Source organism: Gavia stellata, chromosome 6, assembly GCF_030936135.1.
Source record: "Gavia stellata isolate bGavSte3 chromosome 6, bGavSte3.hap2, whole genome shotgun sequence".
In the NCBI taxonomy this organism is placed as follows: Eukaryota; Metazoa; Chordata; class Aves; order Gaviiformes; family Gaviidae; genus Gavia; species Gavia stellata.
In genome coordinates, this window is record NC_082599.1 from 17,002,551 (window position 1) to 17,115,431 (window position 112,881).

Here is a 112,881-nt window from a genome sequence, read left to right on the forward strand (position 1 = left end):
ATGAAGTATTTCTGACTTTCTCACATGAAACTTATAGATGTATGTAGTGATTGTCATACATATATATTTTTGATGTACAGGTTCAATGATTATGCAGCCTTAGATGGAAGGAGTGTTGTTCATCTGTGACTTGCGGTGTTTCGAGGATTTCTATGTGCAGAGGTAATATGCTATTTATGGTAGTGGTTTAAATGTTTTAAATGTCTTGGAAACTGGTGATGGTATTGTGTATTTACTTGCACCTAATGAGATGGATGTTGTCAGGTCAAATGGTGAAAGTACAACTTTGATCTGAAGTTGGCTGAAAATATTACTGCAGTTACAATTATGGAAACTTACAGAGTTTAAAAGTACGTGGTCAAATCAGGAATGTGTGAACTTTATCAGTTATTTTAGCAATATTTATTCAAATATTATTGCAATTTCTAATCTCAAGTACTGTTAATGTATGGTAAGCCTCAGAGGAGATGCCATTGTACTTGATCTGTTGAGAGCAAACATGTTTTAGTAGAATTCTTGTTTATTTACCACTTTTTAAAATGTATGCCTCTTGTTTTTTATTTAATATGATTTTCTGTCCTTTGCTAAATACATTTCCTGAGGTATTGGGACTTTCTGGTTTTTGTTTTCCTTGAAACAGGAATTAAGATGGATGAAGTATTTTATTGGCCATAGCAGCAGCAGAATGTATAAGGTGGGTATGTTGAAAGAATATGGTTAATATTCTTGCAGAATATTTTCATTTTTGATTCTATGTGTGTCTGAACACAAAGAAATGATATATGGTAAGAAAGGGTTCTTTCCAGTGGTAGATGTAGGTAGCTTACCTGCTTTCAGTTGTGGTAAGCTGCTACATGTTTAGCACAGGTTACATGAGTAGATGTAGACAGCCTTACCTAGCTGATGCATTTTAATTTTGCATCCTTTAATGGAAATTTTTCAATGTGTCCTTTCCCTGGGATTTGTATGCTTTTTCTTTTGTAAAACTGGACTGAGAAAATACCACGAAGTTTTTCGGAATCTTCTTTTCAGTGATTAAATGGTTAAATGTGATCAAAGAAGAAAAAGATTCAGTTACCATCTATGTACTTTCCTTTTTACTTAGACAGTTTTTGTTTGTGTGTTTGAGTTGCTGTTTGTTGGTTTTTTTTTTTAAAATTCTTTAATGTTGTTGAGGGTGTACTCCAGTGGGAGTGTACTCCAGTGAAGCAGATTGTTTTCAGAATTTCCGTAAAAGATATTAGTGGTTCAGCAGCAGTAAAAGATGTTTTGATGCTCATCCTCATCTGCAGTCAAGTTAAGATTTTGTCCTTATTTGCTTAGACTTAATGCTTCATGTTTGTCATTATAATTCACTTAGAGATCCAGAACATGTTTTTACTTAAAAAGATTTTTTTTTAAACAAAATTTAAAACATGAACATATATTTTTGCAAGACTAACATTGGCAAATAGGAGAACAGTGATGCTTGAATAATAGTTGAGCACTTTCTCATGAAATGTATTTGCATGTTGTTGTTATCAAAGTTGAATGAAATGCAAACTTCTTCACAATGTAACAATTAAGAAGAATATATATGATGTGAATCTTTAAAGATTTATATTTTTTTTAGTTTTGAAACTAAAAAGTTGTGATTATTTTTTGATTCCATGCTTTCTCTTGCTGGTGTAACAAACAGGTTCTTACTGTCAGCTTAAAAAGGCGTTTGGAGAATGCTGTCTTCTTTGTATTGTATTTGCTCTCTATTACTGTTGGTCACATCACCATTCATGAAAACACACAGAACAGCTGGGTAGAAACCATCCTGTTCTTCATCTGATATTTTTTAATTAAGTGTGTCTTTGACTTATTATAGTACTGTATTTGCAGGTATTGGTTTGTCCTTAATAAGCTGACTAAACCTAGTGTAAGTAGTATTCAAGCATTATTTTTTTAAAGGACTGATTCCATGGGTATTTATAGCATAATTAAATGTGGTAGGAAATGTAACCGTGGTTTGTGGAGCAATATATCTTAATCTGATAATTAAAACACCATAAACCTAACTGTGGTAGAACTGTACTGTGTATTAAACAAGGATATGAAAATGCATAAATTAGGGAGAGACTATCTTTTGTTTGTCACTTCAGTCTTTTACCATTTTAGGAAAGAACTATTTCCTCACCTCAACTGTGAACTATTCTTTGTATCATTGGTTCTTTCTTGCATCTTTTTGAAGGGCATACAGTACTGAAAGCCTTGTCTGAAGGGAGACTAGCCGAAGTCCTGATACCAGAACAACCTTAGTATTGAGCTGTCAGTATACTTTCAACTATTGCACAAATGGAAAGGAAATAATATATTATGAATATGAAGCTCAATGTGTTTTTCAGAGTTTTAATGCATTGTGGTCATTTCATCTGTGGTTAAGCTTGTTTTTTTTAAAAAAAAGCTTTGTTTTTTTTGCAGAATGATGAGGTTTTTTCTTTATGGGATGGTATAAAGAGTAAAATTATGCATTGCTGAGTAATGAATTGCTGAGTAATGAGTATTCTTTGAAGTGGGACTTTTACTTTTAGAGACTGCTATAGGATATTAATTTCTGTGTATGCGTCCTGTAGTTTCATTCTGTGGCTTAGCCCTTTATTTTTTTTTTTCAGAAAATCTAAGCGCAAGATTGTTGGTTTAGAAAAAGTGTCATGGTTAATGCCAAGAAGGGGTCATGTGCTGAGGTGAGCTTCAGAGCTGGACTGTACCAGCCCTGCTGAAATGCATCTGTCACAGCAAGTCACTGGGGAGGCAGGGAGGTAGGAGTATTCTTGTGGCTTGCTTGGTTTTGCTAGGAGAAGCATGTGCAAAAGAGATGGCAAAGCAGCTTGGAAAATTTATTTGATGGGTATAGGAGTTGTGGGGGAAAGAAACCACTCCTGGCAGATGTACTAGGACCTATCAGTGAAATTGGTTTGGGATTTTAGGTGGCTTCTAAGGTATAGTTTCATGGAAAATTTTTGCTGTTTGAGTTTGGCTGGCAGATCAGTCAGAGCAACGTTTCCATACTCAGTCTTCTGCATGAAGCCCTGGGTTATCAGCAACTGAAGGTTGAAGTGTTTGTAGGAAATATTTAATGGTTTTACCTGACACAAAAGCAGAAACCAAACCAAACAAAAACACTTAAAGGTGTGTCATCGTATTTTTTGGTGCATTATTCATCTGTTGTAAAAGGACAATCGCAAGGGATTCTTTCTTCTCTTCTAAGGACTGTACCCTAGGGACAAAGTTCTGAAAATGATGCATGGTGACAGATTACAGTTTAGACCGATGTAATTTCTGTTGTACCCATGCTGCTTTGCCACTTTGCTTTTCTTACGTATATGTTTGTGGTTCTTTTGGATGGACCATAGAAAACAGAGATGTTTCTGTTACTGAATTGTGTAGTTTTGAGCACACTTCAGTCTTCTGTGTGTCACTGATTTTAAATAGTAATGATACAAAACTTTTGTGGGTTTTTTGGCTGTCCTTGACTGGTTAGCCTCCCTAAATGAGGTTACAGTCTGTCAATTTTCTGTGAGTGCCTGTAATCTCAGATTTATATCAGGCTGCCGATATACTCAGTGGAGTAGTGCTACATACACCAAGACATGAGCTTCTAGCAGTTCTCGGTCTTGCTCAGCTCAGTCAAAACAGAACAGGTGGTGACGAAATAAGGTAGATCCGTGTTTTTAGGAAGCAAGACAGTAAAGTTCAAATGTTGGCATTCAGTCCAACATCAGTCAATGCTAATAATATGCACTGTCCTAAAGGTAAAAGTATACGAACCCCCAAAATACTGTTGGGGAATCAAAAAGGATCAGTCTATAAAAACCTGTGTAGTTCTGTTGTGTATACAAGAGTGCTCTGTGTATGATGAATCAAGCACTTTTAAGTTGTTAGTCTACTAGCAAAATGTTCTAAATTAATAATATGGATGTTCAGTGGGTTTTACTGCTTTTGTCATCAACACATTTTTAGGCTTTACTGAAGAGGGAAAACAAATTGGTATTGGATTTAGAAAGAAGGGAGTGTTCTGTATTACAGGACTGAAACTGTGACCACTCAAATACCTTCAGCTGTTTTTTGTTATTTTCACAAATAGTTTGTTCTTTTAGCAGAGCATTTAAGAACAGAGAGTTGGGTCAATCACTCTATTATGTTTTTCCCTAAATGGCAGTATTAAACAAACTTTACAATACTGTTCGTGATTGAGAAAAAAAAATCTTAGACTTTTGATTTTTGGGGTTTTTTTTTGATTCCAGAAGGCAGGTGTGATTTCAGATCTTCAAATGCACCTTTTTCTTGGAACCTTTTGTCTAATTTTGTCTGGATATGTACCCCTTAAGGGTCAATATAGTATCTTATCATATTTTATGATATTTTAGTAAGTTAATTCAGGGATGTTACATGTTTTCTGTAGTTCTTGTAGGGTAAGTGGGATGTACAACGTTCATGTTTTCCAAAAATACATGTGTTGTGTTTTTCTATTAAAGTCTTAATTTTTCAAAGGTCAGGTCTGCTGTATTACATTACAGACTTGTTCTTATGCTGAAGCATACGTGGCGCCTCCTTGAAGGCCTAAAGGTGAAAAGTCCACACGTCTGCATTTTAGGGCAGTTACCTTTGCTTAGGCTGTGTTTACGTTCTCTTGTAAACCCGTGATTTTCTTTCTAGGAAGATACCCTGATGGGCATATGACAAAGATTTATGAACTGTAATGGGTGAGATATTAGGAAGAAATTACGCTGAAGGACAAAAAAGCAAAGACTACCTGGCCCGAAATTATAAGTCTCCACATTTTCATAGTGTCGCATATTCAAAGTAGGGGGCTGTGTGTTAAGAATCTTGTTTCGGAGAGCTCTGTTAACTTCTGATACCTGTGTTTTTACTTGCAATCAGAGTAATCAAAGTATGATGGAGAGTAGCATGGGGAATAAAATGCTATGGTAAAAATCACTGTCTTACACTGTGATGGCACACTATATGACAGTATGTGGTGCTGGATACCTCCTCTAAAAGGAAGTTGTAGAGGAGAGGAGATTCAGAGAAAAGGCTAAACCAGTGATCTTTGGGGATGGAAATCTGCTTATATGAACAGGCACTGAAAAAAAAAATTGTTTAACCTTTGAAAGGCAACGAATATGATGAAGTATAACACAAGTACACAGAATGATGAATGGTTTCAGAAAAGTTATTCAAAAGTTTTTGTTCTATTGGTTCATGCTATAAGAGTAGGGGGACATCCTGTGAAATTAGGGTGGCAAATTGAGAAAGGAAACTTGAGAAAGGATGTATTTCATAATAAATTGATAAGACAGTGAGCTCTGCAGTCTAGGGATAATTTTAATTTAGGAAAATTCTAATAGAAATTGGATAGTTGAGAGTGCAAGAATATTTACACAGTCTCAGGTTACCTTTTTTCCTGAAAGAATATAACCCCTCAGCTTTTTGTCATTGATAAGATTATTTTTACCATTATGATTTTTTCTAAAGCTCATCTAAAAACTGTGTATTGATGGTGGAAGTAAAGGAATTAAGTTTGTCCCCAGTTTGTTTACAGGAGAAATAGGTTATCGTGTCTCACTAATTTGTTTGCTCTCTATCCCTGTGTTAGGATATATCTAGGTGAAATACCCACTGGGTACTACGTCTAGTTCTCTTGGGAGTATCCACTTATTTACCTTGTTTTTCTTGTAGGTGGGGACATCGAGGAAGTTTTGGGGAGTAACACTGGGGTCCTCATCAACTTGGAGACGTATTATGTAGGGCATTCTTTTTTGTGACTTGCCACTCGTGAGACACTTGTGTTCAGCTTTGATTTTTCTATTGCCTGGGCTCATGCATTAAGTAGGTGTTTCTGCAATAATTTAATCCAAGTCAGTACACAAGTTTGTTCTGTACCTAGAGGGATGGAATATTTAGAGAGGGTGAGATGAGCTAACGCTGGCCTTCTGTGTCATCCAGCCAACTTCCAGCAAGTATGTAAAAAATCATAAAAAATAGCAGTGGGGGTGGGTATCTTAATTAAATGAGCATGCTTGTCTCTCTGCCAGTCTTTTCTCTTGGCATGGTTCAAGTCCTAGAAACTATGTTTGCTTTCAGTCTCTATCAAACTCAAATACAAAACTCTGTGATAAAAGCATCAAAAGCAGTGTTCAGCAGGAAAAGACTACAGAATCAGCTTTTGCTCATTCCCACTGAAATGTCCTTTTCACTTCATTTAATGGAGGCTACAGTTTTTACTTTCCGTGTGTTTAGCAACAGATTGACTTAAATTTGTTGTATTTGGCTCTAGAGCAGCAAAGAGCAGATGTCAGGGAGGTACGTGACAGGAATAAAAAGATTCAGAAGGCTTGTGGGAATTTGAGGGGTGAGGGGGAAATCTTCCTCCTATTTTTTCCCTGCTAGAATCTGTATTATAACATTTAGAGTTGGCATTCAGTTCAAAACTTGCTGTGCTGCAAGGGTTGGTGCATTGATGCAGGCATTCTTTCCCACAGCTCAAATTGTGGAAACAGTTTATTTATAAAATATAATATGCCTGTGAAATTATAATTGATACCTTAATTATGGAGAACTCGCCTGAAAGATAGTAGCTTAGCGACCTGTGGGACGTTTTCATGGCTTAGAATAGCCACGATTTATACCAAAACATTTTCTCTGTATGAATCTTAAAAATGGAATTCCCCTGTCAAGGCAAAAAAACATCAGTAACTGAGATGTAATCTGTCAGGGATGATAAGCCTAAAATAATGGTCAACTTTAAAACGTTATTTAGGGTTGTAACATCTAAATAGTAAGCTTTGCTATTTGGGGATTGTCGCTATTTCAAAAATACACATTTAAAAGCCACCACTACATGTGGCCAGTCTTTGCATAAGCAGGTGGGTGCCAGATGTATGTGGGATCCTGGAATGTTTCTTGCTTTGGTTTCTTTCTTTTCACTTTTGTAATGAGCAGAATGCTTCAAAATTTAGTGGCTGCATCTTTTTTTTTAAGGCTGGAAGTATTTTATCTTTGCCTTGATTAAGGGTCCATTTCTGAAAACACCTTGTGTAATTTGTTAGAATGATTACTTGTTTATCTTTCTCACATCTTTTTTTTCACTCGTTATCTACCTGTACTTCAAGAGTATATATTGCCACAATATAGTTTATAGATTATAAAAACATACATTTTATGTAATTTGCAGTAATTTTGATTGCAGGTTGCTATAATTGAAAATTGTGCCAGTTCTCTGTTGTCTTATATGTATAATGATGTCTTATATGTATAATGATGTATTTAATACTTTGTGGAGCTTGAGGGACTTTTTTTTTCTGCAGTGAAAAAGTGTTACTTATACAATAATCTGGAGGGGAGTATAGTATAAATCTTCTGATTTTGCTTGAGATGATGCTCCCGAATCTTGTGTTAGCTTCTTAGAAAACCATGTTGCCTCTTGCTTTGGGTCTTCCTATTCTAGTGGTGATTGTAGTAGCTCTTACCATTTTCTGGAGAGATGGGATTTGAAATAGAAGGAATGTATTTTATTGTGCACTTAATCAGAATAGAATGAAAAAGTCTGACTTCTTAAAAAAAAGCAGTTAGTATAGCGGGGTAAGTTGTCAAAAGTATTATATGTGTAAGATATGTAATGTACATGCTCTGTTCTCCTCAGGGCTTACAAAGTCGTGATTGGAATATGGTGTTCAGATTTGGGAACAAATCTTCCCATTTTTTTTGCTGATGAACAATGTAAATGCACTGCTAAAAGAAAACAGGACAAACTACCTTGTGTGTTAGCAGTAGTATGTTGAGTTTCTTGGTTAGGTAGCTAATTTCAACATCTTGAAAGTGACAAGCCTGGAAGTAATTGTGGTCAGAGCTGCTCCAAGAGGATTGGGTGAAGCCTTTTTGATTTCCTAAATGTAAAGGAAGCCAGGTTTGATCAACAGCTGCTGTGAGGGTTATTCAGACAGTGGGCAAGTCCAGTGCTGGATTTTGTACTTCCGACCAATTTAGGGCATGTTCTTTTGCTTAAGGTGACATGCTGAAACTGTAACGGAGTTTGGTGTGTTTCATTAGCATCGTTTATGTATGTCCTGTACTTAATTTCTTCCATTTATTTTTCACCTGGCTTTCAAATTCCTTTGTTTACTGCAGTGTCTGAAAGACTTTGTGACCACATAAAAAATGTTAGAAAACCTGATAATTACAAATTCTGTATTTGAAGACTTGATTCTAGATCATTTAATCATAAGTATTTGTAAGGTTTCTTTTACATGGTAAGATTCCACTTTAAAAGAAGCACGAAACTGTAAATTCCATTTAGGCTAGATCAGGATCTGCAAGGATCATACTAGTTTTATTTTTTTCATGATTTCATGCAACTATTAAACCTACATTTATGTACTGGCATGCTGTGAAGATAGCTGTGTATTGCAAGGAGAGCTGGTAGCTATATCTTGTCTGTCAGCTGAAGCTGAACAGAGACTAGGTAAGTTTCTTGCTCTGGGTTGTTAGGATGCTGTCCCGAGACCAGAGGTAATGTTTGATGTCATACTTCTGAAAGTGGGGTTCTGCAGACCAAGTTGCCCTAATTCTCCCCTTACAAACAGTGTTATAACTCTCAGGTCTCTCCAGTAGTGCTCTGAAATTTCCACTCAGCTATGAGCAATCTGATATCTATCCTGGACAGGCTACCTGTCCGTTGGAAAACAGTTCAGTATCCTTGCACTGCAGAAGCATAGACATCGGAAAACGTAACTAATGCCTGCTGGACTTTGTAATTTGATGCAGATACATTCATTTCTCATGGAAGATGCAGGACATTAGCAAAATCATAAAACAATGTCTAATATTAATCGAAAGGTATGCAACCAGTCATTAAATAAACAAGGTAGCCTATTCCCTCTGTACACAGTAATGTAAAACATTCTTTTCCTATTTTGCCTTTTGGAGAATTTTGGAAAAGTAAGAAGGAATGTTCAGGTAAATCAGAGGCATAATTATTTAGTTTTTGTAAGTAGTTCATTTGCCTTTGAAAATCATTCTGATTAGTTTGGGTACAATTCTTTATGACTGAGAGACATTATTATTTATGGCACAAGTTTTAGACAGCTGAGCATTTTTTTTTAATAGCCAGAGATCTGATTAAGAAGCTGAAACTGTTACATTTTTTTAAGCCATAATTTTCATAGTCTTTTTAGACATATTTAGGTACAAGTGATAACACTACTTTTGGAGCTGTTTGTATACCATTAATTATTCAGAATAATTCTCATGTCCTTTACGTATCAATACCGTACCATAATAATCTATTACACTTGGTGCAAATTAATTTATAATTTCTGCTCTAACCTGACAGTATGCTGGGAGAGTAAAATGTGGCTTTTCTGACAATTTGTCAATTTGGGGGTCAAAATACCTTAAATTTACAGAAAAAGGAACACTACTTCTAATGTAAGGTCTGGGTGCTCATGCACATTTTTGAGGTCTAGCTTTGTTCCTTACAAGTACTGGGTAGGACTTATAGAAGCCCATTGGTAGGTGTGTGATCTTGCTTCAGTGAAGCAGAAAAGCACATTTCATTCAAAAAATGGAACACTACTGAAGAAATAGCATTTTTATATTTTTCACTCTTTAACATACTTGTATCTCTGGTACAGTGGTGATTTTTAGCATTTGAAATATACCAGTAATTTGTTTCTGATTTTAATAAGGTATAGAAAGGTGGATAGTTCAGATTTGTGTTTAGCAGTAGAAGTAAGAACGAATTGACCATATCTTTAAACAACGAGCTATGTGATTACCAGTAGCCTTTAATGTAAATGTAAGCGTGTTTTCAGGCACACTCTTTTTGTCATAAAACCTTTGGTTAGAGATATTATTAAGGGGTAATTGATCTTATTCACTGTAAAAGTTTTGAAACCTTTTTGAAGGTGTTTTTGCATCTAAAAATCTTCAAACTTGCTATCTAATATTGATGTTCATTGGAAAGTGAATTTTTTCAATTTTGAGACACAAAAGCTTGTTTTCATGTTCAAGATTAAAGTAGAGCAAACTCTTTTATTTTTCTCTTTTGCTTTTAAAATCAAACTGCACTTACAGAAATGCAGATATCTTCGAAAGATTTACCTGATCAACTTCTGAGAAGAAGAAAAATTCCTTAGACTAAGAATGCTGCTAACTAAGTTGATGGAAACTCCTGACTGTAGAATTGGTTTGTTCTGCATATGTCTCTTCCTGTTTGAGGAAGCTGTTCATTTTGGCAAAAGGCAAAAAAATCAAGAGCTATAAAATGTTGATTACAGAAGTTGTGGAATAATGGGCTTTAATTGGACCATCAAAAATGCAAGCCAAAGAAACAGATTAATGTCTTGATGGTGATATCTAATAATTTGCAAAGCATCTTCCTCCTAGAAAACAAAAAGTAAAAAAAAAAAAAATCATTATTTGGACAGTGGACTGTACCTATATACTATTGGAACTGCCTTGTCTTATCAGCGAAATAGGACAGGCTAAGTATCCCAGGTCTTACTTAACCCTGGGTGTTTCGGTGATGGGAGGAATAATCATCTTGAGCAGTATAAGCCTTTTTTGTCTAAGTGGAGTTATGTTTTAAGGTATGTGCTGTTCAATAATGAAAACAGTTTACTTAAATTGTCACTTTGTAACATTTCATACATGAAACACTAGAAAGACTATTTCCAAAATGTTTATTAATAATTAAAAGTTAATAGATAAACTTCAAAAATTTGTATAGGTTAGTACTGGTTGGCAGAGAATAACCATGCATGCTTTTTTGAGGATATTTACAAAGAAGAGTTTCAGGTTTTCTTTAGCAGCCTTTCTCTCCAATACTCATCTGTGAATGGTGTAGTTATCTGATAATTCAGTCTTTGGCAATGATATTTAGAAAGCCGCTTTATATTGGGAAGGAGAAAATGTTTAGCATATATACTTGCAGTTAGGAAGAGACTGGGTGTGAATATTAACGCACATGTTAAGTTGACTGACTGTAGATGCCCTCAAAAGAGGAAGTTTTAGATTTCTGTTGAAATCTAGTTGTATTACAAATAATTGTATTTAGAAGCTTAATAATTTTCAAAACTAGTATCTTTGGAATTCACTTTTTCATTATAAAGTGGGTTCACAGACCCAGAATAAGACATTCTGTTCTTTCAGGTTTTTAAAGTGAATTGTATTTCTTTCTGGAAATAAGATGAATGCTAGTAACCTCTCCATTAAAAAACATTACTAGTACTGGGACATTACTAGTTTTCAAATGTAAATTCTAAAGAGGGTCTGTAAAGAGCAGATGTGGTCAGGTGGAAAATGCTGTTGATTTGCAAAGGAATCTTATATTAGCAGTGCATACTGTTGTGAGCCACAGTGCTGCTTCAGGGGTTCAGCAGATGAATCAGTTACAAATCTATGTATTGAAAGGAATGCTCAGCTTCTGACATGTTGCCTACACTTGGGAGGTACAGGAAACACTTCCCAGTGCCGTTGACATCAATTCATTTGCATGATAAGAGTTCTTGTAGTTAGCTGGTGGCATCTAAGGGACTTCAGACCTGTCAGTTCACCTTGCTGAAAGAAAGGCTGTGGTTTTATGCACATTAGAACTGTTGTAGCTCACTGAAAAAGCTTTACATGTACAAGTGCTTTGAAGACAGGATATCTTGCAACAATATGGAAATATTTTTCTGACCGAGCAACAAACAGTGTTATGTGCTGTAGATAGATGTGCATCGAGAAGCTGGCGGCCTGTGGTTTAGACAGGTACACTCTTCGCTGGGTAAAAAACTGGCTGGATGGCCGAGCCCAGAGGGTTGTGGTGAATGGGGTGAAATCCAGCTGGCGGCCGGTCACAAGCGGAGTCCCCCAGGGCTCGGTTTTGGGACCGGTCTTGTTTAATATCTTCATTGATGATCTGGATGAGGGGATAGAGTGCTCCCTCAGCAAGTTTGCAGATGACACCAAGTTGGGAGGGAGTGTTGATCTGCTTGAGGGTAGGAAGGCTCTGCAGAGGGATCTGGACAGGCTGGATCGATGGGCTGAGGCCAACCGGATGAAGTTCAATAAGGCCAAGTGCCGGGTTCTACACTTCGGCCACAACAACCCCAGGCAACGCTACAGGCTTGGGGATGAGTGGCTGGAAAGTTCCCCTGCAGAAAAGGACCTGGGGGTGTTGATCGACACCCGGCTGAATATGAGCCAGCAGTGTGCCCAGGTGGCCAAGAAGGCCAACGGCATCCTGGCTTGCATCAGAAATGGTGTGGCCAGCAGGAGCAGGGAGGTGATCATGCCTCTGTACTCGGCTCTGGTGAGGCCGCACCTCGAATACTGTGTTCAGTTTTGGGCCCCTCACTACAAGAAGGACATTGAGGTGCTGGAGCGTGTCCAGAGAAGGGCGACGAAGCTGGTGAGGGGTCTGGAACACAAGTCTTATGAGGAGCGGCTGAGCGAGCTGGGGTTGTTTAGCCTGGAGAAGAGGAGGCTGAGGGGAGACCTTATCGCTCTCTACAACTACCTGAAAGGGGGTTGCAGAGAGGTGGGTGTTGGTCTCTTCTCCCAAGTGACTAGTGACAGGACTAGAGGAAATGGCCTCAAGTTGCGACAGGGGAGGTTCAGGCTAGACATTAGGAAAAAGTTCTTCACTGAGAGAGTGGTGAAACACTGGAATAGGCTGCCCAGGGAGGTGGTAGAGTCACCCTCCCTGGAGGTATTCAAGGAGCGTGTGGATGTGGCATTGTGGGATGTAGCTTGATGGACATGGTGCTGTGTGGTGTTGGGTGGGTTGTGGCTTGTTATTGTTGTTGTGTGGCGTGGGTTTTTTGTGGTTGTGTTGTGGTTTTTTTTTTTTTTTTTTTTTTGTGGGTGGTTCCCCCCCCCCCCCTCCCCCCCCCCTCCCCCCAGGTTGGACTCGATGATCTTACAGGTCTTTTCCAACCGTACTGATTCTGTAATATAGCCATTAAAAATTTCGTGGCTCATCTACTATTGCAGTTTTTTTGGCTAACATCTTGTATGGATATTGTACTGCCGAATATTTAATCTGCTGTGGAGACAGAGAAATTCAGGAGGAGTGACTTTAATCTCAGAAGAACGTGTATTGACTGGGAGAGTTAGTTCAGTTTGTTTTTGCAAATCACCAACCCTTAGAAGTGGGATTAAGTTTAGTGCAGGAGAAAATGGAACTTTCCCTTTGTCTCCAGAATGAGGTCACAGTGCTTGTCTCTTTTCAGCCTCCATCTCAGTAAAATAATAGAAAATATAATTGTTTCATATTTCAGTTTTATCTCCTGAAGAATGGGAGTTATAGTTACTTGTGCAGGCCATAATGTCAGTGATGACTTTTTGGCCTTCTTGATTGTTACTTCTTTACTGCACTGTATCTGCCCTGTTTGCATGCCCATGTTTGAAATTCTCCTGTGCTTCTTTTGTATTTTATTTTCTTTTTTTCCCCTCAATTTTATTTGTTTAGTGATTCCACTGAGCAGGTAGCTGAGTAGATTTCAGTCATGCAGGAGTTGGTTGTGCACGCAGCGTTAGTGATGGCAAAGGCCCGCATTAGACCTGAAGGCAAGGAGAAAGAAACAAAATAGAATCCAGCAGAACAGATGAGAAAAGGAGGACTTTGTTAGTAAAGGAGGGTAGAGAGGAACACCTGAGTGACAAGGTGGAAGAAAAGAAGCTAAGGTGCTGGTATGGAGATGCACTGCAAGTGCAACGTGTGATGATGCTGTTCTGATTTGTAATTTTAAGAACAGCTAAACAAGCGTGTTGCTTAAATAAGATAATGTATTGAATTTTTTAATCATAAAAGTACCTTTCTGTCTCATTTTTGGGTAGGTCAGATATACACTAATACTCATTTTAGGGGTGCTTATTATTTTTGTTTACTATAATGAGAATATATTAATCATTGTTTTAATCAACAAATTAATAAAACCACTAGTGTTTGGTTGCTTTATTGCTCATCTCTTGTCTGACAACCCCATGCAATGCTACAGGCTTAGGGAAGAGTGGCTGGAAAGCTCCCCCGCAGAAAAGGACCTGGGGGTGTTGATTGACAGCCGGCTGAAGATGAGCCGCAGTGTGCCCAGGTGGCCAAGAAGGCCAACGGCATCCTGGCCTGTGTCAGAAATGGTGTGGCCAGCAGGAGTAGGGAGGTGATCGTGCCCCTGTACTCGGCTCTGGTGAGGCCGCACCTCGACTGCTGTGTTCAGTTTTGGGCCCCTCACTGCAAGAAGGACATTGAGGTGCTGGAGTGTGTCCAGAGAAGGGCGATGAAGCTGGTGAGGGGTCTGGAGCAGAAGTCTTATGAGGAGCGGCTGAGAGAACTGGGGTTGTTCAGTCTGGAGGAGAGGAGGCTGAGGGGAGACCTTATCGCTCTCTACAACTACCTGAAAGGGGGTTGCAGAGAGGTGGGTGTTGGTCTCTTCTCCCAAGTGGCAAGTGATAGGACAAGAGGAAATGGCCTCAAGTTGCGCCAGGGGAGGTTTAAGCTGGATATTAGGAAAAATTTCTTTGCTGAGAGAGTGGTGAGACACTGGAACAGGCTGCCCAGGGAGGTGGTGGAGTCACCCTCACTGGAGGTGTTCAAGGAACGTGTGGATGTGGCATTGTGGGACATGGTTTAATGGGCATGGTGGTGTTAGTTGATGGTTGGACTTGATGATCTTACAGGTCTTTTCCAACCTTAGTGATTCTGTGATCAGGGTTATGTGCTAATACTTTGCAGCATTATCTGTTGATAGATATATAGGAATACCATTTTCCTTAGTGTGGAGCTTAAAAAAAGTCTCTTCCTTCACTAAAATGGTTCCCAAGTCTATGTGAAGAGCATGCGTGTATAATCACTGTTCACTTACCAAAATGGCACTTGAAGGCTTTGTAACTAGACTGAACTACAGTCAGGTTACTCAAATTCCCTCGTGTCCCTGGAGAACAGAAATTGCTTCACTAACAAATACATAGGGTAGCTTGAGCCCATTCTGTTGAGCTATAGGGTTTATTTGAGAATTTGGGAGATTCATTTTTATGGAACAGATAACTGAGAGAGTTAGCATTCTTGCTTGGATAATATGCTATTTATTTTGGAAGGAAGTTTCCCATGACTAAATAAGAACAAGATGTTTGACCACCTTCTAGGGAGGAGACTGTTTGGTCAGCATAAAATGAAAAGAAAAAATTCAGAAGAGACAACTGACCATTCTTGCATGGTGTTTGAAATGTTTTCATGTTTCTTCTGGGCTTTAATTACACTGCATATACATGGCAAAAAGAAAGACCAGAGGTTTTGTTCTTTTCTTGGAAGTATAGCTTTATCACATCATTGGGAATTTATAGCCTGGTGATACATAGTGTTTTTTCCATTCCTGCATTCTGCAGTTGGTTTGTACAGCCTCATAGTTTGGCAGCCGAGAGCTCACTTTTTCATGATTTTTTTGGCATGAAAGGGTTACTGTTCACATTTCCTGTGTAATTCCTTCTGATCTTGCTGGGCTGTAATTACTTTCTTGATGTTAAACATTCCCAGGCTCCTATAACCTTCTAGCCTGCTTGCACTGGCCAAGTTTGTCCCAGGTGATCATGTGGGCGAACCTCCTGTTTTTAAGGATAAAAATCTCTCCTTCCTGTGCAAGATAGGCTACATACTCATTCCTTTGCTGTGCAAACCCAAGAGAAATCTTTTTAAAAATAATAATAAGGTAACACATCACTCTTTCAGAGTCAGATTTAGCAGCCAAATAGATGACAAATCAATTGTGTGGGTTTAGAATTTGCTGAACCTTAGTTGAATGACTGCGAGTTCACATTAAAGATTATTTTTTCTTAATACATTTTGACAATAGGTTATGATATAAAAAAGACAGATTTTGACTGTAGCTTCTTACTTTTGACCATATAATTGGCAAATCATTTTAAGCTTGCTTGAATGTAGAACTACTTAGTTGAGCCTTCGGGATTTTTTTTTTTCTTTTGAATTCTTTGTAGTAGCTGCATATCTTACAAAAAACAAGAGGATATTACTCAATTCTGTCTTTCCCACATAGTTCAATTACCCTGTATTTCTTCTGATTTTCAGTTTGTGGTATATAAGCAGTAAACACAAGGTATTATTTTGTTTTTAAATAGAAGTGACTGCATACTGCTGAAAAATGTTGGCTTCAGAGGTGTGGGAACTGAAGTGTTTTGTTCTGCAAAGGCACTGAAAGCTCCTTCGTGCCACTCCTCAGTTGCTCTTCAGCTTTAATCTGGAGGAACCACCTGTAAGGATGCGAGTGAAGTTTGCTTTCCATTACCTTTATGCTATTTTGTCACAGTGCCAAGAAAGATGCAGGATGGTGATGGCAATGTTTTTTTAGGGTGTGAGGAGTTGTAATGTCCTGATATATTTACATCAATGGGTGGGTTTTTTTGTTACTGACAATGTCAGAGGAAGTAGCTGGAGGTTCTGTGCACCATTGGTTCAAGAAGCAGCCAAATTTTCATACTTAATTCAAGAGCAATCTCATTAGCTTATTATCCTGTTACAGATAATTTTTTGTCATAATCCTAGTCTTACTACCTCGTGCGTTTAATTGGCTGCTGTGTGAAATTCTCAGGCTGCAAATAATATATTTTGTTTAGCTGTGGTATTGTGCTTGCAACTCAGATGCTCAGAAGTCTTCCCAGTAACTGACTGACTGAAGTCTTGTGAATGCATAACAGTGTTTGAGCTCAGTGGGATTATGCTTGGAAGAAAATGTTATGTAGGTAACAAATTGTAGCAGTTCAAGCCCTTTTCTTAGTTTATTTCTCATGTATACCAATGCCTGTGCTTTACTATACAAATAGAAGCTAGAGCAGTTGGTGTGCATGTGGTTAACAGTGCTGCTATGCTAGTGAAGGATAAGAAGAATATATTTTAATGAGAATGTCTTTTTAATTTTTATCAGGAAGTCTTCTTGAATTTGATGGCTTAGTTATAATTGGAATGCAGTCAGTATGCTGCCCAGTTCTTAATTGCGTACTCTGTCATATAACTGGGAACATGTCTGTTAGATATGCCTTTTTTTGTTGTTGAACCCAGAGGTTCTTACCGGCATATTATTTGAGAGACAGAAAACCGGTCCTGGCATAAAGTATTTATGCAGTAGTCACGTGAAAGAAAAACATGAAGCACCAAGTGAGTATAACTGAACAGACAGAAGAAGATACTACTGATATCTTGAAATTAGACTGTTCCTTTGCCGTTTCATAATAGCCTTCATGTGATCTCCAGGTACCTGAGATTTTGTAGGAAACTTCATATAAAGAGGGCTTACCTAAATACGTCCACTTGGGTATGTGTTAAACACATTGTAAGCATTCTAGGCTTCCTGTGCAATGAAGTACAGCAGAGTAGTGCTTTGGTTAAAGCTTTTTTCCAAACAGCTTACTTCTGACTATATTATGAAAACACTGATGAATTTAGATAGTTGAAAGTGAGTGCAACTGTATTGAAGCCTGCTTTGTGTCTAATAGGATGTATAGATCATCTTCCCTTTCTCTTTTCCTGTTTAATTTTGCTCCTGCTCAGATGAAGACAGTGAAGAATTACACGTTATGTTGTAATTAAAAGTAACCTGTTTTGAATTTACTTTTGTAAAGTGCTTAGAATGTAACTGACCGGACTCTCCATTATAAATTTCACCTTTGCAGTGGAAAATACCCTGAGTGGTAATGAATTTTCTTCTATGAAAAATATGTGGTTTCAGAGTCCTATGCAAATAACCTCCCGCTTTTTGTGTAGAAAGCATGTTACAGGATGTAAGCTGGTGCCCTTGATCTTGTGTGTGTGTGTGTTGATCTTCTAGTGGTTTAACTTAAAACTTTAGGATTTAGATGTCTCTAATGTGCTGGAGGCAAGGTGATGCACGTAGCTGTGATACAGGGAAGAACTGGACATCATCTTAAGTGTATTTAGCGCAGAGAAAGAAGCTGTTTGGTTTTAACAAGCTACTGTAGAATTAAGGAATAATTTGAATTAGGTGAGCTTTTAAGCTTTCAGACAATGTAGTCAACTGTATTTTTATATTCAGAGTTCTACAAGTTCTCTCCTTGAGAAGACATGCAAATTACTGTTATGACAAAATGCATAAATATGTCTAGGATTTGATAGTAATTAATTCATTTTACTTATCTAAGGCAAGCTTAAGTGCCTCAGTTTGAAACTGGCTATAAAAAGTAACATGTAAACAAATTTAACACACATCAGGTGTAATAGCACATTCCGTAGAACTACAGACACTTTGTTTTTAAATGCGGTAGTTTCTCACTTTCAATGTTCACAAATTGAAGTTTAGTCACAGAGCAGCTCTTGACTAGATTTTTGAGGGCAATTTTTCTATCCCTGGCTTTCTTGAGTGACTTGAACTATATATAACAAAGTATTAAGTACTGCTAGAATGTTGATTAGCATTCTGATAGAATTATGTTATTTACCACTGGTGCGCAAAAAGGATGATTGACTCTCCGAGTTTTCTTGGATTTGTCCTTATTCAGAAAATGCCATGTATCCACTGGTGGGAGAATCTCGGAACACCTGCTCTTTGTGCAACTGTCTTTCAGAATATTTTTTCTAGATACTGGATTTGCTGAGTTACTTACATGAGAGTTCCACAACATTGACTTCGAAATAGATTTGCGTTGCACATCAGCTTTTTTGTGGTCTACATTTCATCTTTGCTTCTTGGTATTTATGCACACATTACATACATATATATTTATATGTAAATATAGTAACACTGATTTTTCTTTTATAGGAATTGCCTATAGTCTTCATTCTTATGTAAGTATTAAGCACGTATAAGATCTTTAAATTATGGCAGTCCTTTGTACACTGACTGTGTATGTACTGCGTTTTAATTCCATCTGTCTGCTTCGTGTGTGTTTAGTAATGCTTACTGACTTGATGCGCATATTTTTGCTATTATTTATTCTTTAATTTATTTACATATTTTCATTCCTAGAGTTCTATATCGATGCTTTAGGGAGAAAGGTGAAAAATGGAGCAGAGATCCCAGTGACGAAGGGGGAGAAGGTGTAAGGATACTGTGGTAGCACAGTAAGAGGTTTTAGAAATCAGTAATATCAAAGTTAATTTGAATCATTGTTTATTTTGAAAGTTTCATTATTTAACAGACATACATGTTGGAAAGCAAAATTAGTAAGTTGAAAAAGGGTGTGCCAAAAGTAATGTGCTCTTCTGGGTACACACTATGGAATCACAGAAAAATTTATTTTGGAAAGAACCAATGGAGGTCATCCGTTCAAATGCCCAGCTCAGAACAGAGCTGCCTTCATAGTTAGGTGAGGTTGTCTAAAGTCTTGTTTAGTTGAGTCTTGATCATCTCTGTGGATGGATACTACACAGCCTCTGGACAGCCTTTTCTAGTGTTTGACCACTTTCACTGTGAATTTTTTTTTTAATATCTCTATTTCCCACATGGCAACTTGTCTGTAGCCTCCTGTCCTTCTCTTGTGCAGCCTGAAGGACAGTCTGTCCTCATCTTCCATACACCCTTCTATTTTAGGTAGGTGAAGACAGTAGTAAGATTCCCACCTTAGTTTTCTCATCCTACAGCTGAACTCAGGTATGTTTGCAGGGAACCCAAACATGAGCACAGCCCTGTAAGTGCAGAATAGAGGGAGTATTCAGTTCCTTCAGCTTGCTCTTGTATATCTATGGAACGTCCGTTGCTAGTTGCAATTCCAAATTATCTTTGTTTTGCTAATTCAGGCAATGTTTCTCTATTCTTCCTGTTAGCTTCTTCCTCTTCTACCTTGCCTATGCTTCTTTTGTCTTGGAGCTCAGTTAGGAGTACTCTGTTCATCCATGTTGGCTTCTTCCACACATGCTGCATGTCAAAATGCTGGACCATTCTTGTACTTCGTACTTGAAGAGGTTGACCTTGAATATCAACCAGTTCTCCAGGGCTCCCTTATGTTTCAGGGTGGCCCTTTCAAAGGGGTCACACCAACTAGCTTTCTGAACAAACGGAAATGTTTCCTCAAGTCCAGGACTGCAATTTTGCAACTAGTCTTAATTGCTTTTCTCAGGATCTTAAGATTCAACCTCTCCTACAGCTAAGGCTGCCATTGACTTTCACATTCCTGACTAGTTCTTTCTTTAGCTTCTCCCTGTCACTTTGGAAATTTGTAAGTGTTAAATCATCACCATATTTTCCCTCTGAAAATGTTTAAGCCTTATTATAAAATACTGGCAACGTATAGTAGAATGTTGAAAAATTAGGCAATGCAGCTACAGTTTCCTGTTCTTGGTAGGAAATAAGGTTTTTAACCCAAATGTTAGAAGGATTACATACTCTCCTGCCTGTTGTTGCCTGAAAATGAAAATGTGTGGTATAAAAGCTTGAAAATGTTCTTGAAATGTTAATGGAAACAAATTTCTTAGTTTGTCAAAAATGTGTATGAGGAAGAAAAGAGGAATAGAGTAGTTTGTCAGACTGTATAGTTGCTACTTGAGACAAAAATCTCTCTTCTGTTACACTGCCTACTCAGAATTTCTTGGTTTGAGCACTGCTTGTAAGGGGAAAAAACAGGTATCCTGGGTAAAACTGCCATCTTTCATTTAAAAACTGAAATGGGCATGATTTCTGAGGCTTAAAATTAGGTAATGCTGAGCTGACCAAAGCAACTGTGCATTAAAAGATTTGGCACTGAAAATAGTACTTTCGATATGGTGAGAATCTCTACCACTGTAATAAGTTAGTTGGTGGACTGTTGTCTTGGACCTGGTGATCTGGACAAACTCTTTTGGTTTCTGAATCATACCCATTAAGAAAAAAATAATTCGTTGTTTATCTGAAATAATTGAAACCAGTGCATGTGTTCATATTCGTTAATGAATTTCAGGTGGCATTGTTTTGTTCTGGAATGGGAAACAAAACGATTGAGGTACTGGGGTAGTAATTTTCCCACTTACACCTAATATTTAACAGTTCCTTTTTTTGTTTCTGGATGATTCATGTATTTTTGGAAGTATCTCTTTTCAAAGTTCACAGATCATGCATCCAGCTTATACTTAATCACTGGATTTTTACTAAATAAAATAGGCAGTGATTTTTTGAGGGGAAAAAAGCCTGTAAACACCCTTGCTCTCTGCAATTTATTCATGTTTACAGTAGTGTAACAAGCAAGGTCCCACATGACTGTTATTTCTGGCCATTTACAGACAGCATGCAAGTTCAGGGATGGAAATAGCTTATTTGCAGCTCTTACTAACTAGTTAAAACATTTTCTGTCCTGCGTAGATAAATATAGGAACAAAAGATGCCTGATAGGCTTAGCTAATGTTGAGTTTTACTACCCAGTTTACCACATTTAGAGACTACTATTTAGCAAATGAAGAAAAGTGGGTTAAGTATAGTAATACACATGCTGGCATTTTTTCTGTGCCAAGAGAAAATGAAGCCTCATGACATTTTTAACATTTGAGATTAAGTACCCCCCAGAATTTTTTGAAGTTCTGCCTATATTTTTAAGGCTTTTTAATTGTATGATTTTAGATGAATGGCCATGAAAATAGAGAACTTAAACGATACTTTACAATTTGCAAGGAAACAGGAATACACTGCATCTTTATTATACATGTGTTTCTCCTGTGTAGAAAGAGTTCTGTTCTTGCCATCTGGTCTGGTTCCCAAAGTAGTTTTATGCTTTCTATGTGATCTGCTAAATGTATATATAATGTCTAAATTTGTTACTTATTGAAGGCTTCTTTTAAAAATCCTATCCGAAATTTTGCATTTCAGAAACTTAAAGCTTATTCTTGCATCTGTACAAAACGAATTTGGTTTCCAGTCTGTGGATTTTCATCACCTTTAAATACAGTAGGTGTTATAGCTATTGCAGTGGACAGTTTTGCAAATAGTTACAAATTATGTATTTATGTAGCCTGAAATATTGAAAAAATGAGTTACCCATTTATCTTTAAAGATAATGGTCATCAATGGAAGTACCTATTTTTTAGATTAATCAAAGGACTGTGGGTTTGAATGGAACTCTTTGTCATTGGATGTTTCTTTTTTAAGGTTAATTCAGTTCAAACTTGTAGCATGATCGTTGACATTTACATGCTATGGATCATGAGGCCTGCATGCAGTAAGTGAATTCACACAGATCAGAAATATCTGTAGAAGGAAAGTGGGAAGTGTCTTTGGCAGTTACCACCATTACTTTTTCTTTCCTCTCCTCCCTTCCCGTGCTCTAAAAAAAAAAGTAGTTGGTCTGGATGAACGAATTTTGATGCAGATGATGATGCAGGTAGTTGGCATGCGCTCAGTGCACGTGTAAAAATACAAAGTTTGCAACACAGATCTTACGTTATTTCACTATTAGTGAAAGGCAAATGGACTTTACAGAGAGAAAGTGAATGTGATAGAAATAATATGCAGGGTTTTCTGCTTTGCTGCAAGGGAAGCATTGATTTTTATTTTTACAGAAATGCATTCTCTAATGTTCTTTCCATATTAAAACTCTTACCTAAATCTTTATGGGATGTTGTGTTCTTTGTCCAGACTTGTATATTTCTGCTATTTAGTGCTAATTTTTTGAGATAAACAAAATGATAAATTAAAAAACCACCAAATCATAACTTTAAGGAAAATGAGAGTGGATCCAAATAACTTGTTTGTTAAAATATTTTTAATGAGCATTTACCGGAGAACCTCTGTGAAAACTAAAATGTCACAACAAAACCTTATAGACTCTTCTGTGGTTTTGTATATTAAACATTCTGTTGCCTACTTTAAGAGTTCTTACAATTCAGAAGACAAGTAGACTGGTACTGTGCCAGTGTTTTAACTGACAAAATATATTGAAGGCTTTTTATAAATGCAGTTCAGATCCTAGAAACATGAGTAGTTCCTTAAAACTAGTTCTGTATTGAATAAAGGAAAATTAGGAGAATTCAGCCTGTTGCATGTACAGAGAGTTTGTGCTGATAAATCAAGTGGCCACTGATCAATTTCTGGAGCTTCTAAAGTACTTGTTCATACATACATACAGATATGAGAGACAGTTTTCTAACAAATAAAAGCCACATTATTCTGTTAAATTCTGTACAGGTTTTCTTCCTGATGCATGTAGAATAAATAGTGCAGATGTGTTAGGAGTTGTGAGCTAATTTCGCATGTTAGGAGCCACGAACAAGTTCTGCATGCACATATCTCCTGCTTTAATCTTTAAAACAAGAGCAAACTTAAAAGCAAGGAATACTTGAGCGTAAGAGTCTGACTAACTTGACAATTGCTTGTTCATTTAGATACTCCCAGAGCAATTCTTCTCTTAGGAACCATGATTTGTTTGGTTAAAACAAGGTAAGAAGGGAAGTGAAGTTAGCAGTACAGTTTAAAGAATGGGGAGCAAGCACTACATGGCTTGGAGACAGTTGGTTAAAGATGTAAAGATATTAATAAAAATCTGTGGGCAGTAGAGTACAATAGAGTTCTTTAAATACAGAGGGTGTTCTTGAAGGATACAAAAGCTTGGTAATGATAGAAGTCCAATAACGGGCAGGGATGATAAATTTCTGTTATGCAGAAGAAGGCATAAATATTCAATAAATATTATGTTCTGTATTGAGAAAGAGGCTGGATTATGCTTTTACATCTCACCTCCTCCATCATTAGTGATGGAAAGAACGTATTATCACTGTACCAGCAACTATTAATGTTAAATGTTTTTAAGTCTGCTGAACTGACACCTACAGATACTAAAAAAAAAAAGCTTAGAACCTATATGAATTACTAATTTTGAGTTTTAACAAAACATGAAACAGTGGAAAAATTCTAGAAGGCTGGAGGGAAAGGAGAACTAACGTGCCCAAATTTAGAAAGTATAATATGAGCACCTTGAAAAGGCAGATGGTAGTATGCTGTCAGTGAAGATTTAAAGAAGAATTGCATGATTAATGCTCATCAGAATGGGCAAGTCGGCCCCCAGCTTGTACTGCTGCATGGGGTTACTCCATGGAAAGGCGCTTGCATTTGCCTTTGCCATTGTTGAATTTCACAGATTCCTGATAGCTCTTTTCTCCAGCCTGTCTAGGCTCTTCTGTGTAGAGGCCCTGCCCTCCCCATTTCATATCAGTTGCACACATGCTAGGAGTGCACTTTATTGTGAGTGACATTAAAGGTGCTTAACACTGTTGGCCCCAGGATTGATCCCAGAGGCATACCCCTGGTAACTGGTTGCCAGTTGAACTTTATACCACTGATCACCAGCACCCTTTAGCCTGACAGTCCAGCCAGTTTTCCATGCACCTTAACATCCACTTTCCAGTATATATCTCACCAATTTGGCTGTGAGGATACTGTGGGAGACCATGTCAAAGATCTTCATAAAGTCAAGATGAACAATACCCACTGCCCTCACTTTATCCACAGAACTAGTCATCTCATCACAGAAGGTAGTTGGGTTAGTCGGGTATGATTTACCCTTGATAAATCTGTGCCGTCTGTTCCCAGCCTCCTCCCTGTACCTTGCATGGCTGAAAATGGCTTCAAGGAAGCTTTGCTCCATAACCTTTCTGTGGACTGAGATTAGGCTGGCTGACCTGTAGTTCCCCAGATCGTCTTTCTTGCCTGTCTTGAAGATGTGTGTGCTGTGTGCCATTTTCCAGTCTTTGGCAATCTCCCTTGATGCCATGGCTTTTTAAAAGATGATAGAGTGCATCCTTGCAGTGACACTGACCGGCTCCCTCAGTGCTCTTGGATACTTCCTGATCCTGTGGATACGTACATGTCCGGTTGTCTTGAGCATTCTCTTACTGAATCGCATCTTCATCCACTGTTGGTAATGTTATGTTAGTACCTCAGTCTTTTCCATGCCTTCTGTCCCCTGGTCCCCTTCTCCATTAAGCATTAGGCCCACATTTTCCTTAGCCTTTCTTTTGTTGCTGGTGTACTTGCAGAAGCCCTTCTTGTCACCTTTCCCATCCCTTGCTACTTTCAACTCCAGGTGAGCTTTGCCTTTCCTAACTTCCTTGTGCATCCTTGAGCAGTATCTCAAATAGTTAAAACTCTACTGAACTTTAGAGACACTTAATGACTACCAAAGTTTGAATTTGGCCATGTAGGAATTAGTGCCACTAATCAAAAAAATAGGTGTTTGCTTATTTAAGTACCGTACGTGAGGAGAACTTCAGTATAGGTGTCCCACAGCATGGTTTTTATGGGAAATTAATGAAAAGGTACTGTGTGTCAAGCCACAAAAGCATAGTTGCTTTAAAAGCTTGCTCATGCTTAATTGCTTTTCTTTTGAAGTACTAATTCAGTTTGGTCTTGCTTAGTTTGAGATTTATCTGAATGAGGAATACAAATATCCTTAGGAACAGAAGGCAAATCTGGAGGCCCATAGAGAAAGAAGAATGTTCCCAGGGTTAGCATAGTCTGCACACCACAGCTGGATGCTGGACAGTGGCCAGGAATAATTTTGACATGTTTATTTCACATTTTTTCTCTGTGAACATGTTTTGAGGACACTTCATTAAGTATATCTGATAGTCTTTGAAGCTCTGTGCCTTTAATATTTTTTTAAACAGCAAACAGGGTGGTGGATACAAAAATGAAAATTACATTGGCAAGGAGTATTAGCACAATGAAAACAACACAAGATAAGTGAGTGAAGGCAGTGAACTAGGACAGGTTAGACTTTGATTTATTCTTTTTTGTATGTTTATCTGTGTGAAGGTTTTTGTAATAAGAAGGTATGTTTCATCAGTAACATTGTGCTGATAGACAGTAATAAATCCTGCAAAAAAGGTATAATTTAAGTAAATGTAAAGTAAAAGTACAGGTGTCATTTAAGTAAATCATGGAATATGGATATACACTTTGTCTTGCAAATGTTATCCTGTATACTGCATGGTGAATGCCTTACCAGTTTGAACAACAGCTGTTATTTTATGTTGCTTCTGGATGCTAATCAATCAAGCAATGTCACCAAATCTAGATAAGCTTGTGGAATATTTTTGTCTGTCTAACTTTTACGATTGCTATTAAGAAATGTGTTTATACCAGATTGACTAGAAAATATACTCTGTTACGTTCTGATTGTCACCTTGGCCCAGCAGTTGCTTTGTCAGTTGTGTCAGACCTCTGGGAGCTCTCAACCAGGGAATTGGGGCATTCCATGCAGGAGAATCCATCGAAGCAGTGACAGTCCTTTCCTAGAAAATGAGAGAGATGTGACTGAGCAAAGAATGCAGGTGAACAGCTGAACTTCTCTGCTGGGGTCTCTATGAAATATTTTGGGCAGCAGGGAGGGAGGATGCTACCTCTTCTGCATGTGCTCAGCACACAGCTGGGTGATTGCATCTCTTGCTGCAGTTTTCGCAAGAGTTCTGCAACTGTAGTCCACTTCTTCAGCTGTCAAAGTTGAACTGCCCTTAATTTTGCAAGGTAGCTTTGACACAGTGTCCAGTTCTGGACTCCCCAGTTCAAGAAGGACAGGGAGCTACTGGAAAGGGTACAGCAAAGGGCACCAAAGATGATTAGGGGACTGGAACATCTTTCTTATGAGGAAGGGCTGAGGGACTTGGGTCTTTTTAGTCTGGGGGAGAGAAGACTGAGAGGGCATCTTATTAATGCTTATAAATACTTGAGGGGTGGGTGCCAGGAGGATGGGGCCAGTCTTTTTTCAGCGGAGCCCAGTGACAGGACGAGAGGTAATGGGCACAAACTTGGTCATAGGAAGTTCCATCTAAACATGAGGAGGAACTTCTTTACTTTGAGGGTGGCAGAGCACTGGAACAGGCTGCCCAGAGAGGTTGTGGAGTCTCCTTCTCTGAAGATACTCAAAACTCACCTGGACACATTCCTGTGCAACCTGCTCTAGGTGAACCTGCTCTGGCTGGGGGGTTGGACTAGGTGATCTCCAGAGGTCCCTTCCAACACCTATCATTCTGTGATTCTGTAACATTGGTTGTGTGTTGGCAATTCTTTTTATCTACAAGTATAAAACTTATGCAATATTCTTTGGGTACTCACGGTCACAGAACTTATATAAAATGTGACCTTTTCATTTTTGCACTAAACTTGGAACTCTGAGTTTTATGAGGGAATTTCAGTGAGATTATGCTTTAATTTGTAAACTTAACATTTGATTATTCTTCCAAAGTAGGACAGTTTATTATATGCTTAGGAGGCAGTAAAGGTGGAAGTCATATAGAATTTAAGTTCCGTACACCAGTCATTAGATTTTTATGGGTTTTTAAGTGTGACTTGTTAAGTACGTATTGCTTTCTGGTGAGTAGGATCATGTTTGGGAAACATAGGATATAATTCAGAGTTGGGCAATGTTTTTAATGTTCAGCATTGTTAAGAAAATCCAACTATTATATTTACATCGCTGGTTGTAAAAGTATATGTGTTCTTAAAGCATACTGGGCACTCAGCTATCCAGAAAAAATGGTCCTTAGCCCTGAAACACGGTCTAGGTTAGCAATGTTAGAGCAAAAGTTTGGGGGTAGAATCAGTGTAGCACACAACCAGTCAAAACAGTTCTTAGCACACCATCTGATTAGTTATCTGGTACGTTTTTCAGTACAGGGCAATCTGCAAGGACCAGCTGTGCCTCACAACAGTTACACATTCTAAAGTGAATTCGTCGTCTTCTGTAGAATTTGGAGGTTATTTTTGAGTTCAGCTGAAGAAAATAGGCCTTTTCCTTCAACGTAAGAAACTAAGTATTTCAGGGTATAATTCTTACTAAGAGCTTTTTTTGTTTGAGAGAAATTAGGCCTTAGAATCTAGTATTCTTTGATTGGACTTAGGCATTGGTCAGTGTTACTTTTTTTTTTTGGCACTGATAGCCTTTTTTTCTTTGTTTCTTTAGCTTCCGCCTTAGAAATGTGTGTGTTACAGGTGATCCCTTTTGGGGGGGGATCTTTCTCTTAAAAGTCGTTAGTTGATAGGCAATTTAAATTCTAACATCCTGGAAATCCATACCGTCTTGGCCTAGCTCATTTATTGCTTGATCAGGCACAGTCATCGGTTTGCCTTCTCACTTTGTCCTCTATGCCATGTAATAGTAAGCTCCTTTTTATTTATTTTTTTCCCAGTTGTTGAATACTTGTTTTGCTTGAGTCTGCAAGTAAGACACATTGAAGTTACAAAAAATACACTGCATTTTAAAAAGTATGGGGGATATTGCTGCACAAACATAAATGTCAGAATGTAGCTTTCTCACTGAAAGCTGTCTAGCTGACTGAAAGCTGTCTAGCTTATGTTTTAAGTAATTCTGTAGTGGAAATTTTATAGGAGCAACTAGAGATGTGCTCACTTTACTTATTTAGTACCATGGCAAAAGTTAGTGCTACGCTCAAGTTTGCATCTGTAAAGTCGGAAATAATTCTATTATTCGAGTCAGAATTGCAAAGGCAATTCACCTCGCAAAGTTTGGAGTGTTTTTTTGCTTATTGTCAGCTGTTGGTTACCTTTCTTCGAAATAGAACATTAACAACATGCCCAGACTTTATTAAAATAATAAAAACACTGTACAAAATCCTTCCTGAATGACACAATAAGTTTTATCTTATTTTCATCCCCTGAGGGATTCAGGTTAGTGTCCAAATAACCCAAAATACCATAGTCAAAATAGAAGAAGTGATTAGGAATTGATTGTTTCTTGTTTAGTCTTTCCATAATTTAAGGGCCAGCTATGATTCTGCGAAGACTTTAGTGCCACATTTCAAACTTTAGTCAGTCAGATTGTGCAGGTGAACGTGTTGTACTCTTGTCTTAATCCTTAAATTATTAATGGAATTCTAAGGGCTGTGTTATCTGAGACATTAGAATACATTTTGACTATGTGTGAGTAAGTTCTGAGGTACCAAATATCAATAAAATATGTCAGGACTACCAAATTAAGAAAATGGAACACTTGCTCTCCTTTCAGCATTGTGGTCCTGGCTGGTTATTTCCGTAGTCTAAATTGATAATTAACAGAATCTTAAAACTTCATTTTCACCGGAAGATTGTCATTATGCTACCAGTAATAGCTTATTCCTCAAATGGCAAAGTTGAGGAAGATCAAAAAAAGCAAGTAATATACAAGTAATGTTGTTTTTGTCTTTCCTTTAGTCATCTCTAATTATTTTGGTTGGTACCTTTGTCATACATTAACCTCATTCTACTCTTTGAAATAACCCGTTCATCTGTAGTGTAAGGGCAAGTACATAAAAAGTATATATGGCAATTTATTATAAAATATCTTTGTTCTCTGTCACTCAGTCTCATTCTCTTTACTCTTTCAGCATAGCATGAAATACAGGAAGGTGTTTTTGAGCACCTTTTTAGCACCAATTCTGAAGCGTGGTAAGAACATTGCAGCAGGAATTGCTGGAACAATCTGTCCTACGTACATAGACCAAATGTTACTGTGATTTTTTCAGGCTATCCTTTGTTCTTAAGTGGTAAATAAAATTTCATTTCTGAAAGGCATTTCTTGATGTTGGAGGTTTTCAAGACCTGTCTGGACAAAGCCCTAAGCCCAGTGTTGGCCCGACTTTAAGCAGGGAAGTTGGACGGGATGGCATAGCATGGTCCCTGCCAACCTGAATGATTATGTGAGTAGCTGTGTACACAGTTGCAGATATTTGTCTAATTCTATGTAAGTTTTATTATAACTGCAATGAAATAGCTGTTCAGTATTTGTGATATTGTTTATCTGAAAAGAAAGCTAATGCACTGCAGCAGATACATAGTGTAAGATAAATTATGTATTCTGTCCTTATTAGACCAAAGCAGTCATTAATTATGAACAACAGCAAAGTCAAAAAGTCTCACAATTTAATCAGGCATTGCAAACTGAAAACCATAATGGTGTACTGCAATTCCACTATGAATGACATTACATATTCCTAACAGAATTGTAAGATATATAAATTATGTCTTATGAAACTGCATTATAGAGAATCCTGGCAAAACTTCTTAGTGGTTTGGACCCAAGCAATAAATTAATGCTTAGTTTAGGACTGGGATAACGTTGTGGGGGGGGGGGGAACAGGAGTAGAAGGAATTGCACAGTTTGAATTTTAAAGTAAATTCTAGAGTAGTCATTGCCAAGTAAGAGTGCTAGATGTTTCTGTTTCTTGATTTTTTTCTAAATACTAAATTAATTTGAATTTAAATTTTAAGAACTATTGACAGCATGGATTTCTTGTAGTACCTTACAAAAGGGAAATGAGTAGTTTGTGTTTTCCAGAACTATCGTTTCCAGCTGCCCTCAGAGTCAGTAAGAAAATGTGACAATTTGTACTGATTCATCATTTCAGTTACTTTCACAACAGTAAGATCCAAGACTATATTTTAAAATCAGAAGCTTTGACCTTTTAATACAGAATAATGGCAAAAATGTCTAATACAGATGTGGAACTCATACAGGACTCCAGTTTGCGGCATTCAGAGCAGTACTACTGAGAAGGTATTTACTAAAGGAAAACATAAAATGACATTCTATTGTTTTAAATTGGAAATTTGGAAAAAAAGATGTTATTTTTTGGCATTCTCTGAATTGTTTAATATTAGGCTTAATAGCAACTGTGCTGTTCCTTGCTCTTCGTTTTTAGTTTTTCAGAATGGAGTTGTTTTCTCATATGGAAAATAGTTGTGGTTATTTACAGTTGTAAAAACTGTTCAACTACAATTTATTTAATACATATGCATTTCATAAAATGAAGACGAGATAATTGCTCCTTTTTTGACCTTCTGTTCTCCCAGGTGTCCTTTTTGAGAAACTTAGCTTTTATAAATTTTTCCTCAGGTCCTTGAATTTGCTTTCTTGGACCTAGTTAGAGTTGTAAAATAAGAATTTACTGAGACTGTATGCTGGACTGTCTGCGATAGTAGAAAATCTGTGGAACATCCCCATTTCTTGCAATGTATGTGCTAGTCTTTATTCATACAATTGGAAAACCTTAGAAATTGGTTTCAAAAGTTTTATGTCCTCAAGAAAAGCAATCACTTTTCATTTGCTTTTTATTTTAAGCCAAATGTTGAATTTGCCCTATGTTGTTTCATAAATAAGGTTTTATTATCAGAAACATGTTATTGAAAGTAGCATAGAACCTGTCGTGTAGGCACAGTTCCACTCTGACAGATGGGCGTAGTGTAGGTATGCCAGCCAACCATTCCATACATCCCCTAACAGAGTATGAAGGGAAGAATTTTTGCCCAGAATTGCCACTGTGGCATTCAGTGCATGTAAGGCTTGAAGTTCAGGAAATGTGCTCAGATTGGTCTATCTCACAGGATGACCAAAAATTTAAAAATAGCCTGGCGTTTAGGTTCTGCTGGCTTTGTATTGGGAAAAGTGACCGGTTGCAATGAGGCTTCTGTTTCTTTTTGGCCGTCTGCTGAAGTCACCTAATGGGCTCAGCCAAAGGAATTCTGCCACGGACACACATTTCTCCCTGATTAATTACCTAAGTATGGAAGCATAAGCAGTGTGTAATTTCTCTTATAAGAAAGCTGTTGTTTGTGACTACATGTGTATCTCTTCAGATATAGAATAGGAGGATGAGGATCTGCTGATGTAGGATGAAAATCTAGTGCGAAAGTATGATTTAGAATAGAAAATTTTAAATAAGAATAAATCAGGCTTCTGCAACTGAAGATTTGGATAGTGAAATGCAGAATATTTTTGCAAGTTTTCAGAAATGCAAATAAGCTATTGCTTGGTTATTGGGGTTTGGGGTTTTGGAGGGTTTTTTGTTGTTTAAACAAATTGGCTTTATGCTTTGTGCTTGATTTTTTTATAAAGTAGCCAAGCACTGCAGGCTTTTGGCAAATATATTTGCTCGAACAAATGCTTGTGTGTATTACACTAGTCAGTCTTCATGTCTCGTTTTTACCTTCCTCAGTATTTTTGCATAGCTTCAATGTTTTAATCTTTTATTTCAAGTCTAACTCAGCCTTTAAATACAATGGATTTTGCTAGCTTTCCTGGAAGTTATGCTGATATGATTCATTCATATTTTTGGGGGAGCTTGGTTTCAGTTGAAAAGTTTCTAAATTTTGGGAAATAATGGTTGCATGGCACTGTCATTTACAAGATGGCACAGTGTGTGAAAGAACAGGTGTGAAAAATAAAGTTAATAAAATAGCTTTTGAAATATAAATGGACATTTCATGGGCTTCTGTTAGGAGAATGTCTTTTCTGAACTGTAAGTGTTTAATTCTTCTTTTTAGCTAAATGTTTTCCTTCTGAAATGAAATTACATCATAATATTTAACTAACACTTCTTTACATGCCTAGTTTTAAATTAAAATTCATAATTAAGCTTAATATGAAATGATAAGATTTGATTTAATGCTTTCTTCCAGTACCTGAACTAATGTTCACTGCATTATAAGGTGCAGCCGTCATTGAGAAGCTTTGTTCTTTTAACAAAAGGTACCAAAACCAAATTCAGTTAGGGTCATAGTGGTTTAGTTTAATACTGTTATGATAATAAGTACTGTAATTACTTTCAGATAGTTCTTCATTCCCTGAGGATGAGATTTTTAGTTTTAATGCCTGCTTAAAGCATGAGAATGACAGTAGAATTAATGTCATAACCTTTACAGCCTATTTATTGTTTTCTGTATAGTATCCTAAAGGATTTTGTGTAACATCTAAAATAAATGCCTTAGTATGGACAAGCATCAAATTAGGTTAATTGGGTTCACCTGATATTCAGATTAAGTCTGTCTATCAGGACACCAATTTCATATAAAAGACCTGTGGGTGTCTTTCTGTGAAAATTGCTTTTAAATTATTACATGTATATGCTCTGCTTCCTTTGGTTATTAAAGACCAATTTACAGAGTAGGTTTTTTCCATTTTATTTGATATTTTTGTTTCTTCTGGTTGAAAATTCATTTATCCTTTCATTCTGTGGTAACATAAAGAGTAGTGTAGGCATGACAGAGCTTATTTAGTGGCATTAAGATAAATTTTACTTCTTAATTCTGTCCAACTTCAACTCCACTTCACTTGAAATTCTTGTAATAGATTTCTTTTCATCTCTGAGCAGTCAGCAGCAGATTTCAAGAAAACTATTTTGAGTACTGGAGTACTGTGACTTGAATGATTTTATTTAGTGTCTTCCAGCAGAGTTACAAACTGAGCAAAACAGATTTTAAGATTATATAGAATTCTAAAAGTTCTTTTCATTGGGATAGGCTCTTAGGAGGAGAAAAATTGATGATAGTGCCAGATAGAAGTAATCAACATCATCTTCTTGTGTTTGAAAATAACCAGTATTGGACTCAAATATAACCAAGGAAGACTGTAAGAATGTTTGCCTCCTCAGTATTCAATAAAAACAATGGGACATCCTGAATTATTAGTGGGGTCCAACCTAAAATTTGTTCTGGATGTAAGACTGTAAAACAGGTACAAAATTTAGTTAATAATTTTATTTCTAAGATTGGCTCTTTTTTGAACATCAACATGTTTTTTATGGGAAGTAGTCATGCCAAGCCAGTTTTATAGTCAAATGAAAAAAAAAAGTCTGCTGAGGGCGGGTGTAGGTAGCTGTATAGATGTTATATCCCTCAACTTCTGTACTGTGCATTGATTCAAAATTTGAGAACTGTTTGAGAAGACTACAGTTTGTGTTTAGGACACATGTCAAATGCGTGTTGCTATTAAGTATCTGTTAACATGTTACAACCTAGCTGAAAGATATCAGAAATTGTCAATGAGAAAGGAATGTGAATCATTATATTTGTAGTAAAGTTGTGGTGGGACTGGTTCCAAGACTAGCCCTAGACAGTGATCAAAAACACAGTATAACTGTTGATAAATTTGAAAATAGTGTAAAATGCAGACAGGACAGTCACACAAATTTATGTGGTTTACTTTGTAAACTGTGTTTGTATTCAAAGAAAACATGCTTTAATACAGTCATACATACAACGATGGATAGAAAAATTTGAACGGTTGATAAGAAGAATCTTGCCTGGACTTCAAAATCTTGAGCTGTTCAGTTTTTCCAAAAAGGAAGGTTACTTGATAAAATATCTGCCCAAATAAAGCACAGTGAAAGGTTCTTTGGTATAACAACAATAAAAAAATTATTCCTGAATGGCTAGAAGAGGAAAAGTTAAGTTTAGAAATGATGCTTTTTTTTAATTTATTGACAGTAGCTGATCAATGTACTCATCTATCAAATAAGCACTGGATTTTCTAGATCAAAACCATTATCTTAATGCAGTTAGGGTTGAATTCAAATCAGAGATGCCTGTAGAAAATGTTTGGATTTGTATGGTCCAATTTTCTGTCCTAGTGTTAGGGTTTGTGAATGCTTGGAAGATGTGGAGCTTGTATTTCCACATGGTGTTCTAAGAATTATTGATCTGTATCCTGGTTTGCTTGCTATAATTCTAAGAAGACTTAGTAACCGTAAGTGGGGCACCCTCTTAAATGATTTAATGCTCCCTACAACTGTGAGGGACCATGAAAACCTATAAAAATGTGACTTCAGAGTAATAATTTTGAGAACCTTCATTTGAACATAATTTCTTACATTGTTTTTACAAGAACATGCGTTGCTGTAACTACTTCAGTATGTTTTTAAGTGTTGGAAATCCTAAAGTGGAATAAAAACTTCTGACTTCAATTCTGTAAAAAGATCTTGTTGAGCAATATGGCCTTAAAGAAAAGTGTCTTACACTGTGGGTAACAAGCTGAAAATCCATGCTGGTTCCTAGAAGTGTTTTGCCATTCCAAAATTACATCAATGTGGTCTGTTCCATTCTTAGGTTAAGAGGGAGTTGTCTATATGTTATCATGATGTGAAACTACATTTAGATGGGCCGACATATGTTTGTGTACTGGGTCTGACAGATCAGAGGTTGACTGCTTAAGTACCACGGACAGAGGCTCTTTGAGGCAGCCTGGGATCTGCTGATAGGCCTCGGCAAACCTGTGCCAGGAGGTGCTGGTTGACATAGAAGAGCTTCTTATTACATATGGCTCAGCACAGAAGATACAGGTACCAAAGAGCCTCACCTGTTTGCTGTGTGAGAGATCTCCTCACAGCAGCCCCACTCAATTTTCTTTTATGCTTTGGTATTGCACTTCCTGGAAATGGAATTGGTTTTGCCTCTTTTATACTTTACTGCTGCCCACAGAACCATGTCCTTCCTGGAACCTCTCCATTGCTTTTTGAGAGTCAATTGCATGATAGTAAAAACCCCGTATTAATTACCAAACACAAAAAGTGTCAGAATTTGTCTTAACTATTTTTGTATTTATCCAAAAACAATCTTTTGGTGCTTCATGTGCTCAGAAGGGGGCTCTTGAATGCATGTCTGGAGTGTTCTTTATGTAAGATTCTACTGGCTGTTAAATTGGCCAGGAAAGTAAGCAAACTCCACATCCACACAGCTGGCTCTGCTCATGGGAAGTGTTATAGATATGCAGTGGTATGAAAGCCTAGATCCACATAAACCCACAAGTAGTTGGAGTTCCATCTGTGTCAGTCCATGGACTTGTCTGTTACCTTCCCAAAGCCTCCAAATGCATCAGGAGGACAAGAGTTTTATACCCTGTGTGACTTCTAACATGTTAGTGGTGGTCAGCCGAACCAAACTATTATGCAGCCATTCCAAAAGGTAGACCATTTTATAATCAAGAAAATCTAAGTGGATAATAACACAATTTTATATTGTCATTATATTACACTCAACACTCAGGTAAGAATCACGCTTGACCAACACAGTCTGACTGCACTGAAAAGAAATAGCCAAGTCTTAAGTTACTGGGTGGCCACTTGATGTAATGCCATTTTATGTCAAACATTATGCATCAAATTTTGTGGTAAGTACCAACATTAAATTCAGGAGAGCTGGCAGTGTAATGTTTGCTTAACAAATGCCAGCTAATATCTTCATTGTAGTATGCATGGAAGATTCTGCTTCTGAGTCAGTTACATGGGGTCCATGCATTCAGATGTTTGAAGGAAAATGATTGCTTAACCCTTTGTTGTCTGATTCTTCAGAATGTCACATTGGAATTCATTACATGTCCTCTTTGCTGGCTTTAATGGGGGTTTTCAATTACAAGAAGCCTAAGTTAGGACCCAGTGTTGAAATACAGAGAGTGCATATAAGGGTATGTGTAATCCAGAGAAACGCTTGGTTTAAAACTCTGGTGGTGTTTTGCATGAGGTATGGGCATACTGGGATCCATTCTGAAATATAATTTTGGAAAACTATTGCCATTGTCCTATTTTGGTTTTTTTTTTTAGTTTCTGAAAAATTATCAGAACTTCTAAGTATCTGTATTTCTTCTTTCCAGGAACATTGTCGTAACTATTAAAGGGCATAATGCAGAATTCTTTAACTTTTTCTGCAGGTATAGTATACTTTCTATACTTTTTTTTTTTAAGAAATTAGATGCTTGTGATTCAAAATGTGGAAGAAATTTTATCAACTTTAATAAATCACTGTATAACTCGTGTCTGCTATTCTACCCTAATATGGTTAAAAAAAAAAAGTCATTGTACTGCAGCATTTATCACTTTAAACAATCACAATAGCTAAAACTGTTTTCTTCTTTAGGACATTGCTAATTACTGTTACTACCTATAGTTGAAACTTGAAATATATAAAACTGCTTCTTGTTTGATTCAGCAGAATGAAGTGTTCAGGGTTTAGTACAATTTATTAATCCTCCTATATTTGAAAATTATTGTCATATTTGACCCACATATAATTTGGAGTCAATCTATTTGCAAGTTATGCTACAAGACTAGCACAAACAAGAAAATAAATATTTTCCTAGTATAAACTTAGATTTTTAGATTTTAAGAGCTTTTTCTTCAGCATTCCTATCCTTACTAACATTTTTTGTGTTTGACTATGTTTCTCCTATGTTTTGTCTCTTCAAAAGTAATCTTTTCTTGATTTAGTTTTCAGTAGGATTAGCATCTTGAATTTCCCTCCATTATTAGTAAGGATATTTGTGCTGCAACTGTATTCCCAAGCTTCTAAATGTGTAGCCATAACTTCAATTTCCTTTCCCTTTTGATCTGTGTCACAATGCTAATGTTTAAATACTATTTTTAACTTGAATGACATTTTTAATGATACTTCTTAAATGTGAGTGAATGTTTGATGGATATGACGTAAGCTCTAATGGACCTTTCAGAACCATTGCAGGTTGTCAGTTAAGTTTCCATTGTTAGTACTTATGTTAATTAAGAAAAGCATTATATGTTACTTAACTTGAAGCCTTGAGCTTTTACTGTCATGTAAGTTTATACTTACCTGTGTTGTGAAGACTGAGTATTTTTATGATAGTGTAATAATTCTGAGGAAGCTATTCCAGGAGGATGTCATGCAAATTGAACTTAGTTGATGAGTTCTGTGTCTAGTGGGACTATTCTTTCAAGAGAGACAGTACTTGCTGTTGTGGAAAGCTTTCCACCCTGCAGTGTGCTCTAAATCCCTACGCTTATGACTCAAATAATTAATTCTATTACTTAAAAGCCTTAACTTAATTTTTCCTTTAAGTAACAGGAATTTGACCACTGTTATAGTCAAATGGAATGTGTTACCTTTATGTTAAAGCCATTTCTGAATAACAGGAGGACAATATAGGCTGTGAAGCTGTTTGCAAACTTGAAACTGGTGTATAATTCACTTTGTGACACAAGCCTGTTTTAAGACTTGGGGTTTTTTTCCTAAATAAAAATCCAAAAAGATCCAGACCAAGAGGACTATCAGTGTGAAATCATGATATTCTACAAAAATACTAGTCTCAGTATATTTTTTTTATTCTTCTGCTATCACTCTTCTTTGTCCTCGTATCAAGCATCACTTTTGTTTCCTAAATGCGTTATGGCATTTTGAAAATGTTGAGACTATTAGCAATTTACAATGATTTATGTACAACTATAACATTGGTACATTTCTTACAAATAAAAGGTTTGAAAATAAATGGTATTGGAAATAGAACCTATCCATCAGTTACATTCAGTATAGCATTTTTGTCAGTCTTTCTGTACTTTGAAAGTGCTTGTTATTTTTCAGTTGAGTATGGAAGTAATGGTTAGTGCAAGTTCTTTGACAACATAAACCCTTCACTGGTACTATTTGTCATGTAATAGCAGGAGTTCTGTAATTTGATACATAGTCCTTCAGGGCATCTATATTTTTCTCAATTTAAAATATTTTATAAGAAAGGTGATTATCATTTATGTAACAAGTAATTGTAAGTCCATGTTCAAACAGATGCAATTTTCTGAATAATGATAAATATTTAACTTCCCAGATTTTTATTTTTTCCTAGGAATTATGAAATTACCATTGAAGCATTATATTCTGTCATTCACACTCATGTTAATATTTGCTGTTGAGCAGCTGCTGGGTTTTTACGTAGTGCTCCAAAATGACATAAATTACCAGTGTGCCTTAGAGAACTGAAATACCTTTGGATGAGTGGCACTGTCAGATTTATAAAATGTTTTTGTTAAATGAGTCTAACATGAAAAAATTGTGTATCTTACACAATTATTGCGCAAAATATAAGGCTGTCCTGGTTTATCTAGGAATTCAATATCTTTTTGTCTTTTTTTAAATATACTTTGGAAAAGTATATCACGGGCTGAAATCACAGTTTTGCTCCTTGGGTATGTTTATTTTAATTAAAAAAAACCCATATAGTTTTTAAAAAAGTCGTTGTATAGTTCAGTACATTTTGTATGCATGTTAGTATGGTCATTTGGTGCAGGGAGATCCTAAACTTCAATTAGCCATGTAAATGTGTTTCTTAGCATCAACTCTCACTTTGCTGGAACCCCTGCTGCCTTTATATCATTAACATAAATGCAGGTGCAAATAGCATTTATGTACTTTGATAGAAAGCAGTTGGAGACATTTCACTGTGGGACACAACACTTTCAGATTGTGTACATCTGTTCAAATAATGTATCCAAGCCAGTGACATGAATGCAAGGATAAAAACATCTGCCCCTGAGACCATTTGCCATACAGCAGATGCTTACATCTTTATTTATGCAGATGGCTTGTGTGTTGAGCTGAGCAATGATGAAAGCAAGAAAGTTTGACAAAGATTTCAGGATATTGTTTGGGATGGGGAAATATGTTTGTAACAGTACTTCTACCAAAAGAAGAACGTCTGTTATAAATACTGATGGTTTTAGTAACATGGACGTGTTATTTGGGACATTAACTAGATTAACACAAAATCAGTAAGGGATTTTTTTTAAGAAAACTCTCATGCAAAAATTGTACTGCAGTTATAGATACTAAGTAGTTTAATAGAAGTAATTACTTTTAACAGGAAGGTTCAATTGCTTTGTTTGAACATGTTCTCAAGTTTTTACAAAACATTGATTTGACTGAAAAGTTTGCAAAGGTAGAATATTTTGAAATCATAACATAATTTTTCGTGAAGTTGTTCGGAGGTTGTGTGCGGTGCTGTAAAAGATTTAATGACTTTGGGGATTTTTCAATAGAAGTCGTATTTAGTGTTACAAAATTATTAAACAAGTAGTTTAGCCTTTCTGTTGTTTGAAAATTACTGTAGGGTAGTCGACGTGAGTCGCAGATCTAAACTGAGCTGGCACTTAAAAGAAGGAACAGAAGAACGTGCCCCGGTGTGGAGTCCCGGCCGCAGCAAGGCTTGCCCGGCTCCGGCGGTGGCCAGAGGCAGCGGTGACGGGCGCCCGACTCCCCCTGCTGGACTCCGCTCCAAGGGGCTCCTTTGTCTGCCGGCGCATGCCAGATACACGTGAATTTAATTAGAAATGTACTGATATTTCGGCACAGGGCAAGTTAAGGACATCGTCTTTGGCCTACATTCCTGTTGACTACATTCCTGTTTTCATTCCCTTGTATGCTGGCACCCATTACAAGTGTTTGCTGATACATTATCACTTATCAGCAGTGTATTCAATCAATTCCTTTACAGCACATCCAGTACCTTCTTTTGAGAACTGGTGCTGCCTTTAAGCAATAGAGTGGCTAGCATGGACAAGCTTAGCAGTGCCAATAAGCATTGCAAATAATTGTAATTATGCACAGGGGAAGGGAAAACATTCAGATACTGTAATTAAAATTGCTTTCTGCTACATCCTACTGCCAGAAAGGCCTAGCTATGTTCAGGTTCAGCAGCAAGTGATAATTTTATGTGTTCTGAAAAATAATTTCTTCCTAGCCAGGACCATAGTCTTTCTGAAGATGGTTTAGTTTTCCTATGCTGCACAGGGCTGTGTCTGTCTTTGAAAAAATACACATATCTATTTGAAGTCCTGTGGAGATCCTCTAATCTTTGTTTTTGTTTTAATCCTTAGTGGAATTGACTACAGGTAGCAATGTTTTGCGTATCTCAGCCAGACCTGTAGAGTCTTTTTCTGAAGAAATTTGGGTCATGAAGAAAGAAAAGAGGGGACAGCTAGAGCAAACAAAAACCCTGGCTAGAGATTCCCCATTCAAAAGTTAGATCACTTAGGTCATTTTTCAAAAGAAACAAGCTATTTACAAAATTACTCAGAAAACAGTCTCCAACTATCATCTAAGTTTAACAGTGTGTTCTGTGTTCGGGCCCTTTCTTTGGGGAATGATAAACCCTGTGCATAGTTCATACTGGAAGACTCAAAATAGGCCAGGCCAAGACTGACAGTCTTCTGATCCTCTGCTCATCTTTTATGAGGGAGCACTTTCTGAGGTTTGTACTACAGAAGTCACCATACAGATGCTTTTAATGCTTCCAGTAAAATATATTTGCTCTATTGAGCCAACGTGGTGAATTAATTGTTTTGTTTTCTCTTGCATACATGCTCTCATCAGAAAGAAGGGCTCTGATTTTTCACAAAAAAAAAAAAGTTATACTCTATAAAAGGAATAACAATTTTGCTCTTCTCTTGTGTTCTCTGTTTGCACATCAGTATTTGTGAAAAATAAATTTTGGGAGTAAGAGGCATAATTCCCTTACTGCAATCAAATGTATGTGTTTTCTGTCCCATGGAGGGAAGGGAGGAGGGTTGAACTCTCAGTAAGACGAAGATAGATTCTGTTCTCAACTTGTTTGAAAGGGGAGCAAGAGTCTAGTCAGAAAATATTTCATGATTTATTCATAAAATGGTTCTACTTGACCTTTTTGTGCTCCATAGTTTCTGAAGAATTCTGTCTTTGTTTTTGTAGCAGACCTGGTCATTATTGTTTCCTGCACTTAAGGAGAAAATAAGTCTATTAATTACCACTTACATTAGGCATATCAAGATTTTGTCCAGGTTGATGTGATCTTGATAGTCCTTTTTAAAAGGACTTTACATTGACATTGACTTTACAGTGAATGAATTACTGTTTAGGTCCATATCTTTCTTGAAGCTTGCTAAAAGAAATTTCAACTGGTAGTTCTCCCAGAAAATAATTTTTAAAAATCCAATTACAACCTTTCCTTTTGAATCTTCTGTTTATCCCCACCTTCTGAAGTACCTAATTTATATTTGCAGTGCCATTGAAGGTTTATGAATTACGAGTTTGTGACCAGTGCTTCCATCCCCTTCCTTCAGCTATTTTCTGAACAATTAGTTCTCCCAAGTGGCTGCATCACTGAAGTCTTGCTTCACAAATCTCCAGGGATGGTATCCTCTATGGAACACAATGACTAGGCAAAACTAACAAAGATAAAACCACTGGATTTGCAGTGATACCAAAATAATTTCCATTCTACCTAACTGAGTCCTGTCGGAGCAGCATGGTTCCTAGATAATGCCCACCTGAAGTTTGACATGGTTGGTTGCTGAAACTAGTAGAGGCATATAGAAACTGAAACACAGTCTTTGATGTATCTAACAGTATCTCTCAGACAGAAGTTCCATGCTTATAGAGAAAAGAACCAGTGTTTTCATCTTTAATAGTGATTTGTGTGGTTGAAAAGGCCAGGTACCATCTTGAGCCCATAGATTTATCTGCATAAACCTTATTCGTAAGTTCTCTTACTGCCATAGTGAGAAAAATCTGTGTGTGGTTTCTTCAAGCTGTAAAGGTGGAAAAAGTTATTAATAATTACAGGTGCTTTATGTCTAGCTCTCTTTATGTCAGTTTTCATTTCCTGATATGAAAATATTTTGATCTGCTTAAAACCTATTAATATGAAATGAGTAGCTTATAACTTGAAAGACTGTGCCTTCAAAAAAATGGAAAGCTTTTAAAGTTCACAAACACTGCATGAGAGGTGTTAAGAGAACATATGGATCTGCTAATAAATGCATTTTAAATGCATTGGAAAAGAGTGTTTAAAAATCTCTTATGTATTTATGTTCTGACTTTAGGAAAGACTTCCAAGACTTTCTTCCTTTATATAGTAGCACAGAAATAGCTTTTTTTATAGGAGGTTGTGTTAAGCCTTGCATTGCCCAGATTTTATATAAGATGTTGCATTTGAATATTGATGTGGCTAATACACTTGATATTACAACTCAAAAAGGTTACCTCAAAGCTGTTGGCCACTTGTTATTCCCTATAGAAGCAGGATTTCATACATATTTTAGAAGTTACTTGTGTGGGGACAGTACGGAGATATGTGAAATCTTAAATCTATGAGAAATCTGAAATGGTGTCTTAGATTATTATTGTTGCTAATGCTAATAATACAGTATCTAGATGCATTGATTTCTTGATGTGTTAACTTTTGTTTAACAGATCTGCTTTTGCGTGGGTATTGTTTTACGTTATACTTTTCTCTAAGGACAGAGATATTGGAGCCAAGATGCTGGCGAGATTGTGTTGGCAGAAAGAAGTCTTAATTGCAGAAAGAAACCTTAAATAGAATCATAGAGTGTTTTGGGTTGAAAGGGACCTTTAAAGGTCATCTAGTCCAATACGCCTGTAATGAGCATGGACATCTTCAACTCGATCAGGTTGCTCAGAGCTGACCTTGAATGTTTCCAGGGATGGGGCATCTACAACCTCTCTGGCTAACCTGTTCTGGTGTTTCACCACCCTCATTGTAAAAAATTTCTTCCTTATATCTAGTCTGAATCTACCCTTTTTTAGTTTAAAACCATTACACCTTGTCCTATCGCTACAGGCCCTGTTAAAAAGTCTGTCCCCATCTTTCTTATAAGCCCCCTTTAAGTATTGAAAGGCCACAGTAAGGTCTCCCTGGAAGCCTTTTCTTCTCCAGGCTGAACAACCCCAAGTCTCTCAGCCTGTCTTCATAGGAGAGGTGTTCCATCCTGATCATTTTTGCAGCCCTCCTCTGGACCTGTGCCAACAGGTCCATGTCTTTCCTGTACTGAGGACTCCAGGTCTGGACACAGTACTCCAGGTGGGGTCTCATGAGAGCAGACTAGAGGGGGAGAATCACCTCCCTTGACCTGCTGGCCATGCTTCTTTTGATGCAGCTCAGGATACGGTTAGCTTTCTTGGCTGAGAGTGCACATTGCTGGCTCATGTCCAGCTTTTCATCCACCAGTACCCCCAAGTCCTTCTCCACAGGGCTGCTCTCAATCCCTTCATCCCCCAGCCTGTATTGATACCGGGGGTGCGTTGCACTTGGCCTTGTTGAACCTCATGAGGTTCACATGGGCCCACTTCTTGAGCTTGTCCAGGTCCCTCTGAATGGCATTCCATCCCTCAGGCGTGTCCACCGCACCACTGAGCTTGGTGTCGTCTGCAAACTTGCTGAGGGTGTGCTCGATCCCACTGTCTATGTCGTTGATGAAGATACTAAACAGTACTGGTCCCAATACAGACCCCTGAGGGACACCACTCATCATTGACCTCCATCTGGACTTTGAGCCGTTCACCACTACTCTCTGGGTGTGACCATCCACCCACTTCCTTATCCACTGAATAGTCCATCTATCACATCTATCTCTCTCCAATTTAGAGAGAAGGATATTGTGTGGGACTCTGTCAAAGGCCTTACAGAAATCCAGATAGATGACAAAATGATAATGAAGCAACTCCAATGTATACTTTCAAACAGCAGAGGAATGCAATTCTGGAAATTGAGAAAGTGGAGTTACGTAACAGTAGGGATTATTAATATTTTTTCTCCATCCTTTTTTTTTTTTGCATATGTTAGTTACTAATTTTCTGGAAAGTAGATCTGTATAAGCTTTGGCATATATCAGTATATGGTTGATAGTGCAATAAGGCTGTTTTGGGGAAGAAAAAGACTGAGTTAGACAGGAAACTGAAGAATTTCCCTAAATATGAGCTGTGTACCCATGATCTTGGATTACTGTATGTCATCTCGCTAAAATGGCTGTTGATGCCAAAAATAGTTTTAGCTTTTTCCCACACTGAAAAATGTCACAGAAATTTTAAGGTTGAACATCTGCTTTAATGGAGTCCAGTTAATGTCAAAAACCCATTTTTATTGTGTAACGTTGTTGTTGCAATGCTCTCTTCTGCTAAGAGGAGTGTTTTGGAGACTATTTAAGGAATCCAGGAAGTATCCCACTGCTCACAGAATTTGTTGAAATTCACTATAATCCTAATCCCTTAAGATAATAAACTTGCACAGACTTTAAAGCAAAGACGACCTTTCTAAATGATAAAATGCTTAGTGCACAACTAGCAAATCACATTGATGCTCAAATCAGAATTAATTATAAATAGCTTTAAAGAGGTCTAATATTCTCTTTTAGAATTTTAACAAACTGTTTCATCTTGTTCTTCCTGTGGTATACCAGAACATGTTTCCTAAGCGTATTTGTACATTCTGTATCTTAGTGTTTATGTGAATGATGTACTGTGATTTTTCCAATCTTTTACTAGAATACTTTGTTGATTTTTCTAATCTATTTTAAATTGCACAAAAGGTCTCCTATGTAGACATAATTATATTACTCTTCAAAAAATCAGGTACTAAAAAGATAAATGCAAGATACGAGGTTATCCGTGTGGCTTAAATGCTTCTCCTTTCCAAATCACATGTAATAGTAATGTTCGTTACCCATCTTAAGTCTGCATTTAATTCCTATATCCCACCCGGACTCTTGGCCGAGACACTTTCGAAGTCTCAATTTCTAGTTCTCTTGTCCTTTTCCTGCTTGCCATGTGGATATCCTAGTTTCTCTTCCACGCTGTCAGCTCAGCAGTTAAGAGGTAAGGAGAGGCCATTTCCTTGTGCCGACTTAAGTGTTTGGACCTAAAGCTATAGTTTTAGGAAAAATCCAACCCAGCCTGAAGCAGGAGCACTTTCAATAGAATGTAATCATTGGAAAAATTAGCTGCTTAAAGTATCTATTGAACACATGCGAACAGCTTATAACTTTGCCAAATTTGGGCAGGTTTTCACAGACAAAAGAGTCATTGCTGTGTCAAATATCAAGGTCTTCGTCTAATGCACAGATGTGTTACTAGATTCTTTTCTTTTTTTTTTTTTAATGCAGTCATACCTGGGGATGGGCATTTTCTGTTGAAATTAATTCTAGAAAATTATCCGAGGCAAATACCCAGAACAACATTCCACCCAAATAATTATTAGTAGGCAAAGATAGAAACAACTGCAAATTAATTGTGGTAATGAATAGAGTTGGGCACTCCTGATTTGTAGGCTTTATTACCAACCTTACTTCATATAGGTGTGTAGCAAAACTAGTTTTGAACACAGAAGGCCAAATTCTGTTTTCTAGAATATCTGCAGTTCCATTGATTTATGTGGGATTACAGAAAGTGTAAATCAGCATAGAATTTAGCCCCCATGTTCAAAAGCCTCACTAAAGCTGCCGAACCTTCATTTTTCTGAGCTTTTTGTTTTGGTGCTGTTGACCGTCTGCCATGACACTGAAGCTAAAGCATCCCATCTGTTTACCACATTAACCAGCTTTACTCAATTATTAAGCTATCACCTTGCATTTGGCGTGTAATATATTCGATTTTAAAACATTTTTTGAGGAGAGAAAAATGGCAAAGAACACGACGCAGTAGCTTTCTAAATGCATTAACTGGACGTTAATGTTTTATATTGTCTTTTTCTGGTTTTTGTTGGTTTTGGGGGTTGTTTGGGGTTTTTTTGACCTGGGATCTATTTATAACTAACTGAAGCACTTTTGCAGGTGGTGTTTTTTTGCATGCTAATCCTGCAGAGAAACATTGTGTCCAACAAAGTATGCTGGGTCAGCAAAACCAAGAAAGTTGTGCTGGCAAGACAGTATCCACAGGTATTTAGTGTCTATCGAGATTTGGCAAAATGAATGATTAACTGGTGTTGACAGAAATAAATCTAGTATTGTCTGTTGGAAAGTTGTGCATTTTTTTTCTTTCCCATGGAATAGATATCCTTCCTTTCAAAGTCAGCAAAAGACTTAGCAACACAAACATGCATTTAATAAAATATTTCGTTAATCTTTTTCATCTGTATTCTGCCTTTCCCTTCAACACAAGATGATCCTTTTTTTGTGTTATTTTCTGTCACTTGTCCAGTCATGCACAAATTAAGTACATACCTACACAAGTGAGGTGGTCCTACAAGGGTTATTTAAAAAATTAACACTATCACACAGTGGTTTCTGGCATTTTGGTAGTTTATTTTAATGTTCAAAATAGACCACATTAGTGGAGAAAATTAAATTTCTTCTGATGCTTTCTACAGTGTCTGAGATCACCAATGTTACATGCTTTACATAAAAAACAAACTGAAGGATGTACAAAAAGAAGGCAGAACAGCATGGAGTAGATCAGACTTTAAGTTAGGAAGGGAGGGGAACCATGAATGAACAGCAGCCCCATGGAAGACGTTCTTTCTTCCAGAGGACTCTTCCCAGCATGGCTGTATCAGAGACTTCGATGCATCGTTGATTTTTTTATTGGTGTATCACTGCCCAGTCCTATACAATTTTAAGGTTATTTAGAAGGGGTGAAAGCTTATGACATCCTGCAAGTTTCTGAGTGATTTCATATTTGCAGGTACTAGCATGGTAACCATTAATCTTTTAACAGAGTCTTTTAAAGTAAATGGGTTGAACTGCATTTGATTTAACCTTGTGCTTAATTATTTATAAGTGTCTACCTGTTGCCCCAACTCCATGCCTATTTGAAAGACTGAGAACACAGCAATTAAAAATGAGGTTCATGTTGTTCAGATACTAAATCTAATGTTTTCATTAATTTCCTTTATTCTTAATGAAAATTTTAGAGAAAGTATAAAAATCGTTGCATTCCAGTGAAGGACCTGTAATCTGACTGGTAGATAGAATGTTGTCTAAAACCAAGGGCCATCCTCAAAAATGGCATTGCAGAGCCTCCCTTAACTGAAAATTCCCCTTCTTAGATGCAAGACTGCATGGGTTTGCATAGTCATGAAGGCTTTTCCTCAGGTCACAACTGACAAGTCAAAATGAGTCCTTTGAATCAGAGACAGAAGTAATTTGGAAGAAGGTGTGGAACAGAAGTGGAATGTCCTTGCAAGATGCATATTCCAAGTGGCCTTCTGGTAGCCAGCCAGACAGAGCATATTCAAGTCCTTCAGTGACAGGGGGACGAAGACATGAATTACAGTGATGATCTCTGTGTGCAAAGGGAATTGCTGAGACTTTTTGCCAAATACAAATGGAAAAAATAGTTTTGGTCACTAGTGATACTTGGACACTCTGCGTGGGGTCAGTAGTACCTCTGGTCTGTGAATTGACTGGTTGCTTTTTCCTGATTCAAAATGCTAAATAGTCTTCTACCAGTTCTTCCAATTGGCTTTCCTAGTCCACAAGCAAAATCTTAACGAAGTCTGCAGGATCATCAGACAGCTAGTCTGCATCTAGTCCATCTCTGTATTTAGACACTGGCTAAGCTGCTTAACTACAGCAGCTGTGTTGGATTAGAGGAAAATACAGAGTTGAGTATCCTTTGCTTACCAGAAGCACTGCAATGAATATTTGTCCACTAAACTGTCTAATGTAAACTTGGGGAAAAAAAAAAGAAAAAAAAAAGTTGTACTGAAGGCTGATACCAAACATAGCTTGCCTGGAAGATGTATTTGTGATAAAATTATGCTAGCTGGAAAAAGAGTATGTGAAAATCTCTTCTCAAAATCTCTTCTCAAACAGCTGTATCAATGCTTAGCATTGTGTTAACTGCATAAGAAGAATATTGATCTAAACAGACCTTGTTTCAAAGAGCATTTTCTGGTTGATAATCATGAAGGTCTTGGCTTCTAGAGGATACTTTCTTGTGGAATGCTGAGAAAATATGTGGAGAGACTTTCTTTAAAGAAAAGTGATTTTACTGCATAATTTTGCAATAGGCAAGTCACTTCAATTTGAGAAGCATATGCTTATTTTTAAAGCTAGTGTCATGCATTATTTCTACAAATATTTCCTCCTAACCTCAAATTAACCTTTCTTTTGTGGTGCTTTGGCTGCTCTTTCTGCACTTTTGTAGAGGTGGCATGTTCACAGCAAAAATTCCATCTTTTCCTGAGCTCACATCATTTGCTACCGTTGGTTGGAGAGTGCATGCCTTATAACTTGGAGTGTAAAGTAGCACAAGTGCAGTCTGCTGAAGTTCTGGCTTTCCTAAAAAGTTTAAGCAAATCAATGAATGAGATTTGTGAAATAAAAAGGAAGAGGCACAAGCCAAACATGTGAGAGAATGGAAACTACTTTGTGTTGAATATTGTGGCAAGCTGAATAACTGCTGATTTGGAAAAAGTCTTTAATGTCAGTATATGGCAAGCATAATCTGGAAAAATAAGAGTAGATTCTGTCCCCTAAAAGAAAAATATAATCATTCTGTCATCTACTGTATTTAAGCTGTACAATTTGACCTGTAACTAACGTTGAAGTTCAGGGCTAGTTTGGTTAATGGTTACAGTACTTTACATCATTTTATTGTACTTCTCAAAAGCTCTTAAAAGTGTTTCCTTAAAAGCAGCATCGAAAAGATACCCTGCAGGAAACTAAAAAAGATCTGAGTATTATTAGCCATCTTAGCAGTTGAAAAGATAAAGGTTTCTATGTATTTAGTGATTGTAGATTGGCAAAAATGGAGGTTCTTAGTGAGAAATAGTACATGCTCCTAGCTTTTGGAGAATAAAAAGGGCTGTAGGGAAACAGAATTTTAAAGTTACCATGTTTCTGCTTTTTCTAGGTTGCACAAACTTTGTAGGCCTGGATTTATCGCTCTATCTAGGGATCTGTCTTCATATTTGTGCAGGATTTCCATATATGCAGTAGTCCAGTCTGCACAGAATATCTAGACATTCTGGACATCTCTACAGACACTGAGTAGAAAGAATGCTATGGTGGTGCCCAGTAGTTTCACTTAATTGAGGGATCAAGAAGCTGCATAATAGACTTGGTTTAATGCTGTAGATGGTAATAAAAGGATCAAAGGTTTTTGCCCTGCATAGTTACTCTGTGAACCTGCTGTAGGTCAAGGACTTACGAGAAGCATCGGACGTACTGTTTATGAACGGTACAGTTTATATGTGATTGCTCAGTGAATCTAGCATGTCCTGAAGGCAGTGGATTTACTGCACATGTGCATACCATGAGCATATGCACATATATCTGTCCAGGAGTTCTGGTTATGAAATGTGATAGTTCTGTAACTTCCAGTGCATGTTGCAAAGTGTGTAACGTCTGGGAAGGACATCCAGGATTAAGATAAGCTTACTGGAGTTTCCAGGATTGGTAGTAATTCAGTTACCTCTTTAAGTCCATAACAATGTATAAATGCATTTGTAATACAAGGCTTTAAAATGGTAAGGAATGGAAACTTCCCTATGGAATTACCTTACTGCAATATTTCAAGGTCCCAGCATTTACTTCTACATACTCTATTCAAATGTGATTCCTCTCTCAAAATGAATTTTTCTTACATTGTTGCCTTCCCAATTGCCTTACTGCTTGGGATCTTTGTAGTTGAGTTTTCAGTGGTTGAGATTCTTGGGGATTTTTATTTTTTTTTTTCAGGAAACCTATCCCAGTTTTTGAGAACTAGAAGCATCAGTAATTGAATTTGGGAATGAGTAATGAGGCTGTTACATGGAATGGTAGTGGTACGATTAACTATGTATCAAATTCTTTTTTATGGAGCCTCTGAAAGGTCACCATATATCTCTGCTGCTCAATGCAGATTATATCTTACACATATTACCTTTTTATTTGTTTCCTTTAATTATCCTCACATTCTCCTTTACTAAAAATGTTTGCGACATTTACCAACGCAAGTAGAAACGGGAAAGAACTGTGGTATAACCTTGATAAATTGCAGCTTTCAAGAAAATATTTGAATAACTTACTACAGTGGTTCTGTTGTGCAGTGAAATCCCATAAGCAATGTGTGTGATTGGGTATTTAACAATGGTACATCTTCTCTCAAGTCCTCATTGATTTTATTACATATTATTTGCATGTTTTATAGCAATAATTTTTTAAAGACTTCATCAGGTAAGCTTTAGTCTGTATCTGATAAAATACACAAATTCTAAATGTTACAGAAACTCTGAAAGATAGCATGACTCTGGTTGAGAGACATGATCAGAGCAGGTGCTCAGGAAAGTTCTGCATCATGGAATTTAAATCCTGTCCCTGTTAGTTCTTCCAGCTGAATATTGCCATCATGCTAGTGCAGCTTTTCCAGCGCAGAAGAGGCTTATAAGTGTATTTGTTCTGAAATGCCATGTAGTTTCTAACATAGAATGAAACATCCATTTAAGATTAGATTAAGAGGGGTTTGGGTTTTTTGCATATCTATATTCAAGCACATTGCTTCAGGGAGTATTTTTGTTTTGTCTGTAAAACTTTTGCAATTTGAAACTTAATTTAGTGGTCATTTAAATACGTAAATGTTTTTAATAAGTTTGTGTGTAATAGTACCCTTTGTAAGCAGTTTTATTTTTGATACAGTATTTTTTTAAAAAGAAATACTATGTATTATATTACATTTTTTTTTATGTTGCTGTTACAGATAAACACAAATCCCCTTCGGATATAATACGAAGTTTTCAGAAGAAAAGTCAGTTTAGGACCATTGCCCCAAAAATGGTACCAAAAATTTTAACCTCTGGAGTGTTTTCTTGTCTTCAGTCATCTTTGCCTGAGCACAATACACCTATTTCAGCGGCAGGTTCTAAACCACTGGTGGTACCAACTCAAAACTATGCTGTCATGCAGGTGGCTGGTCATGAGGGGACTTTTTCTCTGTTGGCCTTGCCATATGTTGCCCCTGCCCTAATGCAGCAAGTCCAGCAGTCAAACGTGTCCCCTTCTGAAAACCTAAAGCTGCCTATCCCAAGGTACCAATCTGTAAGAAATAAATTGCTGAGTGACAAAAAAATGGCACAAATCTCTGTTTTGGGAGCAGATGACAAGATTCCTACCAAAGCATCGATCTCATCACAGACTTCTCCCATGACTACCTTAACTAAAGACTGTCCTGAAACTTATTCTAGTTCAGATTCAATTGAGCAAGTGATGCTAACAGACCATGACTCAGCTGAAGTTACAGTTGACACATTAGTAAATAAAAGCAGTTGTGTGGAATCTGGATCTCCTTTAGTGAACAAAACTGAAATTGCTAATGGTAATGTTTCTGGACCATCTGTAGTTAAAGACTCTTTATTCAAGCTGGCAAGTACAATTAATCCCATGAAACTAAGTCTACGCTCTGTGAAGACAGCATCTGAAACCACAAGAGAGTCATTCATAACGTCTGAGAAACTGAAGGAAAACCCCACAAATTCTGTAAATTCTGTTGCTGTCCTGTCACCGGCAGTTTTTAGCAGTACAATACAGATGACTCCATCAGCACCAAAAGGAAAACTTCCTATTTTGCCTTACTCAAGGATGAAAAATTCAGTGTTCTGTAAACCTAAGCAGAATACTAATGATATGGATGTATCTAGTCCTTCACTAAGATCTGAATGTGAAAAGATACCAGCTTTGGTGAAAACCTTTCATGTTCCTACTAAAGCATCTGATAAACGATTAGCTGTACCATTTACACAAGTCTCCAAACAAACCATTCGAGAAAATACCTTCTCTCCATCCAATAAAGTGGATGTCGACAGTCTTAAAAAATTGAATGGTGCAGCCTCTAAAAGAAGAGGCAGGAAAAGAAGAGCCCCAGATGATTTATTGGCTTTTCAGACCAAGCGAAGGAAATGCATCATTAATAAGTTTAGAGAAGGAAGAGAGAGGGCAAAAGTTGATCTTCAGCCACCTGAAGACAAAAAAGCAGAGGCAGTGAAAAAATACCGTAGCATTAGACCAAAACCAGTGGTAGTTGTGCAGGCTTTTGCACCACTGACTTCTGCAGCAATAGTAGAGACACCGTCTCCTGACCTTTTAAACCAAGATGCTTTTTTAAATAGTTCACTTCCCAATAAATATTTAAGTTACAAGCATAGTGACGCTACCTCAGCTAAATCAAGTGATTTAAGTAGAAATGCATGTTCAACCGTACTACCAAAGCCATTGCATAAATGTCATGTTTGTAACCATATCTTCCAGTTTAAACACCATCTTCAGGACCATATGAACACACATACAAATAAACGGCCTTACAGCTGTCGAATTTGCCGGAAAGCATATATTCATTCTGGAAGCCTCAGCACACATATGAAACTTCATCACAACGAAGGCAAACCCAAAAAGCTTGTGTGCTGTGAATTCTGTGCTAAAGTTTTTGGCCATGCAAAAGTGTATTTTGGCCACCTAAGAGAAGTGCACAGGGTTGTTATCAGCACAGAGCCCTCTACAAGCGAGCAACAGCTGCAAGATGCTTTAAAGAAGAGAGACACGAATATAAAAGAGGCAGAAGAAGCAACAGAGAGGTGAGTGTTTTCACTAATTAAACGCTAATGAAAACAGGACTTCAGGTTGTCAGTGGAAGTTCATAAACATCACCATTATGAAAATCGGTGCTTTTTCCTCATCTTTTTTTCCCCAGGTGTGATTCCTAATGGTTTCAATATTTTATTAAGGAATCTAGTCAATCCATTAGACCATCTGGTATGTTTTAGCTGATTTGTTGAATATAAATTATTACTGACACTTGAATATCCAAAGTAATTTTGCGTATATTCTAGTAATACCCAATATACTGCCAGTGGAGCTATTTTGATCAGTTGATTTCTCATGGCCAATGCTTTTTCTGTTAACCTGCACTGTCTTCCGTGTTCTACCCTTTTTGGGTTTTCACCAGTAGATAAGTGAACCAACTGCAATAAGTGCAAAGCAATTCATATTTGAGAATTAGCTTGTCGTTTGTTTACCCTAGTAAATATCATTATCCCATTTCCTTCTCTGTGGAGTGCTGTGAGCTAATCTGTCAACGTGTGTTGATTACTGCTGCTGTTGCGATCACTTAGCCAAGTAGAAAAGTTAACATTTACCATATTAAGATGGATGGAACATTCTTTTATCTCTGCATTATGATTTTGAGGTGAAATTTCTTAACACACTGTAAATGTTGGCTTTTTTGTTTGTTCCACTGTGCATTTACTTTCATTGAAGTATGCTTCAAGAAACTCAGGGCTTTAACCTGACACCTCACTATGACACTACAGTTCAGTTTTACACATTTTGCTTTGCATAGCTCCATTCTCTGGGGCATCAGTTATACAACTTTATGGTATTGAACCTAAGAAGCACCAGCACTTTTCTTTCAGCCTTACTAGCCTTCGTACAGTGAATCATTTGTCTTATCTGTTTCATTGGGTGATGTGTCTAATGTGTATAAATACACAGTATTACATGGTATTACAATAGACATTGTGAGAAGGTTTCTGTGGAGGTCATCTTTTGATTGGCTTAACTCAAACCACGTACTTGCCAGCTCTGTGTGTATCTGTTTCCTTTATACTGCAGAGCTGTCCTAAATCAATGAGAGGGGCTGTCCAATTGTAAATTAGGTATTTAAACTTTTTTAAACTGTTACAAACTTCTAGGGAAAAAAAAAAAAAGAACCTTTGAAGTTTCGTTGTTTCCATCTTGGAATGGCAGGTGGGACATGTGGTTTTGCCTTAAATTGACCTTAGATCACTCAGTGTAAACAAGTTAGTTTCTCTTAGTAGTGCGCTACACGTAATATTCATTTTCACTTTTCTAGCACAGAGCTAGAAGTATTTGGATTGACCTCACTAAATCAGGAACTTAAGAAAACGTTATTAACCTTTTATTAAAAGGTTAGTGTTGTTAAAAGATTATTTCAACTAAGGCTAATTTTGGAGGCAATTCTTAAACTCAGCAGTGTTGAATAACATTTGGTTTTAGTTGTTTCCTAATCAGCCTTATTTTATTTCTTTTTTTTTCTCTTTCAAATAAATTAGATACTGTAGCAGCAGTGCCTGGTTTTAATTAAATAAAAGAATGTTTCATGAATGTCATCTCTTCTTGAAACTTATAAGGACAGAAATTGCCATCTCTATTCTGTGCACGGCTAATACTGAAATAGTTCCTATTTCCTTTTTTTAACAGGGGAAATAAGTGCAATTTTGAGGACCTATTCCATAACCCAGGAGAAGTGAAATTACAGATCAAATGTGGTCGATGCCAGTTTATTGCACAGTCTTTTGGTGAAATGAAGTTTCACTTATTGTGCTCTCATGGAGAAGAGATTCAGGGAAGAGTAAAGGAAGGGGTTTTGCAAGGAATTAGAGGAGCTAAAGGGGAACTGATCAAACATGCAACCCACTTCTGGAAACAGCGCATTGAGAGAAGACATTTAGCAAAATGCAGTGCCCATGAGGAGGACTTTTATACTTTTCCAAAACTGAAAAGGCAGATATACTTTCACCATCAAAATAATGTTGATATGTTGTCTAAAAATGAACTGACTCAGTCAGGAAGCGGTGAAGCTGCCAAGGAGATGCAAAATGTAGGGTTTGGTACACCAAGCAAAAAAACAGAAATTTGGTCTAAAGCGGGCTATAACTGCATTTTATGCAAACAGTTATTTGGAAGAAAAGAGGATCTTTGTAATCATTGGCAGAGTCATCATAACTGTGAAGACCCTTCCACTTTATGGACAATTTTTAGTTTGTTATCAAAACAAGGAATTATTGAACTTTCTAATAATGGTGAATATTGAAGCTCAATTCTACAGTGCTATGAAAAACATCAACTACCTTACCAAATTGTTCATGGTTTTTTGCTGTGTTGCTAAACTAACTCGAGATGTATCACTTCAGAGGTTTGTTTGGTGGGTTTGTTGGGTTTTTTTTTTAAGTTATATTAACCTCTATTTTGTTAAATAGAAAATGTATTTATCCAGTATCATTCCAGATGGGTACATGCAAGCCAATTGTGAAACACTGTACTTAAAATTCATGCTTAGGGAACTTAGCAGCATACTCAATACTAATGGTTAACATGAAGAAAAAATATTTTCAAGTTAAATTACACTATACACACAGCAATAAATCAGTTTATATGAAGTAATCTCAATTTTGAGTGAAATAACAAACCAGACTGAAAGTGTAATTTCAGTCCCAACTGTGCTTCCAGATTTCATAGTAAATACAGATTTCCATGCAGTTCTCTGGATGATTTGACTGTGCATACATGCAGCCAGCATTCAGGAGCTTTATAGTTTAAGAGCTTTTAATTCTTTTTTCTTGATTTCAGTGTCTTCAACCATGTTCATTGCTTGCAGGTTTGTTACTGGCAGGTCTTTTACGTGTTATGTTCTGTCCTGGTAACAGCAAGGATCTTTGCATTTTTAAAGTGAAATATCTACATGTGGTTTTTTGCCTGTAGCTCTTTGGGTTGAAGACAAGTTAGTTGCCACCCATGAAGATGGAACCATCAAAGCTTGACGGCTTTATGGAAAAATAAAAGTTTGTTTTAAAAACAGTAAGCTGAGTTGGTTACTCCTGGGAAGTTTGACACTCTGCAATAGACTGCATGTTTCACAGTGAACTTTTAGCATATCCCTTGCACCTCCTGTGGCAGCAGCACTACTGTTGCCAACACCGTTAGCACTCTGCCTTTAGCACTCTTACATAGCTTTTGTACCTCTGCAGTTGACCCAGTCTGTGGCTTGAAAGGGAAATTGTTCCTTCAGTTCTTAGTCTATGGTACAGGTAATGAGGTTTTTTCACTTGTGTTGCCGGATTTACTGTACTAGAGGCATTGGATGCAGCACCTTAACCTTCGAATGTCAGGAGCCAGTAACACTTGCCTTACCAGGATGCAAAGCTGTAGCAGCCTGTAATGCAGGAATAGTGCATGCTGTGTCCCCTGCTACAGAGCAGGCACGGTAAGTGACCATTTCAGCACATCTCCAAGGGAGCAAGTCAGTTCAGGCTGTAAGGAGATGGAGTTCTGGAGCTCAGTTTTGATGAAAAGGTCATTGGACCGTTGAATCTCATTTGAAATTGGTGTTTAAACTGCTGTTACTGAAAGCCTTATGTACCTCTGAATTATTTTGGGAGCAATAATGGAGGCAGCATAAGAAGTCGCTATATCACTGTTCAATAGAAGCCAGAGTACGTCAGAGGGCAAACTGAAATATATGCCAATACTGTCTCTACAGTACTATATCCATTTCTTCTTGTGGTCAAACTATAATTGAGGGATTGCAGTGATGAAGGAGTCATTCCTAAAAAGTCCTGAGTGGCTTCTTACTGTTTTGCAAAAATTGTGGTGATGAGAACATGAGAAGAGATCTAAAAATGTTGGGTTTTCTGAGTGAGATTTCTGAAGATGTTGCAATATTTTGTGTACTTGTTTTGTTTTTAAACAGTAAAGGCAGTTTTGATGAGCTGATAGTTTTGAATATGATTTCTTGTATGGTGCTTTGCCCTGAAATTGAACTATAAGACTCGAGCCAAGAAAAATAAAAGACAAAAGGAAAATGCTCATAGAACTGTACAGGTGCCTGGTAAGGTGGAAGAATCCCTGTGGATTTTCAAAATTTGTTCCTACGATCTGTTGCTATAAATACGTATTTGTGGTTGTTTCTTTGCTTTCATATATTACTTTTGTATGCTGAACTAATTTAAAAATACTACTTGTTCTCACTCTTGGGTATGGCACACCCATCTTTTAATACGTACAATATATTCGTATTTATTTTCATTGGGTAGATGGAGGAGTATGTATGTCATATTTGGAAAGGAGTAGCTAATTTTAAAGTCAGTGTTTCATATCAAACTGAGACTATATTTAGCTTAGTAGAGTGTGTTTGCATTTAGAAGCACTTTTTCCCCCTTCTTAATCTTTTAACTTTTAAAATCAAACAGCTTGGTGTTTTCTGTGAAACAGAAATGTGAGAACAATCCCTCCTTCACATAGTTATAAAATATCAAAGGGAAGTTCATTCCTGGCATAAAGCACGCATTTTAAAAGTTGGGGAAAAAAAACATTAAAAAGGTTTGATCATGTTAATTATTTAGAATGGACATTAAATCACCTTTCTTGTAATACCACCCATTCCTTGGTATAGTTTAAAATGAGCTGAAACAAATGCAGCTCTGACACAGAGTCCCTCCTGTTTACGAACATCACCAATGATGGCAGAGTTGTCCTTCAAAAATACTTTCAAAAAGTATTTCTAAAAATGGTGGTGCATCAGAGCCAGTGATGGGTTGTTTGGTGGTGGTTTTCAGGCAAGAAGAGTCACTCCCTTTCGTGTAGAAGAGGGGGGAGTTGCAATGATGATGGGAGGAAGGAGGTTTGGGATGAGGGAGTGGGTTGCATTTTGTTTTTAATGGAAATTTTCATGCACAGTCTTTTCTTTTCATCATATTTTTGTGCTTCTCTCCCTTTCTCTAGTCCAGGCCAAATGGATAAAGGGGTCTCAACTTTCAGCAATTTAAAGCCTGAAAACATGTTTTAAAGTATGGTTCTAAGCCACTTCTCAGTGTCCTCGTAAATGTTTAAAATTAGAAGCCCTTTTTTCTGAGCCTGAAAGCATTCTTATGTTTCAGGCTATTGTGATTATGGTAGATTATGAAAGGTTGGGATTTTTGAAAGTAGCTTTGCATTAAATACAGATGTGTCCTCTGTTTAAAATGTGTTTGTTTTGCATTTGTGTTCATTTTGATAACATTTGGAGGTATGAAGTGAGCCTTATTTACAGCAACATTAAATAGTGCATGTTTGCTGCTCAGCGGAAGGGTTGTTATGAATACAGTTTGCTGTTTACCTTGAAGCTGGACAAGTTAACATCTGGTTTTGCACATAAATCATATTTTTAAATTGTTAAAATGAATGTTATTGTTTTTGTAGCTGTAGTTTTGTTCCCCTCTGATTTTTCATTAAATCTTTGTTTCAGCTTCACTGTTCAACTCTAAAGCTGTTGCTCACATGGAAAGTTGTTCCTTCATCATCACACCATAAATAATCAAAGCTGGAGGAGTTCCATTGCTTCTCTGGCTTGCAGAGTATTGCCCTTCTCCAGCTGCAGAGCTACAGTTTCCTATGGCTAACTTGACATAGTTGCTGGCAGTAAATGTTTTACTTCGTTTATTTATTAGAATTTAGATCTCTGCTGTTTAGCTCCATCAGAGTTTCTGTCATACCTCATTAGATACTTATTTTATCTACTGTTCACTGAGCTCTTTAGAGAAAGTGTCGTAAGAAGGATGAACAGGTATTTAGGAGAGGAGATTTCAACCCTAACTTTGTGCAGATGATGCTGACGTTTGAGAATCACCAGCTTATGTAGGCTCAGCCGTGTAGTATATTATATTTTTACAACACATCCACCTACATGCGCATCTATTTTGGAACAAAATGTATACTTCAAATTCAGCTGTCAGTTATTATTATCAAACCTGTACAATGTAGGTTTGTGATTATTATGCATAAAGATTAAAATGCTATTAACTGTAGTAGGTTTACTTGTCAAATTCCTTATAGCTCTGAGAAATGAAAATCTCTGCGTGCTGAGTATGACACAGAAAAAATCTGGTCTCATGAAGAAAATTCTGATGGTTTAAAGGTTGTCCTCATTTCAGTGTGTGCTTTTATAGCTGATCTGTCACATTGTAGGATTTTCTCCATGTTTTATTAAATTGCCATAATTTTTCTTGGTTAGGAATACCGAAGAAGACCTGAGCCTGCAAGCAAGTTTCAGGAAAAAATGTGTTTACTTCCTTTCTCTGTACAGGCAGACACGTCTGCGGAATCAAAATAGTCTTGGTGGCCTTACCTATACATGCACAACGTGGGGCAACATGCCAGATTTGGACTTCAGTGTGTGACTTTATGTGGCTGACCATTCTGCAGTTCCAAAGTAGAAACTGCAAATTTGAGTGTAAAATTAACTTGGTTTTCAGACTTGAGTGAATTTCTAATACCTTATTGACAAACCTTCAAGAAATCCTAAAAAATGACAATAGCATACTTCTCTACTTGTGCTTTGTTTAACAGTTTTATTGATGTAGTAGTACCAGGAGTGTTCTAAAATGTGGTAGGTCTGGTGCTGTTGAATACACGGGAAGATTTCTCCCTTCCATTTTTTTTTTGCAGTTTATTGACTTTTCCATGTCATCATTAGAAATGGTGGGATAAATTATGATTTCTGCTGCTGACAAATCCAGAAACATTCTGAAGTTATTGTGCAGAAATTTCCAATTTAATCTAGAATAACAGATGAAATCCGTGAAAAGAATATTAGAAAGAGATCTGTAAGCAAACTGTCCCATACGTGGATTTGTCTGCACAATTACACCACTGTAGAGGAAATTTATAGATGATAGGTCTTCTACTGGTAGGTACAAACAGTTTGTTCCTATCCAGAGGTATATAGAGTGGCCAAGGGAAGTAAGAATTAAAAAATGTCCATACCTTCTCTTTGACTTGAATTTTGTTAAATATTTCTACTGTTGTGCCAGACCAGATCATGGTCCAAGGCATGTAGATACTCAAACAGTTTCTAGGGGACTTACAGCATAATTCAGTGGAGGAAAGGGGAAGAAATGAGCCAGCAGTGTGCCCAGGTGGCCAAGAAGGCCAATGGCATCCTGGCCTGGATCAGGAACAGTGTGGCCAGCAGGAGTAGGGAGGTGATCGTGCCCCTGTACTCGGCGCTGGTGAGGCCGCACCTCGAATGCTGTGTTCAGTTTTGGGCCCCTCACTACAAGAAGGACATTGAGGTGCTGGAGTGTGTCCAGAGAAGGGCCATGAAGCTGGTGAGGGGTCTGGAGCACAAGTCTTCTGAGGAGCGGCTGAGGGAGCTGGGGTTGTTCAGTCTGGAGAAGGGGAGTCTGAGGGGAAACCTTATCGCTCTCTACAACTACCTGAAAGGGGGTTGCAGAGAGGTGGGTGTTGGTCTCTTCTCCCAAGTGACAAGTGATAGGACAAGAGGAAATGGCCTCAAATTGTGCCAGGGGAGGTTTAGGCTGGATATTAGGGAAAATTTCTTTACTGAGAGAGTGGTGAAGCACTGGAACAGGCTGCCCAGGGAGGTGGTGGAGTCACCATCACTGGCGGTGTTCAAGGAACGTGTGGACGAGGCATTGTGGGACATGGTTTAATGGGCATGGTGGTGTTGGGTTGATGGTTGGACTTGATGATCTTACAGGTCTTTTCCAACCTTAGTGATTCTGTGAAATATGTGAAGGAAGTAGTGATGATGAAGGTTGGCACAACGTATTGAATATAAGGTCAAGCTTCAGTGTGACTAGCCTTTGATGGCCTGTATACGTGGAAGTGTCCTGTAGCCTTAGTCTGAACTTCTCCCTTCCACCACCTGTGGTTACATGGTTCCAGAGTCTGCTCCCACTTGAGGTATGTCAGTCTGGAGCACCCTTGGCTTTCTTGGGCATGAGCTCTTCCAAATGGCATAACTGTCTTTGTGAAAGTCCTCTTCTTTTGGTGTCTCAGTTACACACTTGTAGTTAGGTGAGCCACATGCTGACTACTGAGACCAGCTGCTGCCAAACCTGAAATCTGGTCTTTCAGTTTTCTGAGGAAAGCATCTTTTAGCTTTAGTCCATAAAAGTGAAATCAAATGCTGCATCAGTACTTAGGAAAATAACAAAATGGCTTACTCGGTTTCCGCAAATACAACACTGGTAAGTAGTAGGGGAAAAAGCGAATGGTTGCTATAAGAAAAAGAAGCTGCTAAATGTGGTTTGGGATCTTTATGTGCTGATGGAAAAGACTAGAATGTCCCATCACCAAGTTAGAATCATAAACTAGGATCAGGGAAGTTCTGTAGAGGTGTCTCATGCAGATCTGATGGTGTAAAGCAGCAATTCATCGACACTGAGACTGAGATTTTTCTTTTTCCCTTTCTTCCCTCCTCTTCCCTCCTTCTCTTCCCTCCTTCTCTTCCCTCCTTCTCTTCCCTCCTTCTCTTCCCTCCTTCTCTTCCCTCCTTCTCTTCCCTCCTTCTCTTCCCGCTTTTTTGCTTTTTCTATGTCTATTTTCCTTAGCCACCCTACCTTTTCAGCATCCTCTGTGAGCTGTTCTGGCTGAATGCAATTTATAAATGTCTGATTCAACAAAATCAGCATTGAGTCTGGCATCTTTGCTACTAGCCAAAAGCCTGGGATTGAGTAGTTGTAAATGCTGTTTCGCAGAATGTTTCACGAAAACGTTGGTTGCAGGGGACCCCAGAGGTCAGCCAGGCCAGCCTCCCGCCCGGAGCAGGGCTTAGCACCAGCCCAGGAGCAGAGCAATGCTTGGCTTTTTGGACACCACTTCTGCTGCTGTTCCCACTGGTCCGTCTCCAGTGGTGGAGTCGTGAGCGTGCACAAGGCTTCAGTACAGTAGCCGATAACTTCAAGCATCGTCATAAGCAATTTTGTGACATTTGTAAAGAAAGCACGAAACTTGGGACAAAAAAATCCCCCCAAAACAAAGTTACAGTTGCAGCTGGTGATCCTTCAGTAGTGAGAACTTCTTTTGGCACAAAACCCTTTTGGTCTTGTAGACCATGGCCAAGCCTCTTGTCTACCTGCACGAAGCCGCTTACACTCCTTTGACTACTCTGCTTTTTCTGGGGCTTGAGGCTCTGTGCCTTTCATATGCAATGAATATACTACTTTTTTCTGCAGTTGATTTAGGACAAAAATAAAGCATTTTATTTCCTGTATGCTAAGTGATTTTGTGCACCTTCAGGTTTAATCTGACTTTTGAACACACACCCGATCAAGGAGATCAATCTACCTTCCTATTGCTAGAAGCAATAAATGACACGGTGAGGGAGGAAAGCAATAAATATCCCTGTGACCATACCTTTGAAGCAATGCAGTTGCTCTCCACTGGAAGTTTAATTTCTTCATGTTTTTAGTTAAAAGCTTTTATTAATTTTAACTGAAGTAAACACAGTGCTATACTTTGCTATTCAAATAAATCCTTTTTCAGCTCTGAGTCCTTGGAGTTTGAATCCAGTCCAGATATTTTCTGCTATCTGCCAATTCCTTGCTAAGTGCAAACCTGACACTCTTGCCAATAAATCCACCTTCATGCCATTTAAAGTCATCTGCCGTCTTTTCTCTGGAGCTAATCAAAGTTTGCGAGAAGACGTTTTTTTAAAGGGAACCGGCTCTAGAATTCGGGCCATTTAAATTACGCAAGTTAATTAAAAGCAATTGCAGCGAACTATAAAATAGAGAAGTGGTACAGATTGTTTGAAAGCTCACTTATTTTTATTGTCTTTTGTGAATAATTGGAGAGGAAGTTTTCCAGGGAAGAATTTGGGTTTTTCATGCTGTTTCATGTGCTGCTCTCCTAATCTACTTTTTAGACTCTCCCGAGTACAGCAGAGCAGAGCCTAGCCGTGCTTCGTAAGTCGATTGCATCCTGTTAAACTCAAAGCACCATTTTCTTTTTACCTTGTGAGACAGCTGGGCTGATAAATGGATGGGATACCGGCACTCCAGGAGACAACCGCAATGTCGACACAGGTTAATAGTCTCATGTCTTTCAAGAGCAGCATTTCCAGTGTCCTCATGCACGCACGCACGATCACACACAAAATTATAAAAGGATTAAGTCTATGGAACATTTTTAACTTGTGTGTTAGTGTCACACTGTACAGTGTATTCCAGTTATTTTTCTTATTAAAATGCAGTAAGACTGATTATTTTATTGCTAATATATCTATGGCTGATCTGAATCCTGAAATACACAGTGGCCACCTGAGTTCTTCCAGGAAATTGGATTAATTGTTGGAATTTCTTTTAAAAAACATGCTACTCTTGCTGGTTAATGCCACATGTAGGGTTTAAACGGTATTTCTGAGAGTGATTTATTAGTCCAGCAGAAAAGGCTGGTGCTAAACCTTTCCACTGGGATTTGCTTACATTAGGAAGCAATGCAGGTGGCAGTCTATTTCAACACGGAATGGATTTTTTCCTCTTTCTTTCTGATAAATGAAGTGCTTATGTAAGGTGAGAGATTGAAAAAAATGAGAAGCCTGAAGCCCTTAGAGGATCCATTTGAAAGCTCCGCACACGGGCAGAGGAACACGGGGTAAATCTGGAGTGGTTTCTGTACCTGCTCGCCTCAAGCGTGGGCTGAGCCTCCCGGCTGTGCCTCGGCCAGCCGTCCTGGGGACGCTGCTTGACAAAAGCTCCTCATTGTTCGTATATAGAAACAAATGCCAAGAGTTCGCATTTAGAAACATTCAGCATCACCTGCAGCACAAGAGGGTATTTCAACACCAAAATCATTTCGTCCATCACCTGATAATAAATTGCTCCCCTATCTTCATTGTAGGCATCCTTTATCCTTTGAGCTTTTGTCTCATGTTTTCATTTTGTGCATAATAGATAGGATCTGGGTTTGAATTAGTGCTCAATAAATTGTCTATTCTGAAGCTTTATTGTATGCGAGACTGCTACCTTTGGCTATTGCTAACACCTATCGTCTTTCTCCCAAATGATTCATTCGGTATCATTTAATGACAAACATTTGATAGTTTTTACTATCAAGTATTATATGTAAATCTCCTAACAGTGTCATATTCTTAAATTATTGTCGTGCTTGATTAAATTATCCCTTTTAAACAGGGTCCAGGTTCACTAATAGTGTTTGCTGCAATGCACATCTCTAGAGAAAACTGAGATCTGACTTTTGTAGTCGGAACCAATTAGGCTCATCTTTTTTTCCCCCTTCTCTCTGCAGCCTTCCGATGAATCACATTTTTCAGGCACAGTTCAAGCAGACTGTCAGGTCTCTGGGCCTCTCTGCCTCCTGGGCTCCACATTCCCACTGTCAGCTCTGAAAAATAATTCCCCCTTTGCAGTTGTGTCCAAGGAAAGTAAAATGATAAATCCACAGGTTAGATTTAAGAGGGGGGGAAGTGCATTATTGTTTACTCAGCATTGAATAAGGTTTTGTTCTAGGAGGTACGGCTGCTGTGAGGCATGGGAAAGCTTTCTCAGGTTTAAAGCTTTCTAGCTCATTAAGTTGTTAGGATTCATGCGCACTTAAAAGAAAATTTAGGCATTTGTTCTTAGTCACAGTCTTTCTGGAGTACCTAAAATGTGGCAGTGGTTTTGAAAAACACCAGACTGAAAAAAAAAAAAAAAAAGAAAAAAAAGAGTGGACTGTAAACACAGTGTAATGAAGACTCGAGAAAAAATGAACAAGAAATCTCTGACATATGCAGGTGCTCATACATATGAGTGTACATAACTTCTTTCAGATAAAATTCATGATAGAGTAGACTTGCTGTTCAACTGCTCTGATGAAACTGCAACATAATTAAGAACAACTTGCAAACCAGAAGAAAACAATAGATCTTTTAGCTTTGGAGGACTGAGAAAGTAAGTTCTCCCTGAGGTAGCGGAGAGGTGCAGGTACAAAGTTTGTCACTTGGAATCATTGCTCAGTTCTCTGTGCAGCATTCGTTTGCAATATTCTATTCTTTGCCGTAATGCCATAGTAGTGATTTGATGTAGAGAATAGACGCTAGAACTTTAATCACTGCTAAGTCTACAAAGCGATTGAATCTTCTGTTTACAGTGACAGAAGTCTCCTGTTTTAAAAAAAAAATAAAAAAAGACATTATAATGAAGCGTTAAGTCTCTTGTCATTCACCTTTTCACCTTTCAAGTTTCCTGCCCCTCATTATATCACTGTTAGATTTAATACACATCAGTATCAATTCAGCACAGCCATCCAGCATCCTTGCTCTATACAGGCAAACCCTGTCACTATTCTAATAAACCTTTAAATGTATCCAAATCCTTCTCAAGGCTTTCAGACAACACAGCAAATAGTGCTTTGCTCGCTGTCAGATTGAAGTGATTAGTTTATTTCTAAATGCCACGCTTCCGAGAAATAAAGCAGCATGGTAAATGCAGCCACCTTCCTTCTTTAACTTGGTTTTAATAGCTTGCTGTACTAATGGCCAGAACTGTAATTGGGTGGGAGAACTTTGAGCTGCTCCATATTTCAACCGGTGGAATATTAATATTATATATTGGAAACATTTTCATAGACCGCAAAAGGCTAATGTGTCTCAGGAGTGAGATTCATTCAGGAGGGGCCAAGGTCAGCATGCATCTCGGCTTGCCTGCTCCCGGGTAAGGCAAGCGCAGAGCCAGGCGTGTTGCGTCCTGTGCCTTGCGGTCCCCTGTCCCAGCCTCTGCGTCTCCCAGATAACAGGGTGCTGTAGCTGCTCAGAGCTCGATTTGCTCTGCTGTTCAGCCGGCGCCGGGTCGCAGCACGGGCAGAGGCGGTGGTGTTGCCTCCAGCCAGAGGACCCTGCGGGAGGAGCTGCCTGCGGAGGGGCGCGCTGCAGCAGGCGCCCAGCAGGCCATTACAGCAGATCTGCGAAGACTTGGGTTTTAGGCACCTTGGGTATTTCTGTGGTAGTTAATAGTATTCTCACCGCAAGCCTGTGCAGGACTGACACCCGGGATGGGACATCTGTGACACCCGGCCCCTTCTGGCATGTGGTGGTTGCCTGTTAGCCAACAGCCGCGGCACTGGGCGAATGCACGCGAGCATGCAATGAAAAGGGAGAATACATTTGAATTACAGAACAGCGTATCTTATCTCTTCTAATTAATTCATGAGAAAATTGTGTGTGTCACAAGAAAAATCCTGTTCCTTGTGCTGATTACAGCAATCCAAACAACAGGTCAAGAAATCCCAGTACAAGAATCTTGCTTGGACTTCAGTGAATATCCTCACTTGTAGGTTATTATCCTGTGAGCATTAGTAATTATGGGATGAAGAATGAAGTTCTGTCAAGAACCCTAAACTGAGACAGAGGAAAACCAAGGAGTAGTTTTACTTACATAATTACGGAGAAAGAGGTTAATTGTTGTATGCAATTGCAAGTTAGAATAAATTGGTCTGAACTCACCCACCAAATTGCAGTTTGCAGAAGGTACTGAACCAGGGCAATAAAAGCTAGAGAGGAGCTGAAGAAAATCAGAAGTAGTTCCAGAACTGGATATTTGGTAAGAATGAAGGCAAAGAAAGATAACTGAAAAAGTATATGATTTTTTAATATCTGCCAAAGTCACTGCAAAGGATTAAAAGGAAAGAGTATTTGATTCCTCATCCTGGGTTAAATTCACTGGGGAGTTTTTCCTCCCCTCCTCTTTGCTCTTTCACACATGATTTATCCCACGTGCAAAGACTCTGCACGGGTGCGCAATGCACAGGCTCACTGCGCTCGTGCTGACTGCAGCGCGGGGGTTGGCTGCTCCAGGTAGAAAGCAGAAAAAATCCCTTATTGTAATTTTCTTTCCTGTAGGCTGTAAAAAATTTCAGCTAGTGTCTGCAAAGAGTAGCAGTACATCATAACACTAAGTAGCAATTACTGACTGAAGAATGACTGGCCGTGGATGGCCACAGAGTGATTTCTTTCTTGTAGACTTTAAATGTATGTTGTTTGCTTTAGATTTTTCTCCCTCACACAGAGTTTTTCTACCTGGAGCATTGGTTATTGATTGATGTTTTATAGACGGTCTGGGACAAGTAATTAAGACAAGCAGGTCTGGAAGTATTTTCGGGGATTTCAGGCAAAGAAAGATTGAAATATACTTGGACAAATAGCTTTGAAAATGTAATAGCAGCTTGGTTTTCTGATGTGCTGATTCAGATGTGCTGTTCAGATGAGCTGTATTGCCCTCCTGTCTGTGTGCAGCAGTCCTTTCCAGCAAAATCCCCTTTAGTCCTTCAATGTATAAGAAACTTTAAAAAAATGTTAGAAATGAACAAACAAAAACCCGGGTGTTTTTTTACCAGGTGGTAAAGCTGAGCATCAAAACTGACTGAAGCGCACCCATGGACACGTAGTGGAATCCCTCTTCCTTTGGGCAGACATGTGTCCAGGGAAGGGGAGAGGTACAAGCACACCGAGCCTACCGCTGTTGTTTCAGCATTTCCCATCGCTGCGGAGCCGCAGCCTTCCTAGGCACGGCGTTACCACCACCGGCACTGTTTGCAGCCTCCATCAGTGTCCAAATAAGAAAAACGTGACTCACTGCTGGGAACAGAATACTTTTTATCCCATATGAAATGCTTTGCTAGTGAAATCTGATACAGGCTTCATGTTAAAATAATCGATGTAAAGTTCAGTTTGCTGCACTTTGATACTTCAACACCCAAAGCACTTTGGTTAATGAGCGGGAGCAGGGAGCATGCAGCCCTCTCCTTCACCCCCGAGACCTGGGGCGACGGTGGCAAAGGGGGGAAGGATTTTGGAGATGGTGGCAGGTTGGGAAGAGCAGCCCAGTGCTTTCACTGCCCAGCTGCAAGGAGGGCTTACAGACTTGTCCAAGCTTCAGAGACAGTACAAGGGTTCACGGGGTTTTATTTTGTTGTCTCTCGTTCTCCACGTTAGGTGCAAGTGCCCTGAGCTGGAGCTCAAGGAGAGATCGACTCCCCCTGCAAACAGCGCCGGGAGCTCTGCCACGGCCAGGTGGGAGGGTTACGGTGGCTGCCATGGGGGCCGCAGGCAGCGGGGGAAAATGGGGCTGTTTCAGCGCCTTGTAGAAGAAAGCCTGTGTGATTGTGGGTGAGGCTCAGAGCAATAGGAATAAACTACTCAGGTCATAAAGTCTGATCTCCTTCCTTACTGCCTCATTGGTCTGGTAGCTCGTAATCATCTTGTGAGCTAATAGCACTCCTCTTTTGCTGTCAAAGCCAAATTACAAGTCCCCATGTGAAAGCTACAGTTCCACTTAGGTGTCTCCAGGTGCATGATGTGGAGTTGGGGCGATCAAATTAAATCCATTTCTGATATTCCAACCCACAAAGTCATCTAAGTCCTATACACAATATTCCAGTATTCCCATCACCCTTACAATACCAACTAACTCTGCTAGATCCACAGATTTCATTAGCATTCTCCTACCTGGTTAATAGAAAATATTAACTAAAAGGACTTGAAATGCTGAGCCTTCAAAAATGGTGGTACCCCTCTTTACCTGATGGCTCCCATCTCAGCACAGCCCACGGTCGTCTTCCTCTTGGCCAGCTTCTGCCCACGACAAAAGTGCTTGGTTAAACAATTGGTTTCTGTATGGCACCTCTGAACTGAGGCGCAGGTGGCTTACACCCGGCACACCCCACTGTGCAAAAGGCAAATGGTGTGAGATTAGGTTGAGGGTAGACAACTTTGCGGAGTATACACGGACGTTCATGTCTTTCATTATCTTTTGACTTCATAAATGTTTCCAAATCATAGTTCAACATTGAGGACACACTAAAATGGCTACAGTTATTGAGACTGCTTGGTTTTCCCTCTTTATGATGTATTTTTGGCTCACATATTGATGCTCTTCATTTGATAGATGTTTTGCAGCAGAGACAGGCTGGTCATTCCCAGTTTCTGTGCAACAAAATCTTTTTCAGGTGGGATATGGGCACTTCCAGTTTTACATTCACTTTCCCATTTAATTTCCTTTGCAGGGTCTAACTGGGTCTGTCCACAGCTCTACACCTTCTTACCTGTAAGAGTTAACTTTGCTTTGCCGGTCAGTTTTGTTTTCAGTAACTCCTTCAGTGCTTACTCCTGCTACCCTCTCTGAGGTGACAGGATAAGGCGTCTTCCTTACAAGCTTTTTTCGTGTTTGGGATGCTGGGTTTTAAATAGCATTTTTATCTTTATGGAAAGAAATGTCATGGTTGTCCCACACTCCAGTTCTGCAGTTCAGCTGATGTCATTAATCTGTTTCGCTGCTTTCTTAAAGCTTGACATTAGAAATTGAAAATCTGTCTCAAATACTTATCTCAATTGCTTTTTTTTTCCCTTTTAATTTAAAATAAATCAAGTCATAAGGAAGTGGCATCAATTTCTTACCTAGGTGGACATCAGCTAAGACAATTTAGCGCAATTCCATAGTGGCTTTTCGCATATGGAGCAATACTCAGCGAGGCTCAGTATCAGGTGGGTGCAGAGATCCCCACCATGGGCAGGGAAACCGCAGAGCAGAAGGAAAACATTAAGTGTTTTGAAACAGTTGTGAGAGGCTCTGCAGAATTTATGGCCTTCGGGGGCCCGTGAGAGGTTTACGAGGCCGGAAGGTTTCTGGGGAGCACTTTCGGGTGGGCTTTTGCAGGTGGCTCCCTGAGATCATACATCTCCGTTTGCTGGAATCGCCTTGTTGCTGGAACCGGTGCTGCTTTGGCTTTCTGAACGGCTAGTCACGTCTTTCAGGGGAAATGGGCGATTTTGCTGCAGAGCAGCGATCGCATTCTCGGATCCTCTGCATCACCAGGAGGACGGGCAGGCTCCTGGCAAGTAGCATCAGTATCAGTAGTCGGTGAAGACTGATATATCGTTTTGGAAAACAATTTGGAAAACAATTGTTTGTGAAATGTCTGTGCAAGGTCAGAAGGAAAAAAAGCCTTGTATTCAGGTCAGCCTCAACTGAACAATTTTATTCCTTTTCAGTGAAACTTCTTGCAACAGTACAGAAGATAGCGAGTGATGTGCTGCGAAAATCTGGTTTTGTGTATATTCTCTTTGACTTTTCGTCAGAGGCCTATTAGATGTTTTCTGATGATCAGTTGTTATAATCCCTTTAAGTAGCAACAACATAATTTTAAGTGGTTTATTTAGTGTAACGCACAAAGATTGTAATGAGCCAGAAACCTCTCCAGGAACGGTGGCCACGTCAGTGCCTCCTTTCCTGAGATTATCTTTCTAGTCATTAGGAGCCCGCTAAAGCTATCGAGCACAGCTGGAAACAGGTGTCCTTGCCAATATTTTGTATGCTTTTCATCCGTTGACCACAAAGGCTTCATTTGCCCATCCACCCCAACTCACGCTGTGACTCTGGTGGGAAGGAAGCACGCGAGTTCGCAGCTCCACGCTTGCTCTCCACAGGTGACCGCAGGGTTTCCCTCCGTGGGTGACCTGTGCCACGTGCGGGGAAATGCCGCCACGCAGGCGCCTGGCTGGCGTGACAAATTAATTCTTCTCACAGGCTGCTGGGTCTCCCGCTCCCAGGCTTTGAGGCAATGCTTCCAGTGAGAGGTAAGTCCGTGGCTTCCCCACCCAGCCTGGCTCAGCAGCTGCAGGCCCCGGTGCCGTGTCCCAGCCCATGCTGGAGAAGTTGGGAAAATCCCACTCCGGTCCTGGAGGATGGAGGTTACTCTGATGTCCCCAGGCTTGCCTCAGTGGCCACCCCTGCCTCCCAGACACGTTTCTGTTCTGCTGCCTTTCTTGTCCGTATTTAACATCTTTTGGCTTAAATCCCATTTCTTATGGCTTGGGCTGGAACGGAGAATGATGGAGAGGGAGGCCTCTGCCACGTGCTGACAGGCTAGAGACCGCGTGGGGGTTCCCCAACACTTCCCAGGCCAGAGGATGTCCTATTGCATGTCCCACCTGCAAGCTGCACGCTGGTGAGGTGAGCTCAAGCATTTACTCCGCTTCCAAAGATTCCGTGCTGGGGCTGAGAGTCATGAGTATCGATAGTATTTCACTGAAGCCTTTATTTACACAAGTGGTGCAAGTATGACAGAAAGATTATTGCAGAGGGGTGGGTGAGGGCTGTTTAAAGTGGCTTTCAGAAAGAATAGAGGAATTGATAATTCAGTTCTATGAATCAAAAACCGGGCAGCTAAAAGTTGAACAAGGAGCTATTTGGTAACTTGTAGCGTAACCTGCCCACTTTACAAAGGTATCATCCATCCTTGAAGAGCTTGCTCTAGCTGTGTTGTAAGGGATATATCTGAATGTGGTTATTTCTCTTGGGTTTTGCTCTCCTACAGGGCTAGCAGCTGGAGGGCATGCTTTCTGATCATATTTTGTCTTATTTTTAATTCATTTCCCCCACCTTAAAGTATTCATCAGCTGCTGTAACCTGTTGTTTCAGACAGCTGCTAGATCCTAGCTGATGGAGTTTATTGATTTCTGACTCTGATCTTGCAAATCTTATTTCAAATTCATCACCTGCCAGTGCTGTATGGGAGCCTGAGCTGAACTGCAGCGTATTACGGATGAGAGAGCTCTCTCGTGAGCTTTCTAGTGCCACCAGCTGCAAGGCCCCTCTGCGTCCCCTGCTCTGGAGCAGCCCACCCTAATGCTCTGAGAGGTCTCAGAGCAAACCCTGACCCCTTCCCCTCCCTCAGCCCCATGCACGGCTGTGCCCGACGCCTCAGCGTGCCAGCACTGGCTGTGCTGTGCTGCGTTGAACCGCAGGAGAGGGAAGACAAGGAGCTGTGCACAGCAGCCATCAGGCTGTGGCTTGGTGGCCCCAGCTCGGCGGGTGGCAAGCCCCCCATCCCAGCCACCTCCAGCCCCGCTCTCCTCACACACGAATTATGGTCCTGTCCTCTCCGCTGCAACGGAAAACCTGAAAACCTGAACCAGATGCAAGGTTTCACCTGAGTTTACAGGCAGCCTGGAAGCAATAACTCTCGGAGGTATAAACTGCTCCTTTCATCGTAATAAGATGTTAACGGGGGGAAAGCCCCGCTGCTCCAGGCGGTCCTCTATTAACGCTGCTGCAGCAGCTGGGAAAGGGGGATCTGCTGCACTGGTTTCCGCAATGCCCACCCCCACGCATGCCCCCATGACACGGCTCAGGCTCTCCAATTCATTCTCCACGTCCCCCCTGACGTGGTCCTGCTCCCTGAGGTAGAGGGTGCCCAGTCATTCCCCCGCACAGCTCAGGGTCCCCCAGGTCCCGAGGTCTTCGGTGAGGGCTGTGGGCAGCGGCGCACAGCGCTCCTCGCAGGGCTGAACAAAACATCTGTTTGCCATCGCTTTGGGTTGTTTATAGCATTTTGATGCTCTCTTCTGCAACATTTTATTTTAAGGAGCCTGGTGATACTCCCATGCAAAGCGCAGCAGAAGTACAGCTTGTTCCTGGTTTATGTATTTCAGCTAAGGCTGCCTAATAATTTGTGAAGTTCACAGAGCACGCTCCCCTCTGACGCGAGGCCAGACGCAAGAGCACCGTTCCCAGCTCTCGCGTTGCCAGCCGCAAGCCGAGCTGCTCTGCTCTCCCCCTTGCTTTCTATGGGAAGGGATGCTTGGGCAAAACCAAACTGGCCCTTCTTTGGCTTGAAATAAAAAATCACATTATAACTTCGGAAGCCAGGCTGCAATTTCTCCACATGCAGCATGGGATCAGAGGAGCAAAACCATCCAACACCCTCCTCTGCAGTGCTCTGTACCTGTTTGCTTTTCTGTGGTGGAAAGTCCATATACGTGGTACGTGGCTCAGGCGGCATTAAGGTAAGGACGAACAGAGAGGTAATGCGTTTTCTGCTGGGCAACCTTATCTGCCCTGATTGTGCTGGATTTTCAGCTAAGTGTGACTGTGAAGGATAATTACCATCATGTGTTACCTGAGATTACAGGGTTGCTTTCCAACTAATGACACTAAGAGAACCAAGCAGTTGTTAATATTTAATCAGACTCTTGGCTTAACAATTGGATAAATGAGCTGTGTAATTACACAATTATAGAAGACATTTCAGATAGGAACTGTGCTGTTATTAATAGTGAAGGTGAAAGCTGGTGAACGTACACTGTTCAGTCCCATCAAGCACGTCATTAAAACAGATCTTCAGCACGAGAATCTAACAGCATGTCCTATGAGACGGTAAACAAAGGTTTCAGCTGCTTTTGAGATAAAAATTCCTGCTTGGCCAAGAGGTTTCAATGTAAGAAAAATACCAGACCAGATGTTTTGTTGATGTGGCAAGCCGTAATCAGGGGTAACTCGGGAACATTTAAATACATACATAGAGTATACCACGCGTTTATGGCCGTGCTTTATGTATCATTTCTCAGCAGTCAGGCAATTATTTTTCCTAGGTTATTCATTTTAAATTTTGTAGGAAACAGAGAGGTACCTTTTAATTCAGTGTAGTACTTACCTGCCCGGTGGAACTTTTCTTTAAAATAAATGTTTGTCATATAGCACATGCAAGGTGTTGCATTTGATTGCAAAATACCGGTCAGAATGAAAATGGAGATGCTGTCTATAATAATTTCATTAGTCTGTTCTTTTAATCCTGTGCTTTATCTCAGCTCCTTAAAAAAAATTTTTTTTCAAGTGATCTTGGTTTGAAAAGATTGCAATAGTTGCAGTTCTCAGTGCTCCACTACAGTGAGCACTAACACTAATTCTGTCGAGAGACAGTTAGTGGGATACTGGAAAGTTAACATCAAAATCAAAGAACTTATTGACCAGCATGATTTCAGGTTAATGATATAAACCTGAATAATGCATGAAATTAAATCTTAGAAATGCTTTGCACAATGCAATGAGGCAGCATTCAGGTGTTAATGTGGTTTCTCAAATAAGAGGTTATAAAAACAAGAAGCATGTTTGTTGATAAATGCTATGGGCAATAGTGTTTTGATCCCCTGCTCTTCCCAACTAGCATTCCTGAAAAGTTTGCAGTGATCCAGATCTGGATGCACAGACATTGTTGAATTTCTCAGTGTCCAGTTCTAACTGTGACTAGATACCACCACCTCTGGAGTGTGCTTTGAGATCAGGGCAAGAAATTTCCTGTCGAAGTCACGTTAATGTTTTTCTTCTAGAGATATTTATATTAAGAAATTATGTAATCAGAGAAATGGCTTGCATGCTCACTGCTCAGCTGAGTGCTGGTTTTGTGCCAGTGGCTGAGCTGCACTATGAGCTGTCAGGTCCTCCTGGCATGTGCTTGCACATCGGTTCCTCTTTAACAATTTGTACTTGGTGTTGAGCTCATACTGTGAAAAGAGCAGAACCCTTCAATTATAGTAATGCAGAGCCAACAGAGATAATTAGGAAAATAAGCTCTCAGCCCCAATGAGACTAAGATTTACCTATATGACAAGTTAGCATAGAATTGTAAAGGAGATATAAAGAAATGCACAACCAGAATCATTTCCTATGGCATGTTACCTTGTGATCCAGTTTAATGCAACCTGTTCATGCTCTTTCTTCTCTGCCTCACCTTGAGTCTGCCAATCCTGTCTTACCCAAACTGGTCCCACTGAAATAATTTTCCTTTATTTTGACTTTGTCGTGCACTTCCCTAACCCTGCATCTCTGCGGCTCCCAGCCTCACTTTTGAGTTCTGTATAGCCACAGACTGCACCTAACAACCTCCTTGGCAGACCTCTCTTGCCAAGGTGATACCCACCTCCTTGTGCTCCCCATTCCTTCTAGTACTTTCACTGCGTTGCTACCAAGAACATCTTTGATAAATAAAGACACATACTTGCAGCTCTCTTTCCTTTTCAAGACATGATTCCTCTGTGTTGCTGTCCCCATGGGCTACCTCCAAATTCCTGGATGAAATATAGTTTAGAAACCCAGGAACCTTGGAGCTGTAATATTTGAACATTGACCAAACAAGCTAAAATACATTGAACCTGTTTGGTTAAAACACATCTTTCCTTTTCTGCTGAGAACCCACCCTCATGGCAACTCCATCCATGAATTGTCTAGGCTGTACATTCCCCAAGGAAGGACCACCTATGGCACTCGGCTGTGAAACACTTCATGTCTTTATATCCCTGCGTTAACAGATCGGGGATAATGAAATAAGCAGCAGGCAAGGCTTTCTGCTCCCACTCTACAGACCCGTGCTAGCCTACCCTTTGAGGGGCAAGTGCCAAAGCTGTGAAATCTCTTTTGGCCCATTTGACACACAGTTTTTCAGTGAGCAGCAGGGAAACTGCTGTTGGCTGGGGGGTTTGTGTGGTGGGGTGAAGAGAGAGCTGCCTACAAGGTCCTGCCTGCTGGGAGCTCAGGCACAGTGATGCATAATTTCCTGTAACAGAGTGCAGCCTCTTCTCAATGCACTACTTTTAAGAGATGGTTTCATTATCTCTAAAGCTTTTTGTTGCATCACATTCCATTAGTCAAGACATGATCTGTGCCCAGTGCTACTCCAGCAGTTACAGTAAGGGCCTTTGCTGTTGGCTTTTGGGGGAAAGTCCAAGACTGACAGAGGGACTTTTCTAGCTAAGGCTAGAGGCACCTTGAAAACAGAAAATGCTGTGTATGTACTTCATATTTTTCTAATGCCAAAGTGGCTTGCATTTAAACCTTTTGAAGCCCTAATGACTTGGTCTGTGAATTCCTGATCTACCCTATCTATAACATTAAAAATAAAACAGAAAGATATTGAGTCCTGGCACCTGAAGAAGACTCCTCTAATCCCATATGTGGGGTATTCCCTTTTGTATGTCTTGGAGGTTTTAAGTCCAGAAGACTGCAGAGTCGGTGGCCATAAAGTACTTATGGCATGAATGCATAAAACATGTATTTAATTAAAATGTTAAAATATGTAGAATGTTTCAAGGATGCTATTTTGTAGATTTCTGCAGATTGGGCACATCAGTAATTTATGCACTGTCTGGCTTTGCATGTGGTACGGGGCTATTTACTCTTGTCCTCAACTGAGACATGGACCCTGGCAGCCCTGCCACTGTGTGCACTACCCCGGTGAGACAGGACGCTTTGCAAAGGAAACACACAGTGACAAATGCCATCTCATGAACATTTGAAGCGGTGCACACACAGATACGCAGGGACAAGCAATTCTCAAAGAAGGACGAGTCGCTGTTATCATGGGGCTTGGGAGTAAATTTAGCTTTCTGCCTAACTGAAACCTCCATTTCTCTAGCTGTGATTTGCAAAGGCAGCTTTCATGGGTTTCATAAAATCAGTTTGTTTCTGTCTTTTCCTTTGAAGAAAGTCAGTGTCACCCAGACCTCACAGAGCTCTCAGCTGGATGCACGTGTTGGCTGCCCAGCTTGATCCCCACTGAGCTAAATGTGTTTGTTTGCATTTAACCTCCTTTGAAGGGAGAGAGAGTCCAACAACGTATCACCTCAATGTGCCGAGCCAGGGGGATCCTTCCATGGGTTCATCCCACAGCCCCCAGAGGTGGTATTCAGGGCACTTTATAATAACTTAAAGACATCAACTATTCCTCTGTGTAATAACCCCCAAAAGAAAGAAATAAAAAGAGGTTGCACAGAGTGTGGCTAAACTGCAGGGCACATCTTACCTTTAATGAAACTCTAAGTATCAAAAGTAAATCTGCTAATGTGGGTGACGCTAGTCAATGGAGGGTAATCAAAAGGCTTACTCAGCTTGCCTTGAAGGTTTGAATAAAGAAGGGTTTCTTTCTGTGCTTCAAGTTGTGGTCAATGGGCATGTTAAGTCAAATGCAGTCAATGAAGTGCAGAGAAGCAGAATGGCTGGGGAAGCCCAGGGAGAGGGAAGATGAGCAGTGAGCTTGTATTTTGGCAGGGAGGTGACTGCAAGCCTGAACTCACTTCAGCACAAAGAGACAAGTGAAATACGGCAGTATTGGGTTCTGCAGGACCCGCTTATCTTTTATCTGTAGATTTTAATTTATATTTGTAAAAGAATTGATGGATCTTACGCAACATCTTTCTAATGCTCCAGCTGTGGAAAACAAACGACATCTGGCACATAAAATAACAATGAAAGTACCTGAAAGCTGTACTGTTCTTAAAAGCAGCTACAAGTAAGTGTTCAAATAACTTGCTGGAAAAGAATAGATCCAATTTGTCAGATGATAATACATAAGCTTAGAAGCAGGGAAAAATTAAGCCAAAAGAAATAGTGCACTTCAGACAGTTCAAATAAAGAAGAGGTTCCTTTCCACCAAACTTCTGTGGGCTTGCAAGGCATAAATTACACAAACAGCATTTAAAAACAGGAATGCAAAATTCAAAGAGCAAAATTAAAATCTCTGTTTGTGTTCCAGCTGTGCAACAAGTGTGCAGCAGATGTTGGAGGCCTATGGTTAAGAAATCCCCTGGTCTGGAGGCACAATTTCCAGCGTGTCCTGTCGGCACGCATCTGAAGGTTGGTTTGTAACAAACATACTGTCAGCTATATAAAATACAAAGTCCGTGAGAAGAGGAAATACTGCAGAGCTGAGAATGACGCTTTCCCTTGTGTGGTCTCTAACAAAGCATTTCCGAAGGAGGAGGCACCGGTGGCCCGAGAGCTGTCACACTCCATGTCGGTGAAGACCCACCTCCTTTCCCGGTTCCCCTCTCGTGCTGGTGCTGAGGTTTCCACTGAAGCACAAGGTAACTTGCTGCCTCCTAAAATGGAGCAGTTCACCTTAACTGCAGCTGACATTTGGTTTTGGAGGATGTATCCTGCTTTCCTGGTCCGTATACCCTAGTTGGGTGAAAAGGCCCCCGCTGCTGTGTGTCCCCATCCCCCCCAGCAGTCAAAGGCAGAAAGGAGTAATAAAAGTAAAACCAGCACATTGGAAGAGTTTAGCTGAGGGAAATTCTCAAAAGACTATTGATTTGTTTCTTTGTTTTTATGTTCAAGGTGATTTCTAAAGCTACATTTTGATAATCTTCTTAAAATATGTCAGACTTTACATGTTAAGTGGTAGAAAAACACCCTGCCTCCTACACTCACAGCAGCGGGAGATGCATGTTGTGTGACTGTATAAAGACCTTCCTGAAACTGAGTTGTTCTTCATTTAAATATTTTTATTCACCGAACAATAATAAAACATCAGTCAATACCACACACAGATCCCAGATGAATGCAGGACTGAATGCAAATTAAAGGCTTTGCTGACAGCCTGAACAAGAGGGGTTTTCACGCAGGTCTGCAGTCTTAACATGAAGGATCAGGTTCTTGTTTAAACAAACTCCCCTTTACATCACCTCCGCAGTTGCAATGGACCTTACTGTGGGAGTAAATTACACGCCCGCTTAATCCGAGAGGGTTTAGATGAAATGCGCAGTGTCGTCCTGGGGGTGGAGGGGTTGGGCTGGCTGGGGAGAGGGAGGTGGCAGGGGCAGAGGCTGCCGACGAGCCCCAAGTGAAATCAAATTAACTACTTATGCTCGGCACACACTTTATTCCTCAGAATAATTGTGAGTCTGAGCTGGATCCTGGGATAGGAAATGCTGATTGTCAGCACCTTCTCCCTCCTATTACTGCAAAGATTAAGAAAAAGTATGTTCACATACATGTTTCCAATATGTTTACTAATATAAAAAGTGTAAGTTTTTGGAGTCCAACACTGCAAAAGCAAAGCATGAGAAGGCAGGTGTAAAATGTCCTGTTTCATGTCAGTGGCAGCTGCAGTTTCATTTCTGTGGTGGAGTGATAAATGTCAGGAATTCACAATTTTCTCCCCGCTCCCTTGGAAGATGTATTCTATAGAATGAAAATAGAAGCACTGAATTATTAAGAATCATCCCCTTTACATATGAAAATGGTACAGTGTCATGTTAAATACACCATATTAAGAGGTCAATTAGAGACCTATTTTGAGTTAATGGAATTAGTTCTTTTTTTATTTTACATTTTAAATTCAATTTTTCAAGGTGTACTGGAGATCGAAGGACTAGGAAATAGAGTAATCCAGTTAAAGGCAGTTAATGCTTGCAGAATGCCTGAGAGCAGTGCCGGCGGGTGAGAGGGTGCGATGGGGCAAGGGCTGAGCAGACAGTGCCCTTTTCTTCCCATCTACATCAACTTCCCTGTGCGCGTGAGTGAGAAATGCTATTTTTTTCATTACTTTTCATATATCTGAGAGACCATAAACCAAGGGAAAATATGCTTGGGCCCTGGCTCCCAACCACAACCCTCATTTCACTAAATCTTACAGCATTTTCTTTAAATCCTATTTGGTTCAGTGGAAATGGAGTACATAGAAAAGTCCCAAGTGCAATATTGCAACTGGTCAAGGTACAATTGTTGCATTAGTCACTGGACAGTTGTTCAGCTGCAGGTTTGCATTGGAATTGGCTCCAAAGGGAAATAGCTAGAAAGAGCTTCTCTACTTTTCAAAGGATTTGCTGCTCCTGTGATGCCCCTGGAATATTAATGCTCATGGAAATTGCTCCCCACCATGTTACAAGAGAGGAGATGACTGCAAAAGGGGAAATCTCTGGACCAAAGGACAGGTCAATAAATGAGGCACTCAGAGTACTTTGGCATCCAAGGACAGTCCTGCCCACACATCTCCCAGGACCCTTGCTAAGTCTCTCCATCCACCCTGCCCAAGCACACATCCATTTGTGCGATTGCATTGGGGACCTGCAAAGGGGGATGGATTCAGCTGGAAAATGAACACGATGATAAAAAAAAATGGCTGTTTTTCTTCCAGCTGACTTGTTCTTGACCATGTGGCATAAACCACTGCGAAAATAAATATATATCTACACCCTCATTTTGTCTGGTCTCTAGGTAAGGTGCACACCGCACTTTCGTATTAGGAACACTGTTTATGGTATAGACATGCAGGATGGCAACTTTTGTCACCAGAGTTACTGCTTAGCTATAGAGGCTATACAGTGCATGAAAAGGGACACATTTCTGATGTACAGAAGTGCCTGGTGATAGTTTAGCTCACACTCGTCCCTGTGCATGCACACTGCTGCAAGAGACTCGACCGCTCCCCAGACAGTACCGCTGTACAAGTGCAGTCTCCATAGTTCAATTTCTGTAGCAGAGCAGGCATGAATTCCTCTTGATTCATCTTGTCTGATCACAGTTCAGACTTCCAAAATGTCCTGGGCCAAGGCTTTCTTTTATTTTGATGATTTGCTCCCTGCAGAGCTGATTATTGGTACCCAACAAGTAAAACCGCCAAATTCTAAGCAACTCCAATGCTCGTATAATGGTAATTTGAAAACTATATTGGTTGTAAGATTAAGAATCTTGCATTTCCAGTTGTTTGAACCAGGTAACGGGGTAGGGATCTTGCCTCTGCAGCTGCTGGGGGTGGATGCCAATGTTAACGTTAGGAGGACACTTGTCATCCGGGGCTTTGCTGCAGAACCTGCATGGCTCAGCCTGCAAGTCCCACCGGCAGCCACGCCGGCACTGTGGTCGCTACCTCCTCTACTGCTGCGGCCAGATCCTGCACCGGAGAGATGCTGGCAACCAAGCCAGCCCTCCTGGCTTTGGAATACCAGCCACTCGCCTTCCTGTAAACTGGGCCACAAGACTGCTCATTTCCTGGCATTTTCTGACTCTTGATCTTATTCCACTGATTTTTCCTTTACAAACAACAGGAGAAAAGCTGGGAAAGCTGTGGAAAACAGAGAGGAGAAATAGGTCACACTAGAAATTCTGAAACCTCAGCAAAGCTCTTGTTTAAAGTGATTAATTCAGTAACCTCTGACCACAAGGCAGACCTTCAATTTGCCAGCAGAGGATAAAAGAGTCAAGATCTGAATGAGTAAAGAAGGGATGAAGGGTGAGTTAATCCAGTAACTGTGAAGGAACATTGGGAAAAAAATACTCAACATATATTCTTCTTCTCTTTAGTCCTTCTATTGCATGCGGTTTATTTCTGGATATGCTGGAATATCAGGTACATTTATATTCTTTTTGATCTCCACGGTTTGATCCAGATCCAGCCAGCAGAGCAGACTGATGCTTTTAATGCTATTAAGTAGCACAGTCTGCATTTATTTATTTTTCAGAAAGGGAACTAAAAAAGTACTTGCAAAATGGTACAGGGTTAAAAGAAAATGAGGTAGTCCAGCAGCTTGTAACATTTCCATCTTTATTTGCTGAGGTTTCTCATCCTAAAATACACATTTTTTTGTGATGGGAAGAGACAAACGGGTTAGTGACACTGAACACTTTTGTCTGAGTTGCCTGCAAAACTCCCATGCAGAATATAATCTTTCATCTATAGTTATAAGCCTTTAAGCTGCTTATACTATTTTTACTCTATATTTGCCTTTCATGTGGTTAGTCTCCAGCAATTCAGACCAAATTTACACTTGGAAGTTCCCTAGTAATTTCCAGTTGACGCCATTAAAAAGTGGGAAAGGAATCTTGAAATAAATTGTCTCAGTAATGCACATATTTTTTCTGCTGGACAGTATGCAGATACCTCGTTTGTAGTGTCTGATAGCCTTTGTAGGGTAGCTTTGATCATACCATTTTCTCCCAAGTAGAAAAGAAGACATGTGGGAAACCCATTTTGAAAATGCTACTGTCCAACAATGTTAATGGCGTGAAGACTTCTCCATACTTGTTTACGCCATGAATGAGAGAAAGAGACCTTGGAGTAACATAAAACATCTGATGGGTACCTCCTATAGTCCATTACTTAGTTAAGGTTCAATCACTACAGGTTCACACATTACTTGAACAATTTTCCACTTTCATGGGTTGTTTAGGTTCCATTTTACAGCAGCAAAATATCAAGGTATGGCTGATTATTTGATTTTACAGTAAGGAATAAATGAAGAAGTGAAGATAAAATGTATAATAAAAACCTTGTCTTCATAACATCATAAATGTTTTAAGATTCAACCAATAATGTATTAGAGTTGAATCCTTTCCTCAAACATAAAAACACTTCTTAAAAGTGTGTATTAACTCTTATTTCTTAAGTGCGGTATTTTTTTATGGTTCTTAAAAAGGAATCCTGAGAGAACCAATAACTCTGCTTACGTCTGCACAGCAAAACTACCATTTTGAGTTGTCTTTGATTAAATATTATCTTCTTTCTTCTGCTTTATTCCCTCTGGAGACATAAGAAGACATTAGTAGCAGAGATCGAGCTGCTCAGATTCCAAGAATCAAAAAAGGGAGACTATTTATATTAGCTGTCCGTTAAAAGATGGGAAAACTGAACATGTATTTTATAATATTATAGTAAAGGATGAAGTAAAGTTTTGGCTTTTGACAGGTATGGTGTGGTAAAACCAGAACTGCCTATAATTAATATTTATTGTTATTATTTAATGAGTATGCTAAAGTGCATACTGTTTTACAGGGAAATAGACAGATAAAATCACCAAGGCAGGAACTTTATGTAACAAAATAAATTGCAACCAAACTGATGATGACAAGGAGGGTCCATATGCCTCCCTCCCTTCCCAAGGAAGAGCCCCGCAGCTCCTTGGAGGGCAAAAGTTTCTCCCTTGTGCTAATTAAGCCCATTGCTGATTCAGTGCTTGCTCTGCTAGATGTGGATCACCACCTAAATTTTAACTCTACTGCGTTATAATTGCAAGGGATATTCCTCTTAAATCCAGAAAAGGGTGCCAATATTTGGTGTAATATAGAACACCCTCCAAACACGTTAGCAGGGATCATACGGACAATAGCTGCAAATGTGAGTAACAGAAAAACATTCACACTATCAATCACAGCAGAGCCTCAGCGGCTGTTAAGATTTATGATGTCAACCCTATAATATAGAGCTGTTAATGAAAATAGAAGATTGAAACAATACTGATTTATTGGGTCAGGCACACGGAGGCTTTAAAGGGAGCATCCTTCCATTGAATGGCTACTTGGAGCTGTCCCGGTATTGCAGGACCCTCGGTAGTTACAGTCCTTACACATTGCCACCACTAGAATTTTAAATGGAATTTTGAAAAGTTCAGGTTTTCCTCAAAAAAGGACTATGGCTATGAGGCTGCTGATCTTCAAATATTAGCTTTGTGCGCTTAAAATTAATAGCAAAAATTACAGATAAGAGGCAGAAAAGGTCCATCAATGCCTAAAATGTGTGGTGTTCAGGACCAAATCTAATATAGAATAAAATGGGGAAAAAATAATCTAACTATGCAGAAACCTGGCGGGTTGTAGGGGCTTATATTTTCAGAAGTAATGATACTCAGGTCTCTGAAGTCCCCTATTGCTCAGCCAGAGACCTGTCCCATCTCAGCCGAGCCTAATTCATGAAAGGTTTGATTTGATATTCAGATCATATTTGCACTCACTGCCAACATTAAATTCAGTAGAGCCATAATGGTCCCTGCCCTAAAAAATGCTGAAAACCAGAAAAATCCCCAACAGAGGCGGATGCCTCTTCCCTGCTGTCCATGTGGCTCACGTGCCCTCACTGGAGTGCCAAGGCAGAGCAAGTGGCTGTGATCACTTTCAAATTAATAAATAAATTTTTGGAACAAAACCTTGAAATTCTCAAACAAAGTTCTCTGCATAACCTGATATTGTGAGAAGCTGGTTTTTTTATTTGAAATACCGTATTCCTAGTGTCAAAGTCTGGTAAATAGGGAACACATACACCTGTCTACCTATTCCCCCAGAATTCATTACATATATTTAGCAGAATATGTGTGCACACATGCAAACAATTTCTCAGAATAAGACTCTTAGTAATCCATGTCTTCCTAATTTTGTATTCCCTTCAAGATCATGTAGACACATAATGGATACACCACTATAGCTAAGCATACATGCACACGTCTGCAAGTAAGTTGAGACATCAAAAGCAGCGCTCACACTTAAGGCATAAAAACTAGTCAAATGTGACTGCTGTGATCCAGCTCAGTAAAATGTTGTTAGTAGCATTAAGGTGAAACATTTCCGAAGACTTAAAGTATTGTGCTGGACAACCTCCATTAGTTTTGAATTACTCCAGCTTGTGAAAGATGCACTTTTCTGTTTATTCAGGGTAAGGAGGATTCTTATCCTTGGTGGTTCTTGCTCTCATCAGATGGGAGCCTTCAGGCCCCCGACTCTGCAAAATAACCTGCAGCAGCTCGGGTGGTGCCCGCTAGCCAGAGCTCTTCCCCTGCTGTCATGGGGGTAAATGCACTGGGCTCAGGTTTATGCAACTTGGCAGGGGTTAGTGCCTTGTGATCACGAGGACTGGGCTGCTTGTCAACAGCATCTCCATTTCGCTGGATTTCCCCCCAGCCGGGCAGGGCAGTCCTGGTCCTGCTACTGCTGCCAGCCAAGGGGCTGGAGAGCAGCTGGGACTTCTGCAAGCACAGATGACCCCGTGTCTTCCTGCATTCAAGAGTTTCACCAAGTTTTGACTCTGCCGTTGGCTCCAGGAAGGCTTTGTCCTGTCCCTGTCACCCAAACCCACCATCAGAGGGATGAAGGCTCACCACCAGCAGCTCACCAGTGACCGGCTTACCTGCGCTCTGTCGGGGAGAGTGCTCCCGGTGACACAGAGCCCATGGCTCACCAGGCACATGTTGACCAGGCAAGAGTTGTTTTCAAACCTCAGGTTTCCCTGTCCCTTTGGCTTCATGCTGAGCAGCACACAGCTTGGGCTCCCCGCACAGCCCCGCTGCTCCCCAGTGCACTGTGGCTCAAACTCAAGTTACAGCCCCGGCATGGAGGAGTGTTGCTCCAGGGAGCTGAGGTGCCTGGAGAAAGGTTTTAGTGCTAAGATATAATGATTTTCAAGGATGAGTTATACAGCCCATGACAACAGGATTAAACTATGATTCAAAACAGGAGAAACTGTGCTTGCCCTCCTCCTGCAGATCAGTGTGGCAAGGAGATGTCTCAGGCCACAGGCCCAGTCTCCAGAGGAGAAAAGGAAAGTGGGGCCACTGCAGGAGCAGAGTCTGTCCCCTCTGATCCGCTATCAGCAATTTATCACTTGTCCTTGCCTGTGATAGTGTCACTAATGTCTGTCATTGCATAGGTACCCCATCCCCTTCCTTAGCCTTAATGAACAGAAGTCACTGGAGGCCATAGTATCCAAATGTCCATCTTCTTCCTTAAAATCTGTCCCTGCTCTGACATCTCCAGGAATCTCATGAGTTGTGAAGACCACTGCCTGTCATGCAGATCGCTATTCCCTGGCCGTCCCCCAGACTGGCTATTCAAGTCCACAGGTGCCTCCTGGCCAGAACACACTTTGGTGCCCCAGGTACCCCTCCGTCACTGCCAAGGACCGAGGAACCGCCTGCAGGAAGGGCTGGAAGTGGTGGGAGGGTATTGCACAACCCCAAGCCTTGTGCTTGAAAGATCATTTTTGAAGGAAACTCTTTCTGGATCAAGGTGAGGACTGAAATCTTGCCTTATTCCTCCCATGTCCCTATGGGCACAGCAATGGCATGCAGCAGACTGGACCCTGTTATGCTTGGCACCCTGCACATAAATAAGAAAGATGTTCCTTGTGCCCCCACCCCCTGGTCCCCACCTCAGATTTGATGTATTTATTTCTTCATAACTGCTTTCCTACCTTGAGAAGAGTTGTGGTCAATCCCATAGCATTTCCGGGGTGTTGGCTGTAACTGTATTGGAAATGTGATGCTAACCTTAAGTAGATGCAACACAGTTAATGACGCCTCGCAAAACTGGTGTGACATACAGGCATCAGTGCTATTATCAACATTTAACAGCTACAAAGGAAGGTGCAAATAATTGTATAAAGGACACAGAGAAACATGTAGCTGGGATTAGACTTCAGGAATTTCTTTACCAGCCTTATTATTAACTGTTGGACCAAACCCTACACTCCAACATGGCTTTCACATGCTTCGTAAACACATGAATTTTCTAATTGATCAGCCAATAATTTGTCCTCTAAGATCTGTGCAGTGCACAACTCAGGTCAACATGACTTGGTGATGGTGGTGGATTGATTCCTCTTCGTCAGCAGTATTTACAGAACTGACTTCAGTTTCAAAGCGCATACCTAGTAACAGCGAAGTCAAAGGGTGGTGATGGCTAGGAAAAAAGTGTTTGACATTTTGCTGCCGTAGGTTCTTCTGTTTTAGTTATATTATAGCTTAGTTTGTTTTTTCAAATTCTCTTTATGTTAATATAAAAAGGAATTCAAACTGAAATAGTTACCATCTGCCTGAAAGAGGACAGGAAAACGTGGTTACAAAAGAATGTCTAAAGTGTGGAGCAAAATATGGTCCTGCTAATGGTAACATTTCTGTCATTAACATTAAAGATTAAAGGCTATAACATACAGGAAAATACATTGCATGGCTTATCACATTTTTAATGAAGGGTGCAGTGTTATAGCAGGCAAGCGCTGAGAAGAAAAATGTACCTCTTGGATTTTATTTGTTCTCTTGGGAAACTACCCTATCATGATTGTAGCCCGTAGGATCAGCCAAACGAACACCAGGCAGGCAGTCAGCAGTCCCCAAAAGGTTAACAGAGCTTCTTCCTAAAGTTACAGCAATGATTAAAAAAATTAGCTCACATTAACCTTTCACCTTTCAGTGGATGGTTCAAATCTAGCGTGGGTTGGTAGTGATTGAGCGTGGTTACTATAAGTTTAATGGTTTTTTGGCGGCTTACGCAATGCGAGCGGGCGGTCCCACGCTGCTTCCCAGGGGAGGCATGTCTGCCCGATTAAAACCCCAAAATAACTTGCCTCAATTGGTGCTAATTGGAAACCTCCCTGGCAATTTCAGTGGAGAGCCCTGTGCGGGCACAGGCACCGAACATGCTGCTACAGACCACGGCTGCAGCAAATGCCACCCTTGGACACTCTGGCTTCCCAGCAAGGTTTCAAGGTCCTGAATTTTTAATTAAAGCAGGTTTGCACATCTTTGGTGCTGAGCCTGCCCAGGGCCCTGTTCTAGCTTTAGCCCCTTCGCCCTCTCCCTGCCCCGCGCGCCCCAGTCCCTCCCAAGGGTGCTCCCTAACTCCTCATCCCGACACACAGGTCATGACCTTCCTGCATGGGTCTCACTGGACAAAGTGTGGGGACACGGCCTGGCCATGTGAGATTAGGGGTCTGCTCTCTTCAGCTAATGTAATTTAGGGTGGAAGTGACTTTCGCCCTATAGTCACTGCCAATGAACGCGGCTGCAGCAACCCAGTTACCCTCTGCATTTCTCTACCTCATCCGTCTCCAGCCTGTGCTCCTTGCCTGCTCCCCCAAACCAAAATCCACAGTCTAATTGTATCCATAAGCTGAGAGCCTGCAAACAGGCATTGCCATAAGGTAACGGGCACATCACGGCTCGAGAGCAGGGAGGTCTGGCCCAGACACATGGCCTCAGAAATACAAGGCCCAACACATTCCCTAAGGTTCACCATGATGACTAAGGCAACATCAGCACGACCCCAGGATGTCCTGGTTCCCTGTGTGCCTTCAAATCTTGTACCAATTGTAAACATTTAATCAATGACACATGCACAAACACAAGCTCTGCAAATCCTGCTTCTTTTCTGTGGAAAATCCTTTACCCGGTCTAACAAACTACTCCCCTCCTTCTTCTGTTGTATTTTGCAGCTAGAAAAAATTATCAGGCTCTGTCCATGCACATTTCTTGCTTCTTGGGTGAGAAAGAAAGCTATCAGCACTCAGGGTTTTTTTCTTTCTTGGGTAAATAGTTTTTGTTAAACCAACCTAAGTAAGGTGTTTTGCGGTATGGATTTTTCCCATCTAAGTTATAAGAATCAGTTCAGTCAGCACATTCAACCCTAGTCTCTAGTGGTACATAAATTTAATGCAACACTCAACTCTCCTTCAGTATTTTTGGTGTATACTCGAGTTTTTCTTGGCACAGAGAGAAGAGGCAGGTGGAGTGATCAGAGACCTTTTTCCTTCAAAGTGAGATTAGGGTTTTTTTAGATTCCTTTGTTCTATAAAAGCCTTGGTCTAATTCACTACAAGCTATCTAGGACTGAGTATGCCATTTCTTTACTAATTTATGTTTGGTTTAAAGCTGTGCACTGATCTCAGTGGAGTATCTCTATTTTTAGTATCCTGCTAAGAATTTTTAACCAAAGGGTTTTATGCACAAGAAGCGCAGGTGGTGTTGGGATTCCTTTATTTTCGCATTACACTATCAAAGGCAGTAAGTTTCCTCTTTCTTCCCCCTGATAACTTCTCTCAGCAAGAGAAAGTGGGACACCCAGGCTAGCTCGAGGCAGTGGAAACCCACCAGCATCTGTTCAGGTCAACACTGACTGACTTGAGCCCAGGCTCAGCCGGGTATCTTAAAGATAAAACCCCCAGTGCATGTGAGGAAGTGTGCTTGGGAAGGAGAAATAGGAGAAGAAGAAACAGGATTTGCAGTGAGCTGTCTTCTCCAGGAATATACTAAATACAATTCACCTGGCAAATAAAATTGGGGAATGCATGCAGCTTTCTTGGCAGGTGCAGAGAGGGCCTTTGACATGATTTAATGGTATTTTAAAAGGCAAGCACTAGAAACAAATGGGAGTGTGCTGGGATGAATTAGATGGATTAAGATTCAATGTGATAACCTAACAACCTCAGGAATAACTAATGACCTACCCTAACAGAAATGTCTGCTGGGTAGGGAACAAGGTAAAGCTGTTCACTTTACTGATTTTGCTGGCACTGAAGCCTCTCATTTGGGACCTTCAGCAAGAAGAGCTTATAAAAAGTATTGGCTGAAGTCCTCAATTTGTGCAAATTGTCTTGGTTCCTTTGGCATCGGGCGTGTGACCCTCTGCCCTATTGGAGCATCTGCCTCATTCTGGTAACAAGACAGAAATCAATGGATTACCTACATGTGAATGATGTATTGATGGCTGAAATATCCTGTTTATAGAAATGCTTTCCTAATACCAGGAACAGGACAGACTAGAATTTAACATCCAGAGGCGCAGGGCATCCAGGCTGCCCCAAATGTTTTACATGTAAGGAAGTGACAGCAACAGCTAAAACATCTGAAAGGGTGACTGTGGAATACAGGCATTGGTCTGACACCCAGCAAGACTCCCTTCCATAGTAAGAGAGATGCTTTGCTCCTGTGACATTTGAAATAAGAAATGAATAATACTGTACCCAAGAACCGTCCTTAAAATGAGTACTTCGCCTCAACTTCTTTTCAGTCTGATAATTATTCACTGCATCAGTTCAAAAGGAAAATTATAATGATCTTGGCTGAACAAACTAAAAAATCTCCTAGCATATCAATTAACAAATTGTATAAGAGCATTGCAATTAATTTGTTTAATTGAAGTTCCTATTTCTTAGTTGTGCCAGGCTGATTTAGTGCCTTGAAGGACACAAATACTCTGCAGAAATTAAGAGAATGCACTAGTCACAGGAATGAAAATCTCCTTTCTGCAGTCATTTACGGGATGAGAACACTGGGACAAGTGTCCATAAATCTCAGCTTGGCCACTTGTCTTGCCAGCAAGTCAGACCTACAGAGAATCCACCTGAAAGGCGGAGGGCTGTTAACTATGTGGTGCGTTCAACGCAGCTATGAGGGGCTGTGGGTGTTCTCTGTCAAGGGACCGATGGGGAAAACATGGAGATCTCCTGTACGTTCAGACTCCATGGTGCATATTACAGTAGCATGCAAATATGGTTTAAATCTCTTCTACAGCTTTCTATGGGATTAGAGCAGCCCTCAGCCTTCTAAGTAGCAGTAGACAGCACCACTGCCAAAGGACCAAGCATGTACTGCAAATTCAGGTGGGACGGGGTGAGATCAGTTCCTCTCTTTTCCTATGTGCTTGTAATGCATATGCTCTGTACCAGCACTGGCTCATATTCCCTTGCACAACTCTTTCTTCCTTGTTGCAAAAAATGTTACTGAGCAATGAAGAGATGCACAGCCATTCAGCCCTTGATGGTGAAACAGCACGTATATGTGCAGATGTGGGTGTGTGGCCAGCTAATTGCAAACCATGACTGCGTATGGCACACACAGTTTAATACAGTTGAAAGTTCAGAGCCTGACCTTCACAAAGACTACATAAAAATGCTTCCCTTGATCAACCTCAGCTCATGATTTCAGCTGTGGCACCTCTGAGACATTGCCCTGGGTGTGGAAGATGTCTCTGTCCTGCAGTGGGGCCCTGGGTGACTTGTGCTCTAACAGCTGTTATCAGCTCCTTTAATTACTAACAGGTATGTTAGAAAGCATCCAAATTGTAATCAGACTGAAATGGAGTTATAATGATATCTGATCTGGGAATTTAGTCCAAAGCTTTCCTTTTCCATGATGGTTTTCATTTCCTGTAATTTAGAGCTGGAAGCACTTATGGAATATCACATGGTTTTAGTTTACACAGGAAATCAGCTGCAGTTGCGGGAAGATACTGACTTCAGGGTTTTAGAGTTTGTTTTGTTGGCTTTTTTAAGAAACAAAGATTGCTTCAGAGGAAAACATTGCAGACTTCTACCTCTGCTGTTTGAAGCCTGCGTTCTGCAAAGCAATCTATGATTATATAGGAACAAGCAGTTTATTTCTGTTACATGATAATCACTTAATGTGAATGAAGCAATAAATGCCTTTCCTTTTTACAGTGAAGAGATAAACCAAGTGCAGGAAAAGACGTGGAGGAGAGTGAGGGGAAGGGATGCTGGGCAGCTGCAGCAAGAAAAACCTCTGAAGCAGGAAGTATCAAATAGAGTGTGCATGAAAAGCCTGAGATGACCAAATCAGATTAAAATGGGAGAAGGTGGTTATGTTTTTTCAGTCACAGCCTGCAATTTTAATCACTCTCTGTGTGACTCCCGGAGAGGGGATGGGGTACGTCAGGAATAACATCGCGCGATGCTGCACCACCCAGAACACACCACAAAAGCCTTCTCCATCCTCAGGGGGGAAAGACTGGTTCTCCTGATGGTACCAGGCACGTTTCTCTTTTGGGTTGAGGTGCAAGCACTGAAGTTTCAGTCTTGTGGGGGGAAAAAGCACTTTTGAACTGCACTCGCACTAGTAACACTTCTCAACAAATTACTCCTCTGAAAGCACCGGCAGAGCGGCTCGGTGCGCTCTGGCTGGAAGGCCGGGGCCAGGCAGGCTGGCACCCCTTGGGAGGCAGGCTGCGAAACACCAGTTGGGAGATATCAAAGAGCAAGAAAGGCAGCAGGAAGGGGGGTGGAAGCCAGCAAACTGCAATAAAAATTCATCTCTTCCCAAAGGCAGCCCTGCCCACTCCCCGGGCCTCTTTGGTGCCAGAGCAGAGGGAGATGGCAGGCTGCAAGAAGAAAGAGGTGGACCGCCTAAGTCAATAACGACTAATGAACCATGTTGGAAACACCGTCAAAAGCACAGAGCTGGATTTGCAGGACGGCGAGAGCAGAGGAGTGCTGGCTGCTTGCTTTTTGCACACAGAGGTACATTATGATTTTAAATGAATCCAGAACAGCTGAGGCATTTGTGGACTAAAAGCCAACATAACCATGACCATCTTAATCATCCCCTTGTAAAATGAGCAGCCATATGCGTGAAATCAGCCCATACATTTTATGGAATATCTGTTGTATGCTGGACAAGTACTTGGACTGAGGTTTATTTTCTCAGGACTTCAACTCCTGAAATATAAACCATGTAACCTTTCCCTTCATAAAACCAGAATTTAGAGAGGGGAGGGGGAATTCCCCTAAGCTTTGCACTGTGTGGCATTGCCTCTCACATGTCGCTGCACTTGACAAAGTCTAGTGCTATAGTGGACATTATAAACAATGATTCCTTTACCATCCTACGTGAACAGCCCTTGTCATGACAGGGAAGGGTGTTTAAACATGGCATGGCTTATAATATTTGTTAGCGAGATATCAAAATATTTATGTGCATAGTATTTCTTTGCTATACTTCTCAAAAGGCTGAGGTTAATCAAAAGGAGCCTGTTCCTTGTCTTAAACAAAATCTTGCCCCAAGATGCCTGCTCCTTAATCTGCAGAAAGCAATATTGTATTTCCTTACTAGTTGCTTCTCAGCTAATTGATTCAATATCAGAGGCAGTGTTATGCTGTGTTAGGATTTCTCAGGGCAGGAGAGTTCCTCCTTGACCATACCTCTCCTGGGCTCTGGTTCTGCAAGGTTTTGTGCATGTGTTCAAACATCTGCGCCGGAGTAATTCCTGGGGCCTCAGCAGGACTGTTCATGTGCATCGTTACGCATATGCATGGGTCTTTGCAGGACCATGGTCTGATTGTATTTTATGTTGTACCATATCCTGTAATATATCACATTGTCACTGGCTTATATGTCACAAGTTCCTTCAGCTCCCGGAGCAAACTGTTGGAAGCAGGGTGGTTCATGATGGCTAGAGAGCACTCCCTGCGCTCGTGCTCTCATCTTGGGCTTTTCCGCTTGTTCCACTTTCATCTTGTTCCATTCTGGTTCTTCAGTGTTTCTGAAGACTTCAGGCTCATTTTGCTCTCTCTTCTCTCTGAGGTCCATATAAAAACACCAAAGAAAATGCCATAGCCTGTCCTACCATGTCCCAGTTGCTGCATTTATACTACCTGGCCATCACTGAGACAGCCCCAGAGGGCTGCACTGGATGGAGGCGAGGGTGGTGTGTGGGGTTCAGCGCTTCAGATGTGGGCACAAGAGAGAAAGGAGGAATATTTGGGAGGGAAAGTCAGTTCGTCTTCTGTCTGGTTTTTGGCTGAAAACCCAGAGGACTCCCCACTTCTCCAATTTTTCTAGTCGTCTTCTGGAGCACATAAAAATCTCTGCTTCCAGCTGTATGGGCCATAGTCTATTTTCCCACTGCTGCAAAGGATGAATTGAGGTAGGGTGGGGTTTTCTGACCACTTTCCTGACCTGCCTGCAGAGTGGTGTAAAAGTGTGTGCAGGCCCAGAGCTGGAAGAAGCCGGGTCCCTTCACCGTGTGAGGGGAGGTCAGCCCCATGAGTGTGGCCCTGAGAGGGGAATAAGGCAAAAAAAAGCAGCCTACGCCATTCCATGAACGGTACTGGAAGGAAAATGAGGCCAGAGGAGATCACACTGCCTGCGTGAGAGAAGAAGATGGGATTTAGCACTAGTTATTCGGAGAAAAAGTTGTTTTTGTTAGGGAAGGTGTGAGCAACTTTCTACATGGGAACAGGGCTCAGGGAGGAGACTGATTTAGGAGAACAGGTACTGACTTTGGAAATGGGAAGAGGAATGATTTTACAATTGTGGACAGTGAAGGGGGGCAGGCAGGAGGGCAGGGAAGACACTGATGGACCCTCCGCTTCCAGAGAAGAGGTCTTTCTTCTTAGGGGGGTCAGCAAAAAAATCCTGCCAAAACAAAGATTTGCTTTTGGGCAATGAGCAGAAAATTATTGGAGCAAGAGAGAGGAGCTGGTACAGAAAATACCGTGCAACTTCTTTGCTGAGGGATTTTTGAGAGGATGCTGGGGTCTCCAGAGCACCCCTCACTGTCCTCACGCACTGGATGTGGGTTTGCAGCAGCAGCTGCCTGCGGCACTGGGTGTCCCTGCCCTGCACCAGCCCAGGGGCAGAGCCTGGGGGCAGAGACTCCTGCCCGGACACAAACACCGTATGCTGGGGAAGAGGACGTGGAACTGGGATGAAGATCAATATTATTTCGTGGTTGATCTCAATTTCAGTTTTTCTTTGTCTAAGGGAGATTTTCTGGATGCTGCAAATGCAGACAGACTCGTGGGAAGTTTAATCACAACTTCTTAAAACTTGAATTAGGCCCCTCTTCACGCCCTCCCTTTCCCTCCTCTTGGGATCAACCTCAAAGCTGGAGCCAGGAGTCCAGACAGGACCTCTGCGCTCCTGCCTCTTTCTCCAAGTCCTGTCGATGCGCCTTATCTTTAAGTAGTCTCTGTGCAGTGCCTGTTGGAACACGATGAATTTGTGCAGATGTATTTACCATCCTGAAGTAGATTTTAAACAAATTGACATTTTAATATGCATTTATTCCTGTCGCATTAAAAAAACCTGCTGGTATTATGCCAGAATGTGATATATAATGATGTTGTTTAGCAGCAACTCTGTCATTTGGTGTTGTTGACAGTAAAATAAATTAACATAATAAACATAATTTGTTCAAAAACAGCTAAGTAAAAACAGATGGTTAAAATATTTTGGCAGGACCCGTTAGCCCAGGTTTACATGTGTGTTTAGACATTAGTTCTGTTTGCAACATATGTTACATATTTTCTTGATCCCATTTAATATGCAAATACACAGCCTCTTCCACAGTTGTTTAAACAGGTCCTTCACAGCATGAGCGACGGGGAGGGTGGGGGGAACAGGATTTTTTTCTTGCTTTTCTGTGTCAGGACCAATTCTGGGCTACATAAATGGGAGAGGAAAGTAGCCATAGTACTGTAAGAAACAAATAGGACGGAAGGTGGAGCATAACAACATATTTGTGTACTGACACAATGGATCTATTACTGGCTGCTGATATCTACTTGTGTAAGGCGCTGGTTTGTTGCTCTCTCTCCCGACCACGGCAGAATGTGCTGTCCCCATCGGGCTACGCAGCCTCCCACTTACCTAATTCTCACAGCACTGGCCTGAGCCCTGGCAGGATTAATGGTCACATCTAGTCCTATTCCTCCCTCCCTCCTGTTTGTGAGGGCTAACATGAAAAAAAAAATGGGAGAAAGCAAGCTGCTCTTTTAAGGGAACCTGACATTGGAACGGAGCAAGCTGGGATTGAGTTCTTTTTAACTATTTCTAAACTGTGGCTGGACTGATATAGGCATGTGAATACTACAAAATTCTGGTTAAAGTTTAAAGGTTAAATGTTTGTCAGACATTTTCAAGGTGTAGCAGATGAAAGTAAGCTTTGTGTTGCAAGAGAAACCAGGGGCAACAGGCCTGGGCATATTTTTAATGAGATGATGTATATTCTATATAAATCATATATATGTGTGTACATGTACTTAATATGTATGTAAGATGCATCTTTTAAACCTAACAGCTCCAGAACAGAAGGAGCATGGACTCATGGGCATAACATGAACCATCAATGGCTCTCAGCGCACAACTGCTTCTGGGGAGCTTTGAGCCAGAAGACAAAGGTGGTCTTCAGTGCCCTCCTGAGAGAGCCCAGGATTGCTCATACCAGATGGCACCAACCACACAGGGTGAGCTTCGTTAATATGTGGACTGGAGGAAAAAGGTGGTAGGGAGGGTAGTGCCAATGGTATGAGCTCCCTTCTTTAAGCCAGGAGTAAACTCTGCACACTTCAGGGTTTAGTGCATATGCAAACTTCAGTACTAGGTGGCCTCAGCTTCTCCCTGGACCCAACTTTGTACCCCTCTTTCCCACTCATCTCACATCTGCAGAGGGAGAGTGGCTGTTCATATCCCCTTCCCCACTCATCCTTCCCTAAATCTTCTGCACTCCCCTTGGAGATCTTCCCCTGCCTATCACCTCTAAACACTAGCAAATGTCACTGTGCTGTTTATCTCTCCCCCCACTGGCAGCTCTCCCCTCTCACCCCATGTCCCTGCCTGCCCCAGCACCTCTTGGCAGCCTGGAGGGCAACGCTGGGGAAGGGTCTGGGCCACCTTTCTGCCTCTGGAGCAGAAGGGGATGAGCCCATCCATGCTGGGCTTTACGGCAGTGACTCATAGCATCCGTATCACGAGCAGCCAAGGCCTCATCCTGCAGGGAGGGCTCTGGATGCCCAGGAAGCAGGGGATGCTCTCCGGGGAGGTAGGCAGTCCATCATTGCAGAAATACGTGGCATGAGGGAGCATTTTCAGAGGTTCCTCAAAATGTCACTGTCCTTTCCTTGTGTGGGTCTGTGACATATCTAATATAAAATATTATTTGTGAAACTTCCTTTTAATTGCTGTTTAATGGCTCCTAATATATTTCAAATAGGCATCTGCAAGTTCATTTTGACATTTATTAGAAGCCATTAGATACCAATTTAATGGTGATTTTATGACAAATGTCTGACATCATTAAAAATGTGATGGTTGATAAATTATAATGTGATGTGCTTTTGAGGGTCAGGGAATTAGACTGTTTCCAAATGTGACTGGTTTTGATGTTGTAAATTAAATTTTATTTCTAACAACAGATTTATGTTTGTGGGCTCTCAAAGTGAAGAGTATCAGAAGTTGAAGAGTTAGTGGGGAAGCAGGTTCCGATGAGGGTAAATGTGGTCAGTCAAACCAGCATAGGTTCCTGATGGCTTAATTTGGGTGAAGGAAGATGGTAATTGGAATAACTTGCTTTTTAGAGGAATTGCTTGACCTCTACTACCACTGTTCCAGTAAGTACTTTCCCTTGCATTAGTCTGATTATTTGTTTATCACTCTTATTACTGTCTCACAGAGTATCAGTCATCCTGGACCACCATCCCCTTGTGCCAAAGAAAGGACAAATGTTGGTCCTGCCCAGGCAGTTTACAGTACAGGCAGTCCCGGGGCTGAGGGAACAGGGAGACAGAATTAGCATCACAAATAGCAAACACTGGTCTTTAGAAATCTTTTCACAGACATCATGCAGAAGAGATTTTTAGAGAAAATTGGCAAATGTTTATAGAAGGCTCCTTGCGAGCACAAGAGGGTAAATGGTAGAGGAGAAAGCAGTGCAAACTAAAAATGGGTGACAGAGGCTGCCAAGGGATCCTGAGCTACAGGGTTCAAACAGATCATGGAAGTGGTTACCAAAGGAAATCTCCGTCTCTAGTTGCATGGAAATCCCACATTCACATTAACATATGCACAAAGCAATGGAGCAGAACCGTAAGTATATCTCAGATTTCAAAGTGAGTACAAGACCTGCAGGTGTGGGAAAAGATGCTTTCTCGCAGAGGGCTCCGGGCTTTAAGGAGAACAAATTGCTAAGACCACTGTGTATGCCTAGATGGAAAACAGGACTTCTCGGAGACAAAGGTGTAAGTCAAAGGAAGTGGTTTCAGGAAGGGATGGTCACCTCGGCCTCCAGAGGTGGTAAAGAATCTGGATATGATGGAGGAGAGGATGCCTTTGGGATTTGTGGTGTTTGGGATGAAAGAGCTGAAGGAGCCCTGGGGTCTGATGCAGCTCTGGGGTCTCCTGGCCCTCCTCATCTCCAAGCATAGAGACAAGTGCTGATAGTCCTGAGCTGCTCTGCTGACGGAGGGCTGAATCATCTCTGTCTGATGGCCTTGTGCCTAAGGTACTCAACCTGCCTGTCTAACGACTGTCCCCACTGCTAGGTTCATTAGACTATCATGGGGTGGCACAGGAACACTAGGATAGTTGCCTAGAAGAAGTACCTGGAAACTGGGGAATTATGTTTCCCAATCTGTGTTTGGGAGGAATGCCCTGAAGAGCCACTCCTTTGGGGGCCAAGCTTCATGAAGAACTTCATTTCTGTCCTCCTTCATGGTCCAATGGCTCGGCAGCCTGGCAGGACTGGCACAGGCAGGCACAACTGAGCGAGCAAAAATGCTGATGGTGTAGCAGCATCTGGTTTGGCATGTGTGCCTGCAACCCACTGGGGATGCTGGGTACGATCTTGGGTAGCTTCACCTTATTGATGGCCATTGTGCATCTTCACTGGTGCCTGTATGTGTATCTGCTAGATCAAGGCTACTTTTTCACAACGCCACCATCGCACCATGGTCTGTCTGACAGCTGTGCATGGAGCACAACACCGCCTCCATCGGGACATCAGCCGTGGCTTCTTCATTCAATTCCTCATGTGTGTCTGAAGGCAGGGGTCATGAACCTTGCTTGCAAGGCACGCAGAAGGAAGAGGGGATGTCAGGGACACCGTTCATAAATCAGCCATGGCACGGGCGGTATGCTGCCTGCTCCTCCACAGGCTCACCACTGGCTGGAGGACACAGCGTTGCAGTCAGCTCAGGTGAGGGGGCCCATTGGGTCCTTCCCCATGCTGTGGAGGCAGTCGTCGTCATCCAAGCCTGGGCTGTGAGCCTTGCTCAGCTACCCTACAGCACAGCATGCAATGTACCTGCATTTTAGTGGCTTTTACAGAGGCCTGAAGTCAAAAACCATGTCTTCAGTAAAACTGTGTGTTCCCAACTCTAATATTGAGCCACGTGGCTTTCTAAAAACCCGAGATTTTTGTTAAACAAGACACTCTTTTCTGTAGGTTGCGAACATAAACTGGAAGAGCTCCACAAAGTAATTATACAGTGTCAAAAGCTCTGTTAAAGAAAGATTTTTTTCAAGTCCTCCCAGAAGGTGTTTCCCTAACACGCTGAAGAGTCTATTTTGACCTCATTAACTTGTTTTCTTGTCTATTTTTCAAGTCTTCGAAGTTTTTTCTTTTTCCTTTGAGTAAGTGTTGTTTTACTATTGCATAGTTAAGTGTGGGGGTACTTGAGACTGGTCATGATGGAACAATGAATGGAAAAAATGGCTTGGAAAAAGAATACTTTGCATTTCTACCACCTCTGTGCATCTGAGGGTTTTCAGGTTTGATGAAGCTGAGCTTTGCTCTTCTTGACTAAGGGCTTACCTCTGCCAGGAACATTGTATATGGTATTAAGGTGGGACTTCACAGCACATTCATCATGACACATGATACTGTGCACAAACTGCCTGTATACAAGAGGTCTAAGAATGCCTTTGGAGCAGCCAATGCCTTGGGGTAGATAAACCCCAAAGTGTTAAACGGCTCATTCCAGGAGATAGAGAAAATAGAAGCAGACCCAGGCTGAGCCCGAATTCCCTGATGGCGAGCCCTGGTACCCTGCGGCTGGCTGAAGTCCAGCCCTGTGCTGCCGGCTTGCCCATCTGCCCACGGCTCCCCCAAGCACAGGGCACCTCGCAGTCCTCTGTGGGCTCCTGCGCCTCTTCCTCGCCTTGTATGGAGGTCCTCTGCACAATGAACATTGTTTTGGTTGTGCAGAAGCCTTTTTCTCCCTCTCTCCCTCTGACTTTTCTGAGAGAGAGAGAGAGAGAGAGAGGTGCTGGCCAAAGCTGAATGCACCATTCCAGGAGAGGAAATACCATTATACTGGCATCATGAATGAGAGGGATCCTAGTGCTGTATTTAAAGCAAAGCATGAGCCCTGGGTACATCTGGGTTCTGTTCTCAGTTGTGCTACGGGTTTTCTCTGAAGTTTGCCCTACTTACTCAGAGTCTCTATGCCGCAGCCTCTCTCTCCGTGAAAACAGGGCTGTAATATTTTTCCTGCATCTTAAAAGTATTGGGGTTGTGAAAGACTCGGATACTTGAGTGGAGATGTAATTAAAAATGCAAGATAGGGTGGATTAAGTATACCCCAGCCTTCTGGTAACAGAAGCCAAATGTCTTGTTCTGTGGTTTTATAAGGAAGAAATATGTGTTTGGACCATGCTGTGTCATCAGGCTCTGCTCCCTGGTGCTGATGTATGGTGGCTGAAGCAGAGCTGGGGGCTGGGAAAGCCGCAGTGGGGAGAGCAGGGATGGGAGCTCCCCCCAGATCTGCACTGGGGTTGTTGGTGCCGCTGCTGTGATTTACTTAAGCACAGGGAGGGCCTGATTTGGCAAGTTGCTGAATACATATGGAGTTGCTGAGCGAGCAAGGTGCTGACTCCAGCTCGGCTTTATAATCACCTCGGCATTGAACAGCCCTGTTTTGGTGTATGGGGCAGGTTTGGGGTTTTTTTGGTATATGGCCATGCACGACCATCATGCTGTTTGCCTCCTCTCTCCGTGTATGTGTGCGTGTGTGTGCGTGTGTGAGTGTGTGCATGACTGCAACACACATGCCCTTCTTGGCCAATATGCCTGGTGGTAAAAGATGAACCTAACCACAGATTCGGCATGCCAGGGTTAACCTCCGACTTGCTGGCAGCTGATGCAGCTCCAGCCCTGTTTCTTGTTTTGAGAAAAAGGGAAAAAAACCACAAACCTTTTTTGATTTGTTCTTGTAATAGCAGCTGATCTGGATTGGATTTTATCCAGGTCTTTATGTGATTATACGGCCCAATCCCCACAGTATGTACACAAAGCTATTAAAAAAAGATGAGACATTTTAGAATACAGCTGGGCTTTAAAAAGGTCTGCTTAAATTGTAAGAAATACTGAACTACTGCCAGTGATTTTGGTATTTGAGTGAAAATTGAAATCCCCTTACAAGATTTGTTACGTTATTGAGCAATTATAAGTATCCCTAGTTAAATAATGAAAAAAACCCCAGTTTTACTGGTCTTCTGCTAGTGAGTTGTCAAGCAAAAATAAAACAAAATATGCCAGTGTACGCACACTAAAGCAGAGTTCCTGCAGGAGGGGAAAAACCCGCAAGCAGATTGATGGCCGTGGTGCGTCTCTCTCTTGTAGAAACATGACAACGTAGAGAAAAGAGAGGATGGGGAGCTCACTTGTGGTGTGCGTAAGAATTGGCTGAGCAGCAAAGCCCTTATTTTCACTGGATAATATTTTCCTAAGTGAGCAAATGCCTGCTATAGAAATGTCAAACATTTTCCGAGCAAGGTTCCAGGTAGAGAGTGTTGACTTGAGTATCTGAGAAATCACTTAAACTGCAAACTTCATGAGCAGATGTCAGTGTTTTGAAGCCGTTTGACATTATTAAAGATGCAGGTGGTATGTTGGCACTACTGACTCAGCTCTGGGCAGCGATGGGCATTGCCTGTGAGGCGCAGTATCTCATCACTCTTCCCGAAACTCTGGTCACGCTCAATGAGGAAAGCCAGGCTAAGATGAACTATAAATCTCAAAATACATATTTTTAGTAAAAATTATGTGTGAAGTCCAATTTTAAAAAATTATAATAATATTGATGTTTCTTGTGTGTATGTCATTTTTCATGTGTAACAGGAAACACACCAGATCTTTCATGTCAGCTTAGGCCAAACCTAGTAGACTGTGAAACTCTAAAGAAAGAGATTAAAAAATTGCAATTTTGTCTCCACCCTCCTGTTTTCTTGCTTCTCCCAGATTTCCCCAGGTACCTTCTCATTTTCATCAGCTCCTAGCAGCCAGGACCATGTCACCTAATATGTTTTTAGAGCGTATTGAGTCCAAATGACCAGTACTCAATGACCAAAACACGCCTGATCAAGGCTGCCTTGCAGGGTCTTCTCTCTATGCACAGCCTGATCCTGCAACGTGCCCAATATCGTCAGCTCCCACCTCACTTGCACTCTGCTGCAGATGGCTCTTAGAATCATAGCATAGTTTGGGTCAGAAGGGACCTTTAATCATCGTCTAGTCCAACCCCCCTGCCATGGGCAGGGACATCTTTCACTAGATCAGGCTGCTCAAAGCCCTGTCCAACCTGACCTTGAACACTTCCAATGACAGGGCATCCACAACTTCTCTGGGCAACCTGTTCCAGTGACTCACCACCCCCATTGTAAAAAATTTCATCCTTATGTCCAGTCTACACTTACCCTCTTTCCATTTAAAACTGTTGCCCCTTGTCCTGTCACCACAGGCCCCTCTTCTCCACTGGCAGCAGCTTTCCTTTTGGCTGCCTCTCCACAATAACGGGGAAGGGAGCGTGGCAGAACGTAACGCCCAAAGGAGCATTAATTCCCTCCCGGTGGGTCCCCAGAGCACCCACCAGCAAGGCTGCACTCATGCTCCTCCTGACCAGCAGTGCTCTAACCTGGGGAGCAGCACTTTGCAATTCCTAGACCTGTGGTTCAAATGTTGATGCTGCTCCTTACACTCAAAACCACTCATAGTGTCTCTGAAATAGAACTTGGTGGGGGGCTGAGGGGTTTGGCTTTTTTGTTTGTTTGGGGGTTTTTTTTAAGTGTGAGCACGTCATGTCCCGGGTACAAATGTTTGCAGGGCAACAGAGGCTGCAGTGGGACCGTGCCTGTTTCTAACGGACGCCGGGTGAGATACCTGCTTGCCCTTTGCTGCCTGAGCAGGACACTGCCCCTTGGACCTCCAGTGAAGATGGCCCACATGGGAGAAATGAGTGTGTGTGTGCTGGGCCAGCTTCATGCCAGGTGGCAGCTAAAGGACTGGGACTGAGGCATTTTCCTTAGGATTTTTTGTGTCAGGCCCTCAGGCCGCTGGGGTTGGAAGAGATTGCTAGAGGAAGAATGCAAGGTGAAAGGTCTGGAAAGCACAGTAAGGTCGCATAGGTTTAATCTGAAACCTCTCAAACCATGCGAATTTGGCAGGTTGAGCTTCCAAATTCATCTGGCTGAGATATGGAGAAATCAAAGAGAAAGAAATCTCCTTTTCACTTGGTTCCAGGTGGAGCAAGATAACTTGTGCTGGCAGGCTTTCAGTGTCCCAGAAATGTGTAATGATGTATGCCAAAGTGCATGCCCCTACCCTCTGGGGGAGAGTTCAGCATCTGCAATAAACTTGCATAGCCTAAACCATGCCCAGAACAAGAGGATGCTTTTCAAAAGAAGCTGGCGAGTTCTCACCATTGCCTTCAGCAGTTGCAGTTCAGCCAGCTGATTTAATAAGGGCCTTCAATGTATGTTCAGCTTCCAAAAAGCCAGATCTCCTTTACTATTCAAAAGGCAACAATCGACCTAGGGGGGGAAAAAAATGTTTGCAAATATGATTGTTTCCTTCAAACTCTGAGTTACGCTGTTTTCCTGCTCAGCTGGCACTGTTTTGACACATACGTGTGAGTATTTAACATGCTAATTAAATGCCTTGTGCCACACAGGCGCTGCCCCCTTTTAGCACTTAGATGAAAATTCCCTGAGGAGCTGGTGCCCGTGCAGAGCAGCACCACTGCCTGCTGCCGCCTCGCGCCAGGACCGAACCTCAGGGCAACGCGCACCGAGCCCGAGTCACGGTCGCTGCCAGGTCCCCTCAGCTTCCCTAAGAAACGTCTGGTGCAGCAGAAAATGAGAACAGAAGCAGAAGCATTAACTCTTTGCTTTTCTTTGGGGAAAACCCAGGGAAAAAAATAATTCCTCAGTAATATCCCTGAACAGTAGTTCAAGTATGGGATGTTTAGCAGTGCTGAGAATCACCTACACTTTCATACACAATAAAATATTACAATGATTTATTACATGAGAAACCTTTCGATTATATTTAATGAGCTTCCATTATATCGGTTTATTAGAAGAGAGACAGTCCTCATTAAAATAATTTCCAGAATTGAACTGGAAACATTATTAGACATATTTGGAGATATAAAAGTCTCACCTAAGGGAAAGGCATGTATTTGTCTGAATGGGAAAGCAGATAGGTCCTTTTAAATGTGAGGAAGGTGACACACAGCAATAGTTTAGTTTTCCAAACTGAAATTTTAACTCTAGTCAACGCTTATTTTCAAGCTCTGTGCTATTTCTGTGAGCAGTCTTGTTTTCCCATTAAGAAATATGTTAGATAAGGTTTGGAAGCAACTACATGAAGAACAACTCAGTTCGTAGCAGATGCTAACTCAATTCTATAGTCTGAAAATAAGCAATGGAAGGGTTTTGTCCCAGAGAAGTGGAGTGACAGTTTTGCTCTCGGCTTTCACATCACCTCAGGCTTCTCTCAGAATGATATATTTTTCACTTTGCTCTGTATTTAGTAAACGGTTTGTGTGATGCATTATAAAAGCTGGAAACACAGCAGCAAAATCCATTTTCCTCATGTACTGCCAATCACCAGTGACATGAAAGCCTTGGCACAGCCTGTCAGCGGAGCATGGGTGAGTGTCAGACACACATTTCTTTCCCGAGTCACACAAGAAGGGAAAACTTATTGAAATGATTGTGTGTTTGTGTTGGACTGGACAGCCTGAAAACTCTGCTTAATGACATGGGAGGAGTTTAACGTAATTTAAAGCTACTCTGATCACTAATCTCATCATAAAGTTGCGGGCTTTTTCTACTTCCCCAACTCCCACTGACTTCATTGTCCATTGATGTCAATAGGAATGACCGCCCTGGGTTTGCAGTGGTGAGTCTGACATTTTAATGAGCCACAGTACAGGATCTGAGCAGCCCTGAATAACCCGGCCCTTACAGATTTTACAGATTTAGGGGAGTGGGAGAGGAAGAGAGAGACAGAGATGAAAAAAACACCCTCCACACTGACTGGAGTGGAGAGAGCCATCAGCAGGTGATAGGACTGCATCCAAGTCTTGAGTTTTTCCTTAAAAATGCCTGTAAAAGCCAGAGCCTGCAAAAGGTCTGAATAAAACAGAAGGTGAAAAATTGTGCCACACTTCTACTGTGAAGCAAAATTAGTGGTGGAACAGGAGTGCCCCTTCCCCGGTTTGATTGTAGCTGCAATCCTAGGAATTAATTATAGCTTGGCCACTGGATACCTGGCCAACAAACACTCATATTGGATGGAAAATTTATTTCTAAATTTGTTTAATTGCCTCACAACTTTTTTTTCCTAACAAAAGACTTGTTCCACTTAAATCACAGAATGCCTGGACATTGGCTTTATTCAGAAAATAAATACAGTGGATATTTATACTGTATTTGTTAGCCATGTTGCAGTACAGTTCAGAGCACCTGAAGTTGAGCAGTTGCTGTGTGGTCACAGGACCACAAATGACACCCAAAGGGTGACCCAGGACATCCAAGACAGGTGTTGAAAGGCAGGAGGTGTGACTTCACCTTCTGTATCAACTTGAGTGGGAGGTAAAGGGACCTATGCTCCTCTCATGAGCCACCTCACAGTTTGTAAGATGAAGCAAATCTCTCTGAAACTCTTTTTTTTTTTTTTACTTTTCTTTTTTTGTCTTTTTGTTCACTGTGCTGGCCAGAGCTGACCTGCCACTCTTGGAGCCCACAGTGTTACAAGATCTTACATTTGACAGCATAGTGCAAGGTGGTCTGACAGCCGTGTAGGATGGACCTCTCAATAGAGCACTGTATGTGTCTCCTGCCTCTCTAAAATGGTCCAGCCATGCTGGGAAAAGCTTCAGAATAAGGATCCCTATCCATGGATAGGAAGGGGTCCAACCAGACCTTGCTCTCTGCTGGAACAAGACCATGAATTAAATTTTTATGCCACTGATCCCGATATAGAAGTTCCTTTTGGAAATGTGCAAAGACTATTTGTTTCATTTCCCAGAGGGCCATGAGATAGGAGAAACATTTTGTCACTATCACCCTGACTTATTTGAACTTCCAGAAAGAATGCAGCGTGATGAAATCACCTCCCCACTGCTGGCATGCCGCCAGCGTTGCAGGTGATAGCTGGCTGCAGCTAACTATCCTTTCTTACGTCCTTTTGGCCATCCTCAACAAAACCCACACAAAGCAGGATATCGCACCTCCTTCGTTGTACTAGCCTACTGCAGGGAAAGTTCAAGGTTATGATGAGCAATGTCCTTCACCAACAAAGGGAAGAGACTCTTGTCACCTACTTTTGTACTCAGCTTGCCTCTGGTGGGAATTTTAAGCAGGCATGAATATAAGTTTTGCTTTTCTACAGCACAGCAAGCCTTGGAGCAAAAGACCTGAAGGTAGAAGAGCTAGCTCATCTACTTCTCCTGTGCTGGACTGCTCCAACAGCACATGGCCTTATTTTCTTTTTATACCTGGAGCAGTTTTGCATACGCCCAGGGGACTTCCACTCCTACTTTGGGAAACTCTACTACCCTCTGTTACTTTGTACCTGTGTCCTTGCATAAAACAGTTTTTCATGTCTGCAAATTCATCCCATTACATCTAATCTTATCCCAAATGAGCCACCCTCGGTGTTTATAGCCTTCAAATACTTGCAGAGGGTTATCATATCCTCCTTCTTTAGTCATCATTTGGAAAAGTTGTTTATGCTGAATTCTTTCAGGCTTTCCTCATCCAGCCGTTCCCTCCTACCTCTCCTCTGTGGTGGAGCTCTTTGAAAGCCCTCCAGCCTGTCTGCATCACCCCGGGCCTGAGGTGCACAGCAACGATTGCAACAGCCCAGGTGCAGCTCTGGCAGAGCCCTCTTGCAGCCCCAGCATATCCTCACTCTGCAATGTGATACCTCAGTGGGCAGCCCCAAATCACACAGGCTTGTCCTGTCCCACATTGCAGCAATGGCTGCTGTCAGACGTTTGCTTTCCTCTCCTATTGACGAGCAGCGTTTCGGATTATTTCCCCCAAATGTATTAACTTCAGTTTTCCCAGGCGCTGTCTAATTTGGTTATTTCCTGCTCACATTTCTAATCTCTCCAGCTTCCCCCATATTATTGCTACACCCTCCCTCATTTGCTTTCGACTGCTTGGGCCAAATTACAGAGAAAGCAGAGATGAGCCAAATGTGTATCCAGGCTCTCTGCCAGCCATTTTGCAAAGAAATCACCCAGACCACAAGATCCCACCTCTCGCAAGTCACAGCAACAAACTGTGAGTTAGCAAATGACTTTTCTTTTTCCAGCCTACCTGGTTACACAGGATCGGTAGCAGTCGCCAGCTGATCCACGTGGTCACAGGGACTTGAAGGTTTGCAACTCCTGCAGTGACCTGCAAGGTGCCCCTGGGTCCTCAGGGGAGATCATCAGCTATTATTTCCAAGCAGTTATTTGAGGTGAGGCACAAAAATGAACATGTCCTGATTTTCAGATGCCAAGTCCTTATAGTTCCCACTGTTGATTTTGGCCATTGTGCTACCTAAAGAACAGAGCTCTGGGCGTTATTTGACCAAGAGCAGAAAGCTTCACCACCTTTGAATTTCAGCTTTGAAATTGCTTTCGTGTAGGTGAATGAATTTCAGTAATTTTGGAATTGTTTGCACACATGTGTGTGCATTTGTGCATGTGTGCGTGTTCTGTTTTTGGAGGCAGAGACCAGGCAGAAGAACATTAGTACTCCCCGAGGGCACAGGGGCTGAAGGGGTGATGACAAGGGTCACTGGAAGTCTGTGGCCTTACTTCTGAGGGGGGTGGCCTGTGCTTTAGTCAGCAAGCTGTTGCATATTTTACCTCTTCAGAAATAGCCAGAATCGCCTCACACCTACATAAGCTGCTTTCCAGGAGGTAACCTGCTTTCCTGAATCCAACCATTTAATCAAACTGGGCTTTATTTCTGTTTTAGTTCTTTATGTGAAGTTACTCGTGGTTCATGAACACTTTCAGCAGCTGTTCATGGCCTTTCATCATTGCACCTCTCACTTCCTCGGGGCTTTTTCCCACTCGACGACTGAGGCATCATGTCTGCTGACACAAAGTGAGCATTCCTAACTTCACTGCCTTCAGCTTTGAGAAAAAATGGCTCTTTAGCAGGAAACTGCTTACATTTCACTAGCCTGCAAATGATTCTTCAGACTAATACTTACTAAGTCGGACTCAACCTGTGGAGCGTTCCCAGTACCCAACTGCCCAATACCTGGGCAGGCAGGGCCAGCTCCATGAAGTGGCCGATGTGATGTGGCCCCCAGACCCTTAGTACAGTGCTAAAGTGCCTAGTACATCTACTAGGTGAGCCTGGTCACCTCCGCTCTCCCCCTGCCCCAGCAGGCTGGCATCGGATGGTCAGGAAGATGACCTGCAAGGTAAAGGCTCTGCAGCCTCTCATACCAGACATCAACCCCAAATCTCTCCATAGCTCCAATTACAGTGTTATGGGGTAAATACAAGCTAGTACTGCCTCCACCAGCCTAAGAGAAGCCAGGGCTGGTGTGCCTTGTGCAGAGATCATTAGTAGAGACCCCTGTGCCTTGGAGTGCCTCAGGGAGGGGAGGAGAACCCCAAGCTCCTGCACAGCTCTAGGCAGGAAGGTGAGGAGTCCTGCTGCAAAAGCAAGGGCTCAAAGCAGACCTCCTGCACAGAGCCCTGGGTTAGTGGGAAAACTTAAGCACCTCTCTCCTCACTGTAGTGGAGCCATACACCCCGGGCTCCTTTAGAGTCAGAGGGGAGAGGGAAAAACCTTTTGGATACAATTCACCTGACTTGATATACCTGCATCCTTTTGGATGAGGTGACTCCAATCCTAGAATCCAGCAGCTGAACCAAGTAGAGCTCTGCTGACTATAGATCTGAGCAGTGGTGATTGCTTCCCCAAAACCTCCTCTTAGCTCCTGTGTGGAGCCATGAGGTGGATTCAGGTGCAAGATCCTCTGCAAGTCTGAAGGCTGAAAATGGACAAAAGGAAGAGTGGGCTGGCAGGGCACTGCAGTATTCACAGTAACAAAGCCATTTATAGCTGCTTCCATGCCCTCCCTTTGTTTGCCCATTCCTGGCCACCTCCTCTTGTAGGCAGGAGCAAAAGCTGAGGAACTATTGGGGCTTCAGCTTTAGTAAGTGCTACAAAAAGAGAGGAAAGGAGACTTTGAATGCTGTTGCTGTCCTGGCCCTCAAGCTGTCTGTGCTTACGCAGCACCAGAATCAGGGGAAACAGACCAGAGGCATCCCAGTTGGTGGGCTGGGAGCCAGCGCAGGTCCCCTGATGTCAGTGCAGTGCTGTGCCCAAGCTCACAAACCCAGGGCTTATTAGCTCAGATGCAATGCCAGGCGAATGCGTCAGTACTGCCATCAAACCCACTGCTATGTCTGTGTGACACCAGGCTGCACCTTGTGTCATTACCAGCTCTCTGTGCACGGACAGCCCTGGGCTGCTGCCTGGTTCGGAACATACGGGGCTCATAACCACTACTTGCTTCAGGCCAAATGTGCAAGACCCACATTCCTCCCCCTTCTATATATACAGTAATAAACCCCATGAATAAGTCATAGCAAGGGAGAGAGAAGAAAGTCCAAGACTGGTTTTGGTCACCCATTTGGATCTATGCCTTGGAAATGAGCAAACTGCTGACAACCATCGGGCACGAGTAGTTTACCCTCACTCTGTTAGTTCCCATGTCCCAGCCAAATGTCCCTCACTTCTCGCTTGATGTTAGAGACTGTCTATCTCCTCCTAGGTATTAAAAAGTGTCTTACAGGTTGAAATTTTTTTGGTCCCAAAGTGCTTTCAAGAGACATGATATATGCAAATGACAACACACACTGTCACTGGTGTAATGGGGCAAGAAGGCTGTTGTTGGTTAGTCCATTTAGCCCTTCCTAACAGTGTTCCCATTGCAAGGTAAAAAACACTTGAATATTCAGCACATTAAATGCTTAAAAATAATAGTTTTGTGTGTGTGCGGGACGGGGGAGGTGGTTTCTCTGCAAACTGCTGCGCTGTGATCTGGCTGAATATTTCAGCGGCAGAATAAAAGCCCCTCTGCAACGCTTCTGTCCCCAAGCACCCAAATAAGGGTGTATGTATTCAGCACAAGCACTGCTCTAAACCCAAACCTCACACACCAGCAGGTGCTTCTCCCTCTCTTTTCATCATCTGAGCGTAGCTGATGTCTCCTGCCAATTCCAAAGGCAAGTGAACACAATCGTGATGGGGGGCGAAGCAGCTGGGGAGGTGGCAGGGAGCGGGCACGGAGGGGGTCCCGCTTGGCAAGGTGAGCGGTGCCTGCCAGGGTGGGGGGTGGCCCTGCCAGCTCTCTTTGTGCGGCTCTGGGAGGAAAGGGGGGAAGGAAGAGAGGACAGCAAGCAAGCGAATTCAAAGTGAAGCGGCTGGGGCCTGCAAGCCGTGGCTGATCTGTGCCAGCTGCGAGCCACTGCTTCTGTAGTCAATGTGCCAATTATTTTGCTGGAGTAGGGAAGAAAGAGCCACTAAATGTGTGTGCATTCGTGGCTGATGGGGCTGGAGGAGGGAGGTGTGGATCTGCCTTACCCACACCCACTGACACGCAGCCATCACAATTCCCTAGCGCCTGGCATTCGAGGTGTGCTCTGCGCACAGTCCCAGCCTGAACAGCCCAAACTGCTGGGTCCTGAGGGAGAGGGAACGGGCAGCCGTGCTCCAAGCAGGGAATGCCACAAACCCAAGCTGTGTCTGCCAGGGTGTCATTCCCTGAGCTGCTGCAGGGGACAGGACCTCAGCACTAACTTGCTTAGACCAGCTACCAGATAATCAGCTGGCAGGGAGAATTATTTGTCCCCAAAACTGCCCCTGCTGAAGTGCCAGTGTCAGCACGGAGGGCAGTCCCCTCCCTCTCTTCTGTCCCCTGGGCCACGGTCCCCGAGGGGCCGCTCTGGTTCTCATGGCCAACGGATGTTTTTGCCCCTTTCTTGTGTTTCTGGGTGGAGGAGTGTGGTTCACGTCAACCACAGCTGCTGTCCCCAAGCTGGGATTAGTGCCGCCTGCGTGGGACGAGGGTTGGGTCAGGACAGCTCTAACACCCACAGCGGGATGTCGGGGGGAAACGCGGCTGCTAAAGGCTTTGGATAAGGGGCTTGTGCAGCGTGGTAATGCCCTTTCATAATGGAGCGCCAACGGGCACACGGCAGCCAGTGTCAGGCCGTGGGACTCCTCTGCAACCCCGCCCGCCCGCCCGGGAGTGTGGGCCAGGCACCGAAGCCCAGCGCCAGCAGCGATGAGCCAGTGTGGGAGGAGGACCCCTTGGGAAGGCAGCAGCAGCCAGCAGCCCTGGGATCGTTTTCTGGGCACCCCCTCAAGTATCTCTTGTATGCCGATGCCGAGCCTACCCATGAGCATGCCAGCCTGCCACCTGGTTCGCTCCCCTGCCGCACGCCCCTCCGCGGGGCAGAGCTTAACGTCCCTGACCACCATAAACTCGGCCGAGCCCGTAGAGTGAAACGTTACAGACTTCGCTGGCGCAAACGGTAACCAGGACTGCCCGCCCCCGCCCCCAAGTACAGCAAACGCCTGCAGCGAGGCCACCCTCCGCTGCCCCGCGCTGCCGCCGCTGGCAGGCCGAGCCGGCAGGCCCAGCCTCGGGCCCGCCCGCCCGGCTGCCGCCCTCCCCGCGCAGCCCGGGCCCCGTGGGCAGCGCAGGCGGCGGTGCGGCGGCGGTGCCACCTGCCGGCGGCGGGACCCCATGGCGGCGGCCCGCGGGGCTGCGCTGCCGTCCGAGGCCGGCGGGGAGGCAGCGGGCTGGGCCCTGCGGCAGGGCGGCTGGGGGTTTGTCCCCGAGGCGCGGCGGGAGGGAGGCGGCCGAGGTGGGGGCTGAGGCGGGCTTTCGGGGCGCCGGGCGCCGCCTCCCGCTGCAGGGCTGGGGAGCTGTGGAGAGGCCCATGAAGGCTTCCCCGGGCGCCCGGCGGGCGGGCGAAGCGAGGCGAGGCGAGGCGAGGCGAGGCGAGGCGAGGCGAGGCGCCCCCAGGCCCGCAGCCCCGGCTCCGGCGGCGTCCGAGGGGACAGCTGGCTCGAGGCACCAGGCAGCGGCAGATGAACGCCGGCCCGCGGCGGCTGAACCCGGCACTGAGAGGCAGGACGGCTTCAAAGCAGCGTGAGGGCAGGAGAGGTGACAGTCAGGCAGCCACACTCTCCTGCTCTGCGTCCCACAGGCACTTTCTCCTGTGGCCATAGCTTAAAGTTCACCCAGCAATTAATTACAGGCGCCGTGGGCCAGCCGTGTGGGGAGATGCAGGCTGGCAGCGCTGAGCCTGAGCCAGTGGCTGCTCAGCCCTGCGAACAGTGACACCCCGGCACTGCGGTGAGATGCACTCAGCCCACCTCAGGGACAGGCAGCTCTCATGTCCCCTGTCTCACCTCTGCACCCCAGGATTTTTAAACGCCTGTCCCGATGAAGGGCACCTGGTGACGTCCCCCAAGGCAATACAATAGCCTGCGTCCAGCTCAGGTTTAGCCAGAGGAAGGACGTGAGCCTCTACTGGGATGGTGTCCTCACCGCAAGCAAAGGGCACGAGGCAGTCCAGCGTGAGCAGGCCGGCTGTCCCAGCCAGCAGAGGTGGTAACGGGGCAGGAGCACAGCGACACGCCTGTGTTACCTATGTTACTCCTGGGAAACAGAAAGCACAGTGTTGGCCAGCCATGTTTTCTGTAGTGCAGTGGCCAGTCATCTGCCCAGTCATCTGCCCTCACAAGATCCTATGGCCATGGCTCACATGATGCAGCGTGAACATGGAACAAGGACAAGCTCCTGTTAAATTCAAACAAGGCTGGCAGCCTTCAGCCACTTCTTAATATAAAATGAAAAGACATCTTAATCACTCTGTGCTGTCATTTTTCCAATGGTTTTTCCTCGTCTCTTCCCTTCCAAGAAGGTTCAATCATTATCCCATCTACCAGGAGCACCTTCTCATTAGCAAACATCCTCCGCCAGCCTTCGCTGGTCTCTGCCTGCCTCTCCATGCACGGCTCAGTTGCTTCTTTGGGAAACGCTGCTTTCAGTGTTTTCTAACTTTTCTTAATGAGTTTGGCTGAGAAAGGGGAACGTTTGGTGTATATCCTTCAGGAAGAAACAAACGCGTAAGAGATCCCTCAGGGGACAGAGCGAGGAGGCCGCATGCACAACTGTGTTTCCAGAAGCTCTGCTTTCACACTCAGCTGTGTCCTGTAAGGGCCATCTCATTCTAGAGATACAACCTGGAAGCGGATATGCTGCTCCTAGGCTCTCACAGACCACTGCCTGTTCTGTGTCATCAGAAATGAGTCAGCTGCGGTAAGATCCTCAAATACAAAACCACATATTCTTCTAGCACTTGGTCTTACAGTCTATGAACATCAACAAGTGAGGAGTGTTGGATAAGGTGGTATCTTACTTGTCCAACCAATATGGGCTCCTCATAAACCTCACTGTATGGAGGCTTTGCACATATTTTAAGGACAAACTGTAGATCTTCTTCTGTGGTATCTACTCTGTCCAAACTGGTACCAAGACCAGTGGTGGTTCCAGAGGATCTCATCTTCACAAGTCATTCCTGAGGGGCTCCAACTTGTCCCTCCGTTGCTCAGACTCTGGGCTCTCAAAGTTCATTCCTCTTGCTGCCCTGTGTAATTTTGGCTGGTCCTTCTGTGCATCACATTACTCCCAGCCTTAAGTGCTGCATTTGCTTCTGCAAAGTCCTTGCAAGTCTTCGCTCATCCAGCAGTCATGTGTTGGCAGAACACATGGCTTTATCTAAATCAAAAAGCATTGCAAAAATTAAGTCTGTTTTGCTGGAAATTTTGATACTAAAGTAAACCAGAGGCTTCTGGATAAAGTCAAACCCTCAGACTGTTTCTGGTAGTTTTCCTTTTGTGAAGTGTGCTACGTTCCTTAGTATTTATTCCACTGGTGTGGTGTGGTACGGTGCAGCATGGGTCTGCTTCTGGTCTGCAGCCAAATTTTGAAAATCTTTTCTGAAATAGAGAATCATCTTTCCCAGGTCACTAATAAACCACTTGGAAAGAATTGGGGGGAAAAATACCCCCACAACTGTGCAGTAAGTCACCAGCTATCGTATTCGTGAAATACAATAGTTAGAATTGTTAAGCACACACACAC

General features: G+C 41.3%; 1 protein-coding gene across 1 annotated transcript; it reads left to right on the top strand.

The window, feature by feature from the left end:
- Window positions 1-675: 675 nt before the first annotated feature.
- ZNF438 (zinc finger protein 438) lies at window positions 676-55,777 on the top strand. Its single transcript, XM_059818627.1, has 5 exons — window positions 676-694; window positions 18,792-18,817; window positions 36,343-36,399; window positions 50,937-52,803; window positions 54,449-55,777. The coding sequence occupies exons 3-5, from the start codon at window positions 36,372-36,374 to the stop codon at window positions 55,059-55,061; spliced, it is 2,508 nt and encodes an 835-aa protein (XP_059674610.1). The 5' UTR covers window positions 676-694; window positions 18,792-18,817; window positions 36,343-36,371; the 3' UTR covers window positions 55,062-55,777.
- The last annotated feature ends 57,104 nt before the right edge of the window (window positions 55,778-112,881 follow it).

What these genes read in the sequence shown, in the direction of transcription:
- ZNF438 (XM_059818627.1), top strand. Translation starts at nt 36,372, where the DNA reads ATGCAGAATTCTTTAACTTTTTCTGCAG. An exon ending in TTCTTTAACTTTTTCTGCAG is followed by an intron (nt 36,400 to 50,936) that starts GTATAGTATACT and finishes TTGCTGTTACAG; the next exon opens with ATAAACACAAATCCCCTTCG. An exon ending in GCAGAAGAAGCAACAGAGAG is followed by an intron (nt 52,804 to 54,448) that starts GTGAGTGTTTTC and finishes TTTTTTTAACAG; the next exon opens with GGGAAATAAGTGCAATTTTG.